General features: G+C 30.4%; 29 protein-coding genes across 29 annotated transcripts; 25 read left to right on the top strand and 4 right to left on the bottom strand.

The window, feature by feature from the left end:
• Positions 1-2906: 2906 nt before the first annotated feature.
• Positions 2907-3609, bottom strand: OCT59_019599 (uncharacterized protein; the record flags this gene model as incomplete). Its single annotated transcript, XM_066143647.1, has 2 exons — positions 2907-3218; positions 3295-3609. 2 exons carry the CDS (start codon positions 3607-3609, stop codon positions 2907-2909), a joined length of 627 nt encoding a protein of 208 aa, XP_066005378.1.
• An 11103-nt stretch (positions 3610-14712) lies between these two features.
• Positions 14713-15777, top strand: OCT59_019598 (uncharacterized protein; the record flags this gene model as incomplete). The annotated part of the gene is made up of 2 exons (XM_066143646.1): positions 14713-14781; positions 15370-15777. 2 exons carry the CDS (start codon positions 14713-14715, stop codon positions 15775-15777), a joined length of 477 nt encoding a protein of 158 aa, XP_066005377.1.
• A 5041-nt stretch (positions 15778-20818) lies between these two features.
• On the top strand, positions 20819-22102 carry OCT59_019597 (uncharacterized protein; the record flags this gene model as incomplete). The annotated part of the gene is made up of 7 exons (XM_066143645.1): positions 20819-20830; positions 20920-20944; positions 21010-21158; positions 21238-21281; positions 21457-21647; positions 21739-21974; positions 22046-22102. 7 exons carry the CDS (start codon positions 20819-20821, stop codon positions 22100-22102), a joined length of 714 nt encoding a protein of 237 aa, XP_066005376.1.
• Positions 22103-22390: 288 nt separating this feature from the next.
• Positions 22391-23218, top strand: OCT59_019596 (uncharacterized protein; the record flags this gene model as incomplete). The annotated part of the gene is made up of 4 exons (XM_066143644.1): positions 22391-22510; positions 22586-22658; positions 22722-22969; positions 23045-23218. The coding sequence occupies 4 exons, from the start codon at positions 22391-22393 to the stop codon at positions 23216-23218; spliced, it is 615 nt and encodes a 204-aa protein (XP_066005375.1).
• A 633-nt stretch (positions 23219-23851) lies between these two features.
• Positions 23852-24255, top strand: OCT59_019595 (uncharacterized protein; the record flags this gene model as incomplete). The annotated part of the gene is made up of 2 exons (XM_066143643.1): positions 23852-23867; positions 23981-24255. The coding sequence occupies 2 exons, from the start codon at positions 23852-23854 to the stop codon at positions 24253-24255; spliced, it is 291 nt and encodes a 96-aa protein (XP_066005374.1).
• Positions 24256-27727: 3472 nt separating this feature from the next.
• On the top strand, positions 27728-28075 carry OCT59_019594 (uncharacterized protein; the record flags this gene model as incomplete). Its single annotated transcript, XM_025328911.1, has 1 exon — positions 27728-28075. The coding sequence occupies one exon, from the start codon at positions 27728-27730 to the stop codon at positions 28073-28075; it is 348 nt and encodes a 115-aa protein (XP_025164661.1).
• Positions 28076-38668: 10593 nt separating this feature from the next.
• On the top strand, positions 38669-39100 carry OCT59_019593 (uncharacterized protein; the record flags this gene model as incomplete). Its single annotated transcript, XM_066143641.1, has 2 exons — positions 38669-38828; positions 38946-39100. 2 exons carry the CDS (start codon positions 38669-38671, stop codon positions 39098-39100), a joined length of 315 nt encoding a protein of 104 aa, XP_066005373.1.
• Positions 39101-40748: 1648 nt separating this feature from the next.
• OCT59_019592 (uncharacterized protein) lies at positions 40749-41392 on the top strand (the record flags this gene model as incomplete). The annotated part of the gene is made up of 3 exons (XM_066143640.1): positions 40749-40756; positions 40824-41169; positions 41246-41392. 3 exons carry the CDS (start codon positions 40749-40751, stop codon positions 41390-41392), a joined length of 501 nt encoding a protein of 166 aa, XP_066005372.1.
• Positions 41393-41434: 42 nt separating this feature from the next.
• On the top strand, positions 41435-41974 carry OCT59_019591 (uncharacterized protein; the record flags this gene model as incomplete). The annotated part of the gene is made up of 1 exon (XM_066143639.1): positions 41435-41974. One exon carries the CDS (start codon positions 41435-41437, stop codon positions 41972-41974), a length of 540 nt encoding a protein of 179 aa, XP_066005371.1.
• A 2939-nt stretch (positions 41975-44913) lies between these two features.
• OCT59_019590 (uncharacterized protein) lies at positions 44914-46005 on the top strand. Its single transcript, XM_025323048.2, has one exon. The coding sequence runs from the start codon at positions 45168-45170 to the stop codon at positions 45768-45770; it is 603 nt and encodes a 200-aa protein (XP_025164662.1). The 5' UTR covers positions 44914-45167; the 3' UTR covers positions 45771-46005.
• A 2244-nt stretch (positions 46006-48249) lies between these two features.
• Positions 48250-48570, top strand: OCT59_019589 (uncharacterized protein; the record flags this gene model as incomplete). The annotated part of the gene is made up of 1 exon (XM_025328912.2): positions 48250-48570. The coding sequence occupies one exon, from the start codon at positions 48250-48252 to the stop codon at positions 48568-48570; it is 321 nt and encodes a 106-aa protein (XP_025164663.2).
• Positions 48571-49605: 1035 nt separating this feature from the next.
• Positions 49606-51268, top strand: OCT59_019588 (uncharacterized protein; the record flags this gene model as incomplete). The annotated part of the gene is made up of 5 exons (XM_066143638.1): positions 49606-49702; positions 49766-49988; positions 50529-50619; positions 50760-50829; positions 50904-51268. The coding sequence occupies 5 exons, from the start codon at positions 49606-49608 to the stop codon at positions 51266-51268; spliced, it is 846 nt and encodes a 281-aa protein (XP_066005370.1).
• Positions 51269-52879: 1611 nt separating this feature from the next.
• Positions 52880-54082, bottom strand: OCT59_019587 (uncharacterized protein; the record flags this gene model as incomplete). The annotated part of the gene is made up of 4 exons (XM_066143637.1): positions 52880-53001; positions 53089-53185; positions 53332-53522; positions 53590-54082. The coding sequence occupies 4 exons, from the start codon at positions 54080-54082 to the stop codon at positions 52880-52882; spliced, it is 903 nt and encodes a 300-aa protein (XP_066005369.1).
• A 1103-nt stretch (positions 54083-55185) lies between these two features.
• Positions 55186-57317, bottom strand: OCT59_019586 (uncharacterized protein). The gene is made up of 4 exons (XM_025323166.2): positions 57180-57317; positions 56956-57109; positions 55735-56879; positions 55186-55662 (listed from the first exon to the last, which is right to left on the bottom strand). The coding sequence occupies exons 1-4, from the start codon at positions 57297-57299 to the stop codon at positions 55264-55266; spliced, it is 1818 nt and encodes a 605-aa protein (XP_025164269.2). The 5' UTR covers positions 57300-57317; the 3' UTR covers positions 55186-55263.
• A 103-nt stretch (positions 57318-57420) lies between these two features.
• On the top strand, positions 57421-58730 carry OCT59_019585 (uncharacterized protein). The gene is made up of 4 exons (XM_025331008.2): positions 57421-57563; positions 57645-57758; positions 57831-57951; positions 58035-58730. The coding sequence occupies exons 1-4, from the start codon at positions 57434-57436 to the stop codon at positions 58285-58287; spliced, it is 618 nt and encodes a 205-aa protein (XP_025164268.2). The 5' UTR covers positions 57421-57433; the 3' UTR covers positions 58288-58730.
• Positions 58731-60341: 1611 nt separating this feature from the next.
• Positions 60342-64162, top strand: OCT59_019584 (uncharacterized protein; the record flags this gene model as incomplete). Its single annotated transcript, XM_066143636.1, has 4 exons — positions 60342-62875; positions 63182-63201; positions 63272-63521; positions 63840-64162. Exons 1-4 carry the CDS (start codon positions 60355-60357, stop codon positions 64160-64162), a joined length of 3114 nt encoding a protein of 1037 aa, XP_066005368.1. The 5' UTR covers positions 60342-60354.
• A 14595-nt stretch (positions 64163-78757) lies between these two features.
• OCT59_019583 (uncharacterized protein) lies at positions 78758-79562 on the top strand (the record flags this gene model as incomplete). Its single annotated transcript, XM_066143635.1, has 3 exons — positions 78758-78896; positions 78990-79343; positions 79402-79562. 3 exons carry the CDS (start codon positions 78758-78760, stop codon positions 79560-79562), a joined length of 654 nt encoding a protein of 217 aa, XP_066005367.1.
• Positions 79563-80040: 478 nt separating this feature from the next.
• On the top strand, positions 80041-81024 carry OCT59_019582 (uncharacterized protein; the record flags this gene model as incomplete). Its single annotated transcript, XM_066143634.1, has 3 exons — positions 80041-80307; positions 80389-80586; positions 80659-81024. 3 exons carry the CDS (start codon positions 80041-80043, stop codon positions 81022-81024), a joined length of 831 nt encoding a protein of 276 aa, XP_066005366.1.
• An 8890-nt stretch (positions 81025-89914) lies between these two features.
• On the top strand, positions 89915-90124 carry OCT59_019581 (uncharacterized protein; the record flags this gene model as incomplete). The annotated part of the gene is made up of 1 exon (XM_066143633.1): positions 89915-90124. One exon carries the CDS (start codon positions 89915-89917, stop codon positions 90122-90124), a length of 210 nt encoding a protein of 69 aa, XP_066005365.1.
• Positions 90125-90748: 624 nt separating this feature from the next.
• Positions 90749-91330, top strand: OCT59_019580 (uncharacterized protein; the record flags this gene model as incomplete). Its single annotated transcript, XM_066143632.1, has 1 exon — positions 90749-91330. One exon carries the CDS (start codon positions 90749-90751, stop codon positions 91328-91330), a length of 582 nt encoding a protein of 193 aa, XP_066005364.1.
• A 528-nt stretch (positions 91331-91858) lies between these two features.
• OCT59_019579 (uncharacterized protein) lies at positions 91859-92326 on the top strand (the record flags this gene model as incomplete). The annotated part of the gene is made up of 1 exon (XM_066143631.1): positions 91859-92326. The coding sequence occupies one exon, from the start codon at positions 91859-91861 to the stop codon at positions 92324-92326; it is 468 nt and encodes a 155-aa protein (XP_066005363.1).
• A 511-nt stretch (positions 92327-92837) lies between these two features.
• Positions 92838-94900, bottom strand: OCT59_019578 (uncharacterized protein; the record flags this gene model as incomplete). The annotated part of the gene is made up of 8 exons (XM_066143630.1): positions 92838-92960; positions 93143-93340; positions 93411-93588; positions 93639-93688; positions 93756-94369; positions 94436-94512; positions 94581-94728; positions 94813-94900. The coding sequence occupies 8 exons, from the start codon at positions 94898-94900 to the stop codon at positions 92838-92840; spliced, it is 1476 nt and encodes a 491-aa protein (XP_066005362.1).
• A 406-nt stretch (positions 94901-95306) lies between these two features.
• OCT59_019577 (uncharacterized protein) lies at positions 95307-96131 on the top strand (the record flags this gene model as incomplete). The annotated part of the gene is made up of 1 exon (XM_066143629.1): positions 95307-96131. One exon carries the CDS (start codon positions 95307-95309, stop codon positions 96129-96131), a length of 825 nt encoding a protein of 274 aa, XP_066005361.1.
• Positions 96132-98670: 2539 nt separating this feature from the next.
• OCT59_019576 (uncharacterized protein) lies at positions 98671-99171 on the top strand (the record flags this gene model as incomplete). The annotated part of the gene is made up of 2 exons (XM_066143628.1): positions 98671-99030; positions 99124-99171. 2 exons carry the CDS (start codon positions 98671-98673, stop codon positions 99169-99171), a joined length of 408 nt encoding a protein of 135 aa, XP_066005360.1.
• Positions 99172-100100: 929 nt separating this feature from the next.
• OCT59_019575 (uncharacterized protein) lies at positions 100101-100619 on the top strand (the record flags this gene model as incomplete). The annotated part of the gene is made up of 1 exon (XM_025309864.1): positions 100101-100619. One exon carries the CDS (start codon positions 100101-100103, stop codon positions 100617-100619), a length of 519 nt encoding a protein of 172 aa, XP_025188814.1.
• Positions 100620-102010: 1391 nt separating this feature from the next.
• Positions 102011-103901, top strand: OCT59_019574 (uncharacterized protein; the record flags this gene model as incomplete). Its single annotated transcript, XM_066143627.1, has 3 exons — positions 102011-102052; positions 102126-103058; positions 103554-103901. The coding sequence occupies 3 exons, from the start codon at positions 102011-102013 to the stop codon at positions 103899-103901; spliced, it is 1323 nt and encodes a 440-aa protein (XP_066005359.1).
• Positions 103902-108675: 4774 nt separating this feature from the next.
• On the top strand, positions 108676-108954 carry OCT59_019573 (uncharacterized protein; the record flags this gene model as incomplete). The annotated part of the gene is made up of 2 exons (XM_066143626.1): positions 108676-108791; positions 108867-108954. The coding sequence occupies 2 exons, from the start codon at positions 108676-108678 to the stop codon at positions 108952-108954; spliced, it is 204 nt and encodes a 67-aa protein (XP_066005358.1).
• Positions 108955-111085: 2131 nt separating this feature from the next.
• OCT59_019572 (uncharacterized protein) lies at positions 111086-111367 on the top strand (the record flags this gene model as incomplete). Its single annotated transcript, XM_066143625.1, has 1 exon — positions 111086-111367. One exon carries the CDS (start codon positions 111086-111088, stop codon positions 111365-111367), a length of 282 nt encoding a protein of 93 aa, XP_066005357.1.
• An 846-nt stretch (positions 111368-112213) lies between these two features.
• Positions 112214-113422, top strand: OCT59_019571 (uncharacterized protein; the record flags this gene model as incomplete). The annotated part of the gene is made up of 4 exons (XM_066143624.1): positions 112214-112226; positions 112305-112584; positions 112661-112960; positions 113035-113422. The coding sequence occupies 4 exons, from the start codon at positions 112214-112216 to the stop codon at positions 113420-113422; spliced, it is 981 nt and encodes a 326-aa protein (XP_066005356.1).
• Between the last annotated feature and the right edge of the window lie 8754 nt (positions 113423-122176).

The raw sequence follows: 122176 nt of genomic DNA, 5'->3' as shown, positions 1-122176 counted from the left end.
AGGGATTTCACCCCCCTGATAGTGCGATACCTAATTTTAATAGTCCTTATAATCCCCCTTCTCCTCCTTTTTCTTCCCCTCTTATTAACTTTGGACAAATCAATGTTAATGGATTATGTTCCCCTGTACGACAACTGCATTTGTTAAATTATTTCTTTCATTCTTCTTTTGGCGTTTTATCTTTAAATGATACTCGTCTTACTTCTTCTAGTGCTAAATTTATTTATCAAAATGAACATTCCCAATATAATTTTAAATCTTATTGGGCTTCTTTCCCCTCTAATTCGCGACCACATGATGGTGTTGGTCTTTTACTTCGCCATCCTTTACACAAACATGTTCAGAAGATTGATCCCTGGAAAGGTCGTCTTTTAAAATTAGATCTTTTTTTTCATCAGACAAAAATTTCTATTATCTCTGTTTATATTCATCCTTATCATTCTATTCATTATAAAGAACGTGATGTTATTCTTGTTCAACTTAATTTATGGCTTGAACAAGCCCGTTCCAATAACTATCACGTAGTTATCCTTGGTGATTTTAATGCAGATAAAATTTCACATTCACATCTTCCTCAACATCATTTGAAAATTTTACGATCACTTTCTTCTCGATATTTTACAGATCACCAATCCCATATTTCCTCAATTTCAGATCCTAGTCCTACCTTTTATCATCAAAATGGTTCTTCAAGACTTGATTATATCTGGTCATCCCCTGGATTTCCTGCTCCCGGTCTTTTCTCTCAAGTTGCAACTTGTCCTAAGCTGAATGATAATCAATTTACTGATCATCGTGTACTTATAACGGCCTTTGATTTTAGCTCATGCTTTCGCTATTTTATCCAAAGCTCGATTAAAGCAGAAAAGCGAACAACGCACCATCTTTCTTTATAAAAATTTGAAAGATGACACTTGGGACAAATTTTCCAATGAAGTAAACTCACGTCTTGAGTTATACTTGACCACACACCACCCTTCAGTATCTTCACTTTCAGCTCTTTCATTGGACAAACTTTGGCACGCTCTTAAACGTTCTATTCTTGGTGGTGCCATTGATTCTCTACCATTCCAACATGTATCCAATACTCATCACTATAAATATCCTCCTGAACTTACCATGCTTATTGCTGTGAACAAATTCTTGGATAGATTATTGTTTAAATTGACCACATCTAGGCCTAGTCGTCCTGCTCAAATTTCACAAATGATTAATTCTTTACCAACCCAATTAATCCTCCTTAAGTCTCTTTTAACTGATTATACTACATCAGGAAATTATATAGTGCGAAAAGTTGCGCAAGTTTACACATCATAATATTTCGTAAGCTTCCAGACCCACCGCAAGTTTGCGTAAGCGTAATATTTCGTAACTTTTTAAAATATTTCGAAATATTACGATATGCAAAGCTTCGTAATTTTACGATTTGTAATATTCCGTAATTTTGCGGTTCGCAATATTTCGTAATTTTACATAATATTTCGTAAGTTTTCAGACCCGCCGCAAGTTTGCGTAAGCGTAATATTTTGTAACTTTTTAAAATATTTCGAAATATTACTGTATGCAAGGCTTCGTAATTTTACGATTCGTAATATTCCGTAATTTTACTGCGTAATACTTCGCAACTTTTTAAAATATTTCGAAATTCTATGATGCGTAATGTTCCATAATTTGACGATTCGTAATATTCTGTGATTTTACACAACTTAATATTTCGTAATATTTCAAAATATTTCGATAAATAATACTTCATTTTCTGTACTATAAGTTTATATAATGTATGTTTTATTAGATATAATCATAAAAAATTACAAGTATTTATTAATATATACAGAATACATAAAAGTAAAAAAGAGAAAGAGTAGAGTAACAATATTATTAGACGTAAAAAGAAGAGAAACAGCTATAGTAACGTTAGTATTAGATATAAAGATAAAAGAAATATTGTTATTATTGTTAGTATTAAGGTAAAAAGAGTTAAAGAAACAGTAAAAGGAGTAAAAGAAACATGGATATTATCGTTAGTATTAAAGTACAAGTAAAAAGAAATAAAGGAAACGTAGATAGTATTGTTAGTATTACGACATAAAGTAACAAAGAGGTAAAAAAAAACGCGTTAATATTAAAATAATTAGTATTAATAAATAAATATTTCTATACCTGCAAAGTAATTGAACAAAAGAATAAAGAAATAAAGAGAAAGGAAAAAATAAACATGTTGTTAGTATTGTTAGTATCGTTAGTATTAAAGTACAAGTAAAAAGGAATAAAGGAAACATGGATATTATTGTTAGTATTACGATACAAAATAACAAAGAGGTAAAAAAAAATGAAAATAATTAGTATTAATAAACAAATATTTCTATACCTGCAAAGCAATAAATTATGAAATATATGTAAATATATTGTATATAATTAAAGAAATAATAGAAAGAAGAGACAAAAAAATTAAAAATATTGAACAAAAGAATAAAGAAATAAGAAACAAAAATAAATAAGACAAAAACGCGAGATCATTAAATGATTAAATGATTAAATCACATGCAAGGATCAGCCTAATTTGATTGGCCAGAAAATACGATATCGTAAAATTACGGAAATCCGCATTTTAAAAAATCACAGAAATTGTATATGCACAATTACTAAATATTATCCCCTCGTGATAAATTAAAAATTATCAACACAAATTCAACACAAATTTAACAAATTTAACGAAATTTGGCCAAAATTAACAAATTTTTACCAGAATTATCAACACAAATTGAACACAAATTGAACACAAATTTCAGCCACGATTTATTTATGTCACACCCGTGTTGTTAAGAATTAATAACCATTTTATTTATTAAAACTATATTAATTATGGAAAAAATGCTATTACGTGTGATATATATAAAAAATAATATTTATTTTTTATGCAACCCATAATTCTCTAATAAACTATTTACATACCGACCTTCCTCCTCCGTGTTATAAGAGTCAATAGAAAGTATATCATCGTCAGCTATGCCATCATTGGCCGCACCATCGTTGGCCGTACCATCGTTGGCCGCATCATCGTTAGCCGCACCATCGTTAGGCCTACCATCGTTAGTCACATCATCATCAGCCGCACCTGCTCTATCGTCAGCTGCTCTATCACCACCATCGTCTACATCATTACCATCATGAGAATTATCGTCCGAATGTGTAAATTTATCCCTATTTTCCAACTTTTGCTAAAAATCAATAAATAAATAAATAAACTGTAATTCAAATAATTCACATTTTGCAAATTGTAAATTAAAAACTTACTAAGTTGTTGATTATCTTCGACTTCATTATACTTTCGCTCATTTGAATGTTTTGATTATTAGGATTTAAGTACGTTTCACATATGCTAATCGCATACGCTATTTGTGTTTTTGAGGGATTTTTATTTTCTTTTCGCAACTTATCAATTATCAGCGACATATATGTCGTAGGTTGCCCATCTTTAACCTTTTTAAATAGGTTGTTGTAACATCTTTTCACCTCCGCCTTACTCTTCCATTCCTGAATCTTTGACGGACTAGCCTGAGCGTTAATAGACGGTAATTTACGCCCAGTCGCTTCGAAAACAGAATACATAACGTCTTTAACTCTAGACATACGAACGTCCCTCGTATGCTTCTATGTTGTTGTACTAACTATTAAAAAAAAATGTTAGTATGAAATTTAATAAAATTCATAATTGCTTTAACTTACAGTCGGGGCAATTTTTTTTTTCGAAAAAAATAATCCATTGATTTTTTTTGAACTGGCGCATAAATTCTGGATTTTCGTCTTTTAAATATTTTTCGGTAGCGAGTTTGTACTCGTCTTGCGAAGGATAAACAAAATTTTCAAATAAAATTTTCGACACCTTCTTAACGAGCTCCTAATCAAACGAGGTTAGCATTTCAGGTTTACATTAAATAATATTCATCTTTATTACCTTTACATACTCCGGATCTATTGTATTATTATTATTTTTGTTATTATTGTTGAGCTTTTTTTCTATGCTCGAGAGACGGGTTTCGAGATTTTTTTGTCCGGTGATAAGAACTTCAAGCTAGAAATTATCTGCGAATTGGTTCTTAATAGTTTTTCTATTGTTTTTTATTAACTTTAACAATAAAATATAATTTAACTATATATTATATAATTTCTTTTATAAAGAATATGATACATATTATGTCATATATACCATCAACACTATCATCGGATATTCTCACTCGCTTCTCAGCTTCGCTACCCTCAGTACTACGTTTTGAAAATCTTTCATTATCGTCAATTCTTCGTTTCTCGTCACGCTTTGTAGCCATTATGATAATAAATTTGAAACGAAAATATGAGAAAAAGGAGGAAATATATGAGAAAAAAGAGGAAATATATGAGAAAAAAGAGGAAATATATGAGAAAAAAGAAAGGTATATGAGAAAAAGGTGAACTAGAAAATTCGAAAAGGATGAGGAAAAAGGGGGAAATACATGAATCAGAAATTCAGAAAAAGGAGGCAAGCTGCCATAAGGTAATTTCCGCCATTCTATACTAAAAAGAAAAAAAACTTGCGAAATATTGCGAAAAATGGATGAACTAATGCGAAATATTACAAAAAATGAATGTACTAATGCAAAAATTTTGCATCGTGATATTACGAAAAAATATTGTAACACTTTCATAAGAGAACTTTAAAAAAAAACTCTCGTAAAAGCACATAGTACAATCGAAATATTAATCAAATCCAATTTATAAAAAAATAACATGTTACACATGTTGGGGCTTTTATGCATGGAAAAAAAAAGTTGCAGCCAGTGAACTCATTTGGCTGATCAGATTGATAGTGATCTTGAGCGCTTATAACCTGATTATCGCATAAATTTGTGGCTGATCATCCGTCCATTATTGTAAAAGTGATTTGCCGTGTTAAGCCAATAAATTTGCGGCTGATTATCAGATGATTAGCCGATTGAATAAGCCATCCGAATTCTTACAGCCCGTTACAGCAAATTCAAAATATGCGAAACACTCAGCACTTTTGCTGTCAGATTCACTTGGCAGGTTGCCGGCAAATTGAAATAGTAAATAAAATAATAAACAATATTTATATGGTACATCATAGACTTGTTACATTTATTTTTAGATTTGCCAACCCACGAACTTGGCGGCAAGTTCCCAACAGCAAAATTGCTGAGTGTTTCGCATATTTTAAATTTTGCTATAATGCGTAAAATTGCGAATGATTCCGCGATATTAGCCACCAGATTCTTACAGCCAGTTCCATTCATTAATGCGTAAATTTGCGTAGTCGTGTCTATTCAAATAACTCAATCAATTGTAATCCATTCAATTAATTCATTAAATTTTTACAATGAATTTGCAATATAATTTTATTAGCACACATAATCTCATATAAATTAAATAGTGAATTGATACTTTTCATCAAATTTGACGCGTTAATTTAGTAACATGAGTTTCAAATGCCCCCTTTGTATGCGAATATTCAGTCAACGCTTTGCATATACTCAACACGCCCAAAAATGCTTAAAAAATGTAGAAGTAGAAGTAGAAGATGATGATGATAATAATGATAGTGAAAAATATAGCAGTGAAATGGATACAAGAAGTAATCTAAGTAGTGAATATGAAAATGATAAAGTTGAGGTAATTATGTTATTCCAGATTATTCTTTTTAAAGAAAAAGCTCAAATTATACTAACTCATTTTGGTTTATAATTTTAGGTGAATGATGATAATAATGTACAAAATATGTCATTTGACAGTATTGGAAGTGCAATATCAGAGATGAGCCTTGAAGATAGTAACTTTGAAAATATATTAGATTCATCTGAAGAGCCTGAAATTTTTGAAGAACCCAAAAATCTCAATACCAAAACTTGCACAGAATTTCCTAATGATGCTTATAAAGATCTAATGTTATTAGTAACGAAATATAAAATAAACAATAAAGGTGGTAATGAAATAATACGTTTTTTTAATAAACATTCAAATCTTACAGAATCACCATTACCAAAAAATATCGAACAGGGACGAGCATTTATGAATAATATGAAGTTTTCTAATTTAGAATTTAGTAAAGTTCTTATAACAAAACATAAAGATAAAGATTATTTTCTTTATTATCAAAACTTAATACAGTGCATCAAAAATATCTTAACTGTTCCTGACATAACACAAAATTTTGCGCTATCTTACGAAAACTATGAGGTAAATAGTAAATATTAGTTAATTCAATAATTTAAATAATATTTATTTTAATTTATTTATATTATTTTATAGTATAATAGAGAAAGTATTTACAGTGAACAAAACACTGGAAAATGGTGGAAAACTACGCAAGAATCCTTACCTACTGGTTCCAAATTATTATCAATTATTTTATATTCAGATGCAACAACTACAGATACATTAGGAAAAAGTCAATTGCATCCAATATATATTACATTAGGTAATATCCCAATATGGCGTCGTAATAAACAGGATGCAAAGCAACTTTTGGGATATTTACCAATTTTAGAAGCTGCAAATAAAGATCTGGTTCGTGATACCTTTCATAAATCTTTACGTCATTTACTAGAACCTATTATTTTATTAAAAGATGGTATAGACCTTTTTATAAATAATGAAAATACCTGGTTTTATCCTAGAGTTTCAACTATTATTGCAGATTGGCCGGAGGCCGCAAGTTTTTGTTTAGTTTATAAATCCTCCAATTCAAACCTTCCATGTCACTCCTGTTTAGTTAAAAGGGAAAATCTTGCAAATATAGACTTATCGGTTAACAATGTAATACTAAGAACTCATGATGAAATGCGTAAACATTTTGAAAATGATACACAAAGATCTGTTTGCATAGAATCTGTACATAATTTTTTTTGGGATTTACCGTAAGTATGCAAAAGTAGAAATAATTATAATAACATATATAATTAATTATAAATATTTATATTATCAAGGAATATAAATATCTACTTGGCTACTGTTCCTGACAGAATGCATCATTTAGATTTAGGTTTATTTCGTTATCAAATTATCTTCACGTGCGATATCTTAAAATTGCAACATGTTAATGGTAATAAATTAGTTGAAGAAGTAGATCGCCGTCTAGCAGCAATCCCACGTTTTCCCGCCATTAAAATTTTTTCCAATGGACTGCAGTCAATTGCAAGATTAACTGCTAATGAATATCGAAGTTTGATGAAAGTCATGATATTTGTTATTGATAATTTATATGATGAAAATAACAATGAAGTAGATAATTTTGTAAATAATGATGATCTTACGAAATTGTACGAATATTGGAATGAAATGTATATTTTAAGTAGATATGAAGAATTTAGTGAAAGTGACTTGGAGAAATTTAATGTATGTATTAAAATTTTAGTAAAATTGAAAATTTAAATTAAATAAATTAAATTAACATTTAAGTTTTAGAATGCAATACATAGATGGGCCCGGATGTTTGTCAAGGCTTTTAAATTTGTTTCTCCTTCCAATTTGAAGTTACCTAAATTGCATTCATGGGTTTATCATATTATTGACTCAATACGATCTTATGGCGCAATAAATGGCTATACTACAGAAACTTACGAAAGTCTTCACAAATATTTCGTTAAAATACCCTACCGAATTAGCAATAAAAAAGATGTCGAACCTCAGATTTTACGAACTGTAAGTATTTGAAAATTTTATTTATTGTATATATTTATTATATAACTTAAGATGGAAATTAAATTAATAGATAAAACGTCAAGCAATATCTATTAGAATGTCTCAACATTCAGTGAATCTGGCAAAAACACCTCGCACTTGTAAATTTTCTGCAAGACTCTTTGAATTCTCTTTACAAGATGCAAATACATTTTTTAATGAAAAAAAAGATTCCGTAGACAATAAAATGCAGACTGGTTTTGCTAGATTTATAAGTTGTCTGGATTCATATCTAGATTTACTTGATGGTTTCACAATTATTGGTGAAACCCGAATAAACATGTACGGATCGGTAACACTGGAAAATGGTGCCATAATGCGTGCCACAAACAGGTATCATAATAAAGTATGGTTTAGCGACATAGCTATTTCAATGGATTCTGAAGAATCAAATGAATATATATCAGACAAAGGACTTTGTTATGGACAGGTATTTTTCCAATTTATGTAATAATTTATTATAAAAGTATTAATAAATATTTATTATTTATAGGCCTTATTGTTAGCAGAAGTATTAACAGACCCACCGCTAAATCTCGCATTAATTCAATGGTACGATTTTAAATCTAAAAGGAACCCATATTTATATGGATGTCCTCACTTAAAATTGATAGAATTATATAACTTTGTAGCTATAGAGTCTATACATGGTGTCGTTCACATAGTACCCCGATTTGATAAACAAAATGAATATTTCGTAAATAAATATATTTTTTAGTCACTTGATATAGGAGTTTTGATTTATTTTAATAAAATTATATCCTTAAAAGAATTTATGGTCACGTTTTCCATATCATAAATAAAATGCAGATTTATTTATTTAATTATTAACAACACGGGCGTGACATAAATAAATCGTGACTGAAATTTGTGTTCAATTTGTGTTGATAATTCTGGTAAAAAATTTGTTAATTTTGGCCAAATTTCGTTAAATTTGTTAAATTTGTGTTGAGTTTGTGTTGAATTTGTGTTGCGTAATTTTTTATTTATCACAAGGGGATGATATTTAGTAATTGCATGTATGACGTACAAGATTTTTTTTATGATTTTTTTAAGAAATGTACGCAAAATATTTAATCAGAATATAATTGTTTTATTTTTAAATATGATATATTGATGATTTTTTTTTTAAAATTCAATAGAATGTGCTAATAATAAATTGTTTTATTTTTAAATATAATATATTGATATTTATATTTAAATAACCAAAACATGTACATGATTTTTAATTATTTTTAATTGAAATCAAACTAAGATTTTTTTTTAAAAAAAAATTAAAATAAATTAAGTGATTTATATCTATATTTAGAATCATGATATTTATATTTAGATAATCCATATCCGCATGAGATTTAATTAATATGTTTAATGATGAAAAGTCTAATAAATTAAATTTTAATTGAAACGAGAAATAAAATCAAACCAAAGAGGTATTGTTCAAATTTTATTTAAAGTGACATTTTACGACTTTCTTTCAAATTTTTACTCATCCCAAAATCAAATTATAAAAATAAAATCAAATCTAATAATGCCTCGCCAAACACGTCGTCGTTCCTATAACGTCCATTGGAACTGGGCTATGATGGACGAACTTGTTGACATACGCCGCAACAGAAACCGCGCCTACCATAATATTAATGGTAGAAGCCGCCATGATTTTTGGGACTCTGTTGCCAATAGGTTCATATGACTAATATCTATAATTTTCTTTAAGAAAGAATTTAAATTCAAATTAACCAATCCATTTAATTGAATCAGAATAAATAGAATATTTCGAACGAGGGTTTCCGGGCAACAGTGCAGCCAAAAGTGGAGGAACCTCGTCAGGGATTACCATGTAAGTAAATAAATAAAATTACATTCATTTAAATTAAATGTATTTACCGAATATTCAAACTGATTTTGATATTTAGAACTATGTCCTTTATCGTAATGGTACCCCTGATCGGCCTGGGCGGCGGCTGTGGACGCGTACCAGCCAAAGATATTATCGCGAATTTAGAACGAGATTTTGGGAGAGGCCGGGTAATTATACTATAATAAAATTTTATAATTAATATTACATTCTATTTTACGTTCACATTTTAAATTTGATAAATTTGATCAATTTTAGATATGCGTGATGATCGTAGGAGAAGGAGAAACTTACCTATGTATCGTAGAAGATAATTATTTTTATTTTTTTATTTATTAAGTGAGTAGCTAGGCCCAGTCCGTACCAAATATCGGCTGGAGACTCACGTTTTTTTTGGGCTGTGACTGATACTGACGTCCACGCCGTACAGCCTGGGTACTATTTTATAAAATAGTAGCGAACAAGTATCAAATGTATATTTTTTTATTAAGTTATAATAAAAATTAGAATTTACTTTAATTTTTAACATAAAAATTGTAAATAATAAAAAATTCGTAAATAAAAATAAATTTGCTTTCCCAAACTTAAAAAAAGGTGTTTATATAAAAGAAAAGGTGTTTATATTATTTTTGATTATTCAATAGTATCACATGCCCCTTGTATACGTTCTACTGCATACGCAGTTTACAATCTCGTAAATTTTCAAAACGGAATATTACGCAGGTTTACAGTCTCGTAAATTTTCGAAATATTTTAACCGTAATATTACGCAGGTTTACAGTTTCGTAAATTTTCGAAATATTTTAACCGTAATATTACGCAGGTTTACAGTCTCGTAAATTTTCGAAATATTTCAACCGTAATATTACGCAGGTTTACAGTCTCGTAAATTTTCAAAATATTTCAACCGTAATATTACGCAGGTTTACAGTTTCGTAAATTTTCAAAATATTTCAACCGTAATATTACGCAGGTTTACAGTTTTGTAAATTTGCAGAATATTTTGACCGTAATATTGCGTAAATCTTACGATATTGTAAACTTACGTAATATTTTAACCGTAATATCACATAAATCTTACGAAATTGTAAACTTACGTAATATTTTGAAATTTTTCGAAATATTATGCCATAAACTTTCATAAACTTACAAAATCGTAAACTTACGCAATTTTTTGCGCTATAAAATTTCCTGATGAATAAGGCCTATAAATAATAAATATTTATTAATACTTTATAATAAATTATTACATAAATTGGAAAAATACCTGTCCATAACAAAGTCCTTTGTCTGATATATAATCATTTGATTCTTCAGAATCCATTGAAATAGCTATGTCTCTAAACCATACTTTATTATGATACCTGTTTGTGGCACGCATTATGGCACCATTTTCCAGTGTTACCGATCCGTATATGTTTATTCGGGTTTCACCAATAATTGTGAACCCATCAAGTAAATCTAGATATGAATCCAGACAACTTATAAATCTAGCAAAACCGGTCTGCATTTTATTGTCTACGGAATTTTTTTTTTCATTAAAAAATGTATTTGCATCTTGTAAAGAGAAATCAAAGAGTCTTGCAGAAAATTTACAAGTGCGAGGTGTTTTTGCCAGATTCACTGAATGTTGAGACATTCTAATAGATATTGCTTGACGTTTTATCTATTAATTTAATTTCCATCTTAAGTTATATAATAAATATATACAATAAATAAATTTCCAAATACTTACAGTTCATAAAAGCTGAGGTTCGACATCTTTTTTATTGCTAATTCGGTAGGGTATTTTAACGAAATATTTGTGGAGACTTTCGTAAGTTTCTGTGGTATAGCCATTTATTACGCCATAAGATCGTATTGAGTCAATAATGTGATAAACCCATGAATGCAATTTAGGCAACTTCAAATTGGAAGGAGAAACAAATTTAAAAGCCTTGACAAACATCCGCGTCCATCTATGTATTGCATCCTAAAATTTAAATATTAATTTAATTTATTTAATTTAAATTTTCAATTTTACTAAAATTTTAATACATACATTAAATTTCTCCAAGTCACTTTCACTAAATTCTTCATATCTACTTAAAATATACATTTCATTCCAATATTCGTACAATTTCACAAGATCATCATTATTTACAAAATTATCTACTTCGTTATTATTTTCATCATATAAATTATCAATAACAAATATCATGACTTTCATCAAACTTCGATATTCATTAGCAGTTAATCTTGCAATTGACTGCAGTCCATTGGAAAAAATTTTAATGGCGGGAAAACGTGGAATTGCTGCTAGACGGCGATCTACTTCTTCAACTAATTTATTACCATTAACATGTTGCAATTTTAAGATATCGCACGTGAAGATAATTTGATAATGAAATAAACCCAAATCTAAATGATGCATTCTGTCAGGAACAGTAGCCAAGTAGATATTTATATTCCTTGATAATATAAATATTTATAATTAATATATATATATGTTATTATAATTATTTCTACTTTTGCATACTTACGGCAAATCCCAAAAAAAATTAGGTACAGATTCTATGCAAACAGATTTTTGTGTATCATTTTCAAAATATTTACGCATTTCATCATGAGTTCTTAGTATTACATCATTAACCGATAAGTTTATATTTGCAAGATTGTCCCTTTTAATTAAACAGGGAGTGACATGAAAGGCTTGAATTGGAGGATTTATAAACTAAACAAAAACTTGCGGCTTCTGGCCAATCTGCAATAATAGTTGAAACTCTAGGATAAAACCAGGTATTTTCATTATTTATAAAAAGGTCTATACCATTTTTTAATAAAATAATTGGTTCTAGTAAATGACGTAAAGATTTATGAAAGGTATCACGAACCAGATCTTTATTTGCAGCTTCTAAAATTGGTAAATATCCCAAAAGTTGCTTTGCATCCTGTTTATTACGACGCCATATTGGGATATTGCCTAATGAAATATATATTGGATGCAATTGACTTTTTCCTAATGTATCTGTAGTTGTTGCATCTGAATATAAAATAATTGATAATAATTTGGAACCAGTAGGTAAGGATTCTTGCGTAGTTTTCCACCATTTTCCAGTGTTTTGTTCACTGTAAATACTTTCTCTATTATACTATAAAATAATATAAATAAATTAAAATAAATATTATTTAAATTATTGAATTAACTAATATTTACTATTTACCTCATAGTTTTCGTAAGATAGCGCAAAATTTTGTGTTATGTTAGGAACAGTTAAGATATTTTTGATGCACTGTATTAAGTTTTGATAATAAAGAAAATAATCTTTATCCTTATGTTTTGTTATAAGAACTTTACTAAATTCTAAATTAGAAAACTGCATATTATTCATAAATGCTCGTCCCTGTTCAATATTTTTTGGTAATGGTGATTCTGTAAGATTTGAATGTTTATTAAAAAAACGTATTATTTCATTACCACCTTTATTGTTTATTTTATATTTCGTTACTAATAACATTAGATCTTTATAAGCATCATTAGGAAATTCTGTGCAAGTTTTGGTATTGAGATTTTGGTTTCTTCAAAAATTTCAGGCTCTTCAGATGAATCTAATATATTTTCAAAGTTACTATCTTCAAGGCTCATCTCTGATATTGCACTTCCAATACTGTCAAATGACATATTTTGTATATTATTATCATCATCCACCTAAAATTATAAACCAAAATGAGTTAGTATAATTTGAGCTTTTTCTTTAAAAAGAATAATCTGAAATAACATAATTATTGAGCTTTTTCTTTAAAAAGAATAATCTGGAATAACATAATTACCTCAACTTTATCATTTTCATATTCACTACTTAGATTACTTCTTGTATTCATTTCACTGCTATATTTTTCACTATCATTATTATCATCATCATCTTCTACTTCTACTTCTACATTTTTTAAGCATTTTTGGGCGTGTTGAGTATATGCAAAGCGTTGACTGAATATTCGCATACAAAGGGGGCATTTGAAACTCATGTTACTAAATTAACGCGTCAAATTTGATGAAAAGTATCAATTCACTATTTAATTTATATGAGATTATGTATGCTAATAAAATTATATTGCAAATTCATTGTAAAAATTTAATGAATTAATTGAATGGATTACAATTGATTGAGTTATTTGAATAGACACGACTACACAAATTTACGCATTAATGAATGGAACTGGCTGTAAGAATCTGGTGGCTAATATCGCGGAATCATTCGCAATTTTACGCATTATAGCAAAATTTAAAATATGCGAAACACTCAGCAATTTTGCTGTTGGGAACTTGCCGAGTTCGTGGGTTGGCAAATCTAAAAATAAATGTAACAAGTCTATGATGTACCATATAAATATTGTTTATTATTTTATTTACTATTTCAATTTGCCGGCAACCTGCCAAGTGAATCTGACAGCAAAAGTGCTGAGTGTTTCGCATATTTTGAATTTGCTGTTACGGGCTGTAAGAATTCGGATGGCTTATTCAATCGGCTAATCATCTGATAATCAGCCGCAAATTTATTGGCTTAACACGGCAAATCACTTTTACAATAATGGACGGATGATCAGCCACAAATTTATGCGATAATCAGGTTATAAGCGCTCAAGATCACTATCAATCTGATCAGCCAAATGAGTTCACTGGCTGCAACTTTTTTTTCCATGCATAAAAGCCCCAACATGTGTAACATGTTATTTTTTTATAAATTGGATTTGATTAATATTTCGATTGTACTATGTGCTTTTACGAGAGTTTTTTTTTAAAGTTCTCTTATGAAAGTGTTACAATATTTTTTCGTAATATCATGATGCAAAATTTTTGCATTAGTACATTCATTTTTCGTAATATTTCGCATTAGTTCATCCATTTTTCGCAATATTTCGCAAATTTTTTTTCTTTTTTAGTATAGAATGGCAGAAATTACCTTATGACAGCTTGCCTCCTTTTTCTGAATTTCTGATTCATGTATTTCCCTCTTTTTCCTCATCCTTTTCGAATTTTCTAGTTCACCTTTTTCTCATATATTTCCTCTTTTTTCTCATATATTTCCTCCTTTTTCTCATATATTTCCTCCTTTTTCTCATATTTTCGTTTCAAATTTATTATCATAATGGCTACAAAGCGTGGCGAGAAACGAAGAATTGACGATAATGAAAGATTTTCAAAACGTAGTCTGAGGGTAGCGGCGAAGCTAGTTGAGTGGTAATATCCGATGATAGCGTTGATGGTATATATGACATGATATGTATCATATTCTTTATAAAAGAAATTATATAATATATAGTTAAATTATATTTTATTGTTAAAGTTAATAAAAAAACAATAGAAAAACTATTAAGAACCAATTCGCAGATAATTTCTAAGCTTGAAGTTCTTATCACCAGACAAAAAAATCTTGAAACCCGTCTCTCGAGCATAGAAAAAAAGCTCAACGATAATAACAAAAATAATAATAATACAATAGATCCGGAGTATGTAAAGGTAATAAAGATGAATATTATTTAATGTAAACCTGAAATGCTAACCTCGTTTGATTAGGAGCTCGTTAAGAAGGTGTCGAAAATTTTATTTGAAAATTTTGTTTATCCTTCGCAAGACGAGTACAAACTCGCTACCAAAAAATATTTAAAAGACGAAAATCCGGAATTTATGCGCCAGTTCAAAAAAAATCAATGGATTATTTTTTTCGAAAAAAAAATTGCCCTGACTGTAAGTTAAAGCAATTATGAATTTTATTAAATTTCATACTAACATTTTTTTTTAATAGTTAGTACAACAACATAGAAGCATACGAGGGACGTTCACGTCTAGAGTTAAAGACGTTATGTATTCTGTTTTTGAAGCGACTGGGCATAAATTACCGTCTATTAATACTCAGGCTAGTCCGTCAAAGATTCAGGAATGGAAGAGTAAGGCGGAGGTGAAAAGATGTTACAACAACCTATTTAAAAAGGTTAAAGATGGGCAACCTACGACATATATGTCGCTGATAATTGATAAGTTGCGAAAAGAAAATAAAAATCCCTCAAAAACACAAATAGCGTATGCGATTAGCATATGTGAAACGTACTTAAATCCTAATAATCAAAACATTCAAATGAGCGAAAGTATTATGAAGTTGAAGATAACATCAGCAAGTTTGAAAAGTGTTGATTCACACCAGTATACGCGTTGATCAACACCAGCTAGTTGTTCAACGCGTTTTACAATATTAATCAACACCCGTATACTGGAGTATATCAACGCTTAATGTTAATATACGCGTCATTCAACTCTAATGTGTAGTTCAACACATTATGCATTGTTGTTCAACGCACTGTATATTAACACAACTATATATATAATATATTAATTAAATTATATTTATTTTTCTCACCTTAGGAACCGAACCGATTACCTCAATTACACTATTAATACGTCAAATCTCACAACCTAACCATTGTACCATTTAATTTAAGTATATATATACATATATTATAATTAATATTTAAAAAAAAAATTTTATTGCATCACGTGTTTTATGTAATGTAAGCTTAATACGCGTTTTTCACTGCCAGTGAACGCGAAGTATAATTATACTATAATTATCATATCATTTTAACTTTACTAAACAACATATTAATTATCTCTACTAACTAAATACTTGCAAGTATAATATACTGTATTTATTGTTTTACGCAATTTATCGAAATTAAAACATAAATGTATTAACAAAATATTCATTTTGTCGTTCGGCACGTTGAACTACTTGTACCAATTCTATAATTGATTCAATAGGCACAAAGTTATACGTGTTTATAATCTTCAACCAAGGACAATCATATTTGTATAATTGTCTTGAATTACAAAAATCGTACCATTGTACAAGGGCAAGATCAAACGACAAATCTTTTTCGATAATTTTAACGTTAATCAACATAAGAACCTAAATATAAAATAAGTAAGTTATTGCTTGGATTATCATTCGTTAGTAGTTCAATATTAAATAAAATTCTGTACCTTGCCAAAACATGCACCACCTTCGGCTGTATTATAATCTTCAGACTCTTCCTCGCTCATGCTGATTGACACATCACTAAATGACGGTTCGTTATAATACAAGCTTTTTGCTCTAATGTAATCCCCGCTTGAAGAAATATTAGCATAACTATACCAACTAATATTAATAGTTTCATTATCGGTTAACCCTTCACATAAATCTAAAAACTCGTTTAACGATTCCAGAAAATATTCTAGAGCCGTTAGAGCTTCACGGGCCAAGCTATTGTTTGATCGGTAATTATTGAAAAACGCATCAAAATCTTGCAAATTAAATGTGCCTAACAAACTATTCATTAGAGTTTTTTGTTTGCGTCTATTAACATTTGTACGCTGAAGTAAGTATTTAATTATCCCTTTTCGGTAAACCTATATATAATATAACAATATTAATTTGTGATAATGCATTGAATATCGTACTAGCTGTAATACTAACCGATTTAATCATTTGATCTGTTGGGTCACGCTTATTACTAGACCTATAGGGTATTTTTACGGCTTCTTTATGTAAAAATTCATACGTTTCCGTTGTAAACCCGTTGATTGCTCCATATTCTCTAATTGTTTTAATGATATGATAGCACCAATTATGCAGCTTTGGTAATCGAAGTTCTGATAGAGAATATTCTTTAAATAGTTTTATAAAGCTATTTGCCCATTGTTTGATTAGATTCTTTAAACAAAATAAAATATAATCATGTTAATTGCAATATTCATAAAAAACTAATCATCATATTATCTCGCTATCATACATCAAAAATCACCAGCTCTGATTCCTTAAAATACTCCCGTCGGCTGTATAAATACATCTTATTCCAATAATAATACACGTTAACCAATGCTTCATCAGATCGTTTGGCTCGGGATGTACTTATCGATGATTTGTGGTGGTTTATCGACTATTCCTTCTATGACGAAAACAAATACCTTCATCATATTCCGAAATTCATTGGCAGTAAACCGCTTAATCATTTTCCAGGCCATTCTTGAATATCTTAAGGCCAGGAAATCGTGGGATTTTAGCCAAACGATTATCAAGTTCGTCAACCGCTATTTGACCACACAATTCTTTTAACAACACCCTTGTGTAGGTCACTTGATAATTAAACAATCCCAAGTCGAGATGATGCATTCGGTCAGGTATTGTTGACAAATAAATATTTAACTGACTATCGTTTATTTTCGAGTAAATATATTAGAAAATAATTGGCAAAATAAACACACTTTCTTTAAAAATCACGTGATACGTACGGATAATTCCAAAAGATGTTTTTCATATCGTGTAGAGAATATTGTTGTGCAGAATTTTGTTCAACAAGACATCTCATATTTTCTGGTGTTCTTAAGATAATTTGATCGTTTGTTAACTCCACATTGTTCAGCTTCTCACGCTCCACCAAACATTTATGACAAGGGTGGTGACAATTAACAGAGTTAAATGTTAAAGTTACCGCAGCATTTTCTGGTAAATCTCCTAACATTACGGAAATAAACGGAAAACACCACTTTATACCATTATCTGTTTGAAGATCAAATCCACCATTATAGTCAAGTAACGATCGTGTCAATATATTTAAAGCATATTGATAAAGGACTCGCTTGGCTAACCGAAAACTCTTTGACCTCTTTTGTGAAATATCTTTTGCCTTTAGGATCGGCAGATAACCCAAAAGTATTTTGGCATCAGGCCTATTTCTGCGCCAACTAACTATATTACCAAGTGTCAAATAAATGGGATGTTCGCTGGTCTTTCCTAAGTGATCACGTGTCGTAGCATCTGAATATAAAATTACTGACAATACATTTGCACCATTAGGAAGTGATTTTTGGACTCTTTCCCACCATTGTCCATTATATTGTTCGTTATATATTCTTTCTCCATTATGATTTAATAGTGTAAATTTAAAAGTACAATGGGCAAATATATCCTTATTGCTCAACAATTCCTTTATAACGTCAAAAATCGGATGATAATGAAGATAATACGTTTCTTGTTTATATGTCATGATAGGCGCTTTTTTAAAAGAAATATGTGGTACAACAATTTGATCTAACAATTGACGACCTTTTTTTACCGACGTAGGTAAAATTACATTATCGCGGCAAATCTTTTTTGAAAATTTAAGTATATCGTTACCACATGCATCAGACAAATTCCATTTAGTAAGCAACTCCATAAAATTTCCAAACTCTTCGCTTGGAAATTCTGGTATATTTGTTACTCTAATATCAAGAGATTCGAAGGTTAGGATTGGTTCAACGTCAATTAGCGAATATTCGATTTCAATGTCTCTTGATTCGTCAATCACTTCCTATATATGGATGTTAATAGACAATAAATACTTGATAAATATGTCGATCGCTTTCTATATATAGACATATATAGACGCACACAAAAGTATAAATTATTTTAATTTCATTTAACGTTGATTTCTCACCTCCTCTTCCTCTTCCTCTTCCTCTTCATAGCTCACCTCTTCTAGTTGTTCATCATTATCGCTCCCTTCCTCTTCTTCTTCCCCTTCGTCTTCCCCTTCCCCTTCGTAGCTCACATCCTCTACGACTTCATCATTATCTTCCCTTTCTTCTTCGTAGTTCACATCCTCTAGTACTTCATCATTATCTTCACTTTCTTCTTCGTAGCTCACCTCCTCTTGTACTTCATCATTATTAGTACTCCCCCTCTCTCCTCCCTCCCTCTTCGTAGCTCGCCTTCTCAAGTCGTTCGTCGTCACCCACTTCCTCTTGTTCATGTTCTACTTCTTCAGCAATTTCTCTAAGAACTTTATCAATTATATCATCGTGAGTTTTCACATGATTTCGTAGAGAAGCACGATGACTGAAGACTCTTTCACAATGTGGACACAAGTATATAGCCATTTTTTGAAGTTGATTTATGGTGAATAAGTTTTTTATTTGACGCTAGCAAAGTAGGTTAATTTATATAAAAACATTAAGGTTTTTTACATGTTGATTTATTATATTAACTTGTTTAACAATAATTTGACTATGTGCCTCAATAATATTAACAATACTTAACAATACAGTATTGCTTGACGTATTGCACGGTTTACACAATGTTAACAGTTAGTGTTACTGATTATGATCAATCAAGAAATACATACATTAAATTAATCAATCATCGTGTCGTTTAAATATTTAGGTGAGGATATCAAATGATACCATCAGTTAACTGCGTAATGATACTGATGAAAATATTCACATTTAAGGTGTCAACAAACACAACAAACATCATAGAAATTAACGCATAATTATTATTATTAGTACTTTTACGACGAATAAAATAAAGGATTAATTAATACAGTAAACTGGAACGTCCAAAAGCAAAACCGAGCGTTGGATGAAAGTAATTATATTTTGTTGGAAATTTCACTTGTTTTAATTTACATCCTCGATATTTACAATTTCCCGTTAAAATTTTCTCTCTTCTTCAGATTTAATCTCTTCCTTCTCTTTATTGCTCACCTCTACTACTAGTTGTTCTGTTCATCGTTAAACGCTTTCATTTCTAGCTGTCCATAGTTACTCATCACGTCTACTTCATCAGCAGAAATTCAATTTGAAACATCACATGATTTCGTAAGGATGAACAACGATTAACAATGTGATGAACAACGACTAATACTTTTTTGCAATGTGGGCGTTGAAATTCGAAGTGAAGAAATGAATCAGATTTGTCGTTGCAACACGTGATATGACTAATACTTTTTTGCGATGTGGGCGTTGAAATTCGAATGAATCGTTGTAACACGTGACATTGCGCCGCAATTTAGTCTTAAAGTAACATCTAGTTAAGTAATTACATTAATTATGTTTGTTACAAGTTACACTGGACACTAAGTAAGTATACTAATCATTAGTATACTTGAGTATACTTACGTATAGGTAAATCAAGTAGATCATCGCACATAAGAGTTAAAAAATGATTGCTTTTTTTTCTCACATTCTAATATTTTTTTTTCTCATTCTCACATTCTAATAATCAATTAATTCTCTCTTGTCAGTCATCTTTTTATCAATGCGATAACGACGACAACAAAAATAATAATAATAAAACCAGCGGCAAACGCTCTTTAGATTTTAATAATTTAAAACGCCCAAAACCTACTACTAGATCTAGTACTAGGTCTACTAGATCTACTAGATCGTCAACGAGTATGAATATAGAAGTAATTATTTTAACTTTAAATTATTATATATATTTGGTTGTAAATTATTATGATTGTATAAATATACTTATATAATTAATATCTTTTAGATCAACGAACAAAATAATTTGAAAGGTTTTATTTTAGTTTTTTTTTGAACTTGTGTGAACGAATATCTAAAAATACATTATAATTAACAGATACTGAAGCCAATCATCAAACAATTTCAGACGCTTCACAAATAGAGACTCCAAAAAAGACGAAAATTGCAAGGTTAGATTTGTTTCGTGATAGAGATATTGATGAGATTATTATCAGTACCAATAAAACTACCAAAGGATCTTCTCAAGTAATATCAGTTATCAATTTTGTTATTGTTTATATTATTCATTATTAGTTTATTAAATACATTTTATTGTTTTCATCAGGCAATAAATGAATCATCAACAATATCCTCTTATATCCCTTCGGGGTAATTTCTCCTCCTTCCTTCTCTCCTCCTTCCTCTATTAAAACAACGATATCTGATAAAGCAGCATCTGGTGGTAAAGCAGCATCGATAAAGCAGCATCTGGTGGTAAAGCACGTCGATAAAGCAGCATCTGCGGTAAAGAAATGGCTAAGTAGCAAATCTCCCGTAAAGCAAGATCTGGCGGTAAAGCAGCGTCTGGTAAAGCAGCATCTGGTGGTAAAGCAGCGTCTGGTAAAGCAGCATCTGGTGGTAAAGCAGCATCCGGTTCTAGTAAATCATCGTCATCCAGCGTTAAGGCAGTGATTAGTAAAGAATCGCCATCAAATAATAATGCGACAACATCATCATCTAAAGTAACGGATCAAGGTTAGATACGATATATACTGTTTGTTCATTGTTGTTTTGTTAATAAATTATCAAATTGGTTCTTATTATTCTTATTAACGATAATTTATAGCAGTTAGTTCTGGTAAATTTGCCAAATTAATACAAATTAATCAAAAAACAGCATCAAAACTCAACACGATTATTAATAATCAAGAAAGGTTTGAAGCTATGTTAAACGAACAAAAAGACCAGATTTCAAATATAATGTCGGTATTAGATTCTCATCGCAACGTTGAAACTGAAGTCGAGGTTAAAAAAAAGGGTAAAACGAAAAAGAAAGACAAAAACTCAGATGAATTTTATCACGTAAATATATGGTTTAAAGTTATGTATTTCTTTATATTATTTACTAAATATAACAATTTGTATGTATTAAGGATGCGATTAAAGATCTTTCTTATGAATTATTTCATGAGCATCGACGACACTGGTAAAAAAATGGTCTATCCTACACATATCCTACACATATCTTACATATATCGGGTACTCAAAATGTAGAAAATCATACACAAATAATACACATATCATACACATATCGGGTACTTATATATATAGTATACCTATCAGGTACCTGATATATGTATGATATATATATTAGTACCCGATATGTGTATGATATGTGTATTATTTGTGTATGATTTTCTACATTTTAAGTACCCAATATGTGTAAGATATGTGTAGGATAAATCATTTTTTTACCAGTGCGAGTAACCGACCAACAAATGAAAAATCGCCTTAAAGAAAAATTAGAAAATGATGAAACATCCGCCAAAATACTCATGAAGTTGTCCGGAAAAGGAGTTTCGTTCGATTATTTGTGGGATGATAGAATGCATTCACAAGTAAGTAGTATTTGTATTATATATTAGTCATTAATTGCCAAATTTATAACAACTTGTTTATTTTATTAAATATAGTTACTTGCTGCAAATCGCGTTAAAAAAGGTTACTACATTAGAAAATTGAAAGAAAGTTTGTGGAGTACTTTCGGTATTAATAGAATAACGCCATTCAAAGATAATTTCAGCAAACAACAGATGCGAACATAGAAAGCAAGTAAAAACGTTCAACAGGTCCATGAAGATTTATACAAACCGAGCGACTCAGATGATCCGTCGTCTGATACTTATATTTCGTTAATAATTAAATCGGTTTTTGCATCTGATAAAAAGCGTACAAATAAAAACGCCATTTGGGTTCAGTCGGTATTAGAAGTTATATTTGACGAGGAACACCTTTCGTCAAAAATCGATGCAGACATTGTCGATTCATGGACCGGAAATATAACAGATACAGACGTGGTAAGTAATCTTTCAACTGAATTGTATGTAATGTTTTAAATTAAATTACTAGTAATATTGTATTTCTTTATTTAGGATTCTGAAGAATGTGAATGTGAGTCTTCGCCCAAAACACCTATAACACCTATTGACGATGATGATGAAATCATTGGAGTTAATAATCGTGTTGATGATGTTTATGATGAGCATACGACGGACGATAATCAAGCAGCTGATTTAGAAGTTGCTGATTTAGAAGAAGAGCAATAAAAGTTCACGTGACTTTTATAATTTGATATTATTCGTTGTTGTCATTTTTTGTCTTCTAATCTATATGTATTATTCTAGTATGCATTATATTATGTATCAATTGCAATTTAGCAATATCATTCAGTTAATAATATTAATATAATTATCGCGTTTCAGTTTGTAGAAAGATCAATCAAGTGATTCAGTTGTACAAATCACATTCCCACCTTGTTATGGTTGTGTCACCAGGGGTGCTATGTCAACGGAAATTTAGTACGTTGATCGCTTAAAAATTTGTGGCAATCCAATTATAACAAGAGGAATTTACATTAGATAATGTATTTGAATTGATACGTATTTTATCATAAATAAATTTACATATTTTATATAATATATATATTAATAATATACAATAAAATCATTGCTTTACGCATTTTTAATATCAATATACGCGTTTTTATACATTGTATACACGTTTTTAAACTATCGTTGTTTTACTGTATGTTGTTTTACATTTAAATTGGTGTTGTTTTACGCGTTTTTCAACGTTTTTAGGTGGCGTTGATTGACAAAGGGTTCGTTTCCCTACGTTTTTTGGCGTTGAGCAACACATGGCGTTTTTCAACACTTTATACGCCTGTTTAAAACTTGCTGATGAATCAACAACTTAGTAAGTTTTTAATTTACAATTTGCAAAATGTGAATTATTTGAATTACAGTTTATTTATTTATTTATTGATTTTTAGCAAAAGTTGGAAAATAGGAATAAATTTACACATTCAGACGATGATTCTCATGATGGTAATGATGTAGATGATGGTGGTGATAGAGCAGCTGACGATAAAGCAGGTGTGGCTGATGATGGTGTGACTAACGATGGTAGGCCTAACGATGGTGCGGCTAACGATGATGCGGCCAATGATGGTGCGGCCAACGATGGTGCGGCCAATGATGGCATAGCTGACGATGATATACTTTCTATTGACTCTTATAACACGGAGGAGGAAGGTCGGTATGTAAATAGTTTATTAGAGAATTATGGGTTGCATAGGAAATAAATATTATTTTTTATATATATCACACGTAATAGCATTTTTTTTTACCATAATTAATATAGTTTTAATAAATAAAATGGTTAATAATTCTTAACAACACGGGTGTGACATAAATAAATCGTGGCTGAAATTTGTGTTCAATTTGTGTTCAATTTGTGTTGATAATTCTGGTAAAAATTTGTTAATTTTGGCCAAATTTCGTTAAATTTGTTAAATTTGTGTTGAATTTGTGTTGATAATTTTTAATTTATCACGAAGGGATAATATTTAGTAATTGTGCATATACAATTTCTGTGATTTTTTAAAATGCGGATTTCCGTAATTTTACGATATCATATTTTCTGGCCAATCAAAATTAGGCTGATCCTTGCATGTGATTTAATCATTTAATCATTTAATCATGCACGCGTTTTTGTCTTATTTATTTTTGTTTCTTATTTCTTTATTCTTTTGTTCAATATTTTTAATTTTTTTGTCTCTTCTTTCTATTATTTCTTTAATTATATACAATATATTTACATATATTTCATAATTTATTGCTTTGCAGGTATAGAAATATTTGTTTATTAATACTAATTATTTTCATTTTTTTTTACCTCTTTGTTATTTTGTATCGTAATACTAACAATAATATCCATGTTTCCTTTATTCCTTTTTACTTGTACTTTAATACTAACGATACTAACAATACTAACAACATGTTTATTTTTTCCTTTCTCTTTATTTCTTTATTCTTTTGTTCAATTACTTTGCAGGTATAGAAATATTTATTTATTAATACTAATTATTTTAATATTAACGCGTTTTTTTTTTACCTCTTTGTTACTTTATGTCGTAATACTAACAATACTATCTACGTTTCCTTTATTTCTTTTTACTTGTACTTTAATACTAACGATAATATCCATGTTTCTTTTACTCCTTTTACTGTTTCTTTAACTCTTTTTACCTTAATACTAACAATAATAACAATATTTCTTTTATCTTTATATCTAATACTAACGTTACTATAGCTGTTTCTCTTTTTTTTTACGTCTAATAATATTGTTACTCTACTCTTTCTTTTTTTACTTTTATGTATTCTGTATATATTAATAAATACTTGTAATTTTTTATGATTATATCTAATAAAACATACATTATATAAACTTATAGTACAGAAAATGAAGTATTATTTATCGAAATATTTTGAAATATTACAAAATATTAAGTTGTGTAAAATCACAGAATATTACGAATCGTCAAATTATGGAACATTACGCATCATAGAATTTCGAAATATTTTAAAAAGTTGCGAAGTATTACGCAGTAAAATTACGAAATATTACGAATCGTAAAATTACGAAGCCTTGCATACAGTAATATTTCGAAATATTTTAAAAAGTTACAAAATATTACGCTTACGCAAACTTGCGGCGGGTCTAAAAACTTACGAAATATTATGTAAAATTACGAAATATTGCAAATCGCAAAATTACGGAATATTACAAATCGTAAAATTACGAAGCTTTGCATATCGTAATATTTTGAAATATTTTAAAAAGTTACAAAATATTACGCTTATGCAAACTTGCGGCAGGTCTGGAAGCTTACGAAATATTATGATGTGTAAACTTGCGCAACTTTTCGCACTATATAATTTCCTGATGTATATGAGCGATTGAGGCCACCTTTCTGTAATCATTTATAACATTAGATTTGACTATGAGCTCCTGACAACGTAAAGCATCTATAACACAATAATTTACGATTTCATGCATATGTTTTTTGGAAGAGTCGAAAGCCCTGTCTTTCGCTTTCAAATAATACTTCCATAATTTGCTCATGGGCATATCGGCTTTACCATCGAGACCATATTTTTCTAAGAAGTATTTTAGTAATGTTTTCTCAGAGCGGGGGTGAAGTTGCATAAAACTTGCGCGAACATCGATCGGTACACATCCCAGAAGTTTAAGAAAGGAGGATTCGAAAGTCAAAGAGGGATTGATTTTGATATTGATAGATTCTCGTCCTAACACTTTTTTGGGACCTCTGTCCTCTTTCTTTACGTACTGGTCCCTTCAGAAGAAACCATTAGTTAGTGGCTTCCCTTTTCCGCCAAAATAATTCCAAGTGAGGATAGATTCAGCATCAGCTTTCTTATGCGGGTTTGCCGACATTCGCTGGACCATCCACTCGAGAACATTTAATTTGGTGGCCTTTTCTACAATGAAAGGCCAATCGTATCCTGAATCATTAAATCCAAGTTCGATGTCTGGAGCAAAAAATTTCCAACATAAAGCGAACGCCTTTATTATATTAGTCTGGTTGCCGCATATAATCGTAATCCAGCGCGGGTCTGGTTCCGTTTCTACATCAACTAAACATATCCGCTCTAAGGGGATCGGATCATCTTTCCAATGCAGGGTCATACAGATCGTAAAAATTTGAGATGTGTCATTTTTAGCTTCTGGGAAGTTTCCTGACCCACGCGAGTCGTATGTTTCTATATCCCATGTTAGGACTAATGCTCGATCATGGGTAAAGAGAGAAGATGGATATATTTTGTAAAATGGTTCAAAATTGTCTATAGGACGAAAGTTTTCAATGTAGACATAAAATGCATGTGGACAATGTTGGGATTTCGCATAATAAGGTGCACTGAAATTATATCTATAATCACTTATTAATCCCCACCCGGAAAGAGGTATTCTATACTCTCTCGCAACTTTACGATAATATATGCCTGTATCGTCTGAAGCTGTCTCTATTTTACATTCGGGATCAACCTTTGAATTGTAGCTTGAGATAATATCGAGAGCGGTGAACCTTAGATCTTTATTAGGTGTGATAATGCGAAGATATGGCTTTTTTTCTGCATGATATCCACGAATAGGATATGCCTTTATATATTCCATCTGGATTAGATTCATGTTTACGGTCTTCCCCTCATTGTCTTTCCCAGTAGCAAGGATGCCCTTCACTTTAGACCAGAATTTAGGGATACTTGTATTGCTGGGAACATGAATATCGAAAAATACCTTGATACCGGTAATAGCGACAACTGCTTTCTGGCCATTGACGAGATACTCATAGAGGCGAAGAATATAATGAGGAATTTGATTAAAATATTCTTTAGCTTCTCCTATGTCGACTGGCATGAATGGAATACCTCGATGGTTCGCTATTTCGTCATTGAGAGTTGAAGTCGAGCCCCCATTGTTTCTCGCAACTAGTTCATCACGAGTTGGAAGGCCCAACAAGTAATTCTCACTTCCATATCTGATTACCCGACCTGATGTTTTATCTTTTTTGACCTCTAGGCGAAAAAGAGCGGGCGCGTCAGAGAGGAACTCTAAAAGCTCAGATTGGGTCATTTTTTCTTAAGCAATTTACGATAATTTATAGTTATACCAAAACTCGAGGTATATTATTCGTAAGAAAAAATGTTTAAAATGAAAATAATTCCCTGACATTATTAATTGATATATAACAAATGGGAGGCGGAAAAAAGGAGAAACGATCCCAGGCCGAAGGCGCTAAAGCAAAGGATCCATCCTGGAATTTTTATTATTGTCCATATATACTTAGGACTGGAGAAGAGTGCAATTGGAGATGCTATTCTCCAAAAGGATGTAAAGTCCATCAGGATTCTAGGCAAGTTGCTTGCAAAGAAAGCGGATGTGATGAGATGACAAGATCCAGATATGACTATTACGATACACATGCAAAAAAACATAGATCGAGGGAACATTATCATCGAAAAAAGCAGGCTAAGATGGCTTCAGCGGAGATACCGATAGGTAATTTAGAGGTAAACGAAAATATTATAACTTGTCACTAGTGGATCCCGAAAGGGATCGTATCACTAGAAAAAAAGCTAGTGACAGAACTAGTGACGCAGATAATAGGCTCTTTAGGAATTCTAGGCTGAAAGAAACCTTTCTTGATAGATGTCACTAGTGTCACTAGTGTCACTGAAAAAAATCTGAGTTCCTTAACTTTTTTTATTTTTTTATAGCATACATTTATTATAATATATCTTGTGTAAAGTAGGTAGCATAAAAAAAATTTGATTTTTTTTTTCTAATTTATTACTCTTTTACTAGTGACACTAGTGACACTAATCAAGAAAGAAATAAAATAGCCTAATAATCTCAAGAAAGATAACAAAGCTGTCACTAGTTCTGTCACCAGTTAGTATTCAGAACTAGTAACACTAGTGACAGCCGATGACAACAAAAAATCGTCCCAATTTATATCCTAATACGCCTCGAAAATGTGGTAAAATATAATATAAATGCGTTCTAATGATTCAAATCTCAGGACACGAAATCGGCATACATATACCGGCGCAATAGTTAGACCACAAGATGGTGTACTTCTTAGCAAATAAATGGGCCGGCCAAGCTAATACAAATTGCACGCCCAATAGAATACCCAAAATCGATATTAAAGTTAGACAAATTTTATTATTATTTTTGGCGCAATAGATTTTTGTTCAATTTCGATGACATAATATTCCATATATAAATTCAGCCACAACTTTACTTTTACTAGGGACACGAAGTTGGCATACATAAACTGGCAACAAATAGGATTACAAAATCGGCGCACTTCTGGCAACAACCATAAGGATACGATAACTAATACAACCGGTTAACTAAATTTGCTATATTATGACAGAGGGTGTTCAGTACCATAACAGGATCACGTGACTGGAGCAGTAGGCGCAGTAAAGCGCAGTCAAGATTCGCTCCATAATTTCGGCCAGTATTATTTCATAAAATCAGCCTTTGGACATAATAATTCAGCATTCGAAGCCTGGTGTAAAGTTTACCAGTTGTCCATTAACCCATTTGATTGTGTAATCCCCTCGCCAGTTCCCTGCCAGTTCCATGACAGTTCCAGGATACTATCAGGTCACTACCATGGCGCCAAGCTGAATCCCGAATTATATGCCCTAAAGACTGACCAGAATTATGTCATAATGTCAGCCAAAATTAATCACGAATTTACTGCACCACCCGACACCATATTTTTTTACCACATTTCAGCATCTAGAAAGGCAACCAAATAGGCACAAAGGGTAAGTACTTCAATATAGAATTTGACATTCAATCAGACATGAAAGATCAGTATCAACAATATATAACTTAAATTACAAATAGAGTAGAAACAGGAAGAAAAGAGAGTGCACGAAAGTTAAAGTGTGGGGTATTTAGATTATAACGTGGTAATAAAATCATACATAAGAGAAAAATACAGATATCAAGAAAGGTATAAAAATATAGCTAGAATGTGAATAGAAATAGTATCAAAATAAAAGAAGTAGATTATAGTGTGGTAGCCAGATTATGTATTCAGATTAAAGCGTGGTAATTAGGTCATAGTAATTAGATTATAGCATGATATTTAGGTTATAGTGTGATATTTAGATTTTAGTGTAGTATTTAGATTATAGTGTGGTATTTGGATTATAGTGTGATATCTAGAATATAACGTGATATTCAGATTATAGTATGGTATTTAGATTATAGCGTGATACTATAACCTAGTCCAAGTGAAATACCACACTATAATATAATTATATTATAGTGTGGTATCCCACTTATCCTACATATATCTGGTACCCGATATGCAACTGATAGCCTCGATTTTGACTTGTGATCAGTTCTGGCATTTTTACTAGTAGAAATGAAAAAAAATACTGAAACTGATGGTTCTGGTGTTTTTACTAGTAGAAATATAAAAAAAATGCCAAAACTAATAGTTCCAGCATTTTTACTAGTAAAAATGAAAAAAAAACGCTGAAACTGATGATTCTGGCATTTTTACTTGTAAAATGCAAAAAAAATGCCAGAACTATCAGTTCTAGCGTTTTTACTAGTAGAAATGCAAAAAAACACCGAAACTGATAGTTCCGGCATTTTTACTAGTAGAAATGTAAAAAAAAACACCAAAACTAATAGTTCTGGCGTTTTTACTAGTAAAAATGAAAAAAAATGCCAAAACTGACTGTTCTAGCGTTTTTACTTGTAAGATGCAAAAAAATGCTGAAACTGATGGTTCTGGCGTTTTTACTTGTAAAATGCAAAAAAAATGCTGAAACTGATAGTTCCAGCATTTTTACTTGTAAAGATGCAAAAAAAACGCCAAAACTGATAGTTCTGGCATTTTGACTTGTATAATGCAAAAAAAATGCTGAAACTGATGGTTTTGGCATTTATATATATAAAAATGCAAAAACAATAAAATGCTGATATGACTTTGTATAAAAAAAGCACATGACCCATGATCAGCCAATAATATTTATGTTAATTATGTATGATATAAATAATTACGTATTTATGTATTTTTCAAAAAATCTGGTAATTAATTACCAGGATTACGAATTACATATTTATACGAAAATAGGGAATTACCAGGCCATGTATAATCGAAAGATAGTATATTAAAAGATAACATATTAAAAGATAACATATTAAAAGATAACATATTAAAAGATAGCATATTAAAAGATAGTAAATTAAAAGATAGCATAGCATATTAAAAGATAGCATATTAAAAAATAGCATATTAAAAAGATAGTATATTAAAAAGATAGCATATTAGAAAGATAACATATAAAAAAAGAACATAAAAGATATTATATATTAGAATAGAAAATATAAAGAAGGCTGTATAAATAGAGAGCAGAATTCAAAGTAATTCCACATTATCTCATCCACAATGTAATTTAGAATAGTTAATTTTAATTATTTGTTAATAAAGTATAATATTAATTAAAGGTAATTGGTTCACCCTAAACTTTAATTAATGTTCGCTTAATTAATTTTAATTGAATAAAATGATAATTATAAGATGAATTAAATATACACTTTTGTAATAAGAACTATCGAAATATTGAAGTTGAAATAAATAGAATAATTCGTAGCGAGAGCTATCGAAGTTTGGAATTAAAGGTAAAATGGATAAAAATTGAGGAAAGTTTAAAGAGGTTAAATTTAATTTTATGTCGCACGATATTTTATATTACTAACGCTATTTATGTTGTGAATTAAAAATGTTGTTGTTGTATATTGTTGTTATATGTTGTTGTATGTTGTTCGTTGATTATGTTGTTTATTAATTATGTCATTAATTATTTGCTTGTTTGTTCGTTTAATTGTTCGTTCATTCATTTATTCGTTTGTTTGACCATGAGAATGCCTATTCGATGTGGCAATTCTGTAAATTGATGACAGAGGGAATAGTGGGATCTCAATGTACAATATTGGATTTTTACATTGTTATAATTTTTACATTATTTTAATTATTAATTTAGTAAATTTTATAATATTTCTAAATCTTAATCCTTTAGTAACTAATTCTAAATTTGTCAAATTAGTACCTATTAAATTTTTTTATTTTTAGTAAACATATTTTTTTATTAGTAATCATATTTAAAATTCCATTTATTTATAAGATAAGTAGAACTCTGAACAATATATATAAATATAGGTTTTGAATTTGCTTAGCCAAAATATAAAAATTTCTTCCTATAAGAGATTTATTATTGCTTATTTGATAATATAATTTTAAAATAATCAGATATAATTATGTGTAGTAAAGTATTAAATTATTAATAGTCAAATATATATTTGCATAGTAGAATAGAATTTTTAATATACAGTCAACTCCCTTTATAGTCACTCCCATTATAGTCACATTCTACTATATAGTCACACCAGTTGAATGTTCAAAACACTTTATTATTAAAATCTATCCTATATAGTCACAATCTATCTATAGTCACTATCACACCTATCCTCAAAAATCTTATATTAAAAAGAACCATTTATAATCACAGTTATATAAAGAATATATTAAATAACTTGGCATCTAATAATCGTACAAAGATGTACTATAGCTTGTTAGAATCGTCTCACTGAGACAAATCGAATGGTGGTAGCTTTATCTTTTTACAATCACTGGCTGATGAGTTATTCAACAAAATGTTAAGCATCAGCATTATTATATTTCTTGATTTACGTTTACTGCGCTATTTAACATTTTGCTAAATTTCTTGGTACCTAGTGATTGTAAAAAGACGATTAATAGCTCGTTGGAATCGCCTCATCAAGACGAATCGAATGGTGGTAAGCTCATCTCTCTGTGATCAATATTGACGGAGTTACTACTTAAAAACTATTTAATATTTTTTAATTTCGGAAATTGATATAGTGATTGGATTCCGATGTATTTTATACCATTAGATTCGTCGCATCAAGACGAATCGAATGGTTGTAAGATCGTCTCTCTAGGATCAATATTGGCAGAGTTATTACACAAAAACCATTAATGTTTTTTTAATTTCGGAAATTAATCTAGTGATTGGATTTCAATGTATTTTATACCATTAGAACCGTCCCATCAAGACGAATCGAATGGCGGTAAGATCATCTCTCTACGATTAATATTGGCGGAGTTACAATACAATAAAGTTTTAAGTATAATTTTGGCTAAAATTATGTTAATTTTTGGCCGGAATTATGATATACTAATATAAGAAATTTTTTATATAGTCACATCTCTTTATAATCACCAAATATGAACTGTCCCAAATGTGTGACTATAAAGAGAGTTGACTGTATATATAATATAATATATATTTTACATTTTTTTTATATTAAAAAAATCCAATAAAATATGTTTATTTTATTTTATGTGAAGTTGGCAAAATATAAAAAAGATATAAACAATTGAAAAAGTTAATTAATCTAACAAAGAACCTGCCATCCATCAAAGCTATAACTAAGACAAACCTTTACTTTTAATTATATAAGAAATCAGTCCAGTCTCTTATACCATTACCAATTATACTTGTGTCCAAAATTATTTTAGTATTACAGAAATACGTAATTACGTAATTCTGTAATTATTAAGTAATTCATTATTAATTTCAGACTCCGTAATTAATTTCATATTACGAAAATATTTGGCCAGAATTAGCCTTAATTTTTGCCAATTTATATATAAAAACTTTAATAAATAACAACTTAGCACCCAGTTATCCGTTTTGGATGATCTTACTACCATTTGATTCGTCTCGATAAGGCGATTCTAATGGTAGTAAGATCATTTTAAATCCAATCACTAGATCGCGCTCTGATACCAATAACTTTTAAATATTTATAGCATAATAGCTCTGTCAATTTCAATGCTAGAAAGATGATCTTACCGCCATTAGAATCGTCTCGTCATGACGAATTGAATGGTGGTAAATTCATTCAAATCTAATCACTAGATCATGCTCCGATACCAAAATTCATTAAATGTTTATAGTAAATTAACTCCATCAATATCGGTGCTATAGAAATGAAACACATATTATTAGATTCGTCTCGATGAGACGAATCGAATGGTAGTATGATCATCGAAATCTGATCACTAGATCTCGAGATATTTGCAATTTCGCACTATTATGCAAATTTCAGAATTTTGGAATACGTAATTAATTACGATTTTGTAATTTCAGATTTTGGATTTGCCAATTGAATTTCGGAAACAACTATATTACCAATAAAGAATCTAATAAAATATGTAAACAAATTCATATGGGCCAATCTGACTCATTTCATTAATTAATAATCAGGTGATATAATTGAGGAATATATATGAAATTTGTGATGATCTGCAAATAAAATAAACTTAGATAAGCTTTCTACAAAAAAATAATATGGTGGGAAATCATCGGGAATCATTTTCCTATTGGATGTTGTAAATATGTGACATGTTAAAGTTAGTATAATGTGCTCTATTTTTATAACATTATTTGCACATTATTACATTTATTAAGGCATTTTAAATAGTAGTTTACGCTGTAAAACTTTTTTTAAATATATTAATAGGTTTGTTTTAATAATTATTGTAATTATTGTATATTATATGTATTTATATAATAAACAGCATATTTTTAAGGGTTATTCTTTATTTTTGATAGTATTTTATAATGGTTTTATTACATAAAAGAAGCGTTTGAAATATTTTTTTGATTTTTTTTCATTTATTACACTAAATTCGATTGGTTTGATATTGTCACACTTATTCTCATGTGACATTTGGTTGGTGAGTCAGATTAGCCTATATGTTATAAATATATTTGTGTAAATATTTTTAATACAAAAAATAAGTTAATTACAGTCGGCTCTCGTTATAGCGAATTTTGATATAACGAATTATTTGGTATAACGAATCTTTAGTGTTGTACCAATTTTAACATATAAAAAAAAATTTGCTATAACGAATATTACTAATTAAATGCTGTATACCGTTTAACGAAGTAAGTCTATAAACTGTACATAATAAAATGACTCTTTGTATACTGAATTTCTTTTTATAACGAACTTTTTTTAATACAACGAAGATATTTTGTGTAACATATGTTGTACATAACATAAGAAATCATAATATACCACAATATACCAAAGTTTCATATGTTATACCAGATTTTCCCATTATATCGAAATTCGCTATATTTTATTAACGAATTTTCTTATAACGAAGGCCTGATTGGCCAAACCACCAACTTCGTTATATCGAGAGCCGACTGTATATATGTGATACAGAAACTATTTTTAGATGTGATTGTGTAATGTATTTTTGACAAAACAAATATATAACTGCATAATATTAAAAATATAAAACATATATATGTCTGTGTAATACTAAAAAATATATATTTAAAATGAGAAGGATAGGTAAGTAAAAAGGGTAAAATAAGTGGGTTTCTATTTTTTTTATAATTTTACACTTAATTTTTGTAATAATCAATAAAATAGGGATTGGAACTGTCAAAAAAAAGCTTAACCGGTTAATAACTGGTTAATTAGAGTGTCTAACCGGTTAATAGTTGGTTAATTAATTGGTTAATTAACCGGTTAATTTGTAATGAGGCTAACCGGTTAATAACTTGTTAATATATAAATTTTATATTTTAACATGTATTTAGAGGCCTATTTTTTGTATTTTAACATACGTTTAAAGATAAATTTTTTGTGTTTTTAACTAAATAGTATTATTTAAGAGTAATTTCTGGTAAATATTTATATTAAAATGTATACATTAGTAAAAAATTACATACAGTATATTGTAATTACTTACTACCCAGTCATGCAGTGGTCACCGGTATCAGCACTAAGTTGAAAAGTTTTTTAATTATATTTTTAGTTCTATCTGAAATTCCATTCCATCAATTACTACTGTAGTATTCGAATTTTTGCATTTTTTCTTATTTAAAATACTATACCCGATTATATGCTGATTTCTGCATAAATCAAGGTTATAACTTTAGAATATTTTAACATAAATAATGTTAAATTATAAATATCATATGCAATATATTATATTAAAATATAAGATTGCAGGTTTATCATCGAATCTATTAAGGTGGGCAAAATTAAAGTTAATGCTAGTAAAGTTAAAGTTAGAAGTTGGCTAGGAATTACTAATTTAGGATGATCTGTATTTTAACCGGTTAAGTTAGCCGGTTAATTAGTCAGTTAATTTAACTGGTTAAATTAACCGGTTAACCATTTTTTGAGAGGTCTTAACCAGTTAACCACCTTAACCAGTTCCAATCCTTACAATAAAAGTTATTTCATTTTTACTTAGAAAATTTTTTAAAAATATTTTTTTTGATAAATTTTACAATATATTTTAAAAATAAAAATTTTACGTATTAGTAACATTATAAAAAACATGAATAAATCCATAAATATCTATTCAATTATGATAAAAATTTATATAAATAGATTCAAACCTGTTGAACAACTTTATTTAAAAAGATTTTAGATATTTCCTTTGATCAAAGTGCCTAAATTACACTCTGAAATCACAGAACAAATATACGAAAATATTTATAAGAAACATTTATAAGTTGTAATATTACAAAAAAACAATAATAGCTTTATTTATGCATTATTTCAAAAATTTTTGTTTTTTTTAGTTTTTTTTTATATACTTATTTTATAAAAAAAATTATATATATATATATATATTATAAAATAAGTTGCTTAGCAGTATTATTAGCAATGTAAAAAATTTATAGGTTAGATAAAAATTTGCTTAGCAGACATGAAAAATATTCGCTTATTGGCCTTAGTAAATTTTAAATTTTTCATCTAACCTATATATATATTGTTTGAAGCTCTAGATAGGTTATCTTTAAATCTAAGGTAAAAATCATATATAATATTCTTTGCAAATCTTACTATAAAAGAAAATTTTATGTTGATTTTTTTCCTTTTTAATTAATTAACCAATAGAATTTAAGAAAAAAGTAAAGTAAAATTATGGTGACTTTTATTATAAGTAAGTAGGATTCTATTCTAATATATATACAATTACAATATCAAAAATTTAGAAATACATATAACATTAAGAAAAAATTCTAAAAGAGTTTAATTTAACTTCTTTATATCAAAAACCTTTGTATAACTAATAAAGTATAATATAACTACCTAATTTATTTAATATATGATTGATCATGTAAGTGAAGATTACATGATTTAGAATATGTATTTTTTATTATATACTATATACGTTATTTTAAAATTTTAAGCTATATATTTATTAATTTTCTATCTTATCTATTATTTTGATTTTCTAAATTATCTTTTTATTTTTTTTACCTTTTTTTGTTTACATTATCCTAATAGTATTGTTAAACTTAATAATGGCTTACTATTCTATCAATCTATCAAATAATTTCTACATTTTGAGATTATATTTCAAATGTTCTGTCTATGTTTTATTTCTTTTAATTTGCTATTTTTGTCTATAAAATTGTTCTGCTTTTTCAGCTGTAATGCTCTTTTAAGTTATTCAATCTTAATCAACTCATTAATTACTACCATTAAATTCTTTTTTCTATTAAAATATAAAAGAATAAATCTAACCTTATTTATCCTAATAATTTTTCTAAAAAAACTTTTATATTTATTAATATATTCTTTAATAATAACGCTATCTATTAATGCAAATAGAAATCAAACCAAATATTTATCAAATAATAAAATATATGTATTTTTAATTCTTCTTAAAAATAAAAAAAAAGTTTCATAATTTCATTATAAAACTGATTACTATTACTTTTGCTAGGGTTTGTATATATATTTTAGATATAGGTGCTATCAGAATTACTGCAGCTAGAGATGCGATCCAGGTGAAATTTTACAATCCATGATCCGTCTGGATCAATCCAGATTATCATAAGATTAACTTCAAATTTTTGGATATCTCAACACCCAACGATCATATAGAGTATAGAGATGCATTATAGCTCATTCGAATCGTTGCAATAAGACAATTCGAATGAACTATTGTACATCTCTATACGATCATTGGATGCTGTTTCGGATTAAAACAGATATTCTTAATCCATCCAGATGCATCTATTATCCGTTCAGATCAGATGGATTGGTGAATAATCCAAATTTTCAGATTTTGATCACATCTCTAATTACAACTATCACAAAATATGAATTTTACCATTTAAATATTTAATAACTCATTGAGACCAGCATTATAAATTTACAGATTACAAATCATTTACAGCATAACTAGAAAAAAATATTTATTTACTATGTACAATTTTTGTATTTTTGACATTATATAATTACGGTATTATAGCAATTTAATATATTATAGTATAAGCTTCATATTTTGTAATTAATTCTGATAGCAAGTATAATTTCAGGTTGAATAAAATCATCTCTTATATCAAAAAGAAAATGAAACTTCAATGAATAACATTTTTATTATATCTAGAATGATTATTAAAAGATTTAGGTATTACCTTTTATCTAAAATAATAATCTGTTAACAAATTAGTAATTTATATTAATTTTGTTAATTTATAGTATTTTTAGCAAATTAGTACGGTTTGGGACATGATAAATCATCCAATAAATTTGCTCAAATTAAAAATTTTATAAAAAGTTTTTTAGTGCATATTTTTAAAATATCTCAACGTAATTTAATAGATACTAACCATAGTTGCATAATGACGTTAAGTTTTTCCTAATTGGATATTTAGCTCAAAAGTTATAAATCTGTTAATCTCCAGTATTTTTATAAGAAATGACGGAATTTGAAACATATAATTCTGGCCAGAATTAGCCAAAATTTCATAAATTGGGCCAGCATTTATTATATATATTGAGACAATACGACACAATTCAGATTATGTAGATCATAAATTTTTTTTCCCATGCCACGTCCAAATAAAAGAATACAACAGTGCCGGGATATTGCTAAAAAATAAAAAAATTTTGTTGAAGTTACTGATATTTCAAGTTCAGATGATGGAAACAGCATAGAAGATGAAGTTAGGTGGATTGATAACAAAATTGAAAATGAGGCAGATCAGATTTTTTCAACTTTAATGAAAAATATGGAAACTTTGAAAAAGTTTAAGCGTCCATTAGTTAATTTAGGAAATTCTCGCACAACTAAATATTGGAAAAAAATAAAAGCATCAGAAAATCAGAAAAAAAATGGACAAATACTTTTTCAACTATTATCTAAAAAAAGTTCTCAAGAAAATTTAGGTAGTGAGTTATAGGATATTAATAATCAAAATGAAGGAGAACTTAAAGAGTAAAATGGTGAAGAACCTATAAAATATATACCTTTTATTGAAAAAATTGAAAATAAGATAAAAATCAAAGATCAACAGTTAACATCAGGACATAAAATGCGGCTAAAAGCAACCCAATATTATTTTCACCTTCTTGAAAAAGGACATTCAAAATTGAATGCAAGTCAAATGGTTGCAGAAATGTTAAATCGTGGAGTATGGTTTGCATGTTGTGTTAGAAGTTAGGCTAAGGCTAAAGCTCTGAACGGGTCGGTTCGGTTCAGTTTTTTTGTGGTTCGGATAGAACCGAAAACTGAAATGGAACCGAACCGGAACCGTCTGGTTCAGTTCAGTTCTATCCGAAATTAAGAAAAATGCAAAAAAATGAATACACGACCATCCAGTGATCATATAAGGACGAGCCATAGCTCGTTGGAATCCTCTCATCGAGACGCGTCGAATGGTGGTAAAATCAAGTCTCTAGCATCGATATATTACGAGATAAAACATGGTGAGTGTTTCTTAAAAAATTTGTATTAGAAAACGATCCATTGATGCTAGAGACATGAATTTACCACCATTCGACGCATCTCAACGAGACGAATCTAATGAGCTATAATTCGTCTTTTTGCAATCACTGGATGGTTGTGTATTCGTTTTTTCGCATTTTTTTTAAAATTTTCGAACGTCAAAAATTAAAATTCCAATACAAGCGATTAAACGCCATCTATTGATCACACAAGGACGAATTATAGCTCATTGGATTCGTCTCACTGAGACGAGTCGAATGGTGGTAAAATCAAGTCTCTAGCATCGATAGATCGTGAGATAGCCCATGGCGAGTGTTTCTTAAACAATTTGCATTAGAAAACGATCTATCGATGCTAGTGACATCATTTTACCACCATTCGACTCGTCTCAGTGAGACGAATCCAATGAGCTAAAATTCGGCTTTGTGTGATCAATAGATGGCGTTTAATCGCTTGTATCGGAATTTTAATTTTTGACGTTTGAAAATTTAAAAAAAATGCGAAAAAACGAATACACGACCATCCAGTGATTGTAAAAAGACGTAAAAAGACGAATTAAAGCTCATTAGATTCGTCTCGTCGAGATGCGTCGAATGGTGGTAAATTCATGTCTCTAGCATCAATGGATCGTTTTCTAATGCAAATTTTTTAAGAAACACTCACCATGTGCTATCTCGTGATCTATCGATGCTAGAGACTTGATTTTACCACCATTCGACGCGTCTCGATGAGAGGATTCCAACGAGCTATGGCTCGTTCTTGTACGATTACTGGATAGTCGTATATTCATTTTTTCGCATTTTTTCTTAATTTCGGATAGAACCGAACTGAACCAGACGGTTCCAAGTCCAAACCCGAACCGAGAACCGAACCGAATTTTTTGCTGGTTCTGGATCGGTTCCCGGTTCAAACCGGAACTGTTCAGAGCTTTAGCTAAGGCATTCAAAAACTATGGTGATATTCCCAAAGATAATTGTGGATAATATTTTAAAGGAAGCAGTCTTATTGATGACGAAGACATTCAATTAAAAGTAGCTTCATATTTGCGCCAACACAAATTTGATGTTACTGTTAATAGTTTTTGCAATTTTGTTAATGAAGAAATTCTACCTTCCATCGGTATAGAAAATAAAACAACAATCAGGTAAAATTTAAGTTATCCATACCATATACCTATAATAATAATAATATCTTATTATTTTATTTTAGTGAAAAAACTGCAACTTGATGGTTAAAAAAAATGGGATTTACATTTAGCCGTTATGCAAAAGGTATGATATATATATATATATATATATATATATTATGTTGATGGCCACAAAAGAAATGATGTTATTGCTTATCAGAAAGAATTTCTTGAAAATATGCAAAGGTAATATATTTTTCTATTAATAAAAACAAAAAATAAGCTTTTTAATTAATTTTAATTTTATTTATAGGTATCAAAGCTTAATGCCGAAGTTTATTGGTGAGGAATGTGAAACTCAAGTTAATCCTGAATTAGAAGGTGATGAATACTTACACATTTTTGTAACCCATGATGAGACAACCTTTCAATCAAATGATGGTCAAAAATCTGGATGGAGACTCAAAAATGAGCAGCCATTACGCAAAAAAAGACAAGGACGATCGATCCATGTTAGTGATTTCTTAACAGAAACTATCGGAAGATTGAAATTAAATGATGATGATATGGATGATTCAATTCCACATGAAGCACGTGTTATAATTAATCCAGGAAAAAATTTTGATGGATGGTGGAATATAGATCAATTAATTGAACAGGTAAATTAATATATAATTAATATATAAGATAATTAAATTTAAGCTAATTAAAAAATTTCTGATTTAATCAATATAGATCAAAACTAGAGCAATTCCAATTTTTGAAAAAATACACCCAGGAATGGTTGCAGTATTTGCTTTTGATAATCTATTTAGCCATGCAAAATTAGCTGATGACACTCTTAATGCAGCAAATATGAATCTCAATTCTGGCGGAAAATAACCAATTATGCGTGATACCATTTTTAATGGTCAAGTTCAAAGTATGGTGTTTCCTGATGATTATCCATATGAAAAACTTTGTGAAAAACCAAAGGGAATGAAAGTAATTTTACAAGAACGTGGTTTATGGGGATCTGGATTAAAAGGGTTCTGTGGTAATAAAGAGATATCATTAGAGAACCCAAGATGTTGTGCACGTCATGTTTTAGCTACTCAAGAAGATTTTCTTAATCAAAAACTAATTTTACAGGAAATAATTGAAGGACTTAAACATAAAGTTATATTTTATCCGAAGTTCCATTGTGAACTCAACTATATTGAGATGTACTGGGGAGCGGCAAAAAGGTATGCTTGGCAGCATTGCACTTACACTTGGAAAGGCTTACAGGAAACAGTTCCACAAGCACTAGATTCAGTTCCGTTAAGCCATATCCGAAAGTATGCACAAAAATCAGCAAAATTTATGGAATGTTATCGAAAGGGTTTAACAGGTGTGCAAGCTGATTATGTATTAAAAAAATATAAATCACATCGAGCTGTTCCGGATTTTATTTTTGAAAATATAGATGAATTAATAAAGTAAGATAGTTCCCAATATGGTTAATGTGCTACTTAATTTTTAACCAATAAAAAATTAGAATCATGATTATCACGTGATTTCTTAAAAATTTCAATTTGAAACATTCGTGTAATACTTGATGATTTATTATGTCTCTGACTATATAAATAATAATATGTCAATAAATTTAACAATATAATTAGTTTAAATATATTCAGTATTAGTAAAATAGTATTATAGCAAATTGATAATAAGTTTTATCAGTCATTTACTAATTCAGTGGTGATTAAAAAATACCTATTATGTAAGTCTGATAAAACAATTATCCAGCTAAAGTTGCTTGTTTAAACCTCTTCAAAATCCTACGATTAGTTTTGTCAAAATTTTACTATAGATTTATTATAGTTTTGGCAGAGTTTCGGCAGTTTCGGCATTTATAATAAGTTTCGGCAGTTTCGCCTTTCTCCAAAGTTTTGCCAGTTTTTTAATATAACTTTAATATAGTTTCAGCAGAATTTCGCTTTTTGGCGAAATGCCATCTTGCCTAAACCCTTAGGTTTCAGCAAGCAACCTTATATCCAGCATACATGACTTCATAACTGCAGCAAATTTACCCAGTATTACCATCACTTTTCTACTCCTACATGACTTTTTGGCCAGCATTATGGAATTAAGAAATTAACCATATAATGAATAAGGATGTGAAAAATAATTTTTTACACTTCAAAAAAAATCTGTTTCCAGAATACTTATGAAAAAGGGAAACGCAGAAGGTGTAACAAATATTTTACTATGATCACGTGGGGCAGAAAATACTGGATAAGGATTTACCCTGCATACCCTTCAAAAATGTCACGAAAATTCACGTGACTGTTTTTTGTCACATATGTTACACCCTTCCTTGTTTCCATTTTCTATAAGTATCAGAGGAGCAAATGTATCTTTCTTATACGTGTACAACACAGTGTTGGCAAATGACCTTGAAATGACCTTTAAATGACCTGATTACGTCATGATTTTACTATGAATATATCACGTGATCATATACGAAATGACCTAAGGTCATTTCAAAAAAGTGAAATGACCTCAAAATTTGCCAACACTGGTACAACATACTATCTTATACGACCTATATTATGTAACATATACGTCGTATAAGGTAAACATAGCATGAGCTTGAATTTTATTAATTAATGCCGAAGTAACTTTAGAGAAACACAGAGTGATCTAAAAAGTACCGCAACAAGTGCAGAACTAATAGAAAAACAAAGAACAAATAATCTTCCAAAATTACAAATAAGAAAAGCTAAGATTAAAAACCCCGACCTCTACATATAAATATTCTACGGTTTCTACCCCCCAAATATATCTCAAAATGAGTAAAGTCGACTATGCTATACGTAACCCATCCAGCGCCGTACCCACTCCTAGAATCAGTAAAGAACCTCCGAGCTACCATTAGCACTATCAAAAATGACTAAAATTCAATTTCCCCTATTTGACTACATACTATGGATAACAAACCTATTTCACAAAGACCTCCGGGAACTTTTTAGTGTCGTGCAGTCCAGCTGATGGGGAACTTTTTAGTGTCGTGCAATCCCCAAAGGGACACCCACCTCATTTCGAACGATCCCAAATGGAGGACACCCACCTCATTGCGAACAATCCATCGACCTAAGATCTACCTAGATAAGTCAATCCAATGATAGTCCATCATGTGACCACCTTGATCGGCATACTACAAAAACTGCGGTACCAAACCTGTCACCCCCTATCCACCCCAATGATGATCGATTTTGAAAATTGTAACACCAAGCCACCATGACGATCAAATTTTCCAGTATCCCCCCACCCCCCAAAGAAAATAAGGTTACACCGAAAAAAGCGACCAAGAAAAACAAAAAGCAAAAAATAAAGACATAAACCTCAGGAAAACTCGAAGTGCAATGAGAAAAACCTGAGTAAAATTCACCAAACATACACCTCAACTCTGTCTCCTTATTTTAGAAGACTAACTCCCCAGTTAACAACATCAACTAGCAAGAAATACGTTGGTCAGGGAGCTCCTTCCAAGAAATACCGGTCCGGCCTGCGAACCACTTGGCCAGTTAGACTTTAAAGGCGTAGGAACCAAGACGCACTACTTTTCAACCTTTCAGAAAGCCCAGGGGAACGTTCGTATGGAACTGCCATCTTACAGTATTATTGGTAACTCCAAGACTCATGATAACGGTCCTAACTCAATATAAGCCGTAAGGAGTTCGGGCGAAACTAAAGATCTCGGTAATAACTTCATATAACGTCGAAAAGTCCTTTTACTATCACTCAAGGCAAAAAATCCTCATATTTTTCATCCATAACTTCATGGGAAAAAATGGGCAGAGCCCAACGGGGGAGAAAGTACGATCATCATCTATACGTCGTATAAGAACATAGCACCTGATCGTATAAGAACGATACATTTGCATCAGAGGGACAGTTTTTTTTGAGTAGGTAAAAACTTAATTGTCAGTTCGTCACACATTAATTTCTTAATTTCTTAATGCCGGCTGTTTCGTGAGTCGTGACATTATTGAAGGGTACGCTGGGGTAATTCTGGGTAAAGATACTGTGGCACTATCATGCTTTACACGTATGCACTCAGCAAATTTTACCAATCATATTGCTTATTGCAAATACATGATACAGATTTCAGAGATTTTGACCTTATACCACCATTGCGTGAGTTTTTATTATTAGTAGATATGTATAAAACTTATATAATAATTGGGTATTTATCATGCGTAATACCTATATAGGTATTTATTAAATTATTTTAAATAATAAAATAGGTAGAAAATGGGAGTTCTTATTTGTAGGTTACTGTGCATAGGGGGCCCGCAAAAATACGGTAAATGTAATACGTAGCACAGCCGACCGCAGAATGCATTAGAACAACCGCAGTTATAAAAGATATAAATGGGTTAGGTTTACCGCATAAATCGTTCACGGCGTCAAACTAATAATAAAACTATATTATGCATTTTAGCCCTTATTTAGAGTAGATAAAAAAAGAATATGATGACTAAAGAACAACGAATCGAAAGATCGAAACCCGGTCACCTTAAAAGTCAGACCACTTTCTATTTAACCGATATAATTTCGTTTTAATTGAAACACTAAATTTCAATTTCTATATAAAAAAAGCTGTTATACCTGTTATAATTAATTAATCATGAAACGAAATTGGATTTTAGTAGTCATTTTATCGGTTATGCTTTCGATGGTTCATGCTATACCATTCCATATTCATAAACGGGCGCAAACTATTTCTTCACAACAATTAATCGAAAAGCTTCACTTGACTCCAAATCCTGAAGGAGGGTATTTCGTAGAATTTTATCGAGACAAATCAGTAATTAAAAAAGTCGGCTTACCAGATAATTTTGATGGTGATAGAAGTTTTTCAACTGCAATATATTACTTGCTCAAAGGAAAAGAATTCTCTTCCTTTCATAGATTGAGGTCAGATGAAGGCTGGCATTATTATACTGGTAATACCGGTGTTAAAATTTATGAAATTAGACCGGATGGAGAACTTGTTGTTCACAACCTAGGAAACGATTTAGTTAATGGAGAAATTTTTGCTGTTGTCATTGAAAAAGGATCCTGGTACGGTGCAGAACTTAGCGATCAAAGCAATGATAACTTTTCATTGGTTGGATGTACTGTGGCTCCGGGATTTGAAAATGCTGATTTTGAAATGGCTAAACTTGAATCTCTATCAAAGCAATTTCCTCAGCACGCAGAAATTATAAAAAAATTAACTCGCGAATAAGTTAGATATGTCACTATTCTTGAACTTTATTTAAATCGCCCCTCTACTCTTATTGATGACGCAAGTGAAAATAACTAGTTTTAATATAATTTAATAAATTTCTAAAATTTTAATATTAATGTATCGACGTTATATTTTCTGTGCCAATAGTATATTTTAAACGTAATTGAGAATATTAAATAAATAACAATGAATATTTGATCTATGGTAATCATATCTTCATTTTTTCGTTATTAAATATGTAAATGTAATACCAACATCAATTATAATTTGCTTTTGCTTTGCATTCCAAGCGAAAAATTCTTTACTAATTCACATTTGAAGTAATAAAGAAGACAAATTAATAAAGAACAATAAAATCTAAACAACCGATGACTATATATTTACCTGATTATCAATTTCATTATATTTCGTCCAGTCATTTGCAATCAGTGCATAAAGAACACATGGATCAACTCCAACACAATTTGGAGCTACATCTTTAACAATTTCTCGTATTAATGGCTATATAATTGCAGCAGTCACAAGAATAAGTAAGTATTCGGTATTATTGGCGAGGAGACGAAAAAATTATGACTATATCACACTAATTATATTTGTTATGACTCACCGGAGAGAACAGGCACTCCTATGATAACTCTAACGCTGTTTCCTTCGGTGTTTGGAAGAAATCGCAACTGTAGACATTTATTTGTATGAAATTTGGGATATATATGAAATCACAGATTGATCTGACCTATCAGTTGATCAGTTACGCAACTGACTAACTTTGAATCAGGTGATAAGCGGGAATGGTACTTTATTAGTGATAAAAAAAAATAATAAATACAACTCACTGTACATTACAAAATTTCTATATTACAATTGCGAACTTGAGTTTATTACTTGAACTATTGCAGGCAAGACAATATTCTGTTCCATTTCTATACCATTCACCATGTAATTCACAATTCCCATGTTTTTCATTGCAAATAGGTCATGGTGAGTTCCATGGTTGAGCAAATGCAAAATTATAATTATCAATTCCTCTAAAACTATTTCAGAATTTCAAGTATGTCTGGATTGGATCTGGCTTTGAAAGTGATAGGTCCTTTTTCTTCACATTATTCAAAAAAAAATAAATCAAATACTTTGTTTTCTGGCATCAAATTTATAATTTCTGATGCATGTACTTCTGATAATTGCCATGGCTCATGCCCAGTATCTTTTTTATATTTTTTGTATAAGCTGGAATAAATCCTATCTGTCAAAATACTTGATAACCCAGTTAATTTGGTATGCCAATTCAGATATTCAGGGTTAATATTTTATCAGATTTGGACATGTTAACTTTTTCTATGATTATGAATCAATTTAAATTAGGTAATAGTTGACATGAATTAGTTCTGTAAAAAATATCACAATGAAATGTGAGCAAATATAGTATTGTAAAATAATAAGACTATGCAGCTATCTCAAGTTTATGCTGTTCATATTTAATAAAATAGGATTCATATTATATCTACTGGATAATACTCTTATGTTATCCAGTTATACTATAATAATGTTATTTAGTTATAAGTACTATTATAGAGGTTTAAGCATATTTTGGCAGTTTCGCAATTTTGACAGGTTTTGGCATTTTGGTGTTTCGGTACTATATAAGAGGTTTCACCTTTTGGCATTAGGCCAAACAGGTTTTGGCAAGCAACCTTACCTAATAGTATCTTGGAACTGTTATAGAACTGGCAGGGAGCCAGTATAATAATTCTATTAATTTACCAGTTTTGAATCAGTTTTATACTGGTTTAGATACTGAATTATTGTATCCAAAAATCTGACTGAAATTATAAAATAGTATTGGTCAAATTTATGAAATGGCCAGAATGATCACTAATTTTCTGTACCTTACTGTATCTTAGGTTGCAGATTCTTTTCTATTACCTTCTTATTACATTCAAAATGGTGGTTGGTTAGAGATTTGGAGATGTCCATTTGATTGCCAGATAAGGCATAAAGTGCCAAATTTGCAATTCATTTATTTATTAAAAATGTACTACATTCCATTCACTTACTTTTTGATTACTGTAGTAATGTGCTAATATTATACCATTCTTGCAATCCTGTCCATGATCATTTTGATTGCTAAGGATGAAGCATAATGTGCTGAATTAGTGATACAGATATGCAATCCTGCCTTTCATAACCCTTTTGATTGTCAAGAATGAGACACAAAGTGTTGAATTGGTAATCCAGATATGCAATCCTGCCTTCTATAACCCTTTTGATTGCTGAGGATAAATCAGATCTGGTTATACTTTTTTCATGCTCTTTTTCTCATGTTTTTCTAAACCTTTCTGTCTTTCTAATTTCTTACCTAATGATTTAGATATATTGGTTTATATTTTTTTATGTTATTTTGAGTCATACATATTATATTTTTTATTTTAAACTTTCCAAGTTTTTTTGTTATTTTATACTGCTTTCTTGCATATATACCATGCTTCTTGTGCAAAAAAATCCTAGGCCTTGCCCTAAAATAATAAATGAAGCAACCAGACTTTTTTCTGGTTTAGCGAATTTTGACTATGAGCCTAGCTATGATGATCATATATATTTCCAATATTTGTCTAATAATAAAAATGATATCTCTCTTCTAGGCACCTATTATTCTAAAGAGATTAATTCAAAATATATTATTCAGGTAGCAGAGAAAGGTTTTATTGTAGTTGATCATCCATCTGAAGTTTATGGGTTTTCTGATACTTACGATGAGAATCTGTTTCTTCGCCTAGTTTTAGATATTATTGACATAAGGTAATATTCTGATTCTATGAATTCTGAACTCCCTTCCTTAAATGAATATAAAATTTTTTGTGAAGATTTATTATTCAGAATTTTAATTGTCTGCATCAATATTATAAACTTATTTTATAATATAGACACTTTTGCTTTAGCCAGTTCATCTAATCTTAATAAATGCAATTGATATATCGTGTATCCTTATGCCTGTTTTATTGATTATAGAGACCTTAAAGGTTTTGTAAAAAAAGTTGCTGATAGAGTTTACCATCCATTACTCATCATAGCGAGGCCATTGAATATTATAATAAGATGATTTTGTATTTAGAGCAACAAGAGGATAAATTCAATATGAAAAAAGAAGAAATAAGATGCATTAAAAAACTTAAGAAGGAGGCATTAAAATAACATTTTATTCATGTGAGACAAATGAATCTTAATGATTTTATTAATATCTCTTAATTTCATTAATGTATACAATATATAATACTGTATAATAATTGTATTACATTTACCGTTGGCCACTGCATAAAGTACCCCGGGTCTTAATCAAGAACTCGGTTTTTTAAATCGATTAAGTACCTACGGGTACTTTGTGAGAAGCGTGGTACTATTTCAGTGGGGGGATATTATATAAGGGGGATATTATATAAGTATTATATAACAGGCCGCTTACATTATACTGCGTATTGTGATCACAAATTTTGTAATATAAATAAATCAATCAAATCAAACGATTAATAAAATTTATTTCATCTATTTCGTTGTTCGAACATATATTTATTTCTAAAAAATATAAAAATAAAATTTTTTTGAAACAAATATGGCATTTCGTCGAAAATCAAAAATTTAGAAATTGGCTATAAGAAACGAGAAAATTTTCCAGAGTAGATGTCAATACTTCTTTTTTTGAGTTATCATCCGTGATGTTCATGATACCCTCCTTGATAAAGCAGATCCTATTACCCCCTATTTACCTACTTCGAACCTTGAAAAAAAACGCGAAATTTTTGAAATATCATTTACTTTTACTCTCTTATATAGTATCCTAAAAATGCCAAAGGGAAATTTTGGTGCACGACGAGCAATAAATACACAAAAAAAGCGTCGACAATGGAATGCTCGCGAAAAGTTGATGGTTGTGTTCTATCGTGAAAATGGAATATAGTATTCGGGCAACTGCAAATGGGTTTATGGGATTGAATCCAAAATAGGTTCGCTCATTGGAAAAATTAAAAAAGCTAAAAAACTTGAATGTTTGTGCGGCTTGCGTTATGTTGAAAAACTTAATATTGGTGCACGACCAAAATATCCACAACTTGAAGAGGAACTTTTGGAGTGGGTTCGTGACCTAAGAAGACAATTAAAAACTGTAACCAGATATATGATTGGTGCAAAAGCTCGAAGTTTGGCTCATAAACAAGAATACCGTTCCCAGTATCCTGATATTCATAAATGTCAATTTTCACATAAGTGGGTGGATGGATTTATATCCCGTCATTCATTGGTAAACCGCCGACGCACTACAGTTGCACAAAGATTACCTGAGGAATATAACGAACAACAACAAAATTTTTTATCATACCTTCTTTATCTACGAACTGAAAGATAACTATCCTTTAAATTTGATTGGCAACATGGATGAAACCCCTATGGCATTCAATTTGCCAAGTCAAACAACCATTGAAGAACGTGGAAAACGAACAGTCTCAATCCTTCTGAACAGGCCGCTGAACATACATTTTACATTAACTTGCACTTGCTTGCAGATGCTAAGCTTCCTCCACTAATCATTTTTAAGTTAGTTAAAGTACCACGAGAACAGTTTCAGATGGTATATATGTTCATGCAAATCCAACTGGCTGGATGGATGAGAAAGAAATGATTTGGTGGGTGGAAAATGTGTGGCGACGAAGGGCTAATTTAGTGTTCAAATCCACGTTCACTTCTCGTTCTTGATTCATTTACTGCTCATAGGACAGATCCTGTAAAACGTCGTTTTAAAGAGAAAAATACAGATATGGCTGTAATTCGGGTGGTTTTAACCTCACGTTTACAACCATTAGATGTAAATGTTGAATAAAGCATTTAAAGCAAAGGTTGTTAGATATTATGAATTTAAAATAAATATTATCGCGAATTTAAAATTAAATAAATTTTTTATTTTCTGCGAATTTTTATTAATAAATTTTTATTTTATTTTTATAGGTTCGTCATGTTTATAACAAATGGATGGACGAGGCTATAAAAGAATACACACCTTCAGGCAAGATTAAACGTCCATCATACTCATTAGTAGCATCCTAGGTTAAAGAAGCGTGGGATAATATTGATCCTATAATGATACGACAGTCCTTCAAGTGCTGTGGAATCTCCACGGAGGTAGATGGTTCGAAGACAAATATATTTTTGATTTTGAGAGAGTATCAGGTAAAAAAGGTGCACAAGTATCAATATTGACGAAGAAGGGAGAAAATGATGAAAGTGATGAAGAAAGTGGTGGAGAAAGTGGTGGAGAAAGTAGTGAAGAAAGTGGTGAAGAAAGTGGTAAAGAAAGTGGTGAAAAAAGCGGTGAAGAAAGTGGTGAGGAAAGTGGTGAAGAAAGTGGTAAAGAAAGTGGTGAAAAAGCGGTGAAGAAAGTGGTGAGGAAAGTGGTGAGGAAAGTGAAAATAATTCAGAAAGTGGATATTATGATAATGAAGAGGGAAATTATGTAAACATTTGGGACTAGTTGAAGGAAATATCAGATAAAACAAATAAACTTTAGAAGTACTTGTATTTCAATATACCCGTGTATAAAGTTGTAACAAAAAATTATTTTTGAAATAAAGATAAAAAAATTACAAAACACGATTTTTGCATTTATATAAAGAGATCCGATGTTACCGTACAGAACATGAGTAGCTATTTTTAAGGGATCGTGTAACTAACGTTAACTAAACTAAGGTGTATCACGAGAGCATTTTAACTCCTTATAGTATTAAAGCAAACATTACAACTTTCCTTATTTTACAAATCATTGATATAATTGATATAGTACCTGGGTCTTAATCAATTTTAACAACATTTGACTTTGAAAAGTACCCGGGTACTATACATGGACAGATCACAAAGGGTGGTGAATAATACCCGGGTCTTAATCACGGGGGGTATTATTTTTGGGGGGTACTTTATGCAGTGGCCAACGGTAATAATAAATAATATAAATATATTATAATTTACATTTATTTACATAAATTTACTTTAAAATATTTAACAAATTTTTAATAAAAATTTGTTATACAATATTCTGAATTTTGCCATATGGATGTCAAAAAAATTTGTTATAGTGTTACCAAATTTTTCCATAACAAAGGTCAAATCAGCATGAACACTAAATTCATTATAATGCGAGCCAACTGTAGATGGTTCAGGACATTGGCCTGTTTTAAAAAACCAGTATTTTTATTCACATTGTCTCTGCATTTACTTCTTTAATTTTAAAATGTTGTCTAGAAAAAAAATCACTGTCTAATAAGTCCTGCCGGTCATTGATGTTCCAGATAAATGGAAAAAAGGAATTACATTTTCTAAATCATGCAAGCTACATAATTAAAATTGTCATCATTAGTGATAGCTGGAGGAGATAATTTTTTTTTCAAATAATAATAATGTACAGTACGTGAAAAAAGTACCAGTGATTAAAATTACTTCAAAATTTTACAGATTTGTTGCCAAATGTGTGGATTTTATATATATAAAATTTTTGCTTTTTATCTTATCTCCTTATCCTACAATCGATCTTTTAATTCAAGAAAAAAAACTATTAAAATATTTGCACAGAGCCTATATATTATAATAAAAATATATATATACATAGAAGATATCTTTAATTGACTTATTAAAAAAATTTGTTTGTTATTTAATTCCAGTAAATTGAAATTAAAATTTGTTTAATTGATATTTTTTCAAAAATTTTAATTTTAGTTCTTTTTACTAATATCAAAGGGTTAGGGCCACGTTGTGATAAATAATGGTGAAGAACATATCAGTATATTTATGTTGTGTGTCAGATATCAATTTGCGTCAGATGCCAATTTTAAATAGTTTCTTATAAATAAACATTTTTATTTATTAATTAAATTGTCTTTTATTTTATAAGTAAATCTGTGCACCATAATTATTTGTGTACCGTATTTTATCAAAATTAAGCATCCTCAAAAATAAGCACCCCCTTATTTTGCACAACTTCAAGCAAAAATCAAAAATAAGCACCATCGAAAATAAGCACCCCATACTTTATTGATATATGATTTATAAATATAACGATCATAGTAAAAAAAAATTCCCTATTCACTATCATTATTATCATTTATATCAACAATTTCTAATTCCTCCTCTTCTCTTTCATTTTCAATTTCTCTAAGAAATTCATCAATTTCTTTATAAATAGCATCATCTTCTGATCCATCTAGTACATTAGATATACCACATTTTTTAAAAGAATAGACAATAATATTATCAGAAATACTTTTTCATGCACATTTTACCCATCTACAAACATCACTTATCTTTGCACGTTGAAGATTTCCTGCTTCAGTATACCCAGCACCACCATTAGACATCCAAAAATGCCACTCTTTACGAAGGTTGTCCTTAAACGGTTTATTGATAGCAATATCGTATTAAGGAGTTGACACTTACTGGTTAAACCACCAGGAATTACTGCCAAATCAATATTGCTTTATTTAAATTTTTCTTTAACTAATTCTTCCAAATGTCCTCTAAAAGAATCAAATACCATCATGGCTGGAAATCTGGATTGGCTGTTTGAACTTCTCATACAATTAAGATAATTAATGTAACATTTCATCAATTCAATTTTCATCCATCTATTCTCTTGAACCCATACAACTACACTAGGAGGAGCCTTTTCACCACGTGGCATTTGTTTACCTTTGAAAATACAAATTGGAGGTAATCTAGTTCCATCTATAATAAAAGAAGAATTAAAAAAAAATAATAATTATATTAAAATCACTAAATCAAATAATCTTACCTGCAGCACATGTCAAAACAACAGTAAACTGGTTGTTTTCATTGTCTATTCCACAGATGTGAACAGTTTTTTCCCTCTTTGTATTAATTGTAAAGTTCCTGGCCATATCAAACCATACAGGTATTTTGTCCATGTTTAATATGTTGCATAATTCAAAAGATTTCTGAATTCCAAGGTGAATAACAAACCGGTAAAACTCTTCCAACTTTTCTTCTAATTGCTTAGGGAGTTTTTGTGATATTTTTGTACGCTGATACCTTATTAAATTATGCCTCTTCATAAAGGCATTTAACCAACCTGTAGTTGCTTTAAACTCCGTTATTAAATCACCATAAAGAGCTACCATATCTGCTCTATCCAAAATTTCATTTATTGAAATTCTTATGGTTACAAATGTTACGGCTAATCTCTTTTTCCTTTGATCTAAAATCCAGTCATATAGCTCCTTTTCAGCTTCAGGATAGAAAGCCTTTCGACCAGAACCCACCCGCATACTTTTATCATTTATTTTACTTGTCCAAGTTTTGCTTGCCTTAATCCAGCGTCCAATTATAGTTTGGTCAATTTTGAAATGTCTGCCTGCCGCATTTCTTCTGTGTTGAGTAGCGTAAGTAACAACATTTTTTTTTTGTTCAATGGAATACGAAGCACGTTGACATTTAATCTTTGGCATTGTTTTTCCAGAAAGGTCATGCGAAACTCAAAATTCGCGTTTATACGCGTAATTGAAATAAAAAACCCTTAATTCAATCATGTGCGCAGCTTAGCAAACTGCGCCATAAGAAAAAAATCGTTAACGGTTGAATTTAAAAAAAAGTATCAAAATTAAGCACCACCCCAAACTTTTCGCTCCAAAAAGGGGGTGCTTAATTTCGATAAAATACGGTATATCCTGAAAATTTCAAGTTTTCAAGTAAATACCATTAATGCTGAATTATATATCGCAGATAATGTTATTCAAAATTTTAGCTATAATTAAACATAAAATTTTTCAGTCTTAATGTGCCTTTATTGCCTAAGTAAATTAGTTCATCACATTTTTAAATATATAATGCTAAAATTTCAACACGTTCGGATTCATATTGGTGGAAATTTCCTTCTTTAAAATATGCAGTTGTCATCTGACGCAAATCGAACTTATTTATCTGATGTAATACAAATTTATTTTCATCTGATGTAGCACGGAATTTCAATGACGTGACGCGTGCGGACAACCGGATATCGTCACTTCGAAAACACATAGTCCTTCGCTTCGCTCCGGACAATTAGTTTTGTTTACATTTTTTCTTCTATACAGTCTAATAAAATATATATTTATATCTTTTACTATCTGCTGTTAAAACATGAACTAATAAATCTCTGTAAGCTTCAAGCTTCTATAAGCTAAGCTAACTAAAATTTTTATTAAGATGATACTTCACCGTGTTTTTCAAAAAAAAAAAAGAAAAAAGACGAAATTTATAGCAAAGTGATTCATCTGATTGCTATGCCAATCACGGGACTGTTGTGTAGCTATATCTTCTGATGAATTTTTTCGATCTTTAGACGTTCCATTTCATTTACGGTAATTGTTAAATGCTAGCAAACTACGCGGGTGGAAAGGTTTTTTAATCGCAATTTTATAGTTTTTATTGATCGGACCACGTTAACATTAATTCGATTTTTAAATTCTTTTTACAAGTAAACATCATTATTCCAAATTTGATAAACTTTTTCACTTAGAGCTGAACCAATATTCTTTCTACGAATCATATTTCCACCAACGTTCATAAGCATTTTCTTTTTTTCTTCTTCATTGTCCAAAAAATCGAAAGCATCAAATAAATGATGTGGAGTTGGATAAATTTTTACAATCTCTGCAGCTTTTTCAGCACTTAACCCTCTAATAGTCATTAAAAACTTTATGAAAGTATCTTTCAATGTTAAAGACTTACTTTTACTATTAAGGTCGGAATATGAAGCAAATGAGACATGAAATGTACGATTCGTATAAATAGTGGCGAGATTTTGTTTCAAGTCCAAGAAATTAGCACGATAAATTGCTCCATCTGGAATAGAATATATAGTTTTATTCTAGAAAAAAATGAAAGAAGGTTAATAACACAAGAATTTGAGATATAATAAATTGTATTTAACAATATAAACCTCATATAATTTTTTTAGCATATTTGTCATTCTAACCAAATAATCAATACTTTGATCAATTGCGCCAGTACGTTTCAAAAAGAAACCATTCAATACTTGAGTGGATGTCATTGCAGATTTAATAGCATCAATTCCAAATTCTGCAACTTCTTTCAGATTATAATCTTCGATAAGATAAATAATTTGACCTATACCAGATCTTGAAAGACGAAACTTTTGCTCTCTGAATCTTCCATCTTTAATACTACTAACCAAGTCGTCCATCCTTTTTCTTTCTATAATGTAGTCCAAGACAATCTCTTCTTGTGTGAAACTATTATATTTACGTGCCACCCAAATAACATCACCAAGTTCCAAATTTCTAACTGATATCTTTAAACCTTTTTGTTGTAAAGTGTCTTGAATATAATCACGATCCTTCTTTAATTTGACTTCTCTGTTATCCAAAATTAAAATTACTTCAAAAGTACCGGGTGCCCATTCTACAGGCTTAATGTCACAAAATGAGTTTGATTTACTAACAGATGATATCGTTGAAGTTGTCGATCGAATTAATTGACCTTTTCCAATTTTGTTGAAATCGTTTGTCAAAAATACTTCTGAATTATTTAAGGCGATAATTCCTGATTCTTTATCGTTAGAATAATTTAAATTATCATTAACAGAAAGAGATATTTCGCGTTCAGCATACTTTCTAGCTCCAAGTTGATCTATATCAACATTTGGGAAAATCACTTTTCCTTGTGATTTCGCGGTCTGTACCATTTGTTTTGCAATTTTGAGCCCGGATTCAGTTAATGAAAATCTTACTGGATAACCATTTTTGTAAACGTAATCCTTATCCAATAAAGTTTTCATACAACTCCAAGCAGTATAATATTTTTGGTGAGCACTTGGCATATCAAAAGATGCATCACAGTATTGTTGTGCTTCTCTTATAAGTTCTGTTTTTGTCATTGATGGAGTTGATTCAAATTCACAAGATTTGTAAAGTGCCAACATAATTGCGTAAGATCCTGAACGATATTGTGGGACATAGGTTTTAGGTATCGTAGCTTTCTTTTGTTTTTTCGATTCATGTTCAGTAGATTTAAATTCTTGATTTTGATCAATGTTTTGACTTAATGTACGTATTGTTTCTTCATCTATATAATTGAATTTTAATTATTTTAATTAAAATTTGATAAAATGATAATAATGATAATATTATTTGAAAGCTACCAGGTCGTAAAGGCATAGGTAGTCTGTTTTCTTCACAATACTGCTTTAGTTTTCTTTCTAATTTTTGTATTAATGTAGGACCAATACCATTTAAAATTACGGTTTCAGCTGGGTGTTGAAAAGGTATTGGATATTTTTCCACTGAATCATGTGCCTTTATAATGAACATACATAAATAACGAAAATAAATCGTATATAAAATTCAAAAAATATTTTAATATAACCTTTTTATAAACATAATAACTTTTATTATTATTGATAGCTTTAGCTTCTTGCATCCATTCTTCTAACCATTTTAAATATAAAGGATTACCACAGGGAGGTATTTTTCGTTTTGGTGGCATTTTAATACGTGAAATAATCGAAACGCGTAATCACGAATTTGGCGATCATTATATAGCAAGATTTTGTATCACGAATCACGTGAGATTATTAATTTATCAATGCGGTTCCATTCTAAATTTTAAACTTGTTTGTAATGTCCTTTTCAAAAACCCTTCCCGTTAATAATGATACGGATAATGAAGAAGAATATTATGATAAGTTATACTTCGATTCGGACACAACAGACGAAGAAGAATCTGATGTTCCAGAAGCTTCTTCTAAAAGTATTGTCATATTATCATTTATTTCTTTGTAATTCGAAAATCTTTGATTCAAAGCCAAATATTAATAGTCTTTTTTTTTAGAATCAAAGAAATTGTTAAATCAAGAGCAAAGGAAAAAATTGACGAATGATGAACTTTTATATGACCCAGAATTAGACAATCAAGATGAACTTTGGATGGAAAAGAAATTATCTCGTATGTTAAATATACTCTATTAATGTTTTTGTTATTTTAAACTTTATTAATCATTATTGTGTGTTCATATAGGATATTCTTCAAAGGCTAAACAAAAAGTATCGACGTCAAAATCATCAGAGATACCGAGTGGAACAGATGCCATATTATCTTGTCCTCTATGTTTCACTCCATTGAGTTATCATACACAAAGGTAAATTGACTAAAAAAATATATGCGTGTATTTATGATATGTTGTTCATTTTTTTTCAACTTCATTTATAATTTCAATTATAGACACGAACTTTATTCAAATCAGTATCGTGCAATTTTTGTTGAAAATTGTAAGATTATTAGAACAGAAAAATTATTGTATAATGAAAATAGACTCAGAAATAAAAATCGTAAAAGTAAAAATGAGGAACTATCTAATGAACTAATTACTGGGCAAGAAACTTATTATTCTGTTGTATGTGAAACTTGCGGTACCAAGGTTGCTGTAATTGATGAAGATGAAGTATTTCATTTTTTTAATGTTATTCCATCATAAAAAGAAAGGTTTATTATTTATGATAAATTAATTTATTAAAATAACACAAGAAGATAGATTAAAAGAGAAAATGATATTTTTAACATAAATATCTTAGTTTTATTATTTATTATAGACATTACCATATTTATTCATCGAATTTTTTTTTAATCATCAATTTTGTGTATTTACTTGCATTAATCACAGTCAGAACTCGTAAAAAATAGTCAAATTGTAACAATCGACTCTGGAATTTTTTAAAAATCGGCCAGCTTTAAATATCGTAGATGCGTAGTGTACTTTAAAAGTTCTATATTCAAATTTATATTAGTTCAGCCAAATTCAACAAGGCCGGTTTTAGGCTGAATTATGGCCAGAAAAAAATTTTAATTTACTAATAATATTGTAATAATATCAAAATTATACATATGTATATATAAAGCAACAATACAAATTTGAAACTCATTTTATTAATATTACGACCATGTTCTTCTTTAATCTTTACCTTTTTTTAGATAACGGCACCCTTCAGTCTTGGCTTCAGAAATCAGAAAATAGAGGTAGCATCTTTAATAAATAATATGTTATAATGGCTTTTTCCTTTTTTCTTGAATTAACCTGGTTTTTCCTTTAGGTTTCTTCTGGCAAATTATTAGACAGGAGTAAAAGGTTGGTATTTTTTTTGTTCTATTATCGACTTAAATTTTTTCTTCACATTTTCGTTTCATTAACTTTATCTTTAGTTCTTTTCTTTAGGTCTTTTAGATATTTTTGTCGGAAAATATATAGCTATACTGTGTGGCTTCAATTGTTTTTGGAAGGTAAAGAATTAGTCTTTTCTGTTTCATTTTGCTTTATTTTCTTACAGTTTACTAATTTTGTTCATTTTAATTTTCAAGTTTGTCACGATCAAATATTTATACAAAAAGCAGGTAACTTCAATATTTTATTTTTATTTCATCTTAAATATATTTTAACTTTCTTTTTTACATTTCTAGAATCTAGATGCTATAACAGAGGAGAAAGTGGTTGATGATGTGATTAATCAAATATGCAGGTAGAACATCAACGCCAGAGGAAAGTGAGTCAAGCTGTTAAAGAAGAATAATGAAGTGGTCGAGATAATCAACAAACATCGTAATGAGGAGAAGATCTCATACCAACGCTATGATTTTCTCTATACTATAGTGATTGATGCAAAGATCAATAAATTGAAAGACAAATAATAGTGTGGAGTAAAATCAAATATCCGATCAAGTGGTAATGACAGTTGAGAGCTCGCCCAAATTAGCAGAGATGGATTTCACAAAGTGTAACGAAATCAATCTCCACTCTGAATGGCGATTTTATCAAGAGATTAAGACGCAAAAATTATAAATGATAAAAAGGTTACAAAATAGCCCGCTAATTGCAAAGATTCAGAAAAAGTGGAGGACTGAACCTGAGAACAGGTTACGACAAGATGCTCCACTCCAATACCTGTATTGAAGTCACATGTTTATGTAAAAAAGTTTTCCAATAACAAATAAAACGGATTTTTGTATATATGGGCTTGGAGGAATTGTGGAATTTAGATCCGGGTAAGAGGTATTAGATACGCAGATTTATGAATAATGTCTTTATCTAAAATCGAGTTTATAAGATTTTGTAAAGCAATTTTTATATAAATTAGTTTTAAGAATTTTAAGATACTAGGTATTTAGGATTTTACTGAAATTTACTACTATAGAAAGATTTTAGTTCGAAATTTTATTATTTTTAGGTATTTTTGTTACATATGTAATTTTATTTTATTGTTTATAAAAATGCATCGCATCATTTTTTTTATATTTAGTAACGCGTTTCTGGCGGTCCTGTATAACATTTGAGTTGGCCCCCGTTTATTTATCTAACCCCTAGATTTTATTATTTGAACATCACATGAAAAATGAACTAATTTCTCTGATATATATATATATAGTATAACTTATTATTTGTACGCACATATGACATCATCTTGCGTATATGCATAACATAAATACAGTATTTGCGCTATATTTCTTTTCTGTTTCCTAGATTTATTTAAAACTACTTAGAAAAATTGTTAAAATGACAAGTAAGGATATGAAAGAGAATTTTCACTGGTATCAAAAAGCAGCAGAAAGTGGTGATATAAAAGCAATGTATGATTTGGCCCTTTGTTACAAAGATGGAGTGGAAACAGAAAAGAATTTAGAGAAAACCATTTACTGGTATCAAAAAGCAGCAGAAAGTGGTTTTGTGAAGGCAATGAGTAATTTGGCCCTTTGTTATGAAGATGAAGAGGGAACAGAAAAGGATTTAGAAAAAGCCTTTTACTGGCATCAAAAAGCAGTGGAAGGTGGAGATGTTAGAGCAATGAATAATTTAGCTTTATGTTATAATGATGGAAAGGGAACAGAAAAGGATTTGAAGAAAGCCTTTTACTGGCATCAAAAAGCAGCAGAAAATGGTTTTGTGAGTGCAATGTATAATTTGGCCATTTGTTATGAAGATGAAGAGGGAACAGAAAAGGATTTAAAGAAAGCCTTTTACTGGTATCAAAAAGCAGTGGAAGGTGGAATTGTGGAAGCCATGTATTATTTAGCCCTTTGTTACGATAATGGAAAGGGAACAGAAAAGGATTTAAGGAAAGCTGTTCACTGGTATCAAGAAGCAGCAAAAGGTGGTTTTGTGGATGCAATGTATAATTTGGCCATTTGTTATAAGAATGGAGAGGGAACAGAAAAGAATTTAAAGAAAGCCTTTTACTGGTATCAAAAGGTAGCAGAAAGTGGTAATGTAGAAATAATGTGTTATTTGGCTATTTGTTACAAAGATGGAGTGGAAATAGGAAAGAATTTAGAGAAAGCTTTTTACTGGTTTAAGAAAGCAGCAAAAAGTGGTATTGCAAGGGCAATGTGTGGTTTGGCTTTTTGCTACTATACTGGTGAAGGAACAGAAAAGAATTTAGAAAAAGCCTTTTATTGGAATCAAAAAGCTGCAGAAAGTGGTCTTATAGGAGTAATAATGACTTTGGCCTTTTTGTATAAAAATGGAGAGGGAACAGAAATAAATTTAGATAAAGCCTTTTACTGGTTTCAAAAAGTAGCAGAAAGTGGTTTTGTGGATGCAATGTATAATTTGGCATTTTGTTATGAAGATGGAATGGGAACAAAAAAGGATTTAGAAAAAGCCTTTTACTGGTATCAAAAAGCAGCAGAAAGTAATAATATAAAAGCAATATATAATTTGGCTTCTTATTATAAAAATGGAGTGGAAACAGAAACGAATTTAGATAAAGCCTTTAACTGTTATCAAAGAGCAGCAGAAAGTGGTAATGTAGAAGCAATGTATGATTTAGCTATTTGTTACAAAAATGGAATAGGAACTGAAAAAATTTTAGAAAAATACTCTAACTGGTTTCAAAAAGCAGCAGAAAATGGTAATATAAAAGCAACAATTGGTTTATCTCTTTGTTATCAAGATGGAATAGGAATAGAAAAGAATTTAGAAAAAGCCTTTTATTGGAATCAAAAAGCAGCAGAAAGTGGTTTTGTAAATGCAATGAATAATTTGGCCATTTATTATGAAAAAGGAATGGGAATAGAGGTAAATTTAGAGAAGGCCTTTTACTGGTATCAAAAAGCAGCAGAAAGTGGTATTGTAGAGGCAATGTATAATTTAGCACTTTATTATGAAAATGGACGAAAAATAGAAAAGAATTTTAAAGAAGCCTTTTACTGGTATCAAAAAGCAGCAAAAAGTGGATATAAAAATGCTATGCATAATTTGGCCCTTTATTATGAAGATGGGATTGAAACAGAAAAAAATTTAGAGAAAGCCTTTTATTGGTATCAAAAAGCAGCAGAAAGTGGTCTTGTAAATTCTATGTATAATTTGGCCATTTGTTATAAAAATGGAATGGGAATAGAAAAGAATTTAGAGAAAACTTTTTATTGGAATCAAAAAGCAGCAGAAGGTGGTTTTGTGGAAGCAATGTATAATTTGGCTCTTTATTATAAAAATGGAGTAGGAATAGATAAGAATTTAGAGAAAGCTTTTTACTGGTATCAAAGAGCAGCAAAAAGTGGTCTTATAGAGGCAATGTATAATTTGGCTATTTGTTATAAAAATAGAATAGGAACAGAAAAGAATTTAGTAGAAACATTTTATTGGTATCAAAAAGCAGTAGAAGGTGGTTTTATAAATGCAATGTATGATTTAGCTATTTGTTATAAAGATGGAATAGGAACTGAAAAAAATTTAGAGAAAGCTTTTTATTGGTATCAAAAAGCAGCTACAGAAGCTAGTCTTTTAGAGGCAATGTATGATTTGGCTCTTTGTTATAAAAATGGAATGGGAACAGAAAAGAATTTAAAAAAAGCCTTTTACTGGTTTCAAAAAGCAGCAGAAGGTGGTCTTGTAGAGGCAATGTATGATTTAGCTCTTTATTATGAAAATGGAGAGGAAATAGAAATAAATTTAGAGAAAGCTTTTTATTGGTATCAAAAAGTAACAGAAAGTGATAGTAAAATAAGTTTTATAAATAAGTTTAAATTATGTAAAGAATGCAATCAACAATATACTAATTACAAATGGTGCCAACAATGTAATTCTAAACGATTTCAACAAGATTTTTCAAAGTGGACTAGTGAAAATAAATTTATTGATGAATTTATTCAAGAAGCACAAATAAATGCTAAAAGTAGTTATGAAGTTTTAGAATGGATACCCTATAATAAATTATCAAATATTAATTATCATGATAAAGGAGGATTTAGTGAAATTCATAAAGCTTTTTGGTTAGATGGACCTATTGATAGTTGGAATTTTAATAAACAACAATGGTATAGATGGAAATTTCAAATGGGTTATGAGGTTGTTCTTAAAATACTTAATAATTCATCTTGTTTAGATAATAAATTTCTGGATGAGGTATAATATCTAACTAATTTATTATTATTTTTTTTTTGTAAAATTATTAATGGTTTAATTAATTTTATAGTGGAAACATCATTATAATTGCCAGAAAAAATCATTTTCAAAATTTATTCAAATTTTTGGAATTACTCAAAATCCAGTTAATTCGAATTATATAGTAGTAATGAGCTATGCAAAGAAAGGAAATTTGAGAAAATGTTTATCTGATATAATTAAACTTAAGTGGCAAAATAAGTTACAATTATTGAAAAAAATTATATTAGGACTTAAAGTAATTCATGAATCAAATTTAACTCATGGTGATTTTCATGATGGTAATATTTTAATGTCAGATAATTATAATGAATTATTTATTATTGATTTAGGATTATGTAAACCTATAAATAATTTACAAGATTCTGATAAAAAAGATGATAATATTTATGGAGTTTTGCCTTATATGGCACCTGAAATATTAAGATATAAACCTTATACTCCAGCAAGTGATATTTACAGTTTCTCAATGATAATGTGGGAATTTACATCAGGTATTCCTCCATTTAATGATAAAGAACATGATAATCAATTTATTTTAAATATATGTCAAGAAGATCGTCCCGAAATTATTAAGAATACTCCAAAATGTTATGTAGATTTAATGAAACAATGTTGGGATTCAAATTCTTTCAATAGACCAACTATAACTGAACTTGAAGATAAAATATCTGAATGGATTAATTGTATTGGTAAATATTATGAAAATAATAAGGATGGAATTTATAAGTTTGAAGTACTTGATGTTAATAATAACTTAAAAAATGATATGCTTGAATTTATAGAAGCTAACAATGCTTTAACACAAAAACAAGCTAATATTTCTACTATTGTACAATCTCATTCACAAGCATATTATACAAGTCGCAATATTACTAAAATTTTAAATACTGAGAATTTGCAGGAATTTATGATAAATTAATATTTTGCTAATGTTAGATAAATATCATATATCATGTAATCAATTTACACTTTATTGTAAATAGTGATATATATGTTGATCATGTAGCATAAAAAAAAATTTATACAAAAATTTTTCATAAATTTTTATATATTTTAAAAATTATCATCAATTTTGCAAAAATAATTAGAGAATTTAAAGTTAAGTGAAATAAATAATATTTTCTTTGTATTAATAAAATTTGGTTTAACAAAATTAAAAATATTTATAGGAGTTAATGATCTGAAATTTTACTATAGTTTTAATATTTATTGTTACTATTTTTAAAATGTAATAAAATATTAATTACTAATTTCATGATATATTATTAATAAGACTATTGCTAACTTTCTCTCCGGGTGAAGATCATCTAGGTGATTTCACCTAGGTGATTTCACTCACGATTAATTTATTAAATTTATTAAATTTGATTGGTGTAAATTTTAATATTTCTCACTTCGTAATTTGAATATAAATCCTCTGCAAAAGAAATTTTTGATTGGCCAAATTTTTAAATATATAATAAACAATGCTTAAAATATTTTCGCACTAAAAGTTTATAGCAATTTATTAATTTTTAATAGATTAGTACATGAATCATTGATTGAAAAAAACAAACTCATACTATCCAAAATACTAAATTTTTTGATAGGAATAACAAAAAAAAATGAGTCACAACGATAAAGAAAAGAGAATATGTGAATAAAAAAAGGAAAAAAAAAATGAGGGTGAATGGGAATGAAAGAAACAAAGGGAGGATTGAAGGAGGAACGAAATGGAGCAAAGGGGAAGTGAAAAAAACGAAAGGGGTGAAAAAGATCAAGTGGGAATGAAAAAAAATAAAAAGAATGAAGGAGAGACGAGATGGAGCAAAGGGGGAATAAAAAGAATAAAGGGTAGTGTAAAGGAATAAAAAAGATGAAGTGGGAATGGATGAAGGATAGTGTAAAGGAACGAAAGAGACGAAGTGGAACAAAAAAAAATGAAAGGAACGCGAGAAAATAAAGAACAACGGAAAAAACAAAGGAAGGGAAGAATAAAAAAGCAAAAAAAATGAAGAGACGAAAAAGAACAAAAAATGGAGAAGGAACGAAAATGAGATAAACAGGGAACCAAGTAAAAACCAAACCCATAAAATAAAAGAAGAAATAAAGTTAGTAGGGAACGGAAATTACATGTAATAAATAAACGAAAACAAAAAAATAAAAAACATAACTTAGTAGTTGCAAAGAAGAACCGAAAGATCTAAAAAGAGTGAAATACAAAATGTAAGAAACGAAATATAAGAATGAAATAAAAAATAAGAAATGGCCTAGTGCTGGACATATATACCTTAATTGCAAAGCCAAAAGAGCTAAAGGACCTAAAAAAATGAAATAAAGTTAGTAGGAAACAAAATGCAAGAAGCAAATAAAAAAAAAAGAAAGAAAACGTACCTTGAGTGCCGTGCAAAGGAAAGCGAAAGGCCTAAAGAAAAAAAAAGATTATCCGAGTACGTTTAAAAAAAAAACAAACATAAGAAATGATCAGCATATTAATTAGCCAATAAAATTTAAATGAGGTGATATCACCAGGTAAATTATATAAAAATATATAAAATTATCAGGTTAAATCACCTTAGGTGAAAAATTGCTAAATCACCCCGGGTGAAAATTAATTATAATCTATTAATAATATATATCATATAATGACGATTGTTATTATATTTTATTGTTACTTTAATTGAATATAATGAAATTCAATAATAATAATTTAAAATTTTATTTAAAATAAAATTATAAATATATATATATATATAAAAACTGAGATTCAATATAAAAAATCTATGATATGACAATTAAATTAATTTAAATAGTATTTAACTAAAATACCTTCTTTAATTCTTATTGAAAAAAATTTACTTTATTATATTGATTAATTTTATTATCATTATTTTCAAATTAATGCGATCATTTTGATCATATGATTACATGAAAATCATTTTTAATTATCCTGATTTCCTTTATAATTTTACGAACACTTCTAATAAAACTTTTTTGTTATATTTCACTGGTCGAAATAAAAACTTTCAGCATGCTGATATGTCGCGTTTGCCGAAACCTGTGGTTTAGCAGCATGGCATTTCGCCAAAAAGCGAAATTCTGCTGAAACTATATTAAAGTTATATTAAAAAACTGGCGAAACTTTGGAGAAAGACGAAACTGCCGAAACTTATTATAAATGCTGAAACTGCCAAAACTCTGCCGAAACTATAATAAATCTATAGTAAAATTTTGATGAAACTAATCGTTGGATTTTGAAGAGGTTTAGACAAGCAACCTTATATGTGACAAATCGGCTGATCTGTCACACATTTTGGCCAAATTTTGGAAATTATTAAAAATCGGCCAAATTTCAACATATATGATTTATGGTTAATTTATTGAATTATTTAATCAAACGTTACACATTACATATTATGCATATTAAAAGTTTAAAAAAGGATCATCTTATACATTATTTTTTTTCTTTTTTATAGATTTGGTGTCTCAGGTGGGTTCTGATAAACAGAAAAAACCAAAGATTCGTAAGTATATATAAATACATGAATTATGTGATTGTGGAATTGTAGATTAGCAATACTTATTTGTAATATGCATTTATAAATAAAGTTGTAATTTTATTGCGAATATCAAATAAAATGAGTTGTGGCTGAATATTAGTAAATAAATTTAGTACAAATTTGCAACATAAATTAAGTAACATTCAGAAAACTATTCACCAAAATTTGCTATTTGAAATTATTTCGAAGGTTAACTGAATCTTAGCTGAAATTTCAAGCTGAACTTTAGGCGAGTGGCAGTGAATTGCAGCCAAAAAATTGGCTAAAGTTCAACCAGCATTAGACTATAAATCAGTCCAAAATCGGCTAGCTAAATTTTGGCCGATTTGAACTATTTTGACCAGTGTTTATTCCTCTATAATTTCTTGTAATTTCATAAAATATTTACTGTAAACTATATACTTAAAAAGTTGTTAATATAATATTTTTAAAATAAGAGTTAGTTTTCAAGCTATGAAGTTTTGCAGATTTCCTTTGATTTCCTTTTTATACTTAATTTTCTTAAAAAATTGTCTTGAAAGTTAAACTATTTAAAAACAAAAGTTTTTATTTATAATTTATTGAAGGATTCTGCTTACTTCTAATAAAAGTCTCCAGAAAAAATTTCAAATTTACTAGTAATTTTACCAGCAATCCTATTGGTTAATTGATTTAAAAAGGAAAAAATTATAATAATTTAATGTAATATTTCCTTTTTAGATATAATTTATCTATATATAGTAAGATCTTCTAAAATTCTCAATTATGAATTTTACCTTAGGTTTTTGGTAACCTATTTTAATAACCCTTAAACTGTTTTGCAGCCAAATTTGCCTGCAATTTTGTTTTTTAATTAAACCATTTTTAAATACCTTAAAATATTTTATTACATAAACCAATATTTTATAATTTGCCATTGCACTGGACAGGTAGGCAATTTTATTGATTGTTTAGAGTAGTTTAGAGACTTGTCTCCTCTTTATATTGATGTATCACGATTCCTTTGAGTATAATAAAAAAAAAAATAAAAATATTTTATAATAAATTCTATAGTATTTTCTAAGTAAAAATTGAAAAAAAATTCAATTTAATTAATGATTTTTTAAAAGTAAATGATTAACAAATTATAACAAATAGTAGTTAAATTTTTTAAATTGAAATATCTTTTTATCCATTAACCCTAGAAATATAAAATTACCACCATTTGATATGTTTTAATGAGAAGAATCTAATAGAAATAAAAATTGTTCTTCTACAAACATTATGTAACAGGATAATTTATAAAAACTAAAAATTTATAAATTAATATAACTTTTTATTTATCAATTTTAGAGTTATGATTTTATTACCATTAAATAAATGCACTTTAATAAGAGGAATCTAACAAATATAATTTTATCTTTCTATGATCACTAAATCTTAAGATATTTTAAAAATTCAAAAATTTTTAAAATTAATTTTAGCCTTTACAGTTTAAGAGATAAGTAAGCAGGGTCCTTTTATTGATGATTATAAAGCTATTTGAAGTTTTAATTAATTAGTACTTTTACTTATATTTTATAGATTTTTGAATATATCAAACAGTTTATATTTAATTATATATTTTTATTAATTTTTTTTTCTTTCAAATTGATCATATGATATCTTTAATTTTATTGGTTATCAATAATATTTCTCATTGTATAAGACATATAATAAAATTTATTTTATTGGTTCTTTAATATTTATTATTATCACTGGTTGGAATAGTCCATTTCAGTAAAATTTTAAATTGCCGAATGTTGGACAAAATTTGGTCTGATCTTAACTGATCAGTACCAAAAAAATCGGCAACTAATTTTATATACGATTTGCACCATAATGCCTGCCACTTGTCAACAAATTGATCAGTAAAATTGGCAACAAATCGGTAAAATCAAATTGACAATTGTTAATAAATCTAATAATTATTACCAATTTTTGTATATTTAGCTAATTTTAATTTTTATAATAACAATTTATTGATTAAATTTTATTAATTCGTTTTATTAAAATTGCATATTAAATTATTATCTATCTATTATTTATATACACCATTTACCATTTACCATCCATCATTCACCTATAATCCTCATCTAACCTGATAAAAATCCAAAGAAAATCTACCAAAAAAAGGAGGAAATAGCCAGTAACCTATTTTTTAAATAAAAAAATTGGGCTTAAAAGAAATTTACCCGATCTAATAAAATCTGAAAGGAAAACCTACAAAAAAAGTAAAGAAATGGTTGGTCAACCATTTCTTTTAATAAAAAAATGAAGTTTCAAAAATTTTTCAAAACTTTACTCGAAATATTGGTATTCACACCGGAACTGATTTTCTTCACTAAAGTATAATGAAAAAACATTTTTTTAGTATAAAAATGTTTTTTTTAAAGAAAGTTTCAAAAATTTTGAAACTTTGCCTAGAATATCAGTATCCACACTGGAACTGATTTCCTATAAAAAAAAATATAAAAAAAATTATTTTTTAGCTAAAAATGTTTTTTTTTTAAGTAAATTTTAAAAATCTATTGAAACATTACCTGAAGAAATAGTAGAACTGATTCTTTACAAAAGAAAATAAAAAAACGTTAATATAAAGTTTTTTTAATAGTTTTCAAATTTTTTTTCGAAACTAACCAATGGGATTCAGTATTTAAGTCAGAACCATTTCCCTACAATAAAATAATAAAAAAAAATGTTAATAAACATTTTTTTTAAATAGTTTTGAATTCTTTTTTAAAACTAATCAATGGGTGATAAAGGTTATTGTTGGATTATTGAGGGAATGGATGGACGTTGAAAAAGAGCCTAAGAATAAAAAGGCTAGGGTTCAAGAATACCTTAAAAAAGAATAATAATAACGTTACTCTGCAACTGTCTGTGTATCAGCATAGAACTATCATGTATTATGGGCTAAGTCCTGAACATTTGTATTTATTTTTTGCATGCATTAATAAAAATTTTTTTCTTGGCAAAAGTGCGTGAATTTTTTTCACGCAATCACATGATTTTTTATTTGAGTAATGGGATTTTATTACTTAAACATAACATAAATATAATAAATTCAATGCTAATGTGAGTAATGGATCATATTATATATACTACATTAAATGCTTTAAAGAATCGTGACCAGATGTAGATATGTCTGTGTGGGATATCTTAGTTGAAAGAATTCGTGAATTGCTTTTATACACAGAATGTCACGAACCTATTTTCACAAATCCTCAATAAAAAAATATTACTACAGTCAACTCTCTTTATAGTCACACATTTGGGACAGTCCATATTTGGTGATTATAAAGAGATGTGACTATATAAAAAATTTCTTATATTTGTATGTCATAATTCCGGCCAAAAATTAACATAATTTTAGCCAGAATTATACTTAAAACTTTATTGTATCGTAACTTCGCCAATATTAATCGTAGAGAGATGATCTTACCGCCATTCGATTCGTCTTGATGAGACGGTTCTAATGGTATAAAATATGTCGAAATCCAATTACTAGATTAATTTCCGAAATTAAAAAAATATTAATGGTTTTTGTGTAATAACTCTGCCAATATTGATCCTAGAATGACGATCTTACTACCATTCGATTCGTCTTGATGAGACGAATCTAATGGTATAAGATACATCGAAATCCAATCACTAGATCAATTTCTGAAATTAAAAAATATTAAATGGTTTTTAAGTAATAACTCCGTCAATATTGATCACAGAGAGATGAGCTTACCACCATTCGATTCGTCTCGATGAGGCGATTCCAACGAGCTATAAAACGTCTTTTTACAATCACTAGGTACTGAGAAATCTAGCAAAATGTTAAATGGCGCAGTAAACGTAAATCAAGAAATATTATAATGCCGATGTTTAACATTTTGTTGAATAACTCGTCAGCCAGTGATTGGAAAAGGATAAAACTGTTGCCTTCACGACAATATTGCGACAAAAAATAAAAAAAAAAATTTCGAAGTATTTTTATTATTTACTTCGCGTTACTGCTAACTATTACATATTTCTAGTTCTCCCTTCTACTTTTAGCTATGACTAACAGACGAAATAACAAAGCTTCTGGTACTTCTGCTCCAAAACGTCCTGCCCAGAGTCCTCCTTCTGGCAACGTTCAAGGTCAAGGTTCTTCTGCTTCTACTCCTAGTCCTACTTCACAACTTTCGACCGACAACTCTGCAAAACGCACTCGGGTTTTTTCTGAACCCATTATGGACCAAGACAATATTTTAACTCCTCCAGTCCTCCTGCTCCTCAGGATAATACTTCAACTTCTTCCCCCCTCCCGTTGACACCAACGCGTCCCCTTCGGCTCCTGACTCTGGTACCTCCCTTGATGACTCCCAACATTCTCCTTCTAACTCTGCTGATAAAGGAAAATCTGTAGAAATTTTGCCTCCTGAACCTAAACGCGCCGCGTCTCCTGACGCGTCTACCGCTGCTATACAATCTTCTCCCCTTCGCTACTATGCTGCGGCTGCGCCCTCTACTATCAAAGATTTTTGGATCCACTTCAAAACCAATCGCGAAGCTTGCGACGTGACTGACCGAGAATTCTCTTCTTTTTCCTCTTATGGTAGTAAAGCTACCACTCAAGGATCAGGCGACACTAAAATTATCGTTGTCTATTTTCGTTCTAAACCAGATATGGAAAAGGTAATAGCCACTGGTCGAAATCAAAAAAATCGGACATATGGAAAATCAGCTAAAAATCAGACCAAAATTGACTGACATTACAAATCGGCACATCTGATTGATGCCAATCGGACAATTTAATGAAAATCCAGAAAAAAATCATCATATTTGATTGACGGCTGATTGATGCTAGTTGAAATCAAAAAAAAAATCAGACAAATGGCAAATCAACCTAAAATTTGCCCAATATTCAAATATGTACTTCCAATTTATGGTTCAATAAAAATTCAATAAAAATTCAATAAAAATCCAGAAAAAAATCATTATATTTGATTGACGGCTGATTGATGCTGGTTGAAATCAAAATAAAAATCAGACAAATGGCAAATCAACCTAAAATTTGCCCAATATTCAAATATGTACTTCCAATTTATGGAAAATTGACAATTCAATAAAAATTCAATAAAAATTTGATAAAAATTCGGCAAAAAATCATTATATTTGATTGACGGCTGATTGATGCTGGTTGAAATCAAAAAAAAAATCAGACAAATGGCAAATCAAGCCTAAAAATTTAAATTAATATTCAAATATGTACTTCCAATTTATGGAAAATTGACAATTCAATAAAAATTCAATAAAAATTCAATAAAAATCCAGAAAAAAATCATTATATTTGATTGACGGCTGATTGATGCTGGTTGAAATCGAAAAAAAAATCAGACAAATGGCAAATCAACCTAAAATTTGCCCAATATTCAAATATGTACTTCTAATTTATGGAAAATTGACAATTCAATAAAAATTCAATAAAAATTCAATAAAAATTCGGCAAAAAATCATTATATTTGATTGACGGCTGATTGATGCTGGTTGAAATCAAAAAAAAATCAGACAAAATGACAAATCAACCTAAAATTTACCCAATATTCAAATATGTACTTCCGATTTATGGAAAATTGATAATTCAATAAAAATTCAATAAAAATTCGATAGAAATTCGGCAAAAAATCATTATATTTGATTGACGGCTGATTGATACAAAAAAAGTCATCAAAATTAACTTTTGAAAAACATGATTAATCATTAAAATTCAGAAATTCGGAAAAATCAACACCAAATTTATAGTCAATTACTCAATTTATTATAAATTTATGTCTAAAACTTATAAGTTTATAATTGGTATTTTCTACTAATTGGATTTACGGCTAAATACTCTTTTGCATTTTGCCGGTTTGAGATTTGGTAACTTACTGGTACAAATCTACCTAAAATATGATGCACAGGTATTATACAATCACGACTTATTGGATAAAATTCGGTATTCCACAACTCAACATTACAAATTTCATCACTGCTGAAATAGTATCGAATATTGGTTGAATTTGCGTGTTTATACCAACGAACGTATGCTAGAAAATGTTCGACGGGACCATCCGGAAAGTCTACTACATGAGTAAAATAATACTGAATTTAACCTGGGTAGGTGTCGACATCTTCATCATCCGTAATAAATTTCGCTAAGACGTACGAACTTTTTACATGTCTTAACGATAATGACGATCCAAAGACTTCTGAACCAATCCGACACCTTTCGAATTGGTTAATTTTGACCCTAATTATTATATCGTTATCTAAACCTTCTACAAGAGGCCTCCGAAATCCAAATGATTTGTAAGTCGCATTGTAATATTCGACCATTAAATTTAACATTTCACTTGAAAGTAGTATATTATGAAATACTGGCTTAAGAAATTCACCTGGGAAGCCTTCTTTGCCAGAAATCTGTGAATCTTTAATATTTTGTGAATTCAGCCAAAATCGATGCATCTCATCTGATGAAAATTCATCAGTAACTGAAAGGAACCCGATAGTACGCTGACTGTTTAGCAATTCAAGACCTTTTACTTCGATACCTGAACTTAGGATATTTTTCGATTTTGTTTATCAAACATTAATCGACGCATAAGTTCAGACTCAATTTTCCTGTTGCTGTTTGGTAACGAACCTAAAAGTGCGAAATCAATAAATTATAAGCTAATATTGAAATCGTTAAAATCGTTAAAAAATCGTTAATGGATATTTACCTAAAATACCGTTCATACGTTCGAAAGAGAAACACAGAACGCATATAATGGTCCATAATCAGATGAGCAATCGCGCAAATGCAGAGAAAGATGAAGATTCGGTGTGATCTTATCTCTGCCGTGGTGATTCTCAATGAGCTTGACTATTTCGATAAGACTTCTATGGGCTTCATCCACCAAATTAGATTCTAGAATCTGATTTACCAAAATCGAACAAACCCTGACAAAATGATTCAGGATTCTTTTATCTACGTCTGAAAGGTGTTCCCAAAGTGATACAGTTGAATAAATTGTAAAGAATATTCACCACCTGATCGGCCGTAAAATTGGTGAATCCCTCTCCACTATGAATTTTTCCTGGAATTCGACCTAAATCGGATGGTATCCGAAACTCGTCCATCTTTTTCTGAATTTTGTTCAAAGAATTTGGTGTCAAAATACCCCATCGATCCAAATTCGTTTTACTATCAACTTCGCAATGCCCAGAAATAAGCAATGCATTGGATCGACTGTAATAAATCTAATAGGGTCGAAATATGATAGACGCAACAATTCAGACCATCTAACGCCAGTTTCTTTGACGAAACGCTTTCTAGCAGCGTCTGAGTTGCATCTTCGCCAACCTAATGCGTTTTGCCGGTGCTCATTCGAATCTCGAGCAGAATACCCTACATTATCCATTCCAGCAAAATTATGCTACCCATTTTCATAATTTGCTTTTTTCTCACACCTGTGACATGAAACTAAAACAGAAATATGACCACAAATTTTTTTTGCGGCGGGAATGTCACATGATACTAAGATTAAAGCGCCACGAACTCTCTTTCCATTTTCGTATTCATAAGTACGATTTAGTGTTAACCCAGCCCAGAGTGTTTCCAATTCGTTAACTATTGGTGCTAAATAGTGGTTCACTTTATGTAAGCTGACCTCCTTTGGCCCAGGTAAAATGCCGAGAGTCAATAAATTTTCACGTCTAAATCGGATATCGCATGGCAAATTGCATATAGCGGCGTATATGACACCGATACTATAAATGGTACTATCATATGGCTGAAACCAATCAAGATTCAGCATCAAGCCAAGATGAAAATCGGCCACTTCGCTTCTGAAAAAATTTGGCGAATCTTCATTGTCCGATTCTTTAAAATTCTTCCACACTTGCCCATCATATATATCGGTCAAAATATTATCAAAATTCGACCGATTAGCCCAATGTCAGAGAGAATTTTCAAACCCAGGCCGACAAAACATAGTGGCAAGTTGTTGATTGATTCCAGCAAACGGATACATTAAATTAGGTCGTATTATTGTTCGATTTGTCGATGCGCTAATTTTTTCAGACAATGCCGTATTGCAAAGACGTGATCTGCGAACTGAAGAATTGGGAAATTCTATGTGTTGACATTTCATTATAGCAGGATTGTCCTCTTGTTTGAAATCTACCACTTCCTCTTTTTTATACAATTTGTGACATTTCGGACAAGGTACAAAACTATGAAATTGGTCATTTAATCCAAGCCTTCTTTCAGTTAAGTAAAGCGAATCTGGGAAATCATTAAAATCGTCACTACTGAACTCGCACAGGGCCAATTTCATAAATTTTATTAGAGTCTCAGTAGCTGTCTCTGCGATATTGAATCTTGTTCGAAAGTTCATTATCCAAAGTAAAATCCATAAAAATCGATCATAATTCGATTCTAAATATGGTGGGTTTTGAAATGGTTCATAACTAGGTGGTGAATAGTCTTCAAAAATTTCAGAAATTCCAGAAATTGGATCATTATCTGATTCACTGCCTATAGACAATGTATCACTGTAGATATCTTCCTCTGTAGTATATTCGGATGATGATGAATCTTCTGGATCTTCTGAAATTTCCGGACGATTTGTATACTTTCTTGCACGTTGTCGAGGTAAGAAGTTAAATTCGACATCTTGATGTTCATTATCAACATCATCTTGATTACTGTTATCTGATTTTTCCGATTCTTGTCTAATAGATTCGTCAATCATTCGTCCAGCTGAAGCGGGTATTGATGTTTCACCTTTATTTCAAGTTGACAAACTTGAGACGAAATTGTACCTTGCGAATCTTGGTATTCTTGATGTCTAGAATCGTGAATTTCTTTTGTGCGAGAATCCACCAAGTTGCCATCACAATCAGAACAATTACAAACTACTAGTTTTCTTTTATTACTTGTTGGTCTAGCAGAAGATACTATTTCTTCGTTTATTATACCAGAAATTGATCTATTTCTACAAGTAGAAGATGGCTGATTTGAAGGTGATTCTTCATCATCAAGATCGTCAAGTATACTAGAGACTGACCTTTTTCTGCTCATTTGTTTAGTATTTGAATAAGTTTAATAAGTTTGGCAAAATCCAAATTTGTAAAAAGGCCGATTTTTATAAAATTTGGAATAACACAAAATTTGTATAATTTGTATGTATACAGTCAACTCCCTCTATAGTCACTCCCGTTATAGTCACATTCTACTATATAGTCACACCAGTTGAATGTTCAAAACACTTTATTATTAAAAACTATCCTATATAGTCACAATCTATCTATAGTCACTATCACACCTATCCTCAAAAATCTTATATTAAAAAGAACCGTTTATAATCACAGTTATATAAAGAATATATTAAATAACTTGGCATCTAATAATCGTACAAAGATGTATCATAGCTTGTTAGAATCGTCTCACTGAGATGAATCGAATGGTGGTAGTTTTATCCTTTTGCGATCACTGGCTGATGAGTTATTCAACAAAATGTTAAGCATCGGCATTATTATATTTCTTGATTTACGTTTACTGCGCCATTTAACATTTTGCTAGATTTCTCAGTACCTAGTGATTGTAAAAAGACGTTTTATAGCTCGTTGGAATCGCCTCATCGAGACGAATCGAATAGTGGTAAGCTCATCTCTCTGTGATCAATATTGGCAGAGTTATTACACAAAAACCATTAATATTTTTTAATTTCGGAAATTAATCTAGTGATTGGATTTCGATGTATTTTATACCATTAGAACCGTCTCATCAAGACGAATCGAATGGCGGTAAGATCGTCTCTCTAGGATCAATATTGGCAGAGTTATTACACAAAAACCATTAATATTTTTTTAATTTCTGAAATTAATCTAGTGATTGGATTTCGATGTATTTTATACCATTAGAACCGTCTCATTAAGACGAATCGAATGGCGGTAAGATCATCTCTCTACGATTAATATCGGTGGAGTTACGATACAATAAAGTTTTGAGTATAATTTTGGCTAAAATTATGTTAATTTTTGGCCGGAATTATGATATACTAATATAAGAAATTTTTTATATAGTCACATCTCTTTATAATCACCAAATATGGACTGTCCCAAATGTGTGACTATAAAGAGAGTTGACTGTAATTAATGTAATCCTGGCTTCTATGATTGTTTCAATAATTTTTTAGGATTTAATATTTTTTTTTCGCAAATTTGGCAATTTTATATAATAAATTTGCGAATTTTCTAATTAATATACTTTTAAAAATTGCAATATGATTTAAGCTTATTTTACAATAAAAAGCTTATTTTTAAAATAAAAAGCTTATTTTATTTTAAAATAACTTTTATTTACAAGATAATCACTTTATCATCCCTTTATCATTTTCGGATGCCAAACAAACCTTATCAAAAGAAACTGTAAATTTTAGCGAAAGTTGAAAAGTAACAATTTTGTATTAATTGAAGTGGTATTGCTATAATAACAATATATTTTCGATTTTACTGCAAATTTCGACAAAGTATAACTTGCCGCATTAAAGTATATCAAATTTTAACGCAGTAGAACGCTAACAATTTTCGTAATTTTAATTTATTTGTCTTTTTAATTATGATTTATAATTGATTTTTCAATCGAGAAATCAACGCAGGACGCTAACGATTTTCTTATTAATTAATTGATTTGATTTTTTAATTATGATTTATAGTTGATTTTTCAATCGAGAAATCAACGCAGTAAAACGCTAACGATTTTCGTAATTTTAATTTATTTGTCTTTTTTAATTATGATTTATAGTTGATTTGTCAATTGAGAAATCAACGCAGTAGGACGCTAACGATTTTCTTAATTTTAATTAATTGATTTGTTTTTTTTAATTATGATTTATAGTTGATTTTCCAATCAAGAATTCAACGCAGTAGGACGCTAACGATTTTCTTAATTTTAATTAATTGATTTGATTTTTTAATTATGATTTATAGTTGATTTTCCAATTGAGAATTCAACGCAGTAGGACGCTAACGATTTTCTTATTAATTAATTTATTTGATTTTTTAATTATGATTTATAGTTGATTTTTCAATCGAGAAATCAACGCAGTAGAACGCTAACGATTTTCTTATTAATTAATTGATTTGTCTTTTTTAATTATGATTTATAGTTGATTTTTTAATCGAGAAATCAACGCAGTAGAACACTAATGATTTTCGTAATTTTAATTTATTTGTCTTTTTTAATTATGATTTATAGTTGATTTTCCTCGAGAAATCAACGCAGTAAACATCTGATTTTCTTATTAATTAATTGATTTGTCTTTTTTAATTATGATTTATAGTTGATTTTCTTCAAGAAATCAACGCAGTAGAATGCTAACGATTTTTGTAATTTTAATTTATTTGTCTTTTTTAATTATGATTTATAGTTGATTTTTCAATCGAGAAATCAACGCAATAGGACGCTAACGATTTTCTTATTAATTAATTTATTTGATTTTTTAATTATGATTTATAGTTGATTTTTCAATCGAGAAATCAACGCAATAGGACGCTAACGATTTTCTTATTAATTAATTTATTTGATTTTTTAATTATGATTTATAGTTGATTTTTCTCGCGAAATCAACGCAGTAGAACGCTAACGATTTTCTTATTAATTAATTGATTTGTCTTTTTTAATTATGATTTATAGTTGATTTTTCAATCGAGAAATCAACGCAGTGAAAACGCTAACGATTTTCTTATTAATTAATTGATGATTTTTAAATTTATAAATAGGACGATATGACGATATTGAACCCGCTTCGATTTTTTAAACGAATATTGAGTGAATATAAAATGTCAAATAATAGCAATAATAAAAAAAACAATAAAAAAAAATAACAAACAAAAGCAACAGAGGTTTCAAGAAGAAACACCTGATAAAGGATCTAATCGTCAACGGGAAAGAACGGAAGAAGAAAGTAATCCGAATGAGACGAGTGACAAGACCAATAAGTCGACTAGCAAATTGTCACCCACCAAGTCAAACAAACAAGCAAAAAGCAGCGATGGAAGAAGAAACACCTGACGAAGGATCTAATCGTCAACGGGGAAGAACGGAAGAAGAAAGTAATCCGAATGAGATGAGTGACAAAACCAATAAGTCGACTAGCAAATCGTCACCCACCAAGTCAAACAAATAAAAGCAGCAAAGGTTTCAAGAAGAAACACTGAGTGAAGGATCTTATCGTCAACGGGGAAGAGCGGAAGAAGAAAGTGATCCGAATGAGACGAGTGACAAAACCAATAAGTCGACTAGCAAATCATCACTCACCAAGTCAAACAAACAAAAGCAGCAAAGGTTTCAAGAAAAAATACCTGACGAAGGATCTAATCGTCAACGGGGAAGAACAGAAGAAGAAAGTAATCCGAATGAGACGATTGACAAAACCAATAAGTCGACTAGCAAATCGTCACCCATCAAGTCGATCCTCAAATCTGCAAAGTCGACTAAGCCGACTCAAGAAGAGTCTGACGATGAGGTTATAGAAATTGAACTGCCAAATATTCCTAAAGGTAATTGAATTTTGGAAAATTGCTGATTGACATGTATGATAATTAATAATTTTTATAGATCAACAAGAGATGTTATCAGCAATGAAAAAACGATATGGGAATATTCGAATTCCACAAAAATTCGTATTAGTGGTTAAAGATGATCAAGGTAATGAAAGGATGATCGATGACGACGATACTGATTTAGAAGCAGGCACGATTTTGACTTCATTCGTATAAATTCAGAATTATTCGTAAAAAAATATTACTATTAATAAAATTCTTTATTTAGAAAATCTAAAATTAAAGAAACAAATTGAAAAAGTACAAGTAGAGAATGCAAAGCTTCAACGTGAAAATAACTGATTATTCGACGAAAATCATTTTTTGACTCGAATAAACGAGGCCTTTGCAGACGAGAATGACGATCTACGTGAAAGCTTAAACAGGTATTTGAGAATCCGTCTGCCTAAAGCCATTCATAGGCAGACGGATCTCGAACAGCCGGCAAAATGTCAAAAAAGAATTAAGACAAAAAAGTCTGAGCGATACGAGGAAGAATCGGAAGAACGAAGTCTGGCTTTAACAATAATGATGAGTACGACGAAAAAGAAGCTAGGGTATATTAATTTTATTTGTCTGATTCAGTTATTTAAAATTGCAGTATTGAGTAATTAAGTACCGGTTATCATTATTTGATTGTTATATTTAAGCTGAAATGAAGTCTATTTTGAAAACCATCGATGAAACTCAAGGACTAGATTACAATGAAACATTCAATAGCGCGAAAAATCTCAAGATTCGTCGTAAGCTAGTCCCTGAATTGCGTTCAGCCCTTGCTCTGTGTTTTCCCGCTTCGAATAAGCAACTTACAAAATGGTTGGGTTGTCTCCACAAGTCTCGTCGTTCTCATCAAAGATTAATAGATAGGGGAAAAGGCAATGAAAATAAACACCGGATGCACTCAAACAATCAAGTACACGACGTTAGTAATGATTTATAATTATTATGCTGAATTTTATTCCGATTATATATTGAATTTTATTCAAATTATAACGTATTTTAGAAGAAAATCCACCGAATTAAGGCGGCAAAGAGATTATATAGTTTTGATGATGAACGGATAACAAAATATGATAAGCGTAGATTACTAAAGATGTTATCCAATCGCTTATTTCATTCTCCAGAAATAAGCGAGACAGACGAAGAAGACTCAACAAAGTCCATAATCGCTATTTATGACTATTCGTGGAGATCTGATGAGGTTAGAACTTCTGAATCTTGATTTTTCAGACGAATCGCTGGATTTAATTTTTATATTTTATTGTTTCTTCAGCTTAAAAATTTGCTACGAAATGTACTCGATGTACACTTGTCAAATAAGTCGAAATTAATACGCGAACGTAGATACGATGATGAGGTACAAAAATACAACCGACCACATCCGTCGAATGCTCCCAAATGGTCTTATATCGTACAACAACAAGATTTAATATTCGATACTGATATCGATCAGGGTTTAATCACTGAATATGATGAAGAAGAAGAAGAAGTTAGTAGAGGGACAACACCAGCAACTGGCAACACCACCGAAAATGATGAAGACCATAACAAGGAAGGAGAAGAAAAACCATCAAAATCAACGGTCAGTGACAATCATAATAATTCAGATTCTGATTTACATATGGACGACGCGCAATGAACGAATCTGAATTAATTTGGTAGAAAACTTTCTTTTTTTCGTCAAAAATCTATATATATATGTAATTAATATTCCAAATTATTAGTATTAGAATTTTCCATAATTCAAAATAAATTTGTCTTACTTCAGAAAAAAATCAATTACAATTCAAAATAAATTTACTGCAAATTTACCGCAATTCAGAATAAAATTTACTGCAAATATACCATAATTCAGAATAAAATTTACTGCAATTCAAACGCAATTCAGAATAAAATTAACCGCAATTCATTAAATTTTTACCGCAATTCAGAATAAATTAACCGCAATTCATTAAATTTTTACCGCAATTCAGAATAAAATTTACTGCAATTCAGAATAGAAAATTTACTGCAATTCAGATTAAAATTTACCGCAATTCAGAATAAAATTTACTGCAATTCAGATTAAAATTTACTGCAATTCAAATTAAAATTTATCGCAATTTATCAAAATTTATCATAATTCAGAATAAATTCACTGCAATTCGGTAAATTTATGAATATATTTTTTTAAACAATTCGGATCAAAAATACTAAGCAATTCAGATACAATTTGGATATTCTGATCAGCATCGATCGGCCTGCCAATCGGAACTTTGCCTAAATTAATAAATCGGCCATCTTTATCACCAAATTCGGCCTAAAATCGGACATCCGATTTCTAGCCGATTTGGACTATTTTGACCAGTGAGCTGTGCCTATCGCCTCCCTGCATAATCTCCAGTTCCACGAACATGACCCATCTGCTAAAAAGGTAGATGAACAGCTTCGTACTCTGGTTATCACCGACATCCCCCTTTTTGTTACTGATGCACAATTAAGGGGTACTTTCTCCCGTTATGGTATTGTTACCCACTGCCGTACACGTCTCTCGAAACTTTATCGCACTGCGTATATAGTTTTCGACTCTGCCGCGTCCATGGAACAATTTGATACCACGTGGGCTGTTCTTTGTACTGGACATTACTTATGCGTCTGCCCTGCTTCTAGTGCTCCTAACAGATCAGATCAGATCAGATTTTACTTAGATTCAATCTGATCAAATAATTAAATTGAATCCGATTCTGATCTGATTCGATCGATCGGAAATTTAATTCGAATCGATCAGATTTAATTAGATTCAAATCTGATCTGATCTGATTCAAAACTGATTAAATCGATCTGATCTGGATCTGATCTGATCTGATTTGAATCTGATTTGAATCTGAATAAATATATTATAAATTCTAAAGCTATAATTTGTAAATATGTAATTCGGCCAGAATTATGCACTTAACTCTGGCAGGAATTATTGAATTTCCTAAAAAGGAAATTTAGGTTACACAAAATTCCAACTTGGTTCTTATAAAAATCGATTTTTGTGGAATGGCTATCGCCAAAAAAAGGAAATGATCGACATATCCGTTTTGGCTGGAGTTAAAATTTAGGAATTAATTCCAGCCGGCATTATGAATTCGGCTGAAATTATTAGTAAAATCAAATCTGAAATTTGAATCAAATCTGTCAGATTCAATCTGATCAGATTCAGATTTTGAATAAGCCTAATCTGAATCTGATCTGATCTGATCTGATTTGATCTGAAGCTAATCTGATTTGTTCAAATCAAATTTTTTTGATCTGAATCTGAACTGCAGATTAAATTTATCTGATCTGATCTGAATCTGACAGATCAGATTCAGATCAAATCTGATCAGATCAGATTTTTTTCGGAGCACTACCTGCTTCTCATTCGCCTGATCAACACGCTATCAGACGCGCTCATGTTGCACTTCTTGCCAGCCTCCCTCGTGGTTCTGTTGCCGCTGACCTTTCCAAAATTGCCAATGAAGTTTCCGCCAAAAGCGTCAACATTCCCTTCTCTTACAACTTCTATAATCCTAAACCCTACGCATATGTACACTTTTCCTCTGCTGCTACTAAAGAATCGGCTATGGAGATTACTTGCGCTCTTAAATCTATTGGCACTTACTTGCATGAATCTACTGAAGTCTCCTCTCTATGCCGTCGTTGTGGTCGCCCCAGTTGTAATCCAGATAAATGTCTTCACCTGCGTCTTTCCTCAGCGTCTTTGCTTGTCAGTAATTACAATTATGATAAATTGCGTGAATTATATAACAAACATTTACCTCCCTCTCATCCTACTAAACGTCACAATCGTTTCGCACGTCCTGCTAATTCCCAACAAAGATCTTATGCTGATGCTGCTAATAGAAGAGCTCCTTCCCGATCCCGGTTTTGCCCTAGATCTTCACGTTCACGCTCTCAACATAATAATCATCGTCATCATCCCCATCGTCCTTCTCAATCTGAATTGGATCATGACATAGCTGCAATGGATGTTCCTCCTTTAATGGATTGGCAATATATTACTAAACAAATCACTGCCATACTTGAAGAAATTACTCATCTCACCACAGAATTTGCCCTACTTCAAAATCGAGTTAAATGGTTAGAAGACCAACATTCTTCCCCTCCTGTTCCAAGATCTCAAGTTTCTCTTCCTCCTGAGACAACGACTATTGATCAAGGATGGGATCATAGTAATGATACTCCTGATTCTAGACGTCTTAGTGACAATTTCATGGATTTTAGTTCTCCTGCTTCGCCATCAAATGGTCCCAATTTCATTGCTCAATCACATATTCCCCTCCCTCCCCGTATGAGTTTAATCCCTGGTCCTGCCACATCACCACACGATCGCCTCTCTTCTCTTACTGCCACAATTACCGAACTTTCCAAAACGGTTCAACAAGGCATGGCTCAACAAAAACAATTCTTGGCTGCTCGCGATAATGTGAACTTCCAATAATTATTGCTTATTATCTCCTCCTTTACTACTTACGCTTTTAATCATAGTGTAGTAATGATGGACAACAAGAAACATAATTTTTCTCCACACCCTTCTCCCCTTTTTAAATTTGGTCAAATTAATGTCAACGGTTTATGTTCCCCAGTTAGACAACAACATTTGCTTAATTTTTTTCTTCACTCTTCTTTTGGTGCTTTATCTGTTAATGATACTTGCCTTTCCCCTTCAAATGCTAAATTTATTTTTAATAATGAACACTCCCAACATCATTTTAGGTCCTATTGGGCCTGTTCATCCTCTTCTCGTCCTCATGATGGTGTTGGTATTTTGTTACGTAATCCTCTTCATAAACATGTTCAGACAATTGATCCTTGGAAAGGTCATCTTCTCAAATTAGATTTATTTTTTCATCAAACAAAAATTTCTATTATTTCTATATATTATCCTCCTTTTGGTTCTATTCATCAAACCATTTGCAATGATCTTATTGCTAAACTTCTTTCTTGGTTTGATTATGCCCGAATTCATAATTATTTTGTAATTATTCTTGGCGACTTTAATATTGATGAAGTCGCTCATTCTAATTATCCGTCTAGTCACTTTAAGCTTCTTCGTTTACTTTCTTCTCGATTTTTTACCGATCATCAAGCTCATTCCTCTCTTGATGGTCCTGATCCCACCTTTTTCCATGCAAATGGATCATCTAGACTGGATTATATCTGGTCTTCACCTGGTTTTCCTGCTCCTGGTCTTTTTTCGCAAATGGTTGCCTGCCCTAATCTCCTTGATCGTCCTTTTACGGATCATAAAGTTCTTACAACTATTTTTGACTTCAGTTCTTGCCTGGCTATTTTAGCTAAATCTCGTCTTAAACAAAAAAAAGAAATGCGTACTATTTTTTCTTACACTTCCACTTCAGTTGAACAATGGAATAATTTTACCACTGAAGTTGATAATTCTTTTGGAGTATATTTGGACAAACAATATCATTCTAATCTTGATTTCTCCTCTCTTTCTCTTGATCGTATGTGGCATGCTTTGAAAGCTGCCATACTTAGTGCTGCAATTGAAATATTACCGTTTCAAAAAGTTTCCAACACGCACCGATATTCATATTCTCCTGAATTAACTAAACTTATTGCTATTAACAAGTTTTTAGATCGATTTTTATATCGTCTTACTACTCGTCATCCTAATCGGCCTACTCAGTTTTCACAAATGATTACTGCTTTACCTTCTTATCTTGAGAATCTTGCATCTTTGCTTCCTGATTATACAGTTCCTACCTATTCTACAACTCCTGTATCTGTATTCAAATTATTTTTACGATCACAGAAGAATTTAGTTTCTGCCTTTTTATTCACTAAATTCGCCCAACATCTTTCGGACTCTGTGGAATACTATACCGCATTACGTGATGAACACTTTCGAACTTGCTCGGCACCTTTATTGACTCAGCCTTATCAGTTGAAAAATGTTCGATTGTTCTTGACCGCGTTTTGGTCATCCTGGACTCTACTTCTACTTTATTAACGGATCCTTCAGATATTAAGCAAGCTGCTATTACTCATTTCCAATCTATTGTTTCTCCTTCGTTGATCCATTATTCTTCTATCACTTCATTTCCTGTACGTTGGCAACTAGCTTACACCCCCTTTCTGACGTGCCCGCCTCATTATATGATCCTGTTTTGGCACCTATTTCCTTGCAAGAATGGTCTGATGTAATTTCCTCCATGCCAAATAACAAAGCTTTTGGCCCTTCAAAAATTTCTTATGAGATGATAAAGTATTTATCCGGTGAAGCCTTGAACTTCTCTTTTTTACTTGCTGACTGGCGTGAAGCCGTAGTTTATCCTATTCCTAAACCTCATGATTTTGATGCTCAACTCAAGAACACTCGACCTATTACTCTTCTGGAAACAGTTCGAAAGTGTGTTGTTAAGGTCATCACGAATCATCTTTCTAACATCCTTGCCGATAATAAAGTTCTCCAAGGAGGTAACTTTGCTGGTTTACCTGGTGGTTCTACTGATGTCCCTATCAAAATGCTTGATGCGATTATCCATCAACAAAAACATGACTCCACTTATGATCAGGAACTATGGATCGTTTCTCAAGATATCTCTAAAGCCTTTGATTCTATGGATTTGAATATGCTTAAATTAGCTTTAGTTAGATTACATTTCCCTGCACATTTAGTGCAATTTATTTTGAACCTTTTCACACGACGAAATAATAGGATTATTACTTGTCATGGTGATACTGCTGCTTATCGTGTACATATTGGTATCGATCAAGAAGAAATTATTTCCCCTTACTTTAGGTTATCTACTTGGACTCTCTCCTTACTGTTTTAAATCGAAAAGCACGAGACCCCTTTATTTTGAAATCTTCAGCTCTTTTGAATTATTCTCCACTTGAATTTGAACATTCTTTACCAATTTCACATTTAACGTTTATAGATGATTCTACACTTATTGCTTCTTCTAAGATTGGCATCGAAGATCGCCTTTCCATCACTGCTGAATTTTATACTTTAAATAATGTTCAAGCCAATTCGGCTAAATATGTCCTTCTTTCATCCTCCTCTCCTTTTTCGCAGATTATTTTTGATCTTTCACCCTCTTCTCTGGTTACTACAACTTCCCTTTCTCTCTCCTCGTTAGCTCTTAATACTTCATTTTGATTTTTAGGAGTTTGGTTTTCTTTATCTGCTTCGCCTCAATTTGTACTTAAACAATCACGCTCCATGGTTAAAGAAATGGCTGCTCTTCTGGGACTAAAAAAGTTGTTAGTACAACATGTAGCCTACTTGTACAATGCTGTCCTCCTTCCAAGATTGGAATTTCGTCTACAAACTACGCTTTTTTCCGAAGGTACTACCCATTTAATTATTACACCTATACTCTCAGTATTACGGAAAAAAGCTGGATTTGCTGCGACTACTCCGTTAGCTTTGTTATTTCTTAAACTTCCTTTCTCGATTCAGAATGCTTTCTATCGATTCCTTTCTTCCCATATCGCATCTTGGCAAAAAATTTTCACTCATCCTGATTTCAAAGATTTTGCCCTCTATGCTATCTCCTATCTTCAAGGATATTTGGGTGCTGAAAGCTGCCCGTCTGTTATTAACTTGGAACCGTGGTCACAAGTTATTTCTTTGCGGACACATACTTTGTTTAATTCATTGTTATTTTCTTCATGTTTGAATATCACGTGGTCCCTCCCTTTCTGACCTCTGAGGCAGAATCTACAACCAGCGTTATCGCTTCGATCCATCTTACCGCATTCGATTTTTCAGACTGCTTGGAAACTCTGGAAATATTTGAATATTTTTGTGCTTGCTCAATTGGTTTCCCCTTGTGGACGTTATCTTATGAATTGGTCTGATCTTCGGTACCTTAGTATTGTTAGTCGTAAAGAACGGATCTCTACTTGGTTTAATTTTATTAAAAATAATTTTCTTTCTTCTTCTTCTTCTTCTCTATTGTTGCCTTTGTATTTTATTAATTCTTCTTTTACTTTAGCTTCACCTTGTTTATTAGATCATACTGTTAAAGATTATCACTTTATCCTCAATGGGCTATCAATTTTGATTCTGCTACTTAAACTTTATCTGTAAGCCGTGTCTGTATCACCTACAAGAAACAAAACTCTGCTATCATGTCTCATTGGCTTCCTGTATCTTCTTCTGCTAATGAACGAACTTACAATCCTTGTCCTGGTTGTTCCTTTAATATCCCCGCTTTATCCAAGAAATCTGCAATCAAACAACGCTGTAATAGTGAGAAATGCTTTTTCAATGTGATCTTATTAGAAACCATAGACTATCCTACCAGAAACGCCAAAGTATTTGCGGCTTACCTTCCCATAACTTTATCTACTTCATGGAGTTATGCTACTTCTCTGGTCCTTGTTCATTTGACAAACCCGTCTTTACTTACTTCTTCCGCCTTTTCTCCTTCCTTTAAGGATAGGATAGAAGATGATGTCTTGCCACTTTCTATACAATCTTTGTATATCGATGGTTCTTTTCATGTTGCTAAGGACTCTTCACCTCCTTCCATGACTTCTGTCTGGCTTGCTCTTGATGATGATGGACTTATCATTGAATCTTCCTCTTTACAAATTCCTTCATGTTTTCCTTCAGCCTTACGCTCTGAGATCTATGCTGTTGTACTAGGATTAAACGCTCTTTCCCATGGCTCTTTAATCTCTATTTATACAGATTGTAGTCAGTTAATTTCATTATGGAAACGCTTTGTTGATGTTCCCTTCTCATCAAAGTTGCTTCGTGAACACAATCATCTTCTTTGGCTTTCTATTCGACAACTTGTCAAGGATCGTAATCTTAAAGTCGATTTGATTAAAGTCCCTGCTCATAGCGATGACTTCTACAATATACAAGCGGATTCCCTGGTCAAAGATGCTCATTCGTCTTTACAACCTACCGTCTCACCTTTGGCATTTTGTTATGCTCCCTGCTTATTAACTTTTAATTCTTTGCCTATTGTCATGAATATTCGTTACTTCCTCCGCTCTATAGCAGATGCTCGTGCTCTTTTATCCTTCTGTTCAATGGCACGATTCACTGCTCTTGGCTCCCTTTCGCTCTTTGACTGGGCTGGTATACATTTTTGCCTTTCACAAATTAAAGGTTTTGCTTCGCATAAGAATGGTCGTCCTGAATTTTGGATCTTCTGTATCAAACTTCTTTTGGATATACTACCTACCTTAACTACTCTTCAACAACGCAAATCTTATTTATACTCCCCCGGATTGGCTTTGTCCACAATGTAACTCCGCTTCTGAAGATTTGAATCATCTCTGGACTTATCCTTATATCCTTCTGGATTTCAATCCATGTTTAACACATCGTTCTGAAGTTGCTAAATTCAGAGATTCCTGTTTATCCTCGTTCTTATCTTTGAAACTTTTGGATTCTACCTTTCAAACTGGATTCTCTGCTCTAGATTGTTGGAACTGTGAATCTCCTTTTCCGTCCTGTCTTTGGCTTACTAGAGGATTGTTACCTGCGCATTTGATGACGTTTCTACAACAATACTTCCCTCTCTCTGTTATATACAAGACTATTTCTCCTCTTCTTAATGACTTCCAGATCGAACTATATGGTGAAATTTGGCTATGTCGGAATGTTCTTTTCCATGCTTGGGAAGAGTCGCAGGGTATCTCGGCTGCTTCCAAAATACATGGCCCATCTTCAAAACCTCCTTCCACTACTATTTCTTCACAAATTTACAACTCTTCTTAGTTTGGCGACAGTTTCTCAGGATTCCTGGATTTCTTGGATATTCTCTTCTATAATTCGGGGTGGATCATGGATCTCGCACTTGGATTTTCTGCGCCGCTTAACAGTTCAACCTCTTAGGATTTCTTTCTGGTAACGGACTGGATTTTTGGATGTTGGATAGTTGACTCACACTGGCCTTTGGGTAAAGTTGGGGTATGCGATTCTGTAATAGTTTAGTTTTTCTTTGCTTTAATTATTTTAGTTTAGATTTCTTTACTTGTATGAGTCGTGAAGCTACTCTTTTTATTTTTTATTAGTCTATTTTCTTATTTTTGTAATATTGTTCGATTATAATTTCGAAGTTAAAATATAAATAAAAGATAAAGTCATAAGACTGTTTGCACAGGAAAAGGATAAAACTACCACTATTCGATTCGTCTCAGTGAGATGATTCTAATAAGCTATGATACATCTTTGTACGATTATTAGATGCCAAGTTATTTAATATATTCTTTATATAACTGTGATTATAAATGGTTCTTTTTAATATAAGATTTTTGAGGATAGGTGTGATAGTGACTATAGATAGATTGTGACTATATAGGATAGTTTTTAATAATAAAGTGTTTTGAACATTCAACTGGTGTGACTATATAGTAGAATGTGACTATAACGGGAGTGTCTATAGAGGGAGTTGACTGTATTCTTACAGATAGACGCAAGATTCATAGTGTTTGTCTTGAATATCCTGCTACTAAAGCTGAAGAAAGGAATGATGTTTATCAAATAAAAGCTTTATAGGATACTAATGAAACCCTTGAATCATAATTCTGATATGATTGAAATGCCTATTATAAAAGAACAAGAAGCCTTAGAACCTATTTCTTATCCAGAAAATAGTACTTTACATAATAACTCACAAAATGACCTAAAATTACGTTCTCAAAAAAACTACCCGCCCCTTGAAACCAGTTCCATTGAAAATGATTTAATATCTGACTCTGATATCAAACAGTAAACTCAAGACATTACTAATTTGCAGGATGTGTATTCTATTGAAGATATTTCTTTTGAGAAAGCTCCATTGGGGGATAGAAAAATGGATGCTTTTTTGGATGGAGAATATACACACGTCAAATGACCAAAAACAGGCAAAAAAAATGGCTAGAATTGCATAAACTATTCGCAAATTTATATAAACTATTTACAAATAGTATAGGTTAATTCGCAAACAGCCAAAAACAGCCAAAAATAGCCAAAAATAGCCAAAAATAGCCACAGCTTTTCACGCCATTTTTTTTGCCGATTTTTAGCATTTTGACCTGTGACAAGAAAAAGGTTAGTAATGAAATTAGGCAAAGAAATAGGGAAAAAAAGCTTTGAGACTTGGATTTACCTGGTACTTTTAACATCCCTTCATTAGAATCATCCACAAGTTCGCATCGTATCTCTAATAATAACCCTGTCTTATCAGAACAAAATGCTAAAATAAATAAAAGTACCTGAAATAGATATACAGCCTTTGATACAAAAATTGCTTATAAAACCTTCGGAAGAAGATTGTGTTAAGGTTATTAATGTGGAGGAGAGTGCTGCTGTTGATCAATTGCCTGCAATCGAATTAGCCTATCTATATAAAAAAATGAAATTTGCTGAAATTAAAACTATACGAACCAAATCAGATGAAATCATAAGCTGGTATTGCTATAGAAGGTATTTTGAAAAAAGACATAGTGGGATTTTGCCTGGAATCCTAAAGAATAGACTTATTACGAATAAAAAAGCCTATGAACTTGTGAGTGAGCAGATTTATGATAAAATGCTACAGCATTTTTCAGAAGTCTCTTGTGTAAACTTACGCAGAAAAACCCAGCTAACTAAGCCCATATATATATTATTTAGCAAAATTGGAGAAAATAAGATTATGCAAATCAAATCGTATAGTGCAAATAAACTCTCAAAGTTAACTGACATGCAAATCGATATTATTAAAACAACACTGCGTGAAAAAAATTTACGCACTCACGTGACTTCAGAAATGATCACTAGCGATGCAACTGCACCTGCCAAATCTAAAGTAAGAATTCCAATTGCACCCACTAATTCTTCAGTCCCAGTCAATTCACCAGTCATCCCATATGATGCTCATGCTCCCTATATCAATATGACTTTGAAAGAATATCTCTACCTATTCTTATATAATAGTAATAAACATAATGACTAAACATGGGTATCAAAACTCCTAAGAGCATTTCCGAATGTTTCGGGTTTTGGTATATACGAATCGAAACTCAACCCGTAACCTAAACTTCTACCAAAACTCAAAACAACTTCCGATATTCCAAAACCTATCCTGATATCCCGAAACTAGCATTACCCAATTAAATTACTTAAACAACTGTGCCATACGTTATAATTGACGAAATCACGTGCTCAATAATCATCAAGAAATTTGTAATACCCGACGCTATATGAGGATTGAGGAATATAATGGAGTGAACAAATTCTACCCTAATAGTTATATAGTTAATTTGGATTTAATATTAGGAATAATTTAATAGTGAACAAACTATTAGAAATTGAACTTGATACCTTTATTTAAGATTTACTGTAAGGAAAACTAATAAAAATTTTGGGCATATTTCAGTTTCGGGTCAGGATTCAGGAATCGGAAAAATATATGCATTTCCAAAACTCTATTTTGTATATACCGAAACTAACAGAGTTGTGGGAAGTTTCAGTTTCGTTACCCATGTTTAATAATGACAGATATGAATTTAAGAGTTCAGGCTTATGTCCTGGATGTGAAAAAGAGCATGATAAAGGAAAGGTAGTTGGCCGAGATATAAAGGGCTCTTACTACATTAAGTGCCGGTCCTTATTGAATGAAAAAGAAATCAAGATAAATGCTTCATCGGAAATGATTTCATCAGACATGTCTCAAGCAAATATATCAAAGATGCGAGCCCAATCTAAGCCAACTTATGACCGCACCTATTTTCACAACAAAATATTGGATCAATATCCTAATCTATATAGAGAAGGTAGTAGTGAAAATTTCGATTATTATGGGATTACTGATGAGATATCATGCGGAGTCTCAAGAGAGACTATCTGCCCATTATGCAATTTAGGTCATGATGATGAAGAAATAGAAGGTAGGTATAAAGCCAGATCTTATTTTATTAAATGTGAACACCGGTCTGACGCTGCCAAATAGGCATACATCCAGTCGCCAATAGGCATCCCTATTGTAGTTTGATAGGATGCCGATTGGAGAATATTGTACCACATTCAGCTTTGCCGATTGTGGCCGGATACTGACTGCAATAAGATCATAATCGTCTGGACTATTGGTAGCATTAGGCATGCCGATTACTGAAAATTGAGTTGTATTAATGGTAGTATTATTAAAAAAAAATTCATAATCGGAATACAAGTAGATTGACAAATTAGATTCAATTAGAAATTCCGATTGATCTTTGATTTAACAATTGGAAATTACGGGTTTAGAATGTTTATGCATTTTCGTTATATTAGATTAAAAAATTAAATACAAATCGGAATGTTTGATTGCACTTAATTTATTCAATTGTTTCAAATAGTTAATTATATAAAATAAATGCTGATTTAATAAAATTCAAAATTACACGTTTTATTTATTTGCAAATTAAAATAAGCAGTGAAATAAAGCAAAAAAAAAAATAATATATATATTATTATTCTATATTCTACACTCTTGCAGGAAGAGTATTTGAAGATCGCTCCATGCAAGCTTTTTGTACAGCCGTCTTCAAGGAACCGGTATAGCCACTAATAGTCCAATTTGATGCTTGAAATGGTTTCGTCCGCTCCTTATCATAAAAATTGACGCTGTCATGAATTCGAGTTCACTTCTTTGGAACTTTAGATGACTCGGAAAATATGCGATCAATATAATCGCGTAAAAAATATCAAAGCTACAAAACGAAAATTGAAATATCAGATATGGTTATATGAAATTCCTAATAGAATATTTATCAATGATATTTCTTACTGTAGATGAGCGCCACTTTAAGTCTCTCGTAACAATCTTCCTTTGACCAGGGTTTTCGTCATCCGTCTCTGAGATTTCTGGAGAATAATATAACGAATTACTCTTAATCGGTAAAAGTTCCTTAATCTTGAACATTTTAACCAATGGATCATCAATTTCTTTCAAATGGTCGATCACGTTTGCTCTATTTGTTCGCTTCTATAATTATAGTATAAACAATAATTAGTAAGTAAATAAAAGAATCAGTTTATTCATTATAATTACTTACATCATTTCTTCTACTATTCATATGCTTTCTCCTTGCTTGTTCATCTTGGAAAGAAGTTTCTTTCTGCTTTTTTAGAAATTCCTCGCGTTGATGTTTATGTCGATTATGAATCATGTCATAAACAATAGCCTCAGAAATGGATACATATCCAGATCCAAAGTCTTCATGATGGTCAGAACTATTGTATTGTTTACAAGATTTCGCTGAGAATCAAACGTTTCATTTAACTTCAATTGCTCTTCGGTTGGAATCCTATTAACGATCCAAAAAATTTGACACTAATTTAAAATATTTGTTAATATGTATATATATTATGTAAACCAAAAATAAACGAAAATTACTTACCCTAATGGCATTTCGAAAATCCTGTGGCAGATCATTGATATGTATATATTTAGGATCATTATGACTTAAATTAGAACTTGAAGTTGATTGAGTGCGGCTTCGAATTCTTCTTAAAGAACGATCTCGAGCTGCTTGTCTTTGAAACCGATTTCTTCTTAGACTTCTAACAGCTGGTTTGGTTCTAGAACGACCCCGATCCTCCCGAGTTCTAGATTGACCTCTAGAACGACCCCAATCCTCCCGAGTTCTGGATTGACCTCTAGAATGACTTCGACCTTCCCGAGTTCTAGATTGGCCTCTAGAACGACCCTGATCCTTTTGGGTTCTGGATTGGCTTCTAGTACGACCCTGATCCTCTTGGGTTCTGGATTGGCTTCTGGTATGATCCTGAGCCTCCTCCTGAGTTCTGGATTGGCTTCTAGTACGATCCTGATTCTCCTCCTGAGTTCTGGATTGGCTTCTAGTACGATCCTGATCCTCCTGGGAAGTTTGATCCCGACCTTCTGGATATTCCAACTCATGATTTGTATTTGATGGTTCATTCAATTTGTTTTTCAAAAATTCTTCAAAAAGCTTTTTAACCTTATCATCCTGTAAAAGTGAAGCGAGTTGATCTGAAATAGAAGTCAATGTATAAAAATACAATATGAATATGTATGTAATCAAAAAGTTAAATTTACCTTCATTTCGTTTCTCTTTTTTTTTATAATATTTCCTAGCCAATTCATTATCGGATGGTTCATAATCAGACGACGACCTATGTATGAATTTAATTGAGTTAATTATATGATAATAAGTCGAATAAAAATATTATTACGACTTTACTTGCCGATTGTGTTTAGATCTTCTTGGCCGTCTGCTTCTACTTTTACTATTGTCATAACTACTTGATCTTGACCGTCTATTTCTATCTCTACTATATTTTCTATGACTTTTTGACTTTCTATGATAAGTTCTTGACTTTGACCGATACCTGTTTCGATCACGTTCAGAACGAGAAGAGTTATTGTATTTACGAGTCATAATAGTATTGATAAAGTATAAGATTGTAACTAACTTTTTTTTGTCGGTCTAAAAGTCGGTCTTTTTATAACTTTCAAAAAGCATATCAGAAAAGATACTTTTTGGCGTGAAGTATCTTTCATGAGTTCATTAAATTTATAATAAGCACAAAATAAGCTTACGTATATACATTTAAATAAAATATTCATTAAAAAAAAAATTCTTATTAGTCCAATGGACTATATATACTTCTACGCAGAGGTGACACAAAAATGTCTGTCTGCCGGCACGTGACGACAATGTATTATCTATCGCTAATATTCGAATGACATAAATTTATTTTTTATTAACTATATCAATTCGATCTATATCTATTTAGTCACGTGATCTTAATTGAAAATGATTGTTAATATTATTGAATGATATAATCATAATTGGAACAATAGCCCATAATTACAATTGGAAACAATAGTCCAAAGATCAATAATTTTTATATAATTTGAATTTGGATAAGTTTTATCTACAATAAGTTGTTATTTTTTTAAAAAAATGTCTAATCAACAAAAATCTGAAGTTAAAAGACGTACAAAAGTTTGCCCAAAAGTACCGTGTCCTTGCAAATTATATAATGGTAAAATCATTGATTCTAGAACTAGAAGTATTCATATAAATGAGGAAAATCGGCTTGAAGATTCAGTTACTAAAATAATGGAAAGCAGAAGGAAGAACAGAAGAAAAAATTCGTCATCAAACCCAAATAATCGTCCTGAATCTGCTTCAGTTAAAATTCGATCAGATGATCCTGATGATATCGAGCCTTCTCAAGATCTTTGTAGAGATGAAGATATAATAATTGATCAAGATCAATATGAAGAGCCGGTTATTATTAGAAAAAAGGGAGTAAGATATAATCGATTTCAATTTCGTGAAATGACGATCATTCCTGATGAAGAACCAGAACAACAAGTTGATTCATCTGGTGATGAAGAAGGTTCCCGGCAGATTTTAGCTGATGATGATGTTGAATATAGCGAAGATGATGAACTGTTTTTAGATGATGATGATGGAATGTTTACAGCACCTGCTTCTAATTATGATTATGATTCAAATCAGGACAATATGGATATGGATGTGGATGATTTATGGATTCTTCTTTGGATCTTTAAATTCCAAGAAAGGTTCAGACAATCTGATGTTGCAATCGACACGTTGATTGGCTTCTTTAGCCTTGTTTTAAAAGATGCCAATTCACATCGGTTTAAAAAATTTCCTCCAACTGTTTATAAGGCCAGAAAAATATTAGATATTAAGAAAAAATCAAAACCTTTGCCGTTTGTACTGATTGTAATAAGCTGTATGACATTGCATCAATAATTCCAGCAAATTCAAACGATAATGAATTTTCAGGATTTAAATGTACTCACGTTGAATTCCCAAAACATCCAATGCAAAAATATCGTGAATGCTGTGGATCCGAATTACTTATGAAGGTCCCGGTAAATAATGGATACATTTGGCGTCCAAAGATGTTGTATCCATTATCATGTCTTAAGTCACAACTATCTATAATGTACCAAAGATCAGGATTCGAGCAACTTTTAAAAAAATGGATTAATCGGGATAATGTGAATTGCATGTCGGATATTTACGATGGTGAAATTTGGAAGAATTTTCCATCACGATTAGATATTCCGGATCCTCTAAAATTCTTTACATCTGAAACGGCGGAATTAAATCTAGGAATTATGATCAACCTAGACTGGTTCCAACCTTTCGATTTATCGATATATAGTTGTGGCGTGATATATGGGGTTATATGCAACTTACCCCGTGAAGCAAGGTTTAAAAGGAAAATATATTAACATTAGGTCTGTTGCCGGGGCCACACGAGGTAAAATTGCATCAAATCAATCATTATCTTGCGCCAATAGTAGACGAATTATTAGAACTGTGGAATGGTTTTATTTTGCCACCAACTGATAAATATCCAAGCGGTAAGAAAATTTGACTACAGTCAACTCCCTCTATAGTCACTCCCGTTATAGTCACATTCTACTATATAGTCACACCAGTTGAATGTTCAAAACACTTTATTATTAAAATCTATCCTATATAGTCACAATCTATCTATAGTCACTATCACACCTATCCTCAAAAATCTTATATTAAAAAGAACCATTTATAATCACAGTTATATAAAGAATATATTAAATAACTTGGCATCTAATAATCGTACAAAGATGTATCATAACTTGTTAGAATCGTCTCACTGAGACGAATCGAATGGTGGTAGTTTTATCCTTTTCCGATCACTGGCTGACGAGTTATTCAACAAAATGCTAAACATCGGCATTATAATATTTCTTGATTTACGTTTACTGCGCCATTTAACATTTTGCTAGATTTCTCGGTACCTAGTGATTGTAAAAAGACGATTTATAGCTCGTTGGAATTGCCTCATCGAGACGAATCGAATGGTGGTAAGCTCATCTCTTTGTGATCAATATTAATGGAGTTATTACTTAAAAACCATTTAATATTTTTTAATTTCGGAAATTGATCTAGTGATTGGATTTCGATGTATCTTATACCATTAGATTCGTCTCATCAAGACGAATCGAATGGTAGTAAGATCGTCTTTCTAGGATCAATATTGGCAGAGTTATTACACAAAAACCATTAATATTTTTTTAATTTCGGAAATTAATCTAGTGATTGGATTTCGACGTATTTTATACCATTAGAACCGTCTCATCAAGACGAATCGAATGGCGGTAAGATCATCTCTCTACGATTAATATTGGCGATGTTACGATACAATAAAGTTTTAAGTATAATTCTGGCTAAAATTATGTTAATTTTTGGCCGGAATTATGATATACAAATATAAGAAATTTTTTATATAGTCACATCTCTTTATAATCACTAAATATGGACTGTCCCAAATGTGTGACTATAAAGAGAGTTGACTGTAGCAGTAATATGTTGTTCATGCAACATACCAGCTGTGAGGAAACTGTGTGGACATATATCTGCGTTAGTCGGATGCCATAGATGCTATAAAAGAGCAAGTTGTGATGATAATGCTCAGAAACAAAACTTCGGAGGATTCGATGATATGGATGATTGGTTTAGAATGAAAGATCTGCAGGAGCATTTGCATAATGCTATCGCTTGGAAGCATCAAAAGACGAAAGAAGCTCAGAAAGACCATGTTAGCAAAACGCATGTTCGTTGGTCGGAATTATTACGTCTGCCCTACTTCAATCCGATAAGATTCTTAGTCGTTGATCCAATGCATAATTTATTTCTCGGTCTTTTTCATTGGATCGTAAAAAGAATCTGGATTGATAAAGGAAAATTACTAAATCTGACCTTGAAATAATGGAAATTCGTGCAAAGATGATCAAACCTACCTGCCGACCTAGGTCGTATTCCATGTAAGATTTCCACTGGAGAAGGCTTTTCTGGCTTCACAGCCGATCAGTGGAAATTATTTATTATGATTTACGCCACTCCGATCATGTGGGATCTTTTAGATAGTGTTGATCAGGAAATTTTGGCTAATTTCGTCAAGGCGTGCTATCTATTGGTATCTCGAATTATCGATGAAGAAAAATTAAGTGAAGCTCACAACCGATTATTAAAAGTTGCTCGCTTAATAGAAAACAATTATGGACCAGAAATGGTAACACCAAATATCCATTTGTCTCTTCACTTATCGGAGTGTTGCCGAGATTACGGTCCAGTATATTCGTTCTGGTGTTATTCCTTTGAACGAATGAATGGGATATTAGGTAACTTATTTATTACCAAATAATAAATTTAAGTACGAATTCTAACTATATTTTAAAAATAAGGATCACTTCCGAATTCACACCGTCAGATTGAACCGAAATTGTTACGCATTATTATGCAAAACTGGCGGTTAGATGAACTGATATCCTGTCATTTACATAACCCAAAGCTTACTGAAGGACTAGGATTGATCAAGTCTCGGCTAACAACGGGAAGTTTAGCGGCGTATGACAACTTTCAACATGATGAATTACACCGGTTTATGCTTATTTATAATCTCGAAGTTGAAGATATTATAACCGGTAGTGAACAATTTCCTGGAAAAATGATGGCTCCAAGAAATAACTTAGTAAATTTACCAAACGAAATATATAAACTTCTGGTAGATTACTATAATAACGCTTATGAATTAGAATTTGTTACTATAGCCGGATCTATGAAGAGCAATAATAAACCAGTTGTTGTCTGGCCTCAAGTAAATCAATTCGGGCGTATTCGAATCAGAGCAGAGATATTCGGATCGACGAATACACCCCGCTACTTAAAAAATTCGTTTATTCTTGCAAAGTTCGTGCAAGAAAATGATTCAATAGAAATATACCCGGGCCAAGTTTAGTATTACTTTGAACATGAGTTGAAGATAGGGAAGGAAAAAAAGGTAATACATAAATTGGCTTTCGTAAAATAGTTCATACCGGCTCCAAATCATCGAACGAGATTTCATTTTCAAGTTGACAATATCGAAGCCTGTAACGCAGAAATCTGGACAAATAATTTTTTTGAAATCGATAGAGACTGCATAATTCCGGTACACAATATACTTGGTCGATTTATATTAAGTGTATATAAAATCGGAAAAAGAAATCCAGTAGTTTATATGGCTGTTCTTCCTATAGGAAGAAAATTTAACATATAATATTATTAATATTATTATAATGTAAATTATACAAAATTGTTAGTTATTTTTGTTAAAAATTTATTAAATTGGATTGTACAGTTGACGACCAACATAATATTTAGCAATAAACATCAATAAGCAACCAGTCGCTACTTATTTTAATTTAAATTGCCAAATAATCTCGAATCAACTGTTTTATTTAGCAATAAACATCAATAGGCAACCGTTCGCTACTTATTTTACTTTAATTGCCAAATAATTTCGAATCAATTGTTTGAAAAATCTTAGTACAAATAAATACCAATCGTTATTTAGATTTTGACAATAAACATCAATAGGAAATTTTCCGATTCCATCTAATATGTGATGAATACTGGTTGCTTAATATTATATCATATTATACCATCGGAATGACTATGAATTGACAAATATACTCCAATCGGCAAGATTGCCGGTTGGACAGCATTTTACCGGTGGAACAGTGTGAATTGAGATAACTGCATAGTCCTGTTCACTTTGTAAACGAAATGATCTAACTATTTTTTTGGAAGTATGATAGACAGCTTTCTATCTGAAAATTTTTAATCTTTTTTCAAATTGATGAGAAAAAAAGGATTTAAATTGTTTGCAGTCATATAAAAAGGAAAATGACCAAGTCTGATAAAATACTAACCACTGAATATCTGAATTGGCATGCCAAATTAAGTGGGTTACCAAGCATTTTGACAGATAAGATTCGTTCCAATTTATATAAAAGATATAAAAAAAAAACTGGAAATGAGCCATGGCAATTATCAGAAGTCATGACAAGTATATCAGAAAAATCTCAAGCCTCTGATTTCAAGCCTATCACTTTCGAAGCCAAACCTGATCCAGAATTAATTATCAGAACCATGTTAGAGCATTTCACATACTTGAAATTCCGAAATAGTTTCAGAGGAATTGATAATTATAATTTTGCATCATCTCAGCCGTGGAGCTCACCATTTCCTATTTGCGATGGAAAACATGGGAATTATGGATTACATGGCGAATGGTACTGCGAGAATGGGAATCAGTTCCCTTATGATCCTGAATTAGCGAAGTTGTATTCCCAAGATAAGTTGGAATATTGTCTTACTTGCTTCACTTCAAGCAATAAATTCAAATTCGCGATTGTGGCTTAAACCGATCATGAACCTCTTGGCAATCTTTAGTGTTAAATTTTCCTGCGTTAGCAAAAATCAATTTTCACTGCGTCTCAATGATGCAAATGTATCGTTCTTATACGATCAGGTGCTATGTTCTTATACGACGTACTGTATATGTCACATAATATAGGTCGTATGTCATACACATATAAGAACGACATATGGGCTGATTTGTTTACCTTTAATTAAAATATTAATTTTATTACATTTTTATTATACAAAATACTATATAATATACAGTAAATTGGAAATGAGTATTAAAAAATTTTTATTTAATGTTATTATACTATAATTTGGTAAATATTTCTTTTAAATTAATATAATTCTTAGCATTTACTATATATGTTAAAAATTTGTATTTTACCTTAAAACGTAAATATCTCCAGATCCAGTGATCCAATTGGCAAGCTCTTTTTTCGTTCATATAGACCAGATCAAAGGCTTTCCAAAGAGCCTAAATTTATAAAAAATGGATCAGTAGATCCCAAGATATTTGCATTTAAGCATGTTAAAAAGTTCATACCTCAACTTTAAACGTAAATATCTCCAGATCTAATGATTCAATCGGCGAGCTCTTTTTTCGCCTATAAAGTCCAGAACAAGGGCTTTCCAACGAGCCTAAAATTATAGAAAACGGATCAGTGAATCTTGATATATTTGCGTTTAAAGATGGTAATACAAACTCTGACATAAAATAATTATTTTTATTGTTTGAAAATATTTATTATAATACCATCTTTTATATGATATTTTTATTATACTTTTATAAACATTTATAGCTACTAAGGCTATATAAATTTTTATTTTACTTTATATTTTATTAAAATATACTTACTTTTTAATAATATATGTTAAAAATTCCATATATATAAGAAATGGGTTTTTTATTAGAGAAATGGGTTTTTTCACAGCTCTTTTACATTTAATAATTTAAGTTTCGCAAATGTAAAATTTTGTTCAACTTATTATTTAGTCAAGTGATCATCAATCAGATGATTTTTTGGTATTACAAAACAATTTTGAGTAACAAAAATTGTGAAAATCAATCAATAACTCTTTTTAATGCAGAGTAGACAAATCAGCCCATATGATACATTTGCCTCAATGATTTAAAAGTGACATCATTATTACGTTATTACGTCAGTATGATTATAAAAAGCTAATCGTTACACCATCTAATCTGTCTTTTTTTTTCTATCTTTTTTCCGTTCCGTTCCTTTTTCATCTAATTATGGAAATAGCCGAGTTTTAAAGTACGTCACAAAGCATTATTAGTGTGATATTTAGACTAATAATACTTATTTATATAGGCGGTTGGAAAATCTCGAACTGCCAGAAGAAGAGTGGTACGAAAAATTAAATGAATCATGGATGAGAACCTTAATAACGGACTTCATTTACGTTTTCAAGTATTTATTGATTTCTTTACCGTGTAAAAAAAGTCATTCTGTTCTTTATTAAATGCAAAGTATATTTATGTAGGTACCAGAAGATAGTAATTCCGTATGGCCCTACAGGGAAATTGGTGGACCTACCAGACTTTCGACAGATCTTACTAATAACTGTGTGGGATGTAGTGTCACTTCTCTGGACCTACCACACTCAGACCGAATTCAAGATAATAGGGGACGGAGAGAAAATCGCATATCTTTCGAAAAAACTGGAAGAGTTGGGGGAAATGATAATGAAGATGGAACCGAAAATGGAATACCACGCTCACACTGTAAACCTAACATGGGAATACTCACGAGAGGAGGAGAAGATAGTGAGGTACATGTTCGGTGCCTCAGTCCGTTGCGGGAAAGCACCCAAAAAGGAGATGATAGACAACACCAAATCAGCAACACAGTCGAGAGTGAATGCGATGAGTGTGCTACAATGGGCCTCACATATTGCCCTAACTCCGGAACAATTAAATCTTTGCAAGCATCCTTTGGGAAACTGTGCCGAATCGGCAACATGGGAAGCGTTATGCGGGGAAATGAATTGTGTCATTTTGTTCTCCCGCACCCTAATCCTGCCCAAGAAGTTGGGCCAACCTCTTATGATCAAGAGCCCGTGTCTATTATGTCAAATTGTGGCAAAAATGATGTCTCTCCACAGGGTTGCAGTGATTCACTCATGGTTGTAGAAACGTTTGTAAGGGAACAAGATCGTCGGCGGATGGCACTTACTTTTGGCTATGATCTTCCCTTTGGTAGTCGCGATCCCAAAAGACTTTTTGAACTTACTGATTATATGGAGCGTATTGCAGAATTCGGTTTTAACCATATTATAGTCATTGGAGAGGTCGATTATGGAATGGTTTTTATGGATTGCTATGGTAGATTATTTCATTGGGAAGATGCGTGTCAAATATTGTGGCCAAGGAAATCAGATGATTGTTTATCATGGTTTGTTGATGATGATGGAAATGTATATAAATACAAATCATAATCTTAATGTAATATTTGCACTTGCGGGTATTTTTTTCATTTGATTTATTTTATTTCTGATGTAAAGATAGAATTTAAAAAATACAAAATTGCAAAAAAAATATAATTCTGCTTTTAAAATTTGAGTTTACTAAGCATGATGTTTGATCGACGTGTCACTGCTTAACAATGGGTTAATTAGAGAAAGGATAAATTTATGATTTTATTACTGTAAAACTACGGTATAACGTTTCATTCCAATATGTGGGTCCCGTTAACCCCGTTAAAACCTAAATACCAAGCGCAAAACTTTATGTAGGCAAACACAGAAAGCTTTGAGAATTGACGATTTATTCGAAAAAATAGGAATGGACAAGCTTCAATATATAAAAAAATATAGTGCAGATACTATTTTGAAATTTACTGATCCTCAGATTCAAACGATTATAGATCACTTCACCGAAAAACCCAATATGGAATTCACTGATGAAGCTAGGATGAAGAACAAGATGACGAGGTCCCAGAGGGATCCGATCAGAATAATGTATTGGAGGTCTTGCCTCCAAAGGAATCAACTACACCTATTCCATTAGCCCATATCTCTAATTCTTCTGATGATTCTAAAGAAGCCGGCCCAAGCAATTCTCTCGAAGCTGAGGATGATTACTACAAAATGATCTTGGAAGATTGTGCGAAGGATTGTGCGTATTTTGATTCCATACCCCAGTCGGTGAAAGAAACGAATGAAGGAATGCCAGATGATTCGGATGATGATGGATACGGTGGATGTAATGAATATGGTGAACGTAATAGAGGTTATTATTATCGTGATGGAGGATACTAAAGAAAAACCTCCCCAATTATATATGGTGGTGAATTAACCCATGGTAATTCGGCAATACACCATATAATGCCGAAATATATTACACCAGACCCGATCTAAAATAGCACATGCCGAATTGCCGTAATGCCGATTTGTGCCGATTTAGTGAATTGACGTAATGCCGAATTGCACCAATTTGGTGAATTGGCGTAATGCTGATTGGTCATAAATCATAATTGTCAAAAGTTAACTGAATTATTTTAGTGACACAGCTGATACACAACTTCCATATAAAGGTAGACAATTTTTTTTTGTAAAATTTAGGGGTCAAAGGTGTTTCTTTTTTATGAATTTTTTAAATCTGTTCAATTTTTAGCGAGATCATTGCCAATATAAATCAATGTATAATTTCCATATAAAGGTAGGTTTTGATTTTGTATAATTTAAAGGGATTTAAGTGTGTTTTTTTTCCTTCAGAAAAACTGCGTGACTTTACCAAAAACTTCTTTCCTGATAGGATTTTTAATAATTTATAGACGAAACTCTTTTTACTAGAGAACTAGTTTTGTCATTTAAATGGAACTTATTCTTCTATTTTTATGCAATTTAACCGGTAAGTATTAAATTGCTGGCATAGTGGAATATAGTGCGTAATTTACTTACAGATACTGTACAGTCGCGTCGGAAAGTATTGCCCGATTACTTACAGATGGAGGTTATGATTATTTAGCCACTATGGTTATCCCAGCATCCAGTGATCAGAGTTTGACAAATTAAGGCTTGTTGGATTCACCTCACCAAGATGAGTCCAATGTTAGTTGAATCATGTCTTTAGGTCCAATAGATGCCGAGATATACCTCCAAACATACTTTACCTGAAAATTTTTCGAAACTCTGAATTTCATAAAATCGGGAATAGCTCACTATCCAGTGATCCAATTTTGATAATCAAAGGCTCATTGGATTAGTCTCTTCGAGACGCATCGAATGGTGGCCAGCCCATGTGTATAATATCGATATATCACGAGATAATGGCCAAAACGTCCAAAATATATTTTAATGTATATCTTAGCATATATTGATCCTAGAGATATGAGCCGACCACCATTCAATTCGTCTTGACGAGACGAATCCAATGAGCCCTTATTCGCCAAATTTGGATCACTGGATGCCAAGATAATCACGAGTGGCAAGATAATTATAGATTTCATCTTTAAGCCAAAAATCAGCTAAAATTAAATAAAATTGCAACTACTGATTTGCCAACAAATTTACTTGGTTTAAACAAAGTAAAGAACAATTAGAAACGAACCAATATATTACCCAGAAGTGTTGACCTCCTCCCAAATGCTGTAGGCGAACTTAAAGCTGTACTGAAGAAAAAATAAAAATTTAAATAGTTCTGTTTTTGGGAAGGCTGCCACCCTGGGATTGTGAAAATTTGATGTAGTATGAGAAGTAAACTAGATATAAATATTTTACTAATGTATATACTGGTGAAAAAATACAAATATTTTTGTTTTTGTCTTCATTTTCAAATCGGGCATTACTTTCCGACGCGACTGTACGTTACTTCTTTATTATGGTTATTCGAAGCTTTTTTATTATTATTTTTATTTGGAAATATTTCTAACATTTTTTCTTTTTATTATTTTCAGATATTGCTTTCTTGGACAGTTGACTGATGGTTAGATAATACAGGGTGATTTAAGAGGATGTTTCTTCGATTTTCTTCAGAATCATTGTTAGTAGTAAAATAAACTACCTTTCCTTGGAGTGCACCTTAAGCAATTGAGCTATATTTTTTATGGTATGTTTCAAAAGAGGGTTCCTTGTTTTTTTTTATTTTTGGAAATATCATTTATATATATACTTTTTTTTAAAAAAAAAAATTTTAGAGAGGGACGTGACCAAGTGTCTTATTGATATACCAGTTCAGTTTTGGTTTCTATCGATAAAATTCAAATGAATTATCAAACCGAAAATTTAAGACTGTATAAGTAAGAATAATAAAACTGGATTAACTAGAAATTATATAATCATGTATTCTTCCGAAAAAATTTTCCTAATTCTTCGGAATTCTACACAATCCGAAGAAAAAATATTTTACCCCTGAGAATCACCATTTTTGGATTGAACCCGTGACTTAATAACTAATAAACGAGTGTCCTTAAAATAGACCGGGGTTCAGGTTCTTATCCTAGACCGCAACTGTATTAATCACGTGACGATTACTCTGAAAAAACTTATTTATATAGGGGGTTTAGGATAAAGAACCTGGACCCCGGTTCAGGATAAATTTGTCCCTAATAAACACTATCATTTTTCAAAATTGAATAAAATTTTCGCATTAAACCTTTTGTTAGTTATTAAATTTATTATTTTATATCCTGCATAAAAAGGAATTACTACAAGAAAAAACTGTGAAATTCGGAACTAGAATTTCCAAAATTCGAAACTCTTTCAGTTCGCCCCACACGATACAAATTTGTTAACATGTTATAGAATATTGTCATTTCGTTATTATGACGGAATTGTGAGAATTTTTGTAAGAAACGGGTTGAAAATTTGTCATTTTAACGTGTTATAAATGCTAAAAAAGGGACATTTTTCGGTTATTAGCTATTAGGAATTTTGTAAAATAGAACTTTAAAAGAAAATCAGATAAATCTTTAATGTTAGATTTATCGTTGTTTTATTTTTTATACTATATACTGAAATCTGATAGATTTATTATAATGCAGGTACTTAGTTTTCTACATATGCATCACGAACTTAATCCAAAAATGGTGATTCTCAGGGGTAAAAATTTTTTCTTCGGATTGTGTAGAATTCCGAAGAATTAGGAAAATTTCTTCGGAAGAATACATGATTATAGAAATTATGATTATTTGCGAAACTTAATTATTTTGCCAGTGATTAAGAAATAAAATATTCTCTAGGCGAAATTTTTTAATTCTAATATCGTTATCCTAAAAATTTGTATGATTGACGCGTTTGACGCCAGTTAATGATTGGCTAAAATGTAATCAGGTTGATCAATATTTATCGGAAAAAGTTTTCAAGTGCTATTTTTTTTCAAATTTTCTATTACAAAAGTTAACTAAAGAGAAATTATGGCTAATGAAACAGATTCTCTTGATGAAACAAGATCTTTTCAAGATCTAAATTTTGTAAAATTACCAGATCTTCCAGAAACTGAAGAATTCAAGAAGCCTGGCAAGAAAAAAAATGATGTATGGAATTATTTTATTGAAGAGGAAGCTAGAAAATTTGGCCACTCACCTAGTACTTGTGTATATTGTGGTAATGCTCGGAACAGAGGAAGAGTAGTTCCAGATATGATGGCACATTTAGCATTACAATGTGAAAAAGTTGAAGCTTCAGTTAAAGAACAATATTTCAGAATTTTTGCACAAAATAATGAGCAATCTTCTGGTCGAATTACTACAAGGAAGCGAAAACTTAATGAAGAAATTGCAACTGGAATTCAACCAAAAATCACATCTAAATTACAAAAATCAGCAATAGATCCTGGGCAACAATATCTTTGTAATAGAGCATTGACTAGATTTTTTGTATGCTGTGACGTCCTTTTTTCTACTGTAGAAAGTCCATTCTTTATTGATCTTGTAATGAATTTATGTGCTGGTTATCAATTGCCAGACAGGAAAACATTAAGTGATACTTGGCTTAGTAATGAAGTGGCAAGAATTACCGTTGATGTTGAAGGAATACTTAAAAAACAAGAAAATCTTTCACTTGGTAAATAATTTTTTTTTATTTATTATATCTCCAATAAATATTAATATTATTTTTATTTCAATATTAAGTGTTGGACGGATGGACAAGTAGCAACCATCATTCTTATTTTTCTTTTGTTGTAATTACTCCTGAATGAGAAGAATATGTAATTAAAGTTAAAGACTGTTCAAAAAAACTCTCACACTGGTCTTTTTACAGCATTAAAGATATAGGCTCACAGCGTTTTTCTTCAGTAGTGTCAGATGGTGCTAGCGCTATGCAATTAGCTAAGAGATTAATATCTGAAGAATATCCTAAAATTTTGCCAGTTCATTATATCACTCATCACATGCAATTAATTTGTACTGATATTATGAAAAAAAATCCATTTTCAAATAATATACTTATTAACTGTCAGAAATTTGTTACTTATTTTACTGAGTCACATCAATTTGGAGCTACTCTTCATGAAGAAATCAAAAAAGAGTTAATTGTTGGAGGTGGATTAAAAAGTTCTGTTAAAACAAGATGGAGTACTACTTGGGATTGCTGTACATCAGTATTACGTTTAGAAACTATTTTCAAAAATATAAGTGAAATTGTAGTTAATTTCTAAGTTAATGTCAAATTATTAAATATTTTATTATTATATTTCTAGATATTAATTGCTGATTCTAAAGCAATGAATCAAACTTTACGAAATTTAGTAAATAATCTAAATTTTTGGTTGAATGTTAAAAGTCTTGCAACTATTTTGGAACCTGCAAAAAATGCTGTAAAGAGTATTGAAGGTAAAAATGCAACTATGGCTGATGTTTTTTTAGCTCTCATTCAAATAGCTACTACTATCAAGGCTTTACCTACTGAAAGTACTGAAGAATTAAAAGAGTTTCGGCAAAAATGCATTCAATTTTATAATAATAGATGGAAGCCGTTTGATCATGAATTATATTTACTAGCATATTTTTTGCATCCAAAATTTTGTGGAAAAGAATTTATACTTGAGACCTATCAATTAATCCAAAAGTAAGCTTTAGCCTTATAGTCAAAAATGGGCGGAGAATTAAAATTAGCATTTACACTTGCTGTTCAAATGAATAATTATGATGATTTTAAGTCTCCTTATAATTTTCCTTATATTGACGAACTTCAAACTCCCCAATTATGGTAGTTAGAATGTAAACAATCAAATTATTATTTGCAAGAATTGGCTTTATATATTCTTTCTATTGTTCTTCATAGTGCAAGCTATACATGGCCTGGTAAATCATCAGCCAAAAACGTAATTCGTAATTTGAAATACATAAATAATTATGTAATTCGTAATTAATTATATATAACATAAATAATTACGTTAATCGTAATTATTAATGTCTTCGTAATTAGTCAAAAGTACCCGTAAATAATTACATTTAACGTAATTACCATAAATACTATTGGTAATTAATCACATGATATGTGAAAATGTGAGAAAAAATGCCGAAACTGATAGTTTGGCAGTTTTACATGTAAAAATGAAAAGAAAATCGCCAAAACTGATAGTTCCAGCAGTTTTACATGTAAAAATGAAAAGAAAATCGCCAAAACTGATAGTTTCAGCATTTTACATGTAATAATAAAAAAAAAATCGCCAAAACTGATCGTTCCGGCGTTCTTGTAGAAATGAAAAAAAAAATGCCGAAACTGATGGTTCTAGCGTTTTCACTTGTAAAAATGAAAAAAAAAAACGCTAAAACTGATAGTTCTGGCATTTTACTAGTAAAAATGAAAAAAAAATGCCAAAACTGATGGTTCCGGCATTTTTACTAGTAAAAATGCAAAAAAATGCCGAAATTGATAGTTCTGGCGTTTTACTAGTAGAAATGCAAAAAAATGCCGAAACTGATAGTTCCAGCATTTTTACTAGTAAAAATGCAAAAAAAACACCAAAACTGATAGTTCTAGCATTTTTGCTTGTAAAATGCAAAAAAAATGCCGAAACTATCAGTTCTGGCGTTTTTACTAGTAGAAATGTAAAAAAAATGCTGAAACTAATAGTTCTGGCAGTTTTACTAGTAAAAATGAAAAAAAAATGCTGAAACTGATGGTTCCAACGTTTTTACTAGTAAAAATGAAAAAAATGCCAAAACTGATGGTTTCAGCGTTTTTACTTGTAAAATGCAAAAAAATGCCAAAACTGATAGTTCCGGCATTTTTACTAGTAAAAATGCAAAAAAATGCTGAAACTGATAGTTTTGGCATTTTTGCTTATAAAATGCAAAAAAAATGCCAGAACTATCAGTTCTAGCGTTTTTACTAGTAGAAATGCAAAAAAAATACCAAAACTGATAGTTCCGGCATTTTTACTAGTAGAAATGTAAAAAAAACACTGAAACTAATAGTTCTGGCATTTTTACTAGTAAAAATGAAAAAAAAACGCCAAAATTGATGGTTCCGGTATTTTTGCTTGTAAAATGCAAAAAAACGCCGAAACTGATGGTTCTAGGTTTTTACTTGTAAAATGCAAAAAAAAACGCTGAAACTGATAGTTCTGGCGTTTTTACTTGTAAAGATGCAAAAAAAATGCTGAAACTGATAGTTCTGGCGTTTTGACTTGTATAATGCAAAAAAAATACTGAAACTGATGGTTCCGGCATTTATATATATAAAAATGCAAAAACAATAAAATGCTGATATGACTTTGTATAAAAAAAGCACATGACCCATGATCAGCCAATAATATTTACGTTAATTAAGTATGACATAAATAATTACGTATTTACGTATTTTTCAAAAAATCTGGTAATTAATTACTAGGATTACGTATTACGTATTTATATGAAAATAGGGAATTACCAGGCCATGTATAGTGCAAGCTGTGAGCGTGTTTTTTCAGTATTAAATTGGTTTACCCAAAAAAGACGAAGCAGGTATATTTATAGAATATTTATTTTATTAAAATTTCTATTTTTTTATTAAATTCTTTTTTATATTTATTAGACTTCTTTACTAAAAATGGCCAATTTTTTGAAATGATTTTGTAATAATTTTAAAATACTACAAAAATACATTTAATACATCAAAATGTTTTTATTATATTTTTGCTATTATTTTGTAATTGTATTGTATCTAGGTCTATAAAAATAACTTAAAATAATATCACAATAATTTTTTAATGTTTTTGTTATTATTTTATTATTATAATATAATTAACTTTGATATTATTTTAATATTTTAATCTCAAAAATATCTTAAATATATTTTGATATATTTTAAAAATTTTACAAAATAATTGCACAATTGTTTTGAAAGCCATTGTATCTAGGTCTATAAAAATATTTCAAAAAATTGGCCATTTTTAGTAAAGTTAAGGTGAAAAAAGTATTTAATATGGCAAGATTGCATTCATTTTATATTTTGAATGCACAACAAGAACTTAATTATGTTGGCAAAAATCTATCTGATGACTCTTTAGTGAAATAATGCAAAGTTATACTAATTCACTTACTTCAGATTCAGATATGTTTATTAATGAAATAGAAAATGATAATGATCCTTTTGAAAATTTGGTTTCAGAAGATGAAGAAGGAAATAATGATCAATTAACTGAAGATGATTCAGATTTAATAGTAGGTAATTTGATTAAATTAAATCATACTGTGGAAGAAATGGAACCTGAAAAAATTGATCATGGTGAAATGGAATTTAATGTAGATGATATTCTTGCTAAAGTTAATAGCATTAAAGAAAATGAAACGCAGTAATTACAGTAATATTTTTTTTGTTTTTTTTGAAATAGGCAATTTGTAATAGTTTTTTTCTGAGTAGTAGTTTTATATATAATAAATTTTTTTATACTGCTTTTATATATTATAAACTTATGCGATAAAGATTTATAATTTGATAAAAATTATTTGAAGTAAATAATTAAAAGTAGTTAATGATTTTAATAAAATGTAATTCAACGGTAATACGGTATAATTTATTTTATCAATTTGGCAATTTGGCAATTCGTTATTTTGTTAATTCGGCATTACGGCAGTGCAATTCAATTCGTCAATTCGTCAATTCGGCATTACGGTAGTGTGACTCATTTTAACATTTTGTGGTGTAATACATTACATCACCATAATATTTCGGCATTACTTAATCCTAATTCACCCTTATGTATACTCCTCAATGATGAGTCCTATTATCTCTCCAGTAACTGCCTGCTGAAAGCGCTAAAGGCAGGAGAATTATCAAGCGAAATCACATATTCGTATAGACTGAATTATTATATCTTTTTTTCGAATCATGTGGATGGCTTATTCAAAAGAGACTGCAGTATTCTAAACCCGATTACCTAGCCAAAGGCGCTAAGGTAAATGTGCCGGTAAAATTCTTGCCAAAGAATAGGGACTGTATGATGTAAGATTAGCATATATATTCACATTATTTTTTCGACTTTATTTTCACATATTATGTCTCTGGCCACGCTATTATCATATTAATAAAACAATATTTGGGTATGAATATTTTTTCTGGCAATCAATATTTCGCATATGGGATTAAAGATATCTATGCTTATCATGAAGTTATTTTTATCGATTTACAGAAGGATTAATAGAATGATGAAATGCAGTGCGTAATTGCTAGTGAAAATCTGAGAAATATTTTCTCCTACAAAATTTACAAATGCTATAAAAACCCCATCTTTAGCTTTAGCCAGCAAGATAGTTGACCACGAGAGTGATAAGTGGGCAGGTATAGAAAACCAAAAGAGCGAAAACCTGAGTACTACTAATGATTACGATAACCTGGGTAACCTAATTTATTATGATAATGATGGTGGTGGTGGTAGTGGAAAAAAAAGTAAGATTACGAAACCTTGCAAACCGTTTTTTATTAATCATAGGAATATAGCTTATAATATCCTGAAGTATCTTGATAATGATATGGTTGAAAATAAAGAAATTCCAGAGCTAGAGCAATGTTCTGAGTATACAATAAAACAATATTTTGACATCACCCATCAAAGCGCTCACCATCCTCTCTTGCAGACATATTTTTCATAGGCTATGTATTGAAAAGCAACTTTTATATATCAAACTCAGCACATGCCCATTTCCCGATTGTGAAAAGAATATCGATATTATTGTGGACCCAAATTCTATTAGGAGAGGTTCACAATCATCACAATCTAGCAGAACTTTAGTTTTAACTAATTTGATGGGTAAAAAAGTTGTCCTGAGTTCGCCAATTATACCAGAAGAGGGAAGACGATCTGATCCAATAGACGTGAACTCCAATGGCAATGTAGCACTCATGAACGTACTATTATCAGGTAGAAATAAAGATCGTCCAAGACTACTGGGGTTGCTAAAGAAACTTCTAACCAAGCAACCAACCCTGACAATTCTGAAAATGTGGATGACTCAGAACTTTCTAGCAGACAAATCCAACGCTTTATATGTGAGAAATGCTTTGAAGAGATTTCTATAGAATTTATGAAAGATACCATTTTTTTGTCATGTAAGCATGCCATGCACTATAACTGTATTGATGATCCTTGCAAAAAGTGTTCTATCTGTTCAGCCGAAGATTTGGAATTATTTCCAGTAGAACTGACTTTGAATACTGCGCAGAAAAAATGCACTTGGGAATCTACTGCCGAAAAGTCTTCTAGCAAGAAAAAGAAGATATCACATAAGGATGATGTTTCTACTATACTAAAAAAGCTTATCAAAGAGCTGTTAACTAATACCCCTAATACTGGCAAAGTCCTGGAAAAAACAAATGTGCCGGATGCTTTATCAAATACTGGAGCGCTAAGCTGAATGAAATTTTTATATCTCTCTGATATAATAGACTATACTGAGAAAAAAATGAAGATGCAACACAGAATGTTATCAATCGATATTTTACCTTTGGAGAAACTTTATATTTGCGATACAAGGAGTTAAAACCCAGTTATGATAAAAACAGAGCAAAGGCTCTCGTTGAAGAAAAAGTTAGGAAATAAATTCCTGAAATAAAATTTTCTGATGAAGCTTTGCGAAAGAGGTGGGGGAAGTCTGAGAAAGCCTATAAGCTTTTTAATAGTATTGGCAAATTGAAAATAGAATGAATTAGGTCTTTTCCCATGAGGTCTATTTTAAATTTGTCTGATACTAATGTTGACCATGTCATTGCCAGAGTTTTAAGAGCAGAACAGAATTAGATTAGTTACTACACCACATTACTGCACAATTAGTGGATACACGTGTCCAGCATTTTTCATTTTTGAGTAGTTATGCATAAATAATAATAAAAGTTTGGCCGTATTGGCCCTTTCTCCTTTTTAGATACATCTGCGAAAATGATATGCAATACTGTATAAATTAATCTACATACATGTGAATATAAAATTCTCTTGATCTGTGGGTTATGATAGTCCTAGCCAGAGGCGCTAAAGCAATAAAAAAAGAATACTGTGCCCTGGTGACATAGTATTCAGTTATGACGTTTCTTTTTTTTAGCTATACAGAATCTGTTGCTGATCATCTTGTGATTTAGCCAAGGTGTTATGCATATGCATGTAAATATAAAATTAGCATAGTCGAGATATGGCCCTATATAAATCCTCAGTATGCTTATAATCGAATAAAAATAAATCTGATATTTATTAGAGTATACTATTGCTAAATTGGCTAAAATTGCTAAAAATAGTATAAATCAATATTCTGTTATAATCTACCAAAATGCTAATATGGATTTAGATAGTAAAGCCTATTCCAAGTTAATTCATGCATACAATAGTATTGGAGGCTATGAAGAATATATAAGAATTATTGTTGCAATATTGCCTTTAGCAGAAAGATATGATCATAAAACACCAGAAATGTGATATTCTCGTATTCATGATTTATTTAGGAAAATACTAGAAGAGAACCTAAGAATCTTTTCTAAGAATGGATATATTACAATGTATAGAAAGCTATATGTAGATGATAAGATTCATAATTATCCAATCAATTATATATATTGCAGTGTATGTAGTGTTCTGAAAAAAATCCGATCCGATTCGTATTTGCGGATCTGATTCGAAACGGATCAGATCAGATCAGATTTTTTATGATCTGTGATCCGATTCGAATCAAAAAAGTTTGATCCATTTCAGATCGAATCAGATCAGATCAGTTATTCATTCATATCGGATCAGATCGAATCAGATTCGAACAGATTCGGATCGGATCCGAATCTTAGAAAATAAAAAACATTTTGCGCAACGTTTTTTATTAAGACAATTAAAAACTGTTGCGCAACGTTTTTTATTAAGACAATTAAAAACTGTTGCGCAACGTTTTTTATTAAGACAATTAAAAACTGTTGCGAAACGGTTTTTTTTAGTTAAATAAACTGTTTCGCAACAGTTTATATTAAAATAACTTAAAAAACCGTTGCGAAACGGATTTTTTTAGTTAAAATAAACTGTTTCGCAACAATTTATATTAAAATAACTTAAAAAACCGTTGCGAAATGGATTTTTTTAGTTAAATAAACCATTTCACAACGGTTTTTATTAAAACAACTTAGAAAACTGTTGCGAAATGGATTTTTTTAGTTAAATAAACCGTTTCGCAACGGTTTATATTAAAACAAATTAAAAAACCATTGCGAAATAGTTTTTTTAGTTAAATAAACCATTTCGCAACAGTTTATATTAAAATAACTTAAAAAACTGTTGCGAAATGGATTTTTTTAGTTAAATAAACCATTTCGCAACAGTTTATATTAAAACAATTTAGAAAACCATTGCGAAATGGTTTTTTAGTTAAATAAACCATTTCGCAACGGTTTATATTAAAATAACTTAAAAACCCGTTGCGAAATGGATTTTTTTAGTTACAATAAACCATTTCACAACGGTTTATAATAAAATAACTTAAAAAACCATTGCGAAATGGATTTTTTTAGTTTAAATAACCCGTTTTGCAACGGTTTTTATTAAAACAAAAAAACCGTTGCGAAACGGATTTTTTTAGTTAAAATAAACTGTTTCGCAACAGTTTTTATTAAAACAACTTGGAAAACCGTTGCGAAATGGATTTTTTTATATTAAAACAACTTAAACCGTTGCGAAACAGTTTTTTTTTAGTTAAAATTAACTGTTTCGCAACGGTTTATATTAAAATAACTTAAAAACCCGTTGCAAAACAGATTTTTTTAGTTAAAATAAACCATTTCGCAACGGTTTATACTAAAATAACTTAAAAAACTATTGCGAAACAGATTTTTTTTGTTAAATAAACCGTTTTGCAACGGTTTATATTATAATCGTTAAAAAACTGTTGCGAAATGGTTTTTTTTTGTTAAATAAACTATTTCGCAACAGTTTATATTGAAATAACTTAAAAAACCATTGCGAAATGGATTTTTTTAGTTAAATAAACTATTTTGCAACAGTTTATATTAAAATAACTTAAAAATTCGGTACAAAATGGATTTTTTTAGTTAAATAAACTGTTTCGCAACGGTTTATATTAAAATAACTTAAAAATTCAGTACGAAACAGATTTTTTTAGTTAAATAAACTGTTTCGCAACGGTTTATATTAAAATAACTTAAAAAACCGTTGCGAAATGGATTTTTTTAGTTAAAATAAACCATTTCGCAACGAATTTTTTTAGTTAAAATAAACCGTTTCGCAACAGTTTATATTAAAATCGTTAAAAAACCATTGCAAAACAGTTTTTTTTTGTTAAATAAACCGTTTCGCAACAGTTTATATTAAAATAACTTAAAAAACTATTGCGAAATGGATTTTTTTAGTTAAATAAACCGTTTCGTAACAGTTTATATTATAATCGTTAAAAAACCGTTGTGAACCAGTTTTTTTTTGTTAAATAAACCGTTTCACAACGGTTTATATTAAAATAACTTAAAAATCCAGTACAAACCGGATTTTTTTTAGTTAAATAAACCATTTCGCAACAGTTTATATTAAAACAACTTAAAAACCTGTTGCGAAACAGATTTTTTTGTTAAATTGAAATTAAAAACTGTTTCGCAACGGTTTTTTTTTGTTTAAAATGAAATAAAAAACATTTCACAATGTTTTTTATTAAATAAATCTTTAAAAAAATGTTGCAAAACATTTTTTTAATATCTGATTCAGATCGGATCCAGATCGGATCGGTTTTATCTGAATTGGATTTAGACCGAATCGAATCAAGTTTATTTCGGATTCGGATTGGATCGGATCCAATTATTTTTGATCCGAATTCGGATCAGATCAAATCCAATTATTTTTGATCTGAATTTGAATCAGATCAAATCCAATTATTTTTGATCTGAATTCGGATCAGATCAAATCCAATTTTTTTTGATCCAAATTCAGATCGGATCGGATTCATCTCAAATCCGATCTGATTCGATCCGTTCGGAGCACTAAATGTATGTGACTCCTTAGTTTTCACACCTGCAAATGGTCATTTTGAGAATTGCTATAGAAATAACCACTTGAAGAGATGTATTTCTGGAAATACTATTTTAAATGAACATGCAAGAATAAATGCAATTCTCCAGTAGAGAATTTAGCATCTGGCAATATAAATAATCTATATTACAAGAAGAGGCAAAACTAAAGCGTTTTCACCTAGAGCTTTTCTTCTAATCTATCTCACACTCAGAAAAAGATAAGTTGGCATCAGTATCATATGATTATGATATTCGTACAATTCTCTATAAAGCTTATACGTAGACTAAAGCAACTATAGTAGAAAATATTATGCCAAATGCTCCAAATAAGGTTGCTTGCCGAAACTTAGGGGTTTAGGCAAAATGGCGTTTTGCCAAAAAGTGAAATTCTGCCAAAACTATATTAAAGTTATATTAAAAAACTGGTGAAACTTTGGAGAAAGGCGAAACTGCCGAAACTTATTATAAATGCTGAAACTGCTGAAACTCTGCCGAAACTATAATAAATCTATAGTAAAATTTTGATGAAACTAATCGTAGGATTTTGAAGAGGTTTAGACAAGCAACCTTAACTCCAAATTTTGAGCCAGCTTATATTTCACCTGCCAAGCAAGAAATGATTCCACTAACTTCTTATTAGTTATCGAATTGCAAAAGTAATACAAGCGAAATATTTATCTCGTCTTAGTATGCAAAACAGCCAAAAGGCACTGCGTTGAGATTAAGGGATGGAACACTAATCACAATTGTCTAACTGATTTGACTAATTCTGAGAAATATTCTACATTATAGACTATTGCTTTTAACTGAAAATTAATATTATTTAGCTAAAGATGTAATGTATAACTTATTCTTTATTTTTTATGCTAAATAATCTGCATACATGATCGTCTAGTAAAATTGGTCGAAGGCGCTATATATAAAATGTATCATCTGCCAAATTTTTCAGATTAGTCCTTAACCCAAATTCCGAATATTGTCTTAATAAAATAATATATTATCCACACCTTATGGCCTAAGTATGTGTAACATAAATTTTTGATCCATCTAGCATGTCTCTTCTTATTTATAAAAAGGCCATAAATGTATTATTTGTATTATAATAAAACTGATCCTGGTGGTCCATTTTTTGAAATTCCATGAAATTCCATATTTTTTTGCGTAATATATAAATATATAATGGCATTTAACTAGACATATTCTGACTTGCTAGCAAAATTACCAACTTTCCTAATAAATGAGGTATAGATTCATCTCACATTACAGAAATGCAAACCATTATCTGAGAAAGAGGCCAGCAAAATTAATCCAATTGTAAAATCATTTTTAAAACATGAAGCTATTAGATTATACATGTAGCTGAAACCTCATGAGCATAAGTCCGAATCTGAAAATCTGAAACCCTAATCCAAAACTAGTGCTGAAACCTGAAACTCAGGTTGAGACTATACATAGGCTGAACCTATTTTTTACTATAGGCCGAAAGTCCAAAACTTTTTTTTACTATAAGCTGAAACTAGTAAACATTTTAAAATTAAATTATATGCATTTTTTTATTTATTATTTCTTTATTTATTATTTTATTTATTATTTTATTTGTTTATTTTAAATTTTAATTCATTAATTATCATATCAATTATTATCATCTATTTCTCTGGCCATTAATGCCTCAATATCATAATCTTCACGTTCTTGATCTAATATAACAGTTTGTCTTTTTTGACAAACTGTTATTACTTCATCTTCAAATTCCTTTCGTTCTATATTAAAAAATTGAAATCCAATATCTACATGACTACATCTGATAAAACATCTAAATTATATGTTTAAGACATATCTATTATTGAATTAATTACATTTTCATCATAAAAAAAAATTAAAATCTTCATTTTCTAACTCATCACTAATTTTCATAATAGTCTTTATCATTTTTTTACGCAATGAATTTTCAGTAGTATCAATTGAATAATAAGGTAATTCCCATTTAGCATTTGTAATATAATAAATTACTAGTCGAAATGGTCCAAATCAGATAGAAATCGATCATCTGATTTTAATCTGATTTATAACTCAATTATGGCTGATTTTTTAAAAAAGGCAATGTTCCGTTTGGGTTCCGAGTGGTTGCTACTCGGACATAATTCAGAATAAAAAATCAGATATAAATCAGATATAAATCAACCATTTGACATTCAAAATTTATCAGATATAAACAATTAAACAATTTATTAATTTTAACAATTTTAAAAGTTTAACAAAATAATATCTATTATTATACATTTAGACTAATATACACATTTTAAATTATCCTATATTTTTCTAATGCAAATTCAAATTTACTACTATAACTAAAATCAGTAAACCTATAAAAAAAAGAAAGAAATGATTAATAATAAAGCTCCGAACGGGTCAGGTAGGGTCAGGTAATTGACTTAGCCTGACCTGTCTCATTTTTTTCGGATCGGGTTAAGTGTCAACCTGAATATAAAAATAACTTGACCTGACCCGATCCAACCTGACCTGATTTTTATTAAAAAAATTTTTTTTTTTTGACCTTGCTGTTATTATATTTTATGTTGTATTTTATTACTAAATAAAAAAACCATAGAAATCATTTATGATATATAAAATAATATCAATAACAATGCTAATTAGTTAAATTTTATACAACTGGAAAAATTTTATTATTAATAATAACTGTAAATTTTAATTAATTCTACAATGATTTAATCCTATAAACAAAGAAAAGGAAACGTTCCTTAAAAAATTAATGAACCCCCCTCACACACATACTACGGCCTGTTCAGCTTTCTGAGTTATCCCAAGGCCATTTTCTAAAAATTAAAAAGAAAGGAAACGTTAATAAACGTTCCTTAAAAAAAATTATCAAATCTCTCTTTCTAATACACATACCGTGGCCTGTTCATTATCCAAAGGCCGTTTCTAAAAAAAAATTATCAAACCCCCTTCTCTAATGCACATACTGTCATCTAAAGGCCGTTCCTATACTTCATCTGATAACAAATCTAATGATAGTGAATTAGTGACGATAGCGAACTGAAAGTGATAAAGAAAAAAGGGAGATAAAGGCACGCTATCCTATCATATGAATCATGATGAAGAACACATAATATCCAACAAAGGGACGAATAACAATTCAAATTATCAAACCGCTGACGTCCCACATGAAGAATCTATAGGCGAAACTGGTCGTTTATTTGTTAGGAATCTACCTTACATTTGTACAGAATACGATTTACTAAAAAAAAAATAAAGAAAATGTTAATAACGTTCAGTTTATTAACATTTCTAAACGCAAAAATCCCCTATTACAACTTACCTAAGGTCTTCAAGGCCGTTCCATACAAATAAATAAAAGGAAATATTAAGAATGTTCAGTTTATTTACATTTCTTTAAATAATAACACAAAAATCCCTTTATTACAACTTACCCAAGCTCCAAAGCCGTTCCCTATAAAAATAAAATAAAAAAGAAACGTTAATAATGTTTATTAACATTTCTTTAAGTAAATGGTGTAAAACTTCCTCCATTACAACTTACCCAAGGTATAACTTGCCATTAAAAAAAAAAATTATCGGTTAATCATACAACTGATACTGAAACCGCAGTTATTACCAAAACTGATCAGAGTCTGATTTTTTTTTTGGTCGGGTCAGGTCAGGTACCCGACCTGACCTGAATATTTTTGTATAATTTCAAAGTGGCTTATGAGAATTTTAATAATAATAACGAAGTTTTTTTGCAAGTTGCAACTGATAAAAATAAAGATTTTATATTTTTATTTAATTACTTAAAAGAGCTGTTTTTATATATAAACGGTAATGTGCTAGGTTTCAAAATTAACAATACAGTTATTTATAAAACCTGCCGGGATATGTAGTAATTACAACATTAATGCAATATGACGATTTATTAGTAAGTTTTGGCGTACTGCGTACATATATATTATTCTACTCTATCGTTTTTTATCCAGTTTTTCAGACACATACATGCTTGAATAGTTTCTCGTCCTAAACTAGAACGTCTCTTTGTAATTAGGTCGGTTCCTCCAGAAAATATTCTTTCTACAGGTACACTCGTACCTAAAAAGTTCAAAAATTATATTAAATAAAATAAAAAAATTATAAGTTATAAAATCAAACAAATTCACACCTGGAATCGCTAAAAAATCTCTTGCCATGTTCGCAAGATGTGGATAGGTTGCTTCATGTGTCTATAATGCAAATATAATTAGATGTCAGTATAATATTTATTGGAATTATTAGAATTTTTTTATAACTTACTTTCCACCACTGTAGTGGATCAGTTTTAAATGCCACTGCAGGTTTTCGGAGATATTCTTCCAGCTCATCTTCATCCTTATCATTGTTATCCAATTCAAACATACAGAAAAAATCATTCCTGACAGATTCAACTAAACTATCAGTATTTTGAAAAGTATTTTTGTAATAATTATTGTTGTATGTTTCTTTAATAATTTTTAAAGAAGCATCAATATATTCTTGTTCCCATTTTTGTTGGGTATAATATTTTAATTTTATTCGCGGATCAAGGACTAAAAAATTACAGATGCATAAAATTTAAACAATTTAAATTTTATACAATATTATAAAGATAGTAAAATACAAAAATTTATAAATTACTCATTGCTATTGGATAAATGTATAAATCATCCGTCCTGGCATAATATTCCTTGAGTTTTTCGTACCCCATTCTTATTGCACTACGAACTTCCAGAATTGGGCAGTAATTTGTATTTTGTTCATCTAAAAGATTTTCTATATGTTCTAATAAGGCATTATACACAGGAATTGATGCCAAAAGCGTAATGAATTTTGATTGAGACATGTATTCAGTAGCATCTTGGAAAATCTAAATTATAAAATTATACTTAATTTAATTGAAATAAGTGATGATAAATTTAATAATTAATAAATATTACTTTAAGTACTCAGCATAATTCTTCTATAATTTTCCATTCATCCGATAAGATGGAAAAATTATTTAGCTCTCGGTCAATAGCTGCAATATTATCAAGAGGCTGTATAAATGTAATACTAGGTAAATAAATTAATACATTATATCTAGTATATACTGTATTTATATATGT

This window comes from Rhizophagus irregularis, chromosome 29 (assembly GCF_026210795.1).
Source record: "Rhizophagus irregularis chromosome 29, complete sequence".
NCBI lineage: Eukaryota > Fungi > Glomeromycota > Glomeromycetes > Glomerales > Glomeraceae > Rhizophagus > Rhizophagus irregularis.
This window is presented reverse-complemented; position numbering and strand designations above follow the sequence as displayed.

What these genes read in the sequence shown, in the direction of transcription:
- OCT59_019590 (XM_025323048.2), top strand. Translation starts at nt 45,168, where the DNA reads ATGAAACGAAATTGGATTTTAGTAGTCATTTTATCGGTTATGCTTTCG.
- OCT59_019586 (XM_025323166.2), bottom strand. Translation starts at nt 57,299, where the DNA reads ATGCCACCAAAACGAAAAATACCTCCCTGTGGTAATCCTTTATATTTA. An exon ending in GTTATTATGTTTATAAAAAG is followed by an intron (nt 57,110 to 57,179) that starts GTTATATTAAAA and finishes TTCATTATAAAG; the next exon opens with GCACATGATTCAGTGGAAAA. An exon ending in TGCTAAAAAAATTATATGAG is followed by an intron (nt 55,663 to 55,734) that starts GTTTATATTGTT and finishes ATTTTTTTCTAG; the next exon opens with AATAAAACTATATATTCTAT.
- OCT59_019585 (XM_025331008.2), top strand. Translation starts at nt 57,434, where the DNA reads ATGTCCTTTTCAAAAACCCTTCCCGTTAATAATGATACGGATAATGAA. An exon ending in TCCAGAAGCTTCTTCTAAAA is followed by an intron (nt 57,564 to 57,644) that starts GTATTGTCATAT and finishes CTTTTTTTTTAG; the next exon opens with AATCAAAGAAATTGTTAAAT. An exon ending in TTGAGTTATCATACACAAAG is followed by an intron (nt 57,952 to 58,034) that starts GTAAATTGACTA and finishes TTTCAATTATAG; the next exon opens with ACACGAACTTTATTCAAATC.